We start from the raw sequence: 103,853 nt of genomic DNA, 5'->3' as shown, positions 1-103,853 counted from the left end.
ACCTTGATCCATAGGAACCTACTAGCTATCAGTGCCACAAATACCTTCACTTGTTCTTGTAAATTTCTTAAACCAATTTTCTTCACTTGTTCACTTGTTCTTAAACCCCTTTTTATTCTTATATATAAAAATAGAGGGGACTCCCCTCCTGATTTGCCTAAAAAAACATTCTTAAACCAAATGCGAAAGTTAGCTAATGGACTTCTTCCATTACAGTTTGCTCTTGTCCCTTCTCTTTTACATCCAATTTTGCAATAATTTGAACCTATAATTTATCCAATTTTTTGCACTCGTTTCACGTGATATGATTAGAGAATGACACCAACTAATCTTTTTAATCACTGATGCTTCCAACTAGTACATATTCTCTTATGATCGGTTGATGCTTTCAACTAGTAGTAATTCTCTTATGATCGGTTAATGTATTAACCTGTGCACCGAAAGATCCATCACATGAATCTAATATGAAAAACATAATAGATCACATTTATTAATACAATATATCATCTGTATACGCATGATCCAGATCACATACTATGTAAGATGGCTTAGGTACCACGGAAGGAAAACGGATAGACCATTCTAGTTATAACAATTTATTTTCTACCACTTTTAACAAGGAAATTGTTAATGTAAAATCTGGACTTCAACCTTCTACGTCAGCAACATGTGAGGACCTGGGAGTTCTACTTAACTCTAGTGAAAGCTCCAAATCAGCTCGCGAAGGTGCGTGGCGTGCCAGTCAATTTGACCTGGGAAACGTTAAATTCCTGAACCGTCAACGGACCATCGCCAGGCGACCAAACGACGGACCATGTTTCTTTCGCCCTTTTTTTAATAGTAGAGAAGTATATGGTCAATGGAGGGGAGAGGATTCCATCTGAAATCTATGGCATGGTCATCAAGCAAAGATGGATTTTACACGCACACCCCATGCATGAGGAAGATGGAGATAGGTGTTGTTCCACTTGACTTGTCTTGAGTTATGCATTCTGCAGGTATTGCTGCACAAAGTAACCAAGGTCAACCATGCATAGTGCTTGCTTTATTCTGATCTTGAACTGAAAAATCCTGAGCTGAGCTGTGTCATCATTCATGGTTGACCATGCATGGTACTGATGCAGGTATCACATTCCATTGCTTCCAAAAGCCTGAGCTGAGCTTTCTTTCAGGGGGCGCAGGCATGGGAGCAGCGGGGAGGAAGAAGCAAGGCGAGGGAGAAGATGGGTACGTGAGCCTGACATGTGGGCTCCACTGACGGTGGCTAACGGCTTAGGGAAAAAAAGTATGCATACCATTTACTCGCATCCCTCCTACCAAACAAAGAGCTGGAATGAATCTATCATTCTCAACCAAACACCGAATGGGATGATCCCATAAAAAAAAAATAGGGACGGAACCATCCCACATCGCCCCCAAACTAAACACATCCCAAGATTCTTGGCCTCCTCATGTTGGTAGACAAGGCGTGCGATGAGAAACTCGTAATAATTGTTGTGAATGGTGGGACATGTACTTGTAGTACGTACATGTATAATGTCTGCTAGTTTCTCTTAGATTTGAAGTAGTAATAGTTACAAATTTGGAAGAAGAAAAAGAAAAGGAATTGTGGATTCGTATACCTTCCGTGCAAAAAGGTGACCAACAAAGCTGCGGGGCAGGCGGGCAATGCCAAAGCAATGCTGCCCGTCGGATCGATCACCAACCGTCCAGACACATCTCGCGTCCGTATGTAGCCACGGCAGCCGCGCTGCTTGCTTTACCCATCTTGCTCCATCGGCCGCTCTGACCGGCCGCCCCCGTCTCGCTCTCTTCGCTCCAGATAAAACCGCAGGCGGGCAACCACTCGCTCCACCCCACTCCACTTCACCCATAGACATAGAGAGGGTCGGGACAGCGAGAGAGATGGTGACGGGACACATGAACTACATCGCGCTGCTCCACCTCGTCGCGCCCTGCTCTAGTCTGATCGCGTTGGAGGCGAGCACCGGAGATGGGGTGCGAGGCGGCCGCGTGGGAGGAGCGGCGGCGGATACCCACCAGGAGCGGCTCCTCCGCCAGGTCCTTCTAGGCGGCGCACTCCTAGGGAGCGGAAGAGGGGTGGCGGCACCCACCCACGAGCGGCTCGTGCGCCCAACCCTGGGGCGGCGTGCTCACCAGCCGCGGAGGAGAGGCGGCGGTGACCGGCCTCGGGTGGCACGTGCACAGCTGCTTCTGCTGGGCAGTGCGCACCCTAGCCGCGGAGGAGAGGGAGAGGAGACGGCGGTCGCCCAGGAGTGGTAGCTGTGCCGTCTGCTCGGCGGCATCGGCGGTGCGCTCGTCGGTGGCACGGAAGAGGATTCGCTGGGCTTCGGCATGCTCACCGGCGGCCGTGGAGGAGGCGCGACGCCGGCCTATCAGGGGCTGCTTCTCAACAGCGCGCTCACAGGGTGGCGTGGAGGAGGCGCAACGACGGTGACGGACCAGGGGCTGCAGCCGTGCCAGATCCTCCTGCTCGACGAGTTCCTTCCGCTCCGTCCCCAGTGAGTCGCATTGTGTCCTTCCATCATCCATAGCACGCGAATCGATGTAGAGGTGCAAGCTTTGTCCCGATCCTGTGCGCGTGCCTCCAAAGCTTCCTCCTCGAGTAGTGGGTTTGTTGCTCGTTGTGGTGCTTCTGTTCGGCCGATGATTTGATTTGGAACTGGAAGCCTGGAACGTACGGCCGGCCGGCCAGAGGGAGCATGGGCTACCATGGGGGAGCCGGGTTGGGATTGAAAGGGGAAGGCCCAGCCCATGGGTTGTTCCTGGCCTAGTAGTAGATAGGGTCCTCTGTAGTAGAAGAAATACTTTGATATGATCTCTTAGTCAGAATGGTAATCTCCTCGCGTGTTTTTGATCTCCTTGGTTAGAATCAATGTTTTAAATAGCCGGCTATACATCTATAGCTGGATTTAGCCTTTGAGAAGCTTTGGGACTAGAATAGTTACTATTCAGCACTAAACTATATTATACACTAATAGCCGCTATTATCCAGCTAAAAAAGCTAAATGACCCCTCATTTAGCGCATGCAACATGACTTGGCCTTTGACATTATTTGGGTCACTGCACTAAGTCTCCTAGTGGGTTGCATGTATAAACTAAAAATTTCTCTACTTTCATATCAATTTCAGGTGCCATTGCCGCAATGGCTATGCCAGCAGGAGTACTCAAACATTTATTCACTACTCAATTTGATACAAGACTTATTTGCACACTCTTTGTGTGACTATTCTATCATGACACCACTACACTACATGGCTAGCTTGCAATCTCCTACTTGAGACCCCTTATGCCATGGTATGGCTAGGAGGGAGGGGAACACCTCTATTTATAGGTGCTCATGATCATTGTGGTGTTGCCATGTGACAACTTTCACACTGTTCCATACAAAATATCCTAACTCTAGAACCCTTCTCATCCTTATCTAGTTTCTTATATTTGTACCATGCTAAGATATCTAGTTCTAGAGTATTCTACACTCCACCATGAAGCATGGCAATTATGGCTTATGCATTCTCTCCAATTTTCTAGAACCTTCTTATCTTGCTACGATCTTATCCTTATACATGGCAAAGTTAGTTTCTTGATATCTCCACAATCTTCTAGATGTTTCAAGTATGCATTGCATATTTCAACATTTTGCATATGTTAATGTAATCAATAATGCTTCAGGTCGGGCATCCGACGCAAACGCGAGCCGTTGGACGACCTACCGTGTAGGTCCACCTATCCATGCTGGTGTATCGGATGCCTCACTGGCTTAATTAATCAAGAGTGCTTGGATAGACACGTGGCCTCACCTCCTCCACATCCTCTCACCCGTACTGCTTGCTTTTTTCTCCATAGATTCTCTGTTCTCTCTCGTTCTTTCACACCAGAGACTTTCGATTCCTGCTTGTTTTCTCTTCCCCTCACACCGTACACCATGGTCCATGGTTTTACAAGCTCTCTCTCTCCCTCACCACCACCACTTTCTATTCCAAGGCTGCTCTGCTCCATCCGCTCGTAGGGCCTCGATCCATCTGAGCACTGGCGAGCTCGATCCCTGCAACATGGGTTTGTTTTAGGATGCAAGCAACTACATGCATGTGTACGGTATCTGATCTGGGCAGTGGGGAATTCAATCCCCATGGTAAAGGCTTCGATTTGGGTGTTGAGAAGTTCAATCCCGCTCGTAGGGGAGTTGATCTGCGTGAAAACAAGATGTGTTATGCTCTTTTCAAGCTCTTAGCAAGAGGTGGGGGCATGAATTGATCCCCACAAGAAGCTTTGTTTGGATCTTGTTGCAATCGGTTACTTGAGATGTTGAGACTATACGTTTTTGATGCTGCAATGAAAAATATCATGGTTGCAACATTTTTATTTTATATGTGAAACATTCAATAACAGCATATGCAACATCACATTTTCTTTTCATGACTTATATGGTTCGGATGGTTTCATAGATTTGTTGCATTCGTGACTACAATTTTTTAATGTTTCAAAGTTATTGCGATGGTTATCCATTGATGTTGGACAAAGCAAACTAATGCACTCAAAACAGATTTGGCGATTATCACGATCTCTTGTTTCGTTTTTGCAATTTTTTATATCTACATGTTTCAACTACTATTTTCAGATCTACGTGTTCCAACTACTATTTTTCAAAGTTACAGTTGGTATTTTAAGATGTGGCAACATAATTACGGGACGGAGATATAAATTACTTCACTGTGATGGATACCCACGAGGAAACTTAATTTTTATTCATTGATTCATGCTTCAAGCAAGTTTTTCACCATTGTGGGATTGAGTTAGTTGAGTTTTTTTTATGAATTCACGATGAAAGGTGCATAGCTCGAGAAATGTTCCGTGCAACGTGAGGAGATGTCGCGGTGGGATTTTTTTTCGGTTTTTTTTATATGATGGCGTGTTCGATCAGACGATCAACTGTTTGAACTTGTATGAGTAGCATGTACAAGTTAGCTCTGTCCGAAGTATGTTTACTTGAGCTTGGTTTCTCCTACGGGGCCTCGTTTTGCAAGCCGGCCCAAAATGCACGTCCACCGAAAGCCCATTAACAACACCTCTCCCTCTCTCTCGGCCTCTCGGAAAAGGCAGGGCCCAAGACCTCGCAGACCCACGCCACGCCACGCCGGTGAGGTAGAGGAGAGGAGGCGACGCGGCGGCGATGGCGGGCGGCGACCGGGAGCGGGACGTCGAGGAGGAGACGCGGAATCAGATGATGCAGAACCTCTTCGGGGACCAGTCGGAGGATGAGGAGGACGCGGACGACGACGACGACGACGACGTCGTCGAGGTCGTCGACGACGACCACCGTCAGCAGCCGCCGCCGCAGCAGCGGCACCAGGAGCTGGACGACGACGTCGACGACGAGGAGGAGGACGACGCCCGCAGCCACGCCCACGCCCGCTCCGGCGGGTACCACTCCGTAAGCCCGCCAAGCTCCCAATCTATCTCCCTTCCCCCCCCCCCCCCCCCCCCCCCCCCCCCCCCCCCCCCCCCCCCCCCCGCGTGATTCCGATTCGCCTCAGCAGCTTGCTGTTTGCCGTCGGGCCTAGCTGGGCTAGGGCTTAGGTTTTGGTTTCGTTAGACTGGGAGCCTCGCGGTTGGGGATGCAGTGGTTCGGGGAAGGTGTGCGGTAGTGCGGATTTGTTCTAATTTTGCAGAGAAAAATTGGTGAAGCACTTGATTTTGACTTTTGGGTACGTAATGGACACATAGATACATAGATGAATCCATGGATTTATTTGCCTCATTTTGTCTCCAAGGCCTGTCCTGTGTACCACGAAATCCAACTTAAACATCTTGGTAACACTAGGAGGAGAAAACTGAGTCCAGGCACACAAGGGGAGCCTACTGGGGGCAGGCATGTCTTTCATCGCATCTATGACAGTTTAGCACATGTTTTCAGCTTTGTTCTGCTATATGAATTTCATTGCTGTACTCGATTGGGTTCAGGGAACTCTAGTTTAGTGTTTTCTACACTCAGTGCACCAATCTGAAAATTGCTAAGCTGTAAATCTATGTATATCTCGGGAATTTCTAGTGGTACCAAGTCACCTGAACAACACTGGACCTATCTTGGTGTTAATTTGGACCACTGTGCTCTGCTAGTGCCACCAAAGAGTTAAAGCTTAGCTCATGTAGTTTCCTTCTGCCCCAATTCTTCATCCTTACATAATGCTCCAGCCTTCTAATGTTGTGCGCTTCAAGGAAAGCTGTCTGTTTTAATGCTTAATATGGATGGATTTATGTAGGAAGAAGTGGATGGTGAGGCAGAGAATGGAGGGGAAGGTGAAGGCGAAAGTGAGGGACAAGTTGGGATGGAAGAGGAAAGTGAAGGTGAAGCTCATTGTGCGGATCTTGATCAAGGAGAAAGTGATGGGGACAAGGTCCAGAGCTCTCCGGAAAGAGAACTTGATGACCAAAGGGTGGAACCTGATGCAAGAGGAATGGACAGTGAAGATGAGGGCTACCAGCAGAGGACAGTATCTAGCAGAAGAAGGGGAGTTGTTGCCTCTGAATCTGAGGGATCCGAAGATAATTACTATGCTGATGGAGGTCAAGAAGACGAGGAACCTCGCCAAACAAGGAAACCAAGGTTAAGGGGGGAAAACAGAATGCTACATATCAAACTATACATTAGTATCCTTGTTAAGCCTTACAGTTATGAGTAGTTAATTCGATGGTTTACTAAATGTTAAGTTATTTCAGCAATGACTTTATCAACATGTGCTTCTCTTATTTTGATCCTTTATAATCATGTAGTAGCTTGTGACAGTAATAATGTTATTATGCAGCTCCCCAATGGAGGAAGAAAGAGATCAGGAAGTAGTTCGCGATGTGTTTGGTGACAGTGATGAAGATGAACCAGGTCCATATCGTACACGCCATGACATTGATGAAGATTCCCATGTAAGATTCAGTGATTATGTTTGCCTCCATTTTTTGACAATTTTAGGTAAGAAGTAGGAATAATCGCCTTAAAATTTCGAAAATGTCTGGCAGAATCCTTCATCAGGTCTACCCTAGAGTTTTCTTTTTCTATAAAAAACTTTCTGCTCAAAATTATATGGCTTTAAAGTCTAAATAGTCATTGGTTGGCTGCATAGTGTTAGTTTTAAGTGAAGATCCACAGAGGTTAGAACGTAGACTGTAAAGAGTAAACTTAGTAAATTGGCTCTTTTATCTTCCTTTCACGCTTGCATATGTAAGTCTGAGATTTTTAAGTCTTTCATGTGAAAATGTTTTTTGCTGGCACTTGATTTCTCCAAAGTCTGAATGGAAGCTATTTTTTAGCTTCATGTCTTGCATGTGTTCTACTCGAGTATTGATCCATGCATCCAGTCAGTTCTGAAACATGTTCACTTCCATTACCTGCTATCTTTTTCTATAGCATTTTTTCAAATTCCTAGTAAAATTTCTTCTTTCTTTTCTTTTGTAGAGATCGCCTATAGAGGATGAAGGGCAGTATGAGAAGGACATGCAACCAGATGATGTAGTGGCTGATGAAGATATGCACTATGAATCTGATGAAAATCGCGAACTGAACACAAAAGAGAAACCAGTTGGTCCACCGCTGGACTTGGTAGTTCCATTTAGGCAACCACCAGCTCGGCCTGACAAAGTGAGTTATTGTCATGTGATGAGGATACGTTTAAGCTATATCTTTGACCACATATTGCTGCTGTCTTTTTCTGATGAGACAATTCCATGTGGTTCATTGTTTGATGTTTATCGATCATCAATCTCGATTTGAATTTTCATGTTTTGGAGCATGCAGTTTAATAGCAATTTTTATGAATTTATAAGGTCATTTGTGTATTGCCTTCTTTATGTCAAAGGAATTAACAACATTTAATACCAAGCCCTGTTTTGTGTTGCTGTATATCCATTACTCACTGGTTAATATTCCTTGATATCTACAATGTTACTGCCCGCTGCTTGTTTCATTGATGATGTTCTCTATTTGCACCTTTCTACCTGGCTAGTGTTAGCAGAATCAAACAAGTGTGGAACTTGACCTTCAGTGAAACACTGCCGAAAAATCATTTATCTGGTTGCTGTTATTTTATGTTAAATCTGATAATTTAGCAAGCATGTTCTCTTTCAAACTTTTCATGCTTGGCTAGGGGTTTTATGATCCATGGTCAAAAGTAGCTATTCACATTGTGATTTGTTACTGACTGTTTTCCTATTTTCTAGATGAATGTGATCAAGGTATCAAACATTATGGGGATTGACCCGAAACCCTTTGATCCAAAAACATATGTGGAAGAAGATGTTTTTGTTACAGATGAATCTGGAACTAAGAAAAGGATACGGCTAGAGGACAATATTGTGCGGTGGAGAACCGTTAGGAACCCGGATGGCACTACATCTGTAAGTGGAATGCTGCCCATGTATCAATTAGGCTGGGAACTCACTAGCGTACTGATGATGATTGGCCTGATTCTTCTGTGTTTTAATTTTGCAGTTTTCTCTCTTGTTTTTAACTGCATTTTCCTTTTCTTTTATTTGGGGTACATGTTGTGTTCAAAGAAAGCAACTCTTTAGGCTATGTTTGGCTGCCTGTTGCTATGCCTAACATAAGACCCCTGCCAATTTTTAAGTTTTTATTTGATAGTTACATATAAACTTGTACAGTTTGTATTGATGGTTGTGTGCATATGCATAGATAAATTTCTTCGTTGATGCTTTCTGAGTTTCCATTTCTTTTCACTCTGGTTACTGAGGCTTTGAATATTTAATTATTGCAGTATGAAAGCAATGCACGGTTTGTAAAATGGAAAGATGGAAGTATGCAGCTTCTGATTGGCAATGAAGTTCTTGATATATCTGTACATGATGCGCATCATGACCAGTCCCATCTGTTTTTGAGGAATGGGAAGGTAAATAAGTCTTCTTTACTCTTTTTTCAATCATCACCATCATCAATGATTAAGTTTCAATGACATTATTAATTTTGAACTTTAATGCAGGGAATTCTACAATCACAAGGAAGGCTTTTGCACAAAATGAGATTTATGCCATCTTCCTTGTCTTCAAAGTCACATCGCCTGTTAACCGCACTGGTTGATTCTCAGAATAAGAAAACTGTTAAGATGCAAAAATGGTTTGAGACTAAGGATCCTGAGAAAGTGAAACAGGAAAACGAAAGGGTAACTAAATCACCATTACTTTATCCACTGAATGTTATATATGTGCATGACTTGTTTCTCCTATCCATTTGAACTAAGATCCCTGTTCATGTGTGAATTACTTGTGTTGTGTTGTGCTTTTCCTGCCACTTGTTTCTCTTGTTGGTAGTACTAGGGCTTGACTTCCTCACATTGATATGGAGTACTAATTTCTTAAGAAGATCAGGACTATCCTGATGTATAAACCTATTGATTCAATTACAAAGTCATTTTCTGAAGTTTGTCTTATATAAGTTTCTATATCAGTTCAGGTCTCACCAGCTTAAGCAGTATGAGGGTTCTAAAAAGTTCTGTTAGTTGGCACTCTGTTGCTACTGTTATGATGATTTGTGTGGCATGCTCAAATTAGTATCCCCAAAGAAAAAGTTACATCATGCAGGCACAACAATTATACCGTCAATTGAGTAATGACACTTGAGTCTGTTTGTTACTGATCTGTTTTTTTTTCAAAACTGATTTTGTCCTTTCTACTGATACGGTCATTATGCAGGCTTTGGGTCAAAATATTCGGGCCCATTCAATTCTTCAACGCAAAAGAGAAAAGGTGAACCGCAAGTACACACAACCTGCCAGGCCAAGGCGACAGCTTTCCCCAGGGTTCTTGGAAGATGCTTTAGATGAGGTTGGTTTCTTGTTGTTTAGCTGCTTTCTTCGCCAATTAGAAGGTATTGATATTGTTAGCTATTGCCCTATATAAATCAACTCCTGTTGCAACTTGCAACAGTGCAACTCCTGTCACGTTCATCTACCCAGTCACCACCAAAAAGGAAAGAGTGGAAAAGGGAAAAAGGAAACAAAATAAAAGAAAAGAAAGTTTGGTTCAGTGAACAGTTTGTGGTGCAGTCTTGCCTTGTTGAGATTTTATATGCGTGGTTAAATTCTGGAAATTTAGCAAGTAAAAAACTGTACTTAATAACTGCTTTCCCGTTTTAATTTTTTACAGTAACCAAACCTTTTTAGTGAGCTACAGCCTACAGTATGAATATGCCACTCATATACGTTTCGTTTACAACAAAATCAGTGTAAACTGGTTTTAAGCTTATTCCAGCTATGTCTTTAATAATGAGATATCTGTCATTTTTGTATGATGTGTACTCGACTCTTGGGGCTACCCCTTGTTGAACGGATACATGTAGGGCTACATGGTAATCTTAACCTGTTATTGTGGCTTATGGAATTTTAGATGCCTGTTTGAATAGCTGGTCTTTAGACATCATAAGTAGGTGCTGATTTACAACTTGTCCTAATGAATTGTTCTTGGATTTGACACCTCAAACAGGATTGTTCTGACCAGCTCTGAGAGACTGCCTAGTTTTGGGACATTAATGTTATGTTGCATCTGTCCATTTACCATCACTATTAACCAGAGTAGTGCCAAGTATTGATTGAAGTTGTTCATATTTGGCAGGATGATGAGCCAGAATATGGTTCTCGGCGAGTGCCAGGTCGTAGACGGTTTGAGGACGAGTTAGAAGCTGAAGCACTAGCTGAGAGGCGTATCATTAATGCAAAGAAGGTGAGCAGTTGAGCTCATGATTTTCAGTTCTCTCTTTAACCAAACTTTTAATATTTGTACTTATCTATATGCCCTGCACACTTTCAGTCAAATATGAACAGAAATGTACCCCGCAATACATCGTACCCTCCTGCTCGTCCACCGAGACGTCAAGTTGATGAATACTCGGAGAGTGAGAGGGAGGAGTCAGAATATGAAACTGATGGCGAGGACATTGAGCACTCACCAATTCGTGGAAGGGAAGATGAGCTTGATGAGGATGAATACGAGGAAGATGCTGAAGAAGCACCTTTGTCGGATGAAGAAATGGAGGTTAGATTTCTGGGCCTCGAACACCAGTGTTTCTTTTCCATAGTTTAAGCACTGTGGCTCTTTTTAGCAATATATAGCAAGATTCAGGTTTTTCTTGAGCTAACATGTTAAAGAATGGAACTCTGCTCAGACAAGAAGATTTGCAGAAACTTTGATCATATAAGACTAGAATTTATTTGAAATTCAGTTTAAAGTCAGAATTCTATGGGCAAACTTTAGTCAGTAAACTTGGATTAATTGTTATTAGACTGGTAAAGGCAGGCTTATCAGTTTTGCCAATTTTATCTGAATTAAACTGTTAAACATGAACAAAGGCAGGCTTATCAACTCTGTCAATCTTATCTGAATTGAACTGTTAAACAAAAACAAATGAAGTAGCAAAACTTGTTTATCGTTTTATATTTGAAAGCATGAATATCATAGTCCATTTTTTTCGTAATTCCTGGGCAAGAAAGTGATAGCAATGTCGGGCAGCAAGAAAGTGATAGCAATGCCGCGGTCTAGTCCTGCTGACCATAAAACAGAAAGGTTTCTTCACCCAGAAAAGCAGGAATCATTGTAGAAAGCAAGCGACTTGCTATCGTTTTAAATTTCTGTTGTGCAGTCACCTTTAGCTTTTTGAATTAGGTGTACACGAAACTCTTCGGTTATGGAATTGCGCTCCATGAGTGGGACACCAAAACCTGGAACAAAAAAGAAAGACCATTGCACATTTCTATATTTTACTCACAATCAAAATGGTACTGCGATGCAGGCACCGAAGCGGAAGAGAGAATCAGGAGGCGGTGGGCACAGGCGCGAGGAGCTGGTCTCCGAGGAGGAGGAGGACGACGACGACGACTCTCCACCCAGGAAGCAGCAGGCTGTTCAGCATCGCAGGAAGGCTGTCGTTTTCGACGACAGCGACGAGGACTGATGATGAACAGGGGAAAACTTGTAAAACGTTGGTGTATGACCTGCTACAGTTGTCTTTCTTTTTTGTGTGTGTTGGAGAATCGTTGCCTGGAAACAGAGAGAATCGTTAACTGTTGTTATTCGGCACGCTGCTGGTTTGTTATTATTATTATCATCAAGATAAAAGAAGAAGAAATGAAGTAAAAAATTCACGCGAAATTCCCGTGAAATTTTTATGTTGAGAACAGAGAGAACCCCGTTGGTGGTATGGTCGCCGCAGCACTGACAGTGTATGCGTATGAATGTGAAAAATACACCCCACCCCCCCTTTTTTTTCGAAATGATTGTGAAAATACTGGGTACATGGAGGTGGCCGTCCACGCCGGAGCCGGAATTGGGGCGGTCGCTGTCGGCGGAGGATGACGGATGGACGATTCGTCGGGGGAGACCGTTGACCGCGTCGCCGACACGGCCGGCGACCGCCACGTCGGCGTCCACGCCACTGGTCGTCCTCCCCCGCTTCCACCAGTCCACCACGGCCCGTGTCCCGAGGCCAGGCGTGTCCGGCTGCACGGGACCCACCCGTCAGACACCTCACCTTGAGGCCTGCATGTGGGACCCTAGGCCCGCATCGGAGAGAGAATATCACAGTATTATTTTAAGGATAGCAATAGTTGGTGGCAGTTGGCAAGATGGGTCATCAGGTTGCCGCTCTTTCCATGGGGCCTCAACTGCAAGCCAACAAAACCGCATGACGTCAACCCCATCTCACCCTCTTGCTCATGACTTTCTTGCACGCTCACACCTCACTAGGCACTCGAAAAGTGATCTCTACTTCTCCAGCGTGCGTGCGTGAGACTTTGAGAAACGATGTCGCATGATTTCGCTATCGAGGAACTAGAACGGTTGCTTCGATTTCATCGACGAACCTATTGTTCCCGTGTTAATGCCAAGGTTACCTACTTCTCTTCTTTGCTAAGAGGGTGCAAAGATCGTCAATAATGTTGCTCGTACATCATGAAATTTCATCGAGAAGTTTTTGTCTCTAGATCAGTTAGCTAACACAGAGTGATATAAACAAGAAAAGGACAAGATTTTAGAGACATAAAGAACAAAGAGACGAAAAACGGTGATGCAAGGCAACCTTCAAGAGAGAACCAAGCACCACCGCTTTGCCTAAGCGGTGTGCACAATATCCTAGTCTACATTGCTATCGTGGAGCCTTGCATGGAGGCAATGTGTTGACAAGTGAGGGTCCACATGACAAAAATTCTATCACAAAACTAATTAAATCTTTGTATCTATTGTACGGTCCACCTACCAACAGATAGACGACTACATGAGGCGGATAGCTTAAATAAGGAAGAGAAATTTTTTAAAATCGAGGATCCAAACTTTGGGGTTAAAGGTACAGAGGGACTTGCTTTATAGCCCCTAACTTTGTGTTGATTCTCCACCCCTAGTTTGGCTAGCTCTTGTCACTTCTATGTTCATACTTACCTTGTGATGTTGATGTCTTAAAAAGTAAGTACAATCTTTCATATTATGCCTTTTGTCGCTTCTCTGTTCATACCAGCCTTGTGATTTTGTTGCCTTAACAAGTACTTGAAAAATTAAATATTCTACAAATAAACTATGCTATCTTTGATTATAGCTGCCTACCTATGTATGGTTAGCTTGGGACTCAACAGCGAAGCAACAACAAATTAAAATTAAACCCAATCGAAACTTTCTTGCGACTCTTATCGAAACAAGAAAGATCATATATACACTTGAGAGTATATTATGATCTATAAATCGTCGTCTACTGCTCCCGCGTGTGTGCGACTCGATGTCGCGTCATTTTTCTACCAACAAGAAACAAATGATTTCGATCGATTTCTCATCGACCACAATATCGTCATTCTCCATATGTACAAGGTGCTTCTCTTCTTTGGCTAGGAAGGTGCAAGAACCACGATAATGTTGTCCATAGAACGTACATGAGACGTGGCTAAACAAGTTTTGTCTCTAGCAACGGTTGCCTAAACGAGTGAAATAAAGAATAAAAAGAAATCACTGGAGAGAAATAAGAACAAAAGGACAAAACACATGATTTAAGGGAACCGACCATATTTTTCAAAAAGAGAGACAAGGCACCACCATCTTGGTAAAATGGTGTGGCCCACTACCTTACTCTATATTGCTACCTGCATGGAAGCCATGTGTTGATAAGTGAGGGTCCACGGGACAAAATTAAAGAAGTCTTTGTCTCTATTGTACAACCCACCTACCACTAGACAGTTGAATGTTATTTAATAACTTTAATAAAAAAATAGAGGAATCTTAGTGGGGAGGAGTTACCATTATTTCGAGACTAACTTTAGGGTCAACACATGGAGAGACTTGGATGCAAATTTTAAAAATAAAAGGTTGGAGGGTTGAGAATAAAAAATATACTTCATAACCTCTTGGTCCTAGTTTTGCTCTTGGCACTTCCTATTTCATAGTATCCTTGTGATGTTGTGGCACTTCCTATTTCATAGTATCCTTGTTATGTTGTTGCCTTAGCAACTAGTTACCAAATTCTTTACAAATGAACAATCATATTTTTCATTACTACCTAGAATGCAATCGGAGTGCAAGAATTTCACGTGAAAGAATTTTTCGTTTCCCAAGTATTATGTACCTACTACGGTTTTGGGTAACTATATATATTTTTTTGAGGGGAGGGGTCCATAGTTAATATGAAAAATGGAGGGATGAAATGTTGTCAAGTCATCATATAAAATCAAATATGGGTGTCAAACTCAATACACATGCTTCTCTAAGGTGGATTGGAAAAACACCAGCCAACAAATTTTGGGTGTGTCGATAGATGGCTGTTCGAGAAAGTGGTTGTACCATGCTACTTCCTTTTTTGGAACTCTATTTTTCCTTCTCATTTTCCTTCACCTCGTCCTCTAACAAACTCTCTGCATCCTCCCGAATCCCAATCTTAGATAACGAGTTTGCTTGTGCACTCCACACTTCCTCCACCCAAATCCTAGGACCCTACTAGCATTGGCCATGTCCAAAGCTTGTGGCAAGCATAGAGTTCTCCTATCTTGTGATAAAAATTTTGTACAAAATTTTTGTAGGGAAGGTATCCTTATCAATCATTTGAGATATAGTTTATCATTAATCAACATTTGTAACTGTTGGATCCCTCCATATCCATCCCTCCTCTTTCTATCCCTCTTTCTTCTTCCTCCATCCTCTTCCTCGTGCAGCCTTCGTCTGATCCCGGCGCTAGGAGCGACGAATCCGCCGCAACGATCCTCCACCCAGCTCTAGCGGCCCACATCACCTCCTTCACTGCCCATCGCCTCTGGCCGACATAAATCTGTCCGAGTCAAACGGCCCCGCCGCTTCCACCATCTACGGGGTCCATCCCCCACCGTCCAACTGCGGCAGCACCCTTTCCACCTCCGCTTCGCCGCCATCTCTCCCACCTCCACTGTTGGCTGGCGAGCCACCGTGGAGGTCCTCTATTCCTACAACCACAGGTAAACCCAACCCAACCCCAAACCCTCAAACCTAACCTCAAATCCTCCTCTCCAATTCAATCCCACTAGAAATTGCAGTGATTGACACTAATGCCAAATTCCAATTGATTGATGAGGATTAAATTTTTTTATACATATAATTTATTTTGCAAATTTTTCCTAGTATAGATCCTGTTGTTCTAATTTTGCTTTAGCACGTCCAATATTCACATGAAAAATTTCAACAGACCTTATAAGAAATACCAAATCAGACCTCAGCAAATTATCATATCTCCGCTATCGCAAGCTCCTCCTCCGACGAGAGTGGCACTTCAACCACCACTTATGTCCCTTGGAAGGGAGGGGAGGAACATGACGGCATCCACTGACAACCTCCTATTGATGGCGAACAAGCAAATTTGGTAGAAGAGAAAGAGTGCCGGTAGGAATGAAAAAGAAGTGGGGCGAGTGAGGACTTGAAAGAGAGAGCATCCATTTTGTAGTGGCCAACTTCCTCAACAAGCGAGTGCGATCATAATAGATTCCTCATGGGCTCACACTCGCCCATCTTGGATCTCACACATCTATTGGGCCGTTAATGGGCTATGACCTCGTGGATTTGGCTGGTTTTAGATTTACAACTAAGCGACAAAGAGTAGCTTGATGTATATGCAAGAAGGGTGGCGCATATTAGCGGGAGCATAGTCGTGTAAGGGGTCGTTTCACGTAAGTTTGGGCCGTGAATTAGTGGGCTGGGCGGGATTGATGTTTTCGAGAAAAACATGGGCTCCTCTTTTAAAACATTTAAAATATATCAAATTTGGCGCCAAATGCTCTTCGACTCGGAGTGCGTGCAAACTTACCACTCTTGGCAACAATTTGCAAATTTAGTTAGCATCATCCACCTTTAGAATGACTGACACGTAGAGATGACGCAACAAATGTCTAAACCATGTTCACCGAAAACTTACAATTCCTTGTAATGGTGGATAATTCACACCCCAAAATGGGATTTTCCAACTGAGCAGCCAACGAAAAGTAAAACGCCGATAGCAAGTGAAAGCACTACGGCGACGAACAGAGAAGAGAAGGACTGCAGCAGCAGCCACGAAGCCGGCAACGCAGAAATGAACAACACAAGCCGAGCATCTGTCACGGTCTGCACCCTCAATCTTCCTGAAATTGCACTCCGGTCCTCCATTTCGGTCCATGAAAATTCTGCCGTGGGCCCCACCGCGTACTACTAGTCTTGTACCCCGGTCCATCGACAGGCATAGACCCGAAGTCACTCGCCACTGACTAACTCAAACAAGCTTTCCAGTTTCCACCACCGCTTGGAGGTCCTCGTCGGCGACTAGCCGGAGATGGCCTTCCGTCGCCGGGGCACGGTCTGCCCCACCACCGTCCTCTTCGTTCTCGTTCTCCACCTTCTCGCCGCCTCCTGCGCGTCCTCGCCACCCCAGGAGCAGGACAGGTCGGCGCTCCTTGAGCTCAAGAGCGCCCTCTCCTCCGGCTCCGGCGACCCTCTCCGCCAGTGGGCGCCGGAATCAGGCGCCCACCACTGCTCCTGGCCGGGGGTCACCTGCCACGCGCGGTCCCGCCGCGTCGTGGCGCTCTCGCCGCCGTCCCGACCCCGCCGGCGCCTCGCCGGGGAGCTGTCGCCGGCGTTCGGTCGCCTCACCGAGCTCAGAGAGCTCTCTTTCCCCGCCGCCGGGCTCCGCGGTGAGATTCCTCAAGAAGTCTGGCGCCTGCGGCACCTCGAGGTGCTCAACCTGGCCGGCAACGCCCTCCACGGCCGCCTGCCGGCAACCTTCCCGGAAGGTCTGAAAAGCTTGGACCTTTCCGGGAACCGGCTGTCCGGGAGAATCCCACCGGGGATAGCCAGCTGCGCGGCACTCCGGCGCCTCCGGCTGTCCTCCAATTCGTTGGATGGTTCCATCCCGCAGCAGATTGGGAAGCTCGCGAAGCTCCGGGTCCTGGAGCTGTCCGGGAACAGACTGACCGGCGGCGTGCCTCCGGAGCTCCTCCATTCTAGGGCCCTCGTCAAGATGGATCTCAGCAACAACTTGCTCAGCGGTCAATTGCCCTCAGGCCTCAAGGAGCTCAAGAACTTGAAGTTTCTCTCGTTATCCAGGAACAATTTCAGCGGTGAGATACCTTCTGATTTGGGCCAGCTGAAGGCACTGAAATTTCTTAATCTCTCCAGCAATTCTCTATTAGGGGCTGTTCCCGTTGAACTTGTGGGTGTACGGAATCGCACTGTTCTACTTCTTGACAATAGGCTTTCAGGGGAGATTACTGCTGCTGCTAATCCTCACATGCCATCAGCATCAGTGGTTAACGTTTCTTCAGTTACAGAGGTTACTTCCAGTGTGAACCCATCACGCCAACCCACTGAGCTATTTACAGTTTCTCCCAGATTAAGTATGCGATTGCTGGGTGATACAAGCTCAGGCACTCCTCCTGATGGCAGCAGCAGCAGTGGTTTGGGAATCAAAGAGATTGCTGCCATAGCTTCAGGTTCAGCCATTGTCGTGATTCTGTTAGTTGGGCTCATCCTGTGCATCTGCACAAGGAAATGTGCTCTGAAGCCCTCAAGGCGCTCTCTCAGGAGAAGGGAAGTCAAGGTTTTTGACAATGTTGATATTGGAGCCCCCCTGACTTATGAGACGGTTGTTCGTGCCACTGGAAATTTCAATGCTAGCAATTGTATTGGCAATGGCGGCTTTGGTCCGACATACCGAGCCGAGATTGCCCCTGGAGTTCTTGTGGCAATAAAGAGGCTTGCTATCGGGAAGCAGCACGGTGACAAGGAGTTCCAAGCAGAAATCAGAACTCTTGGGCAGTGCCGCCATCCTAATCTTGTCACTCTCCTGGGATACCATATCAGTGATTCAGAGATGTTTCTGATATACAACTATCTGCCGGGTGGCAACTTGGAGAAATTCATAAAAGAGAGAACTAAGAGGCCAATCAGTTGGAGAAGGCTTCACAAAATTGCTCTGGATGTCGCTCGTGCTCTTTCGTACATGCATGAAGAATGTGTCCCCCGCATCCTGCACCGAGATGTCAAGCCAAACAACATATTGCTTGACAATGAATGCAATGCATATCTTTCTGATTTCGGATTGGCAAGGCTTCTCCGGAACTCGGAAACTCATGCGACGACAGATGTTGCTGGTACTTTTGGTTATGTGGCCCCCGAGTATGCAATGACATGCCGTGTGTCTGATAAGGCAGATGTATACAGCTACGGAGTTGTGCTTCTTGAACTGATCTCAGATAAGAAAGCGCTGGACCCATCATTTTCTCCGTATGGAAATGGTTTCAACATTGTTAGCTGGGCTCTGAAGCTTGTCCAAAGAGGCAGAGTCCGGGAATTCTTCATTGAAGGCTTGTGGGATAAGGCCCCACATGATGATCTGGTTGCGTTCTTGAACCTGGCGATCCAGTGCACGCAGGAGTCTGTTGCTTCTAGGCCTACAATGAAGCATGTGGTTCGGTGCCTAAGGGATATCCGACCACCTTACTAGGAACAGCAAGGCAAGCACCGATAGGCTGATAGGTAGGCCGTTTTCCCTGCCCAGGAAGTTAGCAACTGTGGAAAGGAGGCGCGCTACAACAAGGAGGTGGCTTGAGATGCCGTCGATTTTATCTCCTCAGCGGGCTCGTCTCCACCAACTGTAGTGATGCATAACATTTCAGGAAGCTGAATGTTTCCTTTAACAAAAAAAAAAGTAGAAAAAAAAGAAAATAAAGGAAGCTGAATGCTTCAACAGTTCTGCAACTGCACAACATTTCAGCGGCATTACTTTTTTTTTCAGAACACAAAAAAGTAATGCCGCTGAAATGTTGTACAGTTGCAGAACTGTTGAAGCATTTGGCCTTCTGGAATACTACATATATCAGTATAGCTGATGGCTTATGACATGATGTACAGTTTGACATGTATGGGATTGATGAGCTTGTGGTGTTACCGTTAACTGATGTTCATGCATATGGCTTGGGTTGTGCCTGGAACGAGGTGCGAATGTGTGAGCTGAATGTTGATGTGATTGTGAGAATCTGCTAAATTAGGTGATTGCCACTGCTAAAGTGCTAATTGGGGAGTCTGCTAGCTGTATGCCTGTATCTGCCAATTCCAGATGCTGTCGATGCCTCCTGTTGTTGACAGTTGCCGAATGCAGAGGTAGTGCTTTGCCGCTGCTGCTGCTGCTGCTGTTTCTAGCGTTGTGTTGCGTTTGCTGTTATTCTAGCAGAGGTGGTTCATGGTCATGGGGAATGTTTCCGAGAAATCCGTTCAGCTGAATTGTGTGTGTCCGCGTTTTCTCCTCCATGAAACGACTGACGAGAGATGCCGCCCATGACAGAAGAAGCCCCAAAGAGCACACCACAGCTTCAAGAATGTTGAGGACTGGACGAGTTGCAGAGATAGAAACTGCTACTAAAACGGTGGCTAGGCAGGTTCGCCGGCGGCGACGGTGGCATCCTCGGACGCGCCGAGGACGGATAGAAGCTGATGTGGGCATGTGGCAGTGAGCAGAGCAGGCCCCCGCTGTCGATGGCCACCGTCATTGCGGCTCGCTGCCGTGCAAAGGACTCGTGCGCTCCGTCGCTGGAGCCTGGCAACGGCGGCGCACCGGACTCGCCGGCGCCACGCGTGGGCGTCCGCGTCCCGTCGATGGACTGGCAGAGAGGGGGAAATTAAACGGACGTAGGAGACAATTTCCGAATTATCTGAGCCGCACAGTGCTGATTGGACGGACGGGACGGACCCAGGACGGTATCTCATTTACCGTCCACCCCCGGGGTCGCCACGCCGGAGCGCCGCCGCGTTTCGGCCGTCCACTTGGCCTCCTCGAGAGCTCTCCGTCGCCGCAGCATGTGCCCACCATGGCCTCCGCCCTTTCCTCTGCCCAACTGCGTCTCCGACGCGCCGCCCTGGCCGCGGCGGACCTACCCACGGCCGTCGTTCGCGCTCAGGGCCGTCGTGGGGTCGGCATCCCAAATGTTCTCCGCGGCGGAGGGTTACGTTTCCGGAGAGCCCAAGCCCATGGTCTCCGTCGAGAAAGAGAGATGTGTCGACAAGACAGATGTAGAGAAACAGAGATACTGCTCGGCGACAAGGATGGTTAGGTGGCGCCGGCGGAGGAGGGATGACATGGCGAGGACTGTCTGTACATGGCGCAGCCGTGCAAGCAATTCATGCCTTTTCAGCAAGTGTCTTTGATTCCTGGCAGCAACAACAGGAAGTGGGTATCTCATGTTTCGCCTCAACCCTTGGCGAATTCGCACTTCGCAGCAGCTGTTCAGTCGGTGTCTGACAGATGAAAGGTAAGAGGTGAACCCAGCAAAATTACGCCGGCGGTGAATGGAAGATGAGCATGCCGGCGACGTGGTCACCGGTCGGCACAGCAGACCACGCCGCCATCAATTTCATCTCCTCATCAGCTGAATACAAGCAAGCCACACAGTTTACAGGAATGCTGATAGTTTGTGATAACATGTTCTGCAACTGCACCACATTTCAGGGGCATTACCTTCATCCATGGTTTGGATTGCTCCTGGAAGGAGGTGCGAATGTGTGAGCTGATGGTTTACCTTCATCCATGTCCTCCATGTTCATCATCACCTCCCTGCCAGCAGCAGGGGTCATTGCAGTTGCATGATCCACAAGACAACAGTTCAATGTTCAATCATGCCGTCAGAAGCAATACAACTCGCAGCTAGCGGTATCTGAACTTGGCTCTTGTATGAAACAATAGGGACACAACCAAAACCAAGTCAGCCGCACAAGGCAAGATAATACAATCACTTCACGCACTCAACGGGAGGGCGTCATGGTAAAACCGAATTGCACTCAACAAACAGGTGACAAAACCAGGGATGCGGCCGATACAATTTCAAATCTATACAATTCAACCAGAAATTTCATACCTCACAATCACGGGTATAAACCCGTTCTGTTCCAAGACAGGTCTCATACTACATACATATATAGGTATAGGGACTCCCTAACGCAAAATTCCAGACAAGGAACCATTAACAACTCCTATCCAGAGCAATTTAAAAGGAACCTCGCAATCTACATAGGGGTATAACTTGATTCCATTCCTAATATGTGACTGGTGCCAGAACATCCAGCTGAGAGCCGAGCTTCTCCTCGGCCACCTTCTCAGCCTTGACGCGAAGCTTGGCCAACTGCTTCTTCCTGTCATATGCAACCTTCGCCTTCTCCTTCCTCTTCTCCTCCAGTTCCTGACAGTGGCAACACAAGCTTTTGGTCAGTTGGTCACATTTAGTAATGTGAATGAGCACTACATTTCAAGCTGTCAAAGCAAAGAATAGACAAATTCATCTACCATAGGCCTTATCACAAGACTCAGTAAACAGAAACAAGAATTTTTGAAAGGTTCTGATCAGAGCAAGATACCATGCCTCAAAAGATTTACAGCACAGAAAACAATACTTATAAGCCTCAGAGATTGTGGTGGTTATGATCATCAACTGGAGAGTACCCATCAAGAGTAGCAAATATTTATCTCACATCACAGGATTATCGTGGGAGGAAGTAAAGAAACGGGACAAAAAAAGAAACTAAAAGGCTCCATTTACAAGGTAATCAGAACAAGGACTGCCAAAAAGAGCCCATAACACAACTGTCCGTATCACCATTAGTCAAATCAGTAGGGATACATCTATTTTCTGCTACCAATGAGTATTGGGCATAGTTGGAAAAAACATTCAACACACAGAGTAAAGACGTTGTGCATTCACAATTAAACCAGAAGGCATCTGATAGCATAAGTCATGTGTGTGTTGGGTGTAGTTGGTGGTGTATGTGCACCTTATCTATCTATGTAGTAGCTACTTATTCCTAAATTACCCCTGCTACCTACCCCTGCCTTATCTCTATATGCACCCCTCCAAACTGCCATCTATGTGTGGTTAATGGAAAAGATAATTTTGGGCCAACAGCATCCACATACAAAATTTGGTAATGGCATGATTGATAGGAAAGCTGTTTATAAACACCATTTTTTCTTCTTTCAAAAAAACACCATTTTGGGAAAAAAAAGATTAATGGAAATCCGTCTGATTTTGTTCATCATTCCAATCATGTCCACATGAAAAGAACTAAGTGCAAATGTGTCCAAGATGGGAAACGACATGCCTCCAACATCGGTGACAGGAAATACTGGAGGCACGAACATTTAACTTGAATAGGAACAAATTTCAACAGCAAAAATACTAGTCATGCTGATTCTGACAGCGAAATTCCAATTTGGAGCTACACATCGCCTTAAAAAGTTTTTCAACAAGACTGCAATGCAACAAATACATCCAGCAAATCATCAAATAAAAGGACAATTGAGGCGTACAGTCGCTAGAGCATTTTAAGTGATATAACATAACAAACAGTTCATTGGTACTAATACCAAGCACCTAACAGTTGCAGAAAATAGGTGAAGACATGTGACATCTGCCATCAACAAAATCAGACACTTGCAGGTTTACACTTTACACCAAAAGCACAATGTGTTGGGGGATACCAGATTCAGCATTTCACCCAACAGTGGCCAAATGAGAAATCTGATGCACACTATTATCAGACACAAGCGAATTCAATGTAGGGATACCAAGAGTCAGCATTTCACCCAATAGTGCCCAAATGAGAATTCTGATGTACACTATAATCAGACATAAGCGAACTGACTGACAAATGAGTTTTGGCCTCACTACCCACATTCTAGTAGACTAACATGTCTGTAACAATTGAAAGGCTCCTCAGCTAGAACCAAATCGAAGCAACACGATTCAGCAACGGTACAGGGCAAGCATTGGACAATGCGACAGCAGAAAGAGATTGAGGCATTAGAAGAATGCAGCTTACCCTGATGGTGTCTTGGTAGTTCCAGCCGACCTCCTTGGAGAGATCCCCGAGCAGGCAGTACTTGTGCCCCTTCTGCAGCCGCAGGACCCTAGCCAACCAACCAACAGGAGATAATCATCAGCAACCATGATCATTCAAACAATTCCCATCAATTCCGCAACAAATTAAACATCAACGCGATTCGGATGCTTTACTTGAGCGCGTCGGGGATGACCATGCGCTTGGTGCGGTCGTACGGCGGCGGGACGCCGTCGAAGGCCTGGAGACTGGCGAGCGCGGCCTCCCCGCGCGCGGTCTTGTGCGGGACCATGCCGCGGACGGCGCGCCAGAAGATGCGTGCCGGGGAGCGGTGGTGGACGGGGCCGTGCGAGGGCTTGGTGTTCATCCGCTTGCGGAGGAAGCGGAGGAACCGGCTCTTCTGGCGCACCAGGCCGCCGGAGAGGGTCATCTCCTCGCAGCGCAGCACCGCCACCCGCTGCCCCTTGAGGAGCTCCTTGGCCACGGCCGACGCCAGCCGACCCATCATGTGGCCCCGGGCGTCCACCACCACGCACCCCGACACCATCCTGACTTCCCTCCGGGCTCCGGCGGCGGGGGGTTGCTGTGGTGGCGAGGTGGCGGCGGCCGGGCTCTGCGCTTATAGGAAGAGAGGGGTGGTTGAGGAGAAATCATGGGCTGGGCCGTTGTGTGGGTCCGTTGCTACTGGGCTTTGTGGGCTTTGGCATGAAATGATTCCAGTAAGACCATGCCACATTGGCCCGAAGCAATGCACTAATACGTAAGTATCAAGCAATGTCTGAAAACCCCTGAAACATACAATTTGTACCGACAAACATACAAAAGAATTCGCATGTTCGGCTGGACTTATAAGCTGACTGAAAAGCTAAATAGCTGATTTGTTGTGAGAGAAAAATACTGTTTGGTGGCTGATAAACCGGCTGAATAAGCTAAAGCGAACAGGCTTCTCTAGTTGATGCATGGGGGTTAACACTGGTAGAAGCATGCTGGTGGTACAAGCAACATCATGAACCATGAAAATTGCAGCAAACTCGATGCCTTGCATGTCCTCTCTTTGACAAAGTTGCAGACTAGCCTACACAAAGCTGTTAGGCGCCTAACTGAACAAAACTCAACAGCTGAAACCTCCAGCCATGACCATGAAAGCAAAAGCTTCAGAACCTGGACAAAAGACCATCAAGCATCTGCTCATACAACTTCCAATTTGGGTTCCTCTCAGTGATTGGAAGCTGGCCAAATGGGTGTTCCTCGACGTAACGCTGGACGTCGTCTGCACTGCAGTAGCAAGGTTCTCCAGGTACGAGCGAAGATCCCCACCAGGTCCTGTTTACAAGACATCATTAGTCCACAAGCACCATAAACATGTACCATTTCTGTGCACCTTCCATGTAGTAGTAAGTGGTGAAGCTTACCCAACGAATCATCCTTGTCATTCTTGTAGCTGTAGGAGTAAGGAAAAATGGCAGTGTGTGGCTGCACAATACAAACATCAAAAGAAGATCATTTGTGAATTATTACAACCATTGAGCATTAACCTTAACAGTGTTGAAGAACAAGGGTTGCGCAGAGCTTTGTAAGGGGAATCATCCACGAGCAGAGTATTTGAGGGTGCCAACTCCCCCCCGGCTCCCAAGGAAGGTCAGGTTCCTCTTTGTTCCACAGCTTCTTCAGTTCCTTCAACACTAACGGTTTCTTCTTGTTTTCAATAGTGTATTGTCCAGTAGCAGTGCATTTACCCAACAGAACAACAGGTGGTGTTTCAGATCTTTCATAAGGATATCAACAACAGCATCCGTATTAGCTCTGGAGCAAATCCAAGTTTGCAATCAGAACCACGCGAAAAAGTAAAAACAAAACAAAACAAAACAGGGGGAGGAGCCGCGGGGCGAGGCGAGGTGCACCGGCGTCGAGGCAGCGCCGCTGTGCGACTGGTGCGGCACGTGGAGGGCCGAGAGGGAGTGCGACGGCGGTGGGGCTGTTCTGCTCCGAGAAGCACATGGAGCGGCACCTGCGCTCCGGACACGGCAACGGCTGCGACGGCGACGGTGATGGTCCCTCGGCATCTGCGTGGCCGGAACACGCCATGTTGTTACAAGATGAAAAACAACCGCTCGCCCGCGACGCCGCCGACTCCTCGACGGCGGCGCAAGAACAGAGCGACGGCGGCGGCGACGACGATGACCAAGACAACGCCGCCGCCTACGACGACCAAGCGGCAGTCGACGACGCGTGGATGGCCGCCTTCGAGGCGGACGAGGACACCGCGCAGTGGGCGACGTTCCAGGCCCGCGTCTCGGCGAAGCAGGATCAGGTGCTGCGGTACTGAGACGGTGACGGCGGCGCGGGCTCGCGGCGGCCGCTGTGGGCGGTGGCGTCCGGGTCCCTGATGCCCGGCGCCGCGCCGCCGTGCCCTCAGTGCGGTGGGGCGAGGCGGTACGAGATGCAGCTGATGCCGCAGCTGCCGCACTTCTTCCTTGGAGGTGTACGTGGAGGAGTTCGCGTGGGTGCGGCGGGGCGGGGCGGCGGGTACGTGGAGGAGTTCGCGTGGTTGCAGCTGCTGCGCTCGCCGACGACGGCTGCCATGGCAGGACGACCAAGTGATTGATTGTTCGTGCTCGTGTCTGGGGCGCACGAGTTCTTGTAACATGGAAATTCCGGATTGTCATAAAAAGAAAGCAACATATGATTTTTGCAGAAGCTTCAAATGAGATTGTCGAATTATTGTAGGAAATTGGAAGTAGTCTGAAATTGTGAACCATGCACGAGTTGATATTATCATTATAAGATTGGTCCCGGTAGAAAAACAACCTTACATATTCAACAAAAATCTCGGATGTTTTTGGACTCGAGACTAAAGGTCCGTGAAGACTCCTTTAGTCCTGGTTGAGGTAACTCTTTAGTCCCGGTTGGAAACACCAGCCGGAGTAAAGCCCCTCTGAGTTTTAGTCCCGGTTGGTGTTGGGTCCCCCACGAGTGAATTCAAAAGAATAGCATCCCCTGCTCAGTTAGATGTGCTTTGTATGTGAGTTGGTAAGGAAGGTTCGCGCGGGGCAAGAGGTTGCCGGTTCAAATCCCAAGCACCGCATGTATTTCGCGTGAAAAACCTATCTCTCCGTATCGTCACCGACAAAATCAGGTAAAGTTTCTGATTCTTCCTTTCTTACCTACTCTTTTATCTAGAAATATTTATACTAATTCTCTTAAAGTGCAATAATTTAAAATGGATGGCATTCGTATCATTCTTCGCCCACAAAAATTCTCAATATTTTTTATAAAACCTATCCATTTATATAATTTTTTCATACAAAATAATATTTTTTACCAACCTTTCAAGAATATGAATCCAAGTCTTTTAGCCAAAAGATTCTACAGAGTGATTCTGATTCATGGAAGAAACGTTCCTTAAGAGAATCTGAATCCACAATATTTTTTAACAATCTGGATCCATACCAAACGCACCCTTAACGTGTCCGACTGTGCGTGACGTCGTGCGTGTGTAACGTAAATGGTTGGCGGAAGGAAGCGTTTGTACTTCGTGCACTGTAAAAAAACAAAAAACAAAAAAAATCGCCCACCACTATACTTGTCGTTGTCAAGATCAGCGGATCAGGACTTAGACTAGTAAATTTCTTTTATGCGCGTGAGCCTCAGATGGTTTGCACGGGAGACACGGTTTAGACTGGTTCGGGCAAAGGGAGCCCTACGTCCAGTATCGAGGATGCTCGTGTTGCCCGTGCGGGGATTCTGTAGTAGGGGGTTACAGATGGGCGAGAGAGGGACTGGTCCCAAGTCTCTTGTGTTCGAGGTGGAGTATTGATCTCTTGAGATGCCGATCGATCCCCCCTCCCTCCGGCTCTAGGTTCCACCTTTTATATCACAAGGGGCCGGCCGGAGTTACAATTGGGAGCCGGGTAAAAGGTAGAGAGTGAGATGGTAAAAAGGCCTGGCGGGAAAGAGGGCAGGGGCTCATGGCGTCTGGCGTCCTGCCGACCTTGAACGCGTGCCGTCGTGCATGCTCGAAGGGGTCGCTGCCGGATGCCAAGTGTTGCAGCTCCTCGCAGGTAGCTACTTCGACGTTCGTAGGTATCTGGATAGATCATGATGAGGGGGTTTCGTCGTCTCCTTGCCGTCCGTTAGGGAGGACGGTGGATACCGCCACTCTGACGATGGCTTGTAGAGGGGGAGCTCCACGCGTGTGCTGCCGTTGCGCGGGGCCCGAGGGCGCGCGGGACCCGAGGACGGGGTCGCTCCTAGCTTACCTCCGGTCGCCGGAGGTCATGAGTACTTTGTGACGAATAGGAGCTGGCCGCCAGTACTGTAGCTCGTACAGGAGGGTCGTGCGTGGGTACTTGCGCCGGGTTGCGTGGGGGGGCGCGGTCGCCCCGCGCTCTGCCTTCTCTGCGGCGCATTTATGGTGAGGCCGACGGGGGGCCCCACCGGATTTGTCCTGTCTACGCGGAACGTATCCGAGGAGGATTCTGACCCGTGGGCCTTGACGCGTCTGACTCCCTCGCTCGGGGTCGGGCGAGGCGGAACCTTCGTGGTACAGGGTCGGGGGCTCCCGACCCTGGGGGCGCGGTCGGTCGAGGCGGAAATCCTGCGGAGGGAGGTCGGGCGCTCCCGATCCTGACGCTGGGGTCGGTCGAGGCGGAGACTTGATCACACTTTGGTGGGCCCGGGCCTTCAGGTTTGCTTCCTTAAGCCGCGTATTAGGGGGCCGTTGATATTTCCCCCCGACAATACTACAACGACCTGCTTGTCGCGAGATTTGTTATCGTTGTATCAAGTCGTTTGATACTAAAACAAGCATTCGAGAACTAACATAAGGATGATTTGATTTATAGCACCCACTTGATCCTTTGATCCAAAATTCAAAGCACTCGTCTGTTCTCGCAAGATAACAAACAAGATAACAAAAGGTAGGTATTGATCACGTACAGATGATGCATACATTGATAATTATCACAAGATAACACAAGTCATTTTATACTAAAACAAATATTCGAAAGGCCAACAACTAACATAAGGATGATTTGGGGCTTGTTCGCTTCAGCTTATTCAGCCGGCTTATGAGCCACCGAACAGTATTTTTCTGTCGCAACAAATCAGCCGTTTCAGCTTTTCAGCATTTATAACGACCGGGGAACCCCTTTCGAGAACTGACACATAAGGATGGTTTGATTTATACCAACCGGGACTAAAGGACCGACCCCTTGATTTGATTTATACCACCCATTCGATGCTCTCCTTGCCCAAGATGTAACTAAAAGACTTGTGCGCGACCATCCTGAGCCCTTGTTCTTCTGGAGAGGAAATCACCTCCACGCCGGTGAGCAGAGCCCGGGCAGAGAAGCCATCAAACCAGTCGTCCTCGTCCACCACCCAATGCATGACCTTGAAGATGCAAAACCTACCCTCGCCAAGGTTGATGAGGCTGACCTTCCCTGGCTGCCACTCCTCGGGCATCACCACGATGTCCCATTGATGCTTCAGTGTCGGCGGTTTCCCCTCGTCAAGGGCGGCGGAGAGGTCCGACGACGCGCACAGGCGGCGGCCCCTGCTGCAGAGGCCCAGCCAGAGCTTGAGGTTGGGGATGTGCTCGGCACCGCCGAAGAAGGGCAGATTCCAGCCGCCAGGCGGTCGTCTCCACTCGCGCTTCACCGTGTCGAAGAGGTAGGCGCCGTACGGGCCACCGGCGGCGAACGGGTCGTCCGGGGCCGTGACGCAGATGGTGCGGCCGTCGTGGAGAACCGCGTGGGAGCGGATGACGGCACCGTCGGGCAGGGGTGGCTCTGGAAGGGATTCCAACTGCCACGACTCCGGAAGATGTTGTAAATACCATTGCGCGGAGCGGCCGAATCTGAGGACTTCGAATCCGGGGTAGTCAGTGCCGGCGCTCAGGACGTAGATGTCCTCTTCCGGGGCATCAGGGCGGGCGATGGAGATGGCGATGGGATTGCGCCCTTTGTAACTGAGGTTTGGTACCACGTGGTGGGAGTTCGATTCCAAGTCGAAGAGGAGGCTGCTGCACGGCACCGAGCTGCTCCAGAGGATCCTGCTCTCGCTGCTCCGGGGGCTCGCCAGCGCGAAAAGCTGACCATTATACTCAGTAACGAACGCCGCACGGAAGCTGGCGGCCGGCGGCGGCAGCGCCCCCAATCTCGACACCACCTGTGCTGGCCTGGCCGCTTCTGCTTCGGCCGTCGACGGGTAGAAGAGGTGCTCCGAGACGTTCATGCGGTGCACCGAGAACACCGCGGTCTTGATGTTCTCCGCCACCAGGTTCACGAACCGCCTCCGCCCGATCATCATCGTTCCCACTGCTAGTCGATTCAAAACTCAGCTCAGAGATTCAAAGGACTGGTGGACTGGAGCATTAGTAATAGAATCGCGCAAGCCTACCTGGGGCAGATCCGGCGTCCAGGCGGGCAGAACTTGACGGCGGTGGGATCGGTTGAAGCAGACGAGAAGCGCGGCGGCGGCTTTCCGTGCTTCCATTGTAATATATACTGAAGGGACGCTGGCTCGTTTATTCGGGCCATGGGCCGCAAAATTTAATTGGTTCATGTTAACCCCTTGGAAAAAGTCCTTTGGACATCCTTGAACAATTACCTTTGGCTGTTTGGCTGCCTAATCTTATCACATCGGATATTTGAATACTAATTAAAAGTATTAAACTTAGCCTACAAAACTAATTGCACAACCTCTAAACTAATTCGCGAGACGAATCTATTAAACCTAATTAGTCCATGATTTGACAATGTGGTGTTACAATAACCATTTACTAATGATGGATTAATTAGACTTAATAGATTCGTCTCGCGAATTAGCCTAGGGGTTCTGCAATTAGTTTTATAATTAGTTTATGTTTAGTTCTCCTAATTAGCATCCGAACATCCGATGTGACAAGGCTAAAGTTTAGGGGTGTTTGGATCCTGGAGCTAAAGTTTAGTCCGTATCACATCAAATATTCGGAGGCTAATTAAAAGGACTAAATATGAGTTAATTATAAAACTAATTACACAGAGGGCTTGACCACCATCACCAAGAACCTCAAGGCCGGCGCCGCCTCAGCAGCAGCAAATTGAACTCAATGTACTATTCATTGCTTCGTGGCTTGTTTAATTTGCAACAGAAATAATAATCGTAATATCTATCTCTATTCATTGGTACATGCTTCTCCAGCTGCCTAAGCTAGCTTTGATCCAAAATTCAAATCACTCATCCAAAATTCAAGTCGTTTGATACTAAAACAAGCATTTGAGAACTAACATGACGATGATTTGATTTATAGCACCCACTTGATCCTTTGATCCAAAATTCAAATCACTCGTCTGTTCTCGCGAGATAACAAACAAGATAACAAAAGGTAGGTACTGATCACGTACAGATGATGCATACAGTGATAATTATCACAAGATAACACAAGTCATTTTATACTAAAACAAATATTCGAAAGGCCAACAACTGACATAAGGATGATTTGATTTATAACGACCGGACCCGGTGTTTGGATCCCCGGGCTAAATTTTAGCTCCTATCACATCGAATGTTTGGACACTAATTAGGAGTATTAAATATAGGCTAATTACAAAACCAATTTCACAACCCCTAGACTAAATCGCGAGACGAATCTATTAAGTCTAATTAGTCCATGATTTGACAATATGATGCTACAGTAAACATTCGCTAATGATGGATTAATTAGGCTTAATAGATTCGTCTCGCGATTTAGCCTAGGGGTTCTGCAATTAGTTTTGTAATTAGTTCATATTTAGTCCTTCTAATTAGCATCCAAATATTCGATGTGACACGGACTAAACTTTAGCTTCAGGATTCAAACACCCCCTAACATAAGAACTATCATCATATGGATGATTTGATTTCTACCAAACTTTAGCTTCAGGATTCAAACACCGCCTAACATAAGAACTATCATCATATGGATGATTTGATTTCTACCAAGGACCGACCCCTTCATCTAAAAAATTTAATGGTTTGATTTATACCACCCAATCGATACTCTCCTGGTCACAGATGTAACTAAAAGACTTGTGCTCGATCATCCTGAGCCCTTGTTCTTCTGGAGAGGAAATCACCTCCACGCCGGTGAGCAGAGCCCGAGCAGAGAAGCCATCAAACCATTCCTCGTTCACCGTATAATACATGGCCTTGAAGATGCAAAACCTACCCTCGCCAAGGTTGATGAGGCTGACCTTCTCTGGGCGCCAGTCGTCGTGCGTCTCCACGATCTCCCATTGATGCTTCAGTGTCGGCGGCTTCCACTTGTCAAGGGCGGCGGAGAGGTCCGACGACGCGCACAGGTCGCGGCCCCTGCTGCAGAGGCCCAGCCAGAGCTTGAGGTCGGGGACGTGCTCGGCACCGCCGAAGAAGGGCAGATTCCAGCCGCCAGGCGCTCGTCTCCACTTGCGCTTCACCGTGTCGAAGAGGTAGGTGCCGTACGGACCTTCGTCGCTGTACGGGCCGTCCTGGGCCGTGACGCAGATGGTGCGGCCGTCGTGGAGAACCGCGTGGGAGCGGATGACGGCACCCTCGGGCAGGGGTGGCAGCGGAAGGGATTCCAAGTGCCACGTCTCCGGATGAAAGTGTAACCGAGTCTTCTCGGAGTGGCCGAATCTGAGGACTTCGAAGCCGGCGTAGGCAGTGCCGGAGCTCATGACGTAGATGTCCTCTTCCGGGGCATCAGGGCGGGCGATGGAGATGGCGATGGGATCGCGCGCTTTGAAACTGAGGTCTGGTAGCAGGTAGTGGAAGTGCGATTCCAAGTCGTAGAAGAGGGTGCGCGGCAACGGGCTGCTCCAGAGGATCCTGCTCTCGCTGCTCCGGGGGCTCGCCAGCGCGATAAGCTGACCATTATACGAAGCAGCGGACGCCGCATGGAAGCTGGCGGCCGGCGGCGGCAGCGCCCCCAATCTCGACACCACCTGTGCTGGCCTGGCCGCTTCTGCTTCGGCCGTCGACGGGTAGAAGAGGTGCTCCGAGACGTTCAGGCGGTGCACCGAGAACACCCTGGTCTTGATGTTCTCCGCCAGCAGGTTCACGAACCGCCTCCGGCCGATCATCGTCGTTGTTCCCACTGCTAGTCGATTCGAAACTCAGCTCAGAGATTCAAAGGACTGGTGAACTGGAGCATTAGTAATAGAATCGCGCAAGCCTACCTGGGGCAGATCCGGCGTCCAGGCGGGCAGAACTTGATGGCGGTGGGATCGGTTGAAGCAGACGAGAAGCGCGGCGGCTGCGGCGGCGGCGCGACAGAGAGATTGGGATATCGGGGAATCGGAGCGGCGGCGCAAAGAAATTGTATCGGGATAAGATCGATCAAGCTAGGGCTTTCTATATATACTGTAACTTCTTTTCTCTCCACATTTTGTTACACGTGCACAATGACTGCATGCACCATGCACGGCAACGTTATGCACGTCGTCACGATGATGCAAGGATGACACCAGCCAGGTCAGGTCAGCCCGCCCGGCTGATGCATCAATCTCTCTAGCAGGTCAAAGATTTTGTCCATGCATGCATCTCTCTCGCCCACCACTCCATATATGCCCAGGCCATTGCAAGCCCGCACGTACAGCACAACACTAGCCATCACTAGAGAGGTGGTCTGGAGCTAGAGCAGCAGCGAGTAGATGCAGCCCAGCCCCAGCCCGATCTATTATACAGTAGTAGAGAGGACCAGTCCGGTCCGGTCCGGTCCATTTACTAGCTAGCCAGGCCCTGGACCATCCATCCATTATTTGGAGAGAGAGAGAGAGAGAGAGCGTATATGTACGCTATAAGATAGAAATCTACATCCATCTCCTTTATTTCCTTTTTCCTTCTCGTCTCTACCTTCCCGTATGCTAAAAATATCGCAGCTAGCTAGCACCTTTACTGTATCCATCTAGTGTAGATTATTGTGCATGCCTACATATGTACGTACAGCAACAAATGTTATTTTTCATCACGTACTTGTCTGACAAAGCGAAATTGCGGCAAACTAAATGTCAAATAATCTAATTTTTCTCACCACTGTGCCTAAGCACGCACGTTTTTCATTAAGAGGAGGATCTAATAATCTTATTATTCCCGTGCGCTAGGTTTAATTTACATCTCACAAGTTTTCTAAAAAAAATCATTGATACCCCGGATGGTCATTGTTGTTTCTCTTGCACATAACTTTTTCAACAAAGGGTCTTGCCCGAATTTCATTATAGAAAGATAACGAATTCTTACACATAAGTTAAAAAAATATATGTTAACCTACTTCTTCTCTTCTCTAGGTTGCTTAGAGCATCTCCAACAGAATTGCTATTTCACTCTCCAAGATAAAATGTAGCGGTCTGCTAAAAAAATTACGGTCCAACAGACTTACTATTCGGATGGCCATCCCATCCGGTTTGCCAAATGCTCCTTCCCACTCTCCAAACTTGGCAAGCGAGTTTGACTTGCCAAACGTGGGAGAGGAATTGGGATTTTGGAGTGTGGGAAATGTACATGCTGTTGGAATGAGCAACTTAATATGGAAAAAGAAATCTTTTAACCAACTTGGTTAGAGCTAAAAATGAATAACTACAGTAAATTCTGTAGTAAACAGCTTTAGCTACTGATGAGTGATGACCCATTCGACGTCATGCATTGACTGTTACTGATCTTCCCCCTCCCCGTACGTCGTGGCTTTTGTTAATGCATGCTACTGTACCACCATAAACTGTGTGCTTGGTGAGCAGAGCAGGGCAGGGGAGGAGAGGAGATGGAGATCGACAAAGCAGGCAAAGGCTGCCTGCCCGGTGGGGCCCGGCCCAGCCATCGATTCGCGCGGCCGTACGGCATCTGCGTCGTTGTTGCCACTGGGTTGGTCCCCCACTCCCACAGCCACACGGGATCTCATTTTCTGATGATCTGATCGACCAACGACGCAACGCATCCGAATCTCCTCTTTTCATTTCCTGCCACCAACAGCTTTTTTTTTCCCCTTTATTTTGTTGCAATGCGTATGCCCGGACTACTTCGATCTCCTCCTGTGAGGATACAATACAGATGGCGAAAATAAATCTCGCCAGATTACCAAAATTGTTAAAGTACCCCTGAAGTACTCCCCTGAGATTGAGATTATACAATAACGGATCCATTCCCTGATGTAATCTTCCCTTTTTCTTGTATGTGAACTCTTTTAGTTTTCTTCTTTTATATATTTAATCAGTACGGGCTTGCCCATCCAGCTGCATAAAAAGTAAAAAAAACTAAGGTTACTATCTTCTTCACAGGTGAAAGGGTAGCATGTCTGGATTCGAGCGAATTAACGGATCTGGAATAAAAAATTATATAAAAAAATAGGTTGAGGCTTCCCTGCTGACTTCGGTCAAAAAAAAATTTCTTCTTCACAGTTCACAATACATAACATAGGCGAACAATTTTTTTAGTGCATCCTTCTATAAAAGTGCTTTTTGATAATAAACAATGAAAAGATATTATATTTCAAAGTCAACTAACTATTTTCTCAAGGAAGAAACTATTCCTAAACAAGTGAATATTGTAAAGTAAAAATTGCAGTTATTTCTAACAAAGGAACAAGTAGCTCGCTAAATTAAGTTCAAAGAGCCAACGAGTAGCTAAATGATGTATATAGGTAATTAAGTGAATCCTAAAAGGAGTAGGTTCCCCCCAAAGCCCAAAGCCAATGTCCCAAAAATGCCACGGTGAGCCGTGGTATAGTAGCATTAGATGGGCTTGTTGTGTGAACCAAATCTGAAGAATTACGTTGCATCCGCATCGTGGCACAGTCTGCGGATATCATAGCATGTGGCGGGAGAATACGTCGCTGTGCCTTATGGCTAAGCTAGGATGTTGCTGTCGTCCACCGGGCTTAGAGGCAGGATTTTGAAAGGTGTCATAGTCAGCCATTGGGAGCAACTTGCGGGTGGTCAGCATCCTGATAGCTGCTGTACATCCTTTACCAAGCAAGCATCCAGGTAATGATGTGCCCTTTCTTTCCCTTTGTTGGTCACTACAAAAGCAAACCAGATAAAAAGGACGAATACATGCATGTCCTTTTAATTTGCTTGGTTTGATCCATCTGGCAAGCAGATGATGGAAAAACCCTCTACACTGCTGGAGATTTTTTTTTACATATATGCTCTTGAAGGCGGTCACAGCTAGGGATAACCATTTTCTTTTGGCAAACTAAAATTTTCAGGTACATACTCCATCCAATCTTTAAATAATTGTCATTTTAGGCAGCAACACGGTCACCAAAATACTACTTTGGTGATGAACTAGTGGTATTAAACACATTCAAAATGTATCAAATGTGTACTGTTTTGAAACTACTATTGAAGATGATCCCAGACCATTTCTAAAAGTGAATTTGAAATAATCAAAGAGATACAGATGTTCAAAACTAATTTGTTGATTACATCCATCCTAGGACAGTAAAAAAAACTCAACCTGCGAGGGGTAAGACAGCCCCAGGTATTTTGCTAAGAATAAGAAGACCTTCTCACGCAAGTCGAGAAAACCCTTGAACCTCTGCCCCACCCTAACATAGCGGCACCGTAGCCCATGTGAGACGACCAATGACTTGGGCCAGGCATTAGACCTATGCTTTGGCGTGGGATAGACGAGGGAATTTTTTAACCCTAGCCTGAAATTCACTCCCACGGGAAGTGGAATCCAGGACCTGAGAAGTACTACTAGATCCACCTAACGAACTCAGCTAGAGGCCCGTTCGCGCATCCTAGAACAATAGTTATTTTAAAATTGGATCGGAGGGAGTAATTAAGAAGATCCGTGCCGTGGGAAATACAAAATGACATGGAGATGATCCTCATTTTCCATTCATTTTTATTCATTTGTATTATTTCCTTGTGTATTCTTACATATATGAGGTATATGTGCATGTGTCCTTTGTTTGTCTTTTATCATTTTGCCCAAAATATAAAACTTCTCCTGATTTGGAAGATCTAGCTTGAGGTCCAACTTGACTATCGGAAAATTACGATATTCTTGTTCTAGGTTCTCAAAACTAGGGATAGCCATTAAGTTTTTTTTTTGGTGAACTCTATTTATCAACTAGGAACGTCCGTAGTGAAAGCCTTGAAATGAATTAATGCTTCTGAACGACAACATTCTGGAGCTAGCATCTCTTATGAGAAGAGACAAAATATGTAGACTCTAACAGAGAAGCTGAAGTTGTTTTCCCCGGGCTTCTCCAGTGCAATAAGTTGGCTGGCTTTTGTAAAAGAAAAAGGCATATGTCGAAGAAGGCATATATAGAACCCCACTTTAAAACAGCAGCTATGGAATATAATGGAATTCCAAATACTCTCTTTGGACATGTGTAGTACTAGCACCACTAAAAAAATGATTTGTAGGGGTGCCCTGTTTTTTTTTCTAGAAGTGGGTGAAATTGCCACCCGCACCTACAAAAGAAGCGAGGCTACTGTAACTTCCGACCCGCCTCTGGAAAAGCATTTGCAGGAGCGGGCCATGGGGTGACCAGCCCCTGCAAATGGCACCTATTTTTAGGGGTGGGCGATGGGGTGACCCGCCCTAGAAAACACAATTTCAGGGGCGGATCACCCCATCACCCGCTTCCGAAAATAATTTCCAGGGGCAGGTAATGACATGGCCCCATAGAAATGGTCAGTGGAAATAAATTCATAACTTTTTTATATTACCTCGGATGAAGATAAATTTTATATCAAAATTGTATAGCTCGACGAGGTCTAAACCTTTTTTTTATTTGAGATTGTTTATTACTCCAAAATATCATTCTAATTTTTTCTATTTTTGAAATCTATTTTTTTAATTTCAAATGACTTTAGCTATACATAAGCTCTACATCAAACTTGTAGAGCTAGAGGACACCTAAAATTTTGAAGTTAACAAGTTTTCAATTTGAGATTATTTAATAATTCAAAATATTATTATAAGTTCTAAAGTTTCAAAATCTAAAACTTTTGAATTTTTTAAAATGATTTCGGCTATACGGAAGCTCTATTCAAACTTGTAGAGCTCGATGACACCATAAACTTTGAAGTTGACAAGCTTTCAATTTGAGATTGTATAATACTTCAAAATATATAAGTATATGTGAATGTATGGGTATATATATGAGTACATGTGAATGGGTTTAATGGATGTATTTTTTTAATATAACTTTTTCATGTCATCTCGGATGAATACAAACTTTATATCAAAAACGTAGAGCTCGAGGAGATCTAAAATTTTGAAGTTAACAAGTTTTCAATTCGAGATTGTTTAATACTTCAAAATATCATTATAAGTTCTCTAGTTTCAAAATCTAAAACTTTTGAATTTTTTCAAATGACTTCGGCTATACGGAAGCACTATATCAAACTTGTAGAGCTCGATGACACCAAAAACTTCGAAATTGACAAGCTTTCAATTTGAGATTGTATAATACTTCAAAATGTATAAGTATATGTGAATGTATGGGTATATGTGTGAGTACATGTGAATGGGTTTAATGGATATATTTTTTCAATACAAACTTTTTCATGTCATCTCGGATGAATCTAAACTTTATATCAAAATTGTAGAGCTCGAGCAGACCCAAAATTTTGAAGTTAACAAGTTTTCAATTTGAGATTGTTTAATACTTCAAAATATCATTATAAGTTCTCTAGTTTTAAAATCTAAAACTTTTTATTTTTTCCAAATGACTTCTGCTATACGGAAGCTCTATATCAAACTTGTAGAGCGCGATGACACCAAAAACATTGAAGTTGACAAGCTTTCAATTTGAGATTGTATAATACTTCAAAATGTATAAGTATATATGAATGTATGGGTATATGTGTGAGTACATGTGAATGGGTTTAATTGATGTATTTTTTTAATACAAACTTTTTCATATCATCTCGGATGAATACAAACTTTATATCAAAATTGTACATCTCGACAAGACATAAAACTTTGTAGTTGACAATTTTTATATTTGAGATCATTTAATAGCTCAAAAATACATTTTAAATAAATACAAAATTTGAGAAATAATTTTAGGGGCGGATGATGGCGCCACCCACATCTGAAAATAATTTCTAGGCGCGGGTGATGGCATGACCCACCTCTAGAAATGATTTCGCACAAAAAAAATCATAACTTTTTCATACAGCCTCGGATTAAGATAAACTTTATATCAAACTTGTAGAGCTCAACAAGATTTAAAAATTTATAGTTGACAACTTTTTTATTTAAAATTGTTTAATAGTCCAAAAATATGTTATAAGTTGGCAAAAGAAACACAATGCGCCACGTCATCGATCCGCACCATCCAAACCAAGCATTCCTATTGGTCAACATTCCTCTGGAATCTTGAGCTCTGATGGGGATAGCTTCTTGGATACGACAAAGATTTGCATCATCGAGTTTGGTACTTGAGTAGTTGCTGCTAGCTCAACGGCTTCTGTGTCGCAGTCGTATGACCTCTTCAAGTTTCCGCGCAGGGAGAGTACTCCCTTAGGTCCTGGAATCTTGAGTACTAAGTACACGTAATGCAGGATGCCCATGAATTTGGCCAATGCTGGTCTTCCAAGGATGGCGTGGTACGATTGTGGCGGAACCACCTCGGATTAGCTTGATTAATCAGAGTTTAGCCGCCTAACAGGCGACACCCCTGGTTAACTTCAAGCCAACACGAAGCGCCGTCGGACTTCATCCGATTTAACCACTTAAACAGGATCGAGTTCAGCAACCCACACAAGGCGAGCGGTTACAGAGAATACAACGAGTCCACAGATTTTGAACAAGTTTTACTCATTTTGGTTCCACCATAAAATCCAACATTAGGGTTTACAAACAAAGATCAACAGAGAAAGCTAGCGGAAGACTTCGTCGGGGTCGGATGTCCGGGCGAGGCCAACCAGAACATCACTGAGTCCTCTCCTCGCCGTCCGAGGAGGGGTCCCACTCGACCGTCCAGCCTGGCGGGAGCTGGGGCGGCCAAGCGCCAACAAGGGAGGGGTCGGGAACTGCAACTTCACCTGAAAAACAGGAGCCACAACAAGGCTGAGCTACTAAGCTCAACAAGACTTAACCGGGGAGGAGCCAACTACTCTTCCAACTAGACATGCAAGGCTTCTTGGCTGAGGGGTTTGTTTTGCTAAAAGCACTAAGTAACCTATTTTCAAGTTTTAGCTCCGGTTCCTAGATTTACTTACCAGTCTAGGTTGTGCAACCTATTCTAAGCAAACATCGAGCCAATCAAGTGTGTAGATAAAAACAACAACATCGCCATCATCAGATTCCTCAATTACTCAGGGTGACGTAGCGATCAAGAAATCTCAAACTGTGAGAGGCAGACGAATCGATTCGAGTTCTTTAACCATGCATGGTGAACCTAGCCCCACGACATCCGCGCACCCGGAGGTCGCTTCCTGTGTCGGCCTTCCCCATCAATCCCCTAACCCGTGTCGGGCCCATTTCCTTTGGTGCAAGGTTCCACAGACCCGGTCTCTGCCGTTCTGTGACCACGCTTTGCCACCACGTGCGACAACCAGCAGGGGAAACTCCGTTCCAAGAACAATAGGGCGACCGCTCACTTCTAGGTTCAATCAGGTACTAGGCTTCCTCATCCCATACTAAGTATGAGGCTAGTACTTTCAACACTTGATCACGAACACCACCACTGTCGGGCCTTAGCAAGTTTTCATAGACAGACGGGGCAACCATCCGACCACCAAAGTGTTAACCAACCCTGCCCCGTCCACCGTCCTTATAGTTGTAGCAGAGAGTAAACATGCAACTCCTACAACTCGCGAGTGACAGGAGATCACTCGGCTTTTACCGTCTCCTATTTAAGCAATGCAGCTACTCGGTCCAACAGCTAGTGCTCATATCAAGGGTTACTAAGTCATGTATCTAGGGTTTCACATAACTCCTAAACGTAAATGCACCAACATGCTATTCAGAAGGTATGTGCAAGTTTGGCAAAAACACGTAGGATTTTCATGCAACCGGGGCTTGCCTGCAAACAAGGAGGGCTGGAACTGCTCGACTTCGGGGGCGGCTTCGACTTCCGCGGGCAGGATCTCGGCTACAGCTTCTTCTTCGGGCGCCGGGTGCAGCTCGTAGAAGCCGTCAGCGAGATGCAGCTCTACACGAATGCAATGCAAGGGTTAGCTTAAACGTTTGATTTGACAGCAACACTGGCTCTCTTGAGCCTAGAAACTTGCGACAAAGAGCAGGAGGTTGAGGCTGTTTGAGAGAGCTGATGATAATCAACAAGTAAGGGTAGGAAGGGAACTAGTGGTCTGATCCTTGAACTAAAGGATGTGATAATTGGGATCCTCAGACGTAGGCGCTGAAGGGTTCCCACGTTTTACACATATACCCTCGAGTTGAAGAAAAAGATCACAGCCAAGCCCTCGGGCGAGGCGGACAAGGGTCGGCGAACAGACAGGGTCGGACGAGACGGAACTGGGGTCGGGCGGATAGGAGGGGTCGGGCGAGGCAGACTTAGGGTCGGCACTCACCTTCTTCCTGAAAGGAAAGCTTGGGGTCGGGAAGAGGCAGACTTGGGCGGGGAACTAAAGCTTCGAGCAGGGACTAAGACCGGCGATGCTCCGGCGGCGGCGCTTCTTGTGGATCACAAGAGAGCTCTACGCAGCACAAGGGAGCAAGCTGCGGGGTGACTTGGAGGAACTGAGAAGGAACTGGGAGAAGAACTTTTCAAGAACTAGGTGGGTGGCGCTAGAAGCTTGAGCAGGGAGCTAGAGGAGGCTAAGGGCAACAAAGGCGGGGGAAACTCCGGCGACGGGGGCATTCCTTTTATAGCTGCTGGAGCAGAGGAACGGAAACGTCGCGGAGAGAGAGAGAAGGGGAGCGGCGCGAAGGCCGGGGAGAAGCAATGGAGTGCTCTGCCGTGGCGGCGATTGAGCAAACCGGGCGGTGCTGCAGAACTCCGGAGGTGACGCCAGCGATCATTGCGCTACTCCGTCAGGGCGGCGTAGGCGCGGGTAGACCGGTGGTTGGGATTTGGCGGAGAGCGGGCGTCGTCGTGCGGGAGAGGTGATAGAAGCGACCGGTTAAACGGCGCTAGGATCGAGGGCGCACAGGTGGGAAGACAAGCGGACGCGGCGCTGGGGAGAGCGCGGAACAACAGATTGTCGGGCGGCTTCTGACAGAGCGGGGAAAGGAACTGTCGCGGCCGCGGTCGGGGTTGGCGGTGGGGGAATCGTCGTGTAGCGACGACCGGGCGGCGCAACTGTTGCTGGAAGGGACGGAAAAGACGGACGACATCGGTCTCCGGGGCCGGGATCTGGTATCGCGATGATGGGCGCGGGAGACGAGGGTCTGCAGAAAGGGGTGCAGAGGGCTTCCGCTGCCATTAGGGAAAAGGGCGCGGGACCCAACTCTGTTTCTCACCAGAGACAAAACTGGGCGATGGCGTCGGAGAAGACGAGCCACGCGGCAGGAAAACTCTGAGGCGGCCATGCAACTCGAGTGCGGCTGTTGCGGGGGATCCGGAAAAAGGATCTCACGGGTCCACCGGGGGAACGGATCGGACGGGTGAGGAAGATCAGCAGGATCCGACGAAGGGCTGAACTTGCCAGGGTCGGGAAAGGAACGAAGCGGTAGGGGTCGGATCTCAGGGGTCGGGACTGGCGGAAGACTGGGCACTTAGGTGCGGTCAACAGAACAACTGACTGAGGTTAAGGGCTGAGATCAAACCTAGCTGGGAAAGGTTAGGGGTCGGTCGCTACAACGATGTTTTGAAGTTTGTCACCTCGAACTGGATATATTATGTCCGGTAGTGTTCTTTGGTCCCAAAGGTAATTGGCAAAACCACCTGTCTGAGGGGTACAGTCGCGTTGCTCGTGATGATCTCGTAAAACATAGAGTTCATCGGGGTGAGCATATCGGTGACGTCGAGGCTCATCTTTTTCAGTGTCTTGGCAAACAGGATGTTGACACCGCTGCCACCGTCGATGAGTTCTCTAGTTAAGTCTGGAGCCAGTGACAACCCTAACTAGCACGCCAGCTGTCGGTGTTTAGACCTGACAATCTACCGAGGGGGGTGTCCGAGGTAGTGTTTTGGTTGGTGGGGCTCGTCGAGATCAGGAACTCGAAGGTAAATGCAGACACACGGTTTAGACAAGTTTGGGCTGCTAGATTGCTTAATACCCTACGTCCTATGTGTTGGTTGGATTAAATTGCTTTGGAGAGGGGTCTCTGCCTCGCCTTATATAGTCGGGGGCAGGGTTGCAAGTCGGTTAGTTATAAGAATACTAGTCGGATACGACTAGAAGAAACCTACCCTACTACAACGTGTACTTTCCTAATCCTCGACTAGTTCCTATCTTTCCATGTAGACTACGCCGTCCTACGCTATGGTCTCCATGTCAGATGCATTTTGGTGTCCAGCCTCATATTTAGGTCAAACCTTTTGGTGGGTCCATAGAGGCATGTACGACAGGCCAGTTACCCTCCACTGCAAATAGCTATTTGTAGCTGCGAAAACTAGGAGTGGGTAGCGCGCCTGCCCCTGCAAATGCTGTTTCAATCGTCCATGGAAACCATTTTTTAGTAGTATAAGGCAGTACCGTAGCTATTTGGCGGAACCCACACGTTCCCCTGAAACCCTTTCACAAACTATGCATTGGTGTACATCTTAGCTGTGCAAACAGCAAAATGGAGCCAAGATATTCATGTTCCCTGCAACAGAAGATTTGTCATGATAAAAGAGAGAGAAAAAGGAATCCTAACTCTCTTCCAGAGATGATTGTCCACCACTATTTGACTTCCTATTCCATAGTCCATGATCGATATCACTCTCTACCTTTGACCCACTCCCAACTGCAAGACATATCACGTAATGCATGTTTTTGCAGCGGGAAACACATATAAACCACTGCACATAGTACCTAACTTTCATCTTCTTGACTTCTCGCATATATAGGAAAAATCACTGGTTTCTGTTGTTTGTGATATGATGGTGCAGAACATAGTTACACGAGATTCCAATATATACTACTGGAAAACTTAATACCGGTCAGGCGCCTGACCAATATCGCTTGTTCGGTATTGAATGCCATGCCATTTAGTACCGGCCAAAATGCTCGATACTAAAGGGTTTTTAGTACTGGTCGGTAACACCGACCGGTACTAAACGGCTTTGCGCCTAAAAAATAAAGAAAACAATTGATGAACAGCCAGGAGGCTCCCGCACACGCGTATTGTCGCAAGTCACAAGTCACGAGTCACGCGAATTTCACGTGTAATATGTGCGTGCGCAGTCTGTGAGATTCGAATCCATGAGCTCATACCTCGCACGAACCTTCCTTTATCATCTCACGTGACGTTTCTGTTGAAGTGACATGCGACCTACCCTTGGCGTGCCTCGCTCTAGAGCTGGTGCGCCGATGCTGACATGGGGCGCACGCTTAGGAGTTAGGCCTGGGCTTCTACTCGGGAATGCGGTGCTTGGCAAGTTGGTAGGTATATGCCACGAGCCTTAAAGCCACATGGCTCAAGATCGAGCTTGGATTGGTCGCTCACCTGACCTCGAGCCTAATTAAGGGGTTGCGACGCCGATAATGTCATTGTTCTGTTATCAAAACTAGAGCATGCTGCACCAGTCTAAATAATTTTATTACTCAAAAGCTAGCATAGGAGTATGTCGTACATATGGTTTATGAGAAATCCTGGAACAAGGAAAGATAAGTGAATAAAAAGAAGCTAAACAAGAATAAACTCAAGAAAAACAAAGCAATAAAGTCTACAACAACAAATAATTGTAATGGATAAACCATACAAAAATAAAAAGGGCTTTTTGGCTGCTAGAAATTTGTGTGCCACACAAGGTACTTGCTAAGTGCAGCCGACAATGAATTGTTTATCTTTTTTTTGTCTCTCAACTACAATAACTCCAACTCTGACTACAAGATCACATCCTGTATTCATAAAATTTGGGCGACAATTTGACCAAAGCCATGTGCCAAGTAGGGAGAGGCATAGGCAGAGGAAAACCGGTGTTTGGCACTAGCTAGTTTCTTGTGGAATGGTTCACCATATGGAGAAAATCCCCCAATGTACGAAGTAGTTCTTTTCACTCGTCCACATCATTTTTTTCTGCGCAAGACGAACAATGACATACGCACCATAACCTTGAAACAAAGGAGAAAAAAGAAAAGCAACTCTAGTATGAAATGCGGCTATCAGTGCACGTATGTACTAGCTAGTGCACGGCGTGTATAGATGAAATTGGCATAGCTGAATTGTCTTGTCAATTAGGCACATGCATCTTTTACTCGATTTGCTGCTTTGTGTTGACTGTGACCAAACAAATTAACTCGAATGACGGATTACGTAACATGACCACAACAACGAATTCCGTAAGAGAGAAGATTGTTTGAGGAGATTGCCTTTTAATTAGTCGCTTTCCTCATTTTAGCGTGTTGTTTGTGTTTTTTTTTCTGTATCCCACCTTCTCTATTAATACATAGACAGGTAGTTCTCTTGAACAAGAATAAGAGACGTCTTTCTCATATGAAAAGCATCAACCAATCGGAGTGGGAGAGAAGAGGAGCGAAGTCGTGTCCTTGTCGTTCCCAGTTTTGAGATTGAGGACGCGATCCAAGAAACCAAGGCAATTGGGCGTCCTACTTGCCCGTTGCCGTTGGACAGCGAGCTAGTGGCGCCACTACCCGCCCTCACGTCGCACTCCGTCCACTTGCCTAGCTAGGTGTGTAGACGTATGTACTACTTGACTACTTGTAGGTGTGTAGAGGTCTACAGTAGCTTTGCTTGACTACCGTGGCCTCGCGATCACGACCCCAGAGAGAGAGAGAGAGAGATAAACCAACTGCACGATGGAACCAGTACTTGTTTGCTACAAAGTTCATGTGACCCAGCATTTTGGGCCAATCAGATTCGTTGCATTTTCAGCCTGGCTTAACAGTCCATTTCACTTTCTAGCAATGTAGGTTATGCATATCAGTTTCCTTTTCCTTCTTGAAGAAAGCAAAAGAATTTAGGACCCGTTTGGTAAGGATTTTCTAAACTTTTATCTTCGGAAACAGGAGAATCCCTACCAAACAAAAAACTGATATTACACAGACAAACATAACAATGATTCCTCGATGGAAATGGAAACTAGAAATTAGAAACCAGAAGAAACATGTTTTTCAGGAGTTGAAAACAGTTTCTCCAGAAACATTAATTTCTTCGAGAAACCAAATCCATGCCGGTCCTAATTAAGCAATTTTGCAAGATAAGCTTTACTGCACATATTACCTAAATTAAATAAAATGCTCTAAGACAAGTGAACGGAAAGACATATTTGCGACAATAACCGCTTTGCAAATTTAAATTAATTTTTTGGTGAATTTATTTGCCATAACAAGTTTTTTCCAATAAGAGGGGAGAAATTGAAGCATGTGTTCTCTGGCACGTCATGAAAAATTATCATGCTGAGTTTATCTCTCTCTCTATATATATATATTCGGCATTTACTTATTATTGCACTAATTAAACAACTTACCTTTCATAGAATTACCCTATATCTAATTTTGTAGGATTGAAAACTGGATGGAATTTTTTTTTGAGTGGTGGAAAGTAAAAGGTACACTAAAAAAGCTTAGTGCACGTCCGGATAGAACTCGGTCACACAATTCAGAACGGGAGAAAACGAGCATTATGTCTGTACAGATCATGAACTGAAAACCCCTCTGGTGTGGTCGACATCTTCACGAACAGCCTCCTTGAATCACTTTCTTTCATTTCGTTCTCAACATCAATATCACCCCATCGAACCACCCAACTTGACAGCGCGCGGTTAAAAAAAAACAGAGAGAGGCTAGTTGGCTAGTTGGCTTAATCTGTACGCGGTTAAATTAGGTAGTGGCAGCTGATGAGGTGATTGACCCTCTATCATAACATCGATGGATCAAGGCATGCATGCTAACTAATAATTTAGGCAGCTTCTAACTTTACACAAGTGACGTATCATCTACAGTTAACATAATCTAGCAGCCCACTATTATAACATATAATAGTTTGCTACGGATGCATACATGACCCACCTTATTTCCTCATAAGTTTCTTAGAGCCCGTGTCTCAGCTGGATGCAAGTTTGTAGCCCAATTCTTTTCTATCCATCTCAGCATTAATTTGATATGGCAACTCTATAATTGAATTACATCATTTTAGGTCAGTCTCAGTGCACAGCTTCATTGTACAGTTACCAAGACTGTGAACTTGGTGACTGAGTATGATGGATGTCATGGGGACAAAACTCTCTACTCCTCTCTCCTCATAATTACCTTGCCAATGCAAGTCAGCAATTTTGATGATGTGGAATAGAGGTTAATGTTCATGAAACTCTCATGGTACCATTAAGATTGACCTTACTACACTTACTCTAACATTGTGGAAAAAAGAGCAATCAACAACGATGGAAAACAGAGGTGCCGCTGCCATCACCCAGCACACCACAAAAGGCAAGCTATGGAAAAGGAGACACGCCCCACGGGGCGCAGGCCCAGTCTACTATCCAAGCTCAGGGAGACAGCACCATGGCTCGCTAGATTTGGCCATGCTGCAAATTTCTGTATGTGACTCATCAACTGTGTGTTGCCGTCTTCCCATTCTGCCCCCGCAGCAGTTCCATCTCCCACGCCGACCCGTGTCAATCATGCATGCAGCATGTCCCGTTATGATGATCGTGGAGTACAATCGATCAGTACATGCTTCGTCGATGACCTTCAGTCTTCTGGTCTTAATCTGATTCCAACAGATATCTACGCAGCTTCAGTCGCTCGGACCACTAAATTAATTAGGCATTGGATGCTTTTTTCTAAGACGTTTTTCGTTACAGCGATGCAACTTCAGCAGAAACCTCAAAGCGCAGAGTTACATGAGGCACCACCGGCGACAAACAACAGAAACACGACAACATAATAGAAAACCCACCACATCACCACCACACAAAACACAGAATTAGGCATTGGATGCTAAAGCTTTTGCCTATTTTCAACCAGCAGATCATGCTGCCCTTGTTGCGTCTCATCTCCATGATCATGTACGTGTTCGTCGATCTCATGGGCATATAGTACGTGATGTACTGAGTTGTTCGTGCCAACGGCTGATATTTTAATCAGCGATCCCGGCATGCGATCTTTTCTACTACATCATGTCCATTATTATGATGGCTATAGTGGTGGATTTGCCCCCTTTAGCTTTAATTTGGGCAATCTAGTACTGCTTGTGCTTCATTTGATATGACCGGGTTGGTGGCTTGGCAAAGAGTACGTGCATCAGCACTTTCTTGCATTGGTTGGTTGTTGCAGTGGATGTGGATCATGCCAAGACATGTTTCATTATTGCACAAGTATTTTTCTAACAGTTTATTAGTGCCAGAATTTCAACTATATATGCACAAGTTCTAAATGCGAAGCTACTGTTGCAACCAACTTTTCTTTTTCTCAAACTAGTGTGACTGTGGCAAACAAACAACTAGTGGGTTTTTAACCTGAAATCGCTACTATAAGGGCTGCCCTACATGTTTTGAGCTTTAGCTTATTGAGAATAATGAGACCGATTCATGATTTGTGACAATTTTTTTTTGCTAGGCATCATACATGGAGAACATGCTTTAATCTATGGATTTGCTTTTAAATGGTGTTTGTATTGCGAACTCAGCATCTCAGCTGGTTCCTTGCAGTGGAAACTGTCCATCTAGGTTCAAGTTCTTGACTCGGTGTGAATGTTTGTATTTTTCTGTATTTATTTCAGGGTTAATGGTGCTATTTTTTTTATGGCAGACATTGTGCCTGTCATCAACGAGACATCGGTGACGACTTCATCAATCTAAAGATACTCAGTCTCTCTTGAAGTACTTATGGTGTAGGGTTTGCATGCGTGTTTGCCAGCTCAATCTCTCAGATGTGCTCGTAGGAGCATAGGGTTTGCGTGCGTTTATAAGAGCATTCGCGTCTATAATTTGCAAAAAAAATATTGTTTATATTCCCTTCTAAAACGATCTATGAAATAATTTCAATTTATTTATTAACAAATACTAAAAAATGCGTGAAAGATATATCCTGAAATAGCTTTTGTAGGGATCATATGTCACCAAGCCTTTTCTTGGTACTATCTCCGTTTCAAATTACAGCTCATTTTCTTTTTCAAAATTGTTATGCACCTAGATATACATATTATGTGAATGCATCGTAAAATCCAACAGTAATAGTTGCAGTTATTCTTTTCGTGAGTGAATTATTGTAGTATTATCTAGTGCAACAATATTCTTCTTTTTTTTACGAGGTAGCGCAACAGTATGTGCTGGGCATTGACATTGTTAAAAGGAGGAGTTTGAATTCATTAGCGTGGAGAGGCAGGGAGAGGAGGCCATGGCCTCGGGGGAGGTGGCGATGACGCGACGCACGGACGCAGACGCAACAATGCCGGATGCGGTGTTGTCGACCCGCGACTGCACCACCACAGAAAAAGGCCGTCTCACCTGCAGTAAACCAATTAATAAACGCTGCAACACACGCCAGCGTGCATGCCCTCCCTCTCCACCAGATCATACGCCACCAAATGCAATGCAGCAGCAACACGTACGTATACGTACTCTAAAAAACAAAACAAGCAGCACGTATAGTCGGAGCAACAATTAAGTCATGTACGTATACGTATACGTATATCATATATGTACATTATACACGTACGTGATTGCATTGCATTGGTTGATGATTCATTTTATTTTATATACAAAGAGAAGAGCAGAGAAGAGAAGAGAAGAGAAGAGAAGAGAAGAGAAGAGAAGAGAAGAGAGAAGGCGTGTGTTTTTTTGTTCGACCGTACGAGGAGGTGCGGACACATGGATTCCCCACTTTTGGGCACAGCCCAGCTCTGTCTCACGTAGCCCGATGATACCCTCCAATTTATTCTCTCTCTCTCTCTTTTTTTTTCCAATGTATATGTATACATCTGTTTAACCCATCATTTTATACCCATTAAGGTGCTGTACTTCACGACTGCTGCTGCTAATATCCCGGGGGGAGAGAGAGAGAGAGAGGAGGGTGGTGCGAGAGGCTGAGCAGTGGGCCCGGGCTGGCCTTGACCAATCGGAGCTCGACAGCAGCCAGCACCCAGCCAGACCACACTCTCTCGCCTCGCGGCGTCTCCCCTCCTCCCCTCCCTCACCACCGATCGATCCCTCTTCCTCTCCTCCCTTCCCCTTCCCTTTAAAGCTAGCCAGCTAGCTAGCCACCTACCTGCCTCGCCTCACCTCACCGGCGGCGACCCACCCGCCGTCCGTCCATCTTTCACTAGCTGCTGCTGCTGCTGCTTCAGGAGGCGGCCGGATCGGAGGGGGACGACGACGGACAAGTTAAGAATAAGAAGAAGAAGAGGAAGAGAGGGATCCGTCGATCGATCGATCGATCGACCAAGGCAGCAAGCAAAGACGAGATGGGGCGCGGCAAGGTGCAGCTGAAGCGGATAGAGAACAAGATAAACCGGCAGGTGACCTTCTCCAAGCGCCGCAACGGCCTCCTCAAGAAGGCGCACGAGATCTCCGTCCTCTGCGATGCCGAGGTCGCCGTCATCGTCTTCTCCCCCAAGGGGAAGCTCTACGAGTACGCCACCGACTCCCGGTATGCGCCCACCTCACCTCAATTCTCCATTCCATTCCATTCCTCCTGTGTGTATGTGTATGCAGTATATATATATATATATGCTCCATTCATTCATTCATTCATTCGCCAATTCACTCATTCCACTGCTGCTGTGTTGCGCTCGTGCGTTTATCTGTCGCCGTTGCCGTTTTTGGCTCTCGCCCGCCGATTCCCGGCCGAAAGCTCCCGCTGGGTTTTGCCGTTTTTGGCCACCATGGTCCATGCCTGCAGTTCCAGTTTGCTGATGCTTCCTTCCCTTCCCTTCTGGGGTGCTACAGCCGATCATTTCATGCTGCATCTATCTGCAGGCAGCTGCCTGCCTCCTTATTTCGGGAAATCTCGCCATTAATTGCTCGTCTCGTCAGTTCCTTCACTTGTGCTTGTGCAAGATGCCCTTTTTGCTTTCTTGCTGTTGCCTGCAGGCTGCTATGCAGATGCTTGCCTTTTCTGGGGATTGGTGACTCCTCCAGTCCTCCGTTTAATTCCTTTCTTTCTTTAATCCAGCTGATTAGGCTTGCTAACATCATGTCATGCGTGGCTGATTATAGCAGATCAGATTAGATTATGCCGTGTAATCAGATCTTGCTTCCTCACCAGGTGCTCTTTGTTCGTCAGATTTGTACTTGGGGTGCTATTTTATTCCTCTCCCAAAATCTCGCTTTGCCTCTTCGATTTCCCATCCACCGGAATTAATTATTAATCACATGCAGCGCCTCCCCATTCCTGAGCAAAATAAAATTATCACATGTTCCGAGGAGTTGGCCACCAGTCAGGAAACGACAGCATATGCATGTAATCTTGTGTGTAATTCTCCTCGCTCTTCTTTATATATTCTGCCTCTTTGCTGCTTGGAACTTCGAGCTGCTAGCTTAATCGCTCTTCAATTCATCCTCTAGCTCAGACTAGGGGAAACAATGATGAGTTTATGACCCCTGAAGACGGATAGATCTGGCTCTTCTCTATCTGCTGATCCTTTGACTTCTCCGATCCGTTTCCTTCTCCCATGTTGTTTTAATTTTCGAGAACGTTAACGTATCCTTCCATGCTGTTTCAGCTTCACAAGACATCGTCTGTTTCTTTCATCTATTGTTCTTCCATGAATAATGGCTTAGTTTTTTTTTTGGCTGTATTCAGTGATTTTTGGTCCTCCTTTGACTAGCATATATACTTGAATCATGGTGTACAAAGCAAGTAATGAGAGCAGCAAATCTTGCAGTCTACATCATATTGCCCACACTGATATCCATGTAAATCCCATGCATGTTACAACTAACAACAGTATGTGAGTTGTACTACAAACACTATATGCATTTATCAGGATGTATGCCCGGATTTGTAGTGTTATATTCTAAAAATATGGTAAAGCTGGGAGGTACTTAATTCTGTTTCTTCACTTTTCTTTTCCCCCTCTCTTTATGTCCTCTTTGCATCGAAGTTCTATACATTTTTCTGGCCTTCCGTATTTCTTTGATGGCTCTCATCATGGGTGAAAATGCGATAGTGCTTTGTGTACATCATTCCTTGCATATAACCTCTTCTTTTTATAAGTTTCACGGATGTGTAACTCAATCATCAGTGAAACTACAGCTAGCAACGCTGGTTGGGAACTCAGTAAACCATCTTAGTTTCATGCACATGTATATGTAGGAGTTTGTTTTTCTACACCTACTTCTTGTGACATTGTAAGTCATGTGTAGCATCGTTCAATAACTGCTAATAGATATAGGATCATAACCTGTCCATGCGCCTTACCGTCTTTAGATCAAACTTGTTATTCTTGACTAAGCTCAAGCTGAGCTATAATGGATCACTTGCCTTACCGTAACGGCTGAACTCTTTTTGTAACCCCAATATCACATGCGTTGTGTGCTTCTTCACGCATTAGTTCCACATCCCTATGTAGTAGGTACCTAATATCCGTGACTGCTTAAAGATAGGACACGCATTATTTGGATAGCTTATTAAGGTTCTTAACATATGCTTCTATGTAAGAAGGTCTATTATGATGATGCATGGTGGTTCCAAAGTAACATAGATCTGCAGTAGTGCTTTCTAAACAGTTAACATCTTGTCAACCCAAACAGTACTTTCGGATCTGAAGTTAAACTAAAATTTAATTAAATGGTAATTAACTTCAGGCACGACTCTTCTTTGCAATTTCCACATTAGCTTATATGTTTGACTGCATGGTTGCTTCACAAATTTTTTAATTATGTTGAGTATTCTCCTGTTGCAATGCTAGATATGTGACAATAGCCTTGCATGTCAGCTTATTCTTGCATGATTGCTTTCAGAATATGCCCAGCATTTACTGATTTGTTGCAATATTCCTGTGGTTTAATGTACGAACTGATTGCTAAATTATTTCGAGGAACTTCAGAGACATGATATAGTATTCTTTTTTCCTCTTTTCAGCATGGACAAAATTCTTGAACGTTATGAGCGCTATTCCTATGCTGAAAAGGCTCTTATTTCAGCTGAATCTGAAAGTGAGGTAAGATGTTAGGTTGGGAAACTTGTGATGCACCTTATTTTTCGCATGCACCGATGCTGCATTCTCTTTTTATGAGTAAGGTAGCTCATACTTCAATATATCTGGAAATTTAATTTATGTTTTTTGAATACCAAAACAATAAGCTTTGCTGAAACAGTTTAACCTAATAAAAGAATGTAGGGTACTAGATAGGATGGCCTTATATTTTATGTTAAATATAATCAGTTGGATCTTTTGTGCACCTACATATATGAGAGGATATGTATGATTACCTGAATTCATCTTATGGTGCAAAATACCATATACATATATGAGAGGATATGTTCTGGTATACTTGTTTTTCATGCTTAAAAGACCGCACCAGATATTTATGCATATCCTAGTTTGAGAAAATGTGCATGATGCCACAAATATCATTATTACATTTTGTCCATTTGATGCCTTGACAGAATCTGGCCAACTCATTCACATAACGTTTTACCTGTTCTTGTTTATTTTGTTAACAACTTTTGCGCAAAGCTATTCGATGACTGCCTGTAGTTGTATTATCTTTTGAGCTCGCGTTGCTGTATCTGTGAACTTACCACAAAGCGATAACAATATCTGATTTCCATAGCACAAAAAATAAGGATTTACTTGGGACTCTTTTATATGGCATTTGAATTTAAATGCATACGAGTATCTGTGCATAACTAAAAATTTTCTACATTTTTTAGTCAACAGTCTTGAATATTTCGATAAATACCAGTGATGTAAATTTTAATGTACAGCCATAAAACTTTAAGGTTAATGTGCTATGCCTTCAGTGATGGTTTTAACTCTTTATAAGAGTGGTAATGGACACATCTCTCAATACAGTAGGCTATGTCCAGTGACCAGTGGTTCTGTGTAGGGTCTATGTGTAATGCCCCGATCTGAAATACGGCTAACCCACTTCCAGTGCCGGAGCATGTGCCATACCTTGTCCACACAGGACCCACACGTCATGCGCACCATGCCCGCACATTTGACCCGCACACGCCTGTGACATAGCAGCGCATCTGACCCGGCTAACCCACTTCCAGAGCCGGAGCATGTGCCGTACCTTGTCCACACAGGACCCACGCGTCATGCGCACCATGCCCGCACATCTGACCCGCACACGCTCGTGACACATCGGCACATCTGACCCGGCTAACCCACTTCCAGTGCCAGAGCATGTATGGCGCCCGTGACACAGCGAAAGTTGGCTTATACCAATTGTAATGCCCCGACCCGAAATACGGTTAAGATTCACTCTACATGTTGAGTGAACCACACCTACGTATTAACCTACTTACGCTTTTATCCTCACTTCGTGTTAATACGCTTTCCGGCCTGGTATTTAAGCTGGTCTAACTGGTTTCCACTTGGTTTGGGACTAAAATCCTTGCTGCTACAGTAGCATGCAGTGCCCGATTTTTGGCCCACTGGCTCATGGGCTGGGATGTCACACTATGTTTTATATAATTTTACAGAAAACCCCAGAAAAAGAATCTACATGTTTTAGCATGGGGATACATTTTTCATGTTCGCTGTTATTTTATATGAAAGTGTTGTTCATAGAAACAATATATAGTGCCAATATATATTTTTTATAATATGCTCACTTAGCCTTTTTTTTTCATCATAAGCATGGCAGGCATGCAGCACATGCACATGACTTAATTTGCTTAGAAAGCCTAGAAATCTAGGTGAAAAATGTCTCCTGCTAACACCTCCAAATACCCCACTATATTGATTTGTATGTATGTATATCTATATATCTATATATAGGAATGATTATCTGAAGAACACCAAAATAACATTTCTGTGGAGATATTTATTAACATATATGCAACAGCACTGATAATAAGAAACAATAAATTGTTTTAAAAAGTTAGATATAAGCAAGTACCACATTTAACTGTAAGTTCTCTACTAGGACTGTAGTTCAATATTTTGTCACTAGTCTGCCATGCTATCCAAAGAGGACCAATGCTCAGAACATTCTAACCTTAGTATGTTGTCATCTTTCTTGAGTTGATATTGCTTCATATATTAATCCCTGGTTTTTAATCCCTTTATGTATACATCACGTCACTGATTTCCTTTTCCATTCTCAATGCTGATTCATAGGTCTTGCTGCATATGCAGGTAGAAAATATTAAATTACTTGAAAAGTAATTATATTTCTATTGTAGTTTTAGTAGTCAGTTCTGGTATACTTATTATATTTTTTCTATTTATAAAACAAATGTACTTATTAAATTTTCGAATTATGAAACGTATCAATTGTCTTCAGTAGTAGTTGATAATGATTCTTACAGGTATTTATAAGTCTTACATACAAATGTTTGAAAATCAAATGATTGTGTGGACTTTTTTCCAATGTAAAATTACATAGTAGAAGAGCCACCTAATTATACGCACTGCATTTCATACCAGACTGATCTTTGCTTATGCCTAACCAATAAAAGTTTAGTGTATCCTTACCATCATCAGGCTGTCTTGACTGAGCCTGGCGCAATGGCACAATATGAATTTTATGATGTCTCACTCTAATCAGATTACATGCTTGTGATACATCGTAATCAGGATTCTCAATTCCCCTCTCATATGCAATGTCAATACGGTGCACCTCCATTAATATTCATCATAAATCATTCGAATTAGTCATCATGTACTCATCTTTACTTATAATCCACATTAACTGAATGTCTGAATACTGAAATTATCATTGCTTTTAGGCAATAACGTAATGGGATTTTTGTATAAAAGTAATAGGAAATCATTCTGCTGATTTTTAGATGAATATTATTCTGTTGATAACCATGCTTTGCATTGAATTTGATCTGTTCTCATTGCTCTTTTCATATCTCATGCTTCAGTGGTGCGAACCTTGCAGATGTACCATGCCTGCTGTCATTGCGGCAAACATAATCATGAATTCATGACTAACTGCTATTTTTGCTGATAAGAGTGCAAGTGGTAATGTGTGTGAATGTAGTGTAAAACTGATGTTAACTAGCTGTCTGCAGCAGCAAAACTTATGTTCAATTCAAAATAAAATAGTGAACTAGGCATACACATGTTTGCTTCTCATTGCTGGGCCATCCATTATCTGCTTAGTCCTAAACGTTTCTGACAGAATTTCCTTTTGTGTTCAGGGAAATTGGTGCCATGAATACAGGAAGCTGAAGGCCAAAATTGAGACCATACAAAAATGCCACAAGTAATAACTATTCGATGGTGATTTGGAATTTGAATAATGTGAAACTGTTATAGTCGTGTTATTTTCCTCAAAGAAAACCCTATCATCTTGTGTAGTATGCATTGCAGTGTATATATGGTGCACGCCAAATGATCTATGTGTCTTGCATTGCAGGCACCTGATGGGAGAGGATCTAGAGTCTCTGAATCTCAAAGAACTCCAACAACTAGAGCAGCAGCTGGAGAGCTCATTGAAGCACATCAGATCAAGAAAGGTAGTAACAGTTTTGCTTATTTTTTCATCTGGAATCTCTTCTTTCGTTTACTGTGTTGTAATGCTTGTAGTACTGCTACACATTGTTTGCTGTTCTAAAATTTGGCATGCTTAGTTTTTTGGCAACTAACAACATAATCCCTTGTTTGGATGTGCAGAGCCACCTTATGGTCGAGTCCATTTCTGAGTTACAGAAGAAGGTAATCAAAGCTGAAAACTTCCCTGCAACAGGACACTGCAGGCCAATAAAACTGCACTGAACTGGAGTAGCCAATTACCTGATTACTTGTGGTTAAAAGGCCCTGCATATCTTGAACAGCCATCACTGTAAACTGCTGATAGAGAAATATGACTGATGAATGTTTACTGCTGTTTGGTGCAGGAGAGATCACTGCAGGAGGAGAACAAGGCTCTACAGAAGGAAGTAAGCTGCCAAATACTGTGGCATTGCATTGAGAATAGAAGTGTTGATGTGCTCCTCTTTTGTGCAGCTTGCCGAGAGGCAGAAGGCGGCCGCCAGCAGGCAGCAGCAGCAGGTGCAGTGGGACCAGCAGACCCAGCAGGCCCAGCAGACCCAGCAGGCCCAGGCCCAGACAAGCTCATCATCTTCCTCCTTCCTGATGAGGCAGGATCCACAGGCGCTGCCGCCTCCACAAAACATCCGGTACGCAAGCCCCTGGTTGTAGATATGCTCACTTCCAGTTGTTACTAAAAATTGATCGACGATGTATATCTCATGCCACTGTTTAGGTTCCCACCGGTGACGATAGGGGAGAGAGGCGAAGAGGCCGCTGCAGCGGCACAGCAGCAGCAGCAGCAGCCAGGGCAGGCACAGCCGCAACTTCGCATCGGTGGCCTGCCGCCATGGATGATCAGCCACCTCAATGCTTGAGCAGGCGACAACACGTCGACCTCGACCACCACAACCACCACCACCACACCATGATTAATTGCCGTGCCTATCCATCGATTGCGAGCATCCTCACCTGCAAAAGTGGTTGCTCACCGTTGGTTGAATCCTAGCATAAGTTCATGGCAGCGATTAAGCTAAACTATTGTTATGTTTGCAAGAAGAAGGGTAACCACTGTATAATCTCTTGTCCAGCATGTACGTACCAACTGATGCATGCCCCTATATGCCTGTATTATCGGCCAAGTTACCCCATGAATCTAGTGCTTTTGTTGAAACTAAAGGGTGCAGATCAAACATGGTTTATGTAAATAGTTTTAATTATTATTAGGATTATTACTACTGCTGCTACCTCTGCCAGTAAGTAAGTAAGTAAAATTAATGGGACAATGAATAAAGCCGTCCTTAATTGCGCTGCTGATTCATATGATAGATGGAAACCGCATTTTCTCCCAAAGGTTTACAATGTCGGATGCCGGGGAGCATGAGCGGCAATAATTCACCTTGCTGTGCATATGATGTGATGCTGGCAGTGCCATCGATGTGTTGCCCTTTTTGGTTGCATGTGCAAGTGCAGTGTCTCTGCATTCTGCAAAGCCGAAACACAGCACTAGCATGATTGACTCTCGATGCTAGGGTCTCAGATCCCGGCAGTGACAACCAAAAAGTTCAATTTGGCTTTATTGTATTTAGTTGAGCAATTGAGCATACATAACTCTTTCTTTTAAAATAAAAATGGTACTTCTTTCATCTAGAATCGAGATGGCAGCTTCCATTCTCTTAAACCCTAGTTGCAGCCAAAGAGAAAGTAATGAAAACTGAGCTATTTTATTTAGGCCCGATTTCCTGAAAATTAACTCAACAGCTTTACTCAAAATGTTTTAAGTAGTTGATCAATCTTTGAACTTGCATCGATCAAATAAAATGGTATACGAAACAAAGTTAGCTAGTTTTTATGATGGGGGTGGGGTGGGGGGTGGGGGGGGGGGGGGGGTAAAAGTTAAAACTCAAGGAAGACTCTTTTCGGTGAGCTTACCACAAATTATTTGCTACTAATTTTCCTAAGTACACTTCTAGCAAGTTTCAGAAACATAACTAGCCATGAGACATGACCTTCCTCGTAATATTTATGATTCAAAGCCGCGCTGTCTGAAAAAATGTGCATGCATTGGAATTAAAAACAGTATCATTTAGTCATTTGATTGGCTTCATGTTTTTGTTAATTAGTGTGGGCCTAGCTTTAATTAGATGTGTCTCCCTAAAAGCTAAAAGTGTACTCTTTTGTAGGACAAAATTTGAACTCTAAAGGAACATTTATTGTTGCGGAAGATGGAGCATGTGCCTATACTTATTTGGAACCGATACGGATAGTCTTCCATGTTTGTAATTGAATTATGGTGTGTTAGAGAAATTGCGAATTTTTCATACATATGAACCTGATTGAAGGCAGACTCTATAAAAAAACCTTGTAGATTTTGATTGCACATACACATCTAGTTGATTTATTACTTATTCAAAGTTGTTTAGATGACAAATTGCCACTAAGTATCAAATTTTTAAAAAAATTGTTGCATCGTTATTAGCAATTAGTGTAATGGGATGGCAAGAAGGCCGTATGTTTTCCCACGTGTGTACACAATTCTTGGCACACTCGTCCGAGTCAAACATGTGCTGGGATCATTATAAGGAAAGAGAAGATAAGGGGGTGTTTGGATACGAGGTGCTAAACTTTAGTAGGGTCACATCGGATGTTCGGATGCTAATTAAGAGGGCGCTAATTACAAAACTAATTGCACAGATGCAGTCTAATTCGCGAGACAAATCTATTAAAGCTAATTAATCCATCATTAGCAATGGTTACTGTAGCATCACATTGTCAAATCATGGACTAATTAGGCTTAATAGATTCGTCTCGCGAATTAGACTCCATCTGTGCAATTAGGTTTGTAATTAGACTATATTTAATACTCCTAATTAGTATCAAACATTCGATGCGAAAGGGTGCTAAAGTTAGCCGGGTGTATCCAAACGGCCCTAAATTTCAAATATCCTCACTATTACCGTAATCTATATATTGACAATATATCTCTCCACAGTGATGGCCTCCAACATTGCGACACGCATTGCGCACACGATATGTCCTTGGGCCTTGCTGGGTCTGCGGTTGTATTCTGCGGCCCGCCCGCGATGAAGTTTCGTAGTTGGGCTGCGGGTGGTTTGGCAAAGGCCTCGGGAGGCTGCTGGGCTTCAAGGGCGCTACACCATGGGCCCGTTTAGGCTTCAAAGCTGCGGGAGCATGAATTTGGCCTGCACATTGTACTAGCTTGTTCTGGGTTTGATTTTTGCTGCACACTCCTTTTGATCCTAAATAAAATGCTGCATGACTGATGTTCTCAAATTTTTGAAATCAACAGTCTAAACACATTTATACAGGCATGGTGTTCTGCAGTACATTCGCTGTGCCCATGATGCCAGATAGGAGCTTCTGCTTCCAAAAAATAGATGGCCACCACCAAACAAGGGCAAAAAGAGTGAAACTTTGAAGAAACATGTCCCAGAAGACACGGTCAAGTCTTGAAAGCTTGAGGCCAGGACTCGTCCAGCTGTTGAGCCCGTCAACAAAAACCGGAAGCCATGCATGGATGGTAGCTGAATCTGAAGGACATCTCCATTTTCAGTTCTCCAGGCCGGTGGTGAAGAAGAAGAAGCTAGCTGCTAGAGATGTCTACGCTGCCAGGCTTCCTGTCCGTGCGCGTGCTGCGAGGGGTAAACCTTGCCAACCGTGATGCAAAGGGTAGTGACCCCTATGTTGTGCTCAACTTGGACGGCCAGGTTGGTTGCTCAATATAACTTATTAATTTCATTCATGTATAGTTGATGAAATTTCAAAGTGTTACCCGGCCGATTCGGTCGATTTTCTTGAACATTTACTATTGCCCTGATTTGTTTGGCTTGACATCTTTTGATCACCTCTTCATCAGAAGCTGAAGACGAGTGTGATGAAGAAGACGGTTAACCCAGTGTGGAACGAGGATCTGACCCTGGCTGTCATGGACGCATCAGCTCCCATCAAGCTCGTTAGTGTCTGAAGATCGATCTCCTTGTTCAGTAATTGAAATGAAGAAGAATTACAATTGACTGTGCCGTTTACATTGATTCCTGAAACCCAAACACAAACACAGGAGGTGTTCGACAAGGACACGTTCAGCAAAGACGACCGGATGGGCGACGCGGAGTTCGACATCGAGGCGCTGATGCAGATCATCAAGATGGACCTGGAGGACATCCGCAGCGGCACCGTGGTGCGCACCGTGCGTCCCGACAAGCACTGCTGCCTCGCCGACGAGAGCCACATCATCTGGCAGGACGGCCAGGTAGTGCAGGACATCCTCCTCAAGCTCAGGAACGTTGACACCGGCGTGGTGCACTTCCAGCTCAAATGGGTCCACATCCCAGGTACATTATATTCAGACTCTGAATATTGCATTGCTAGGTGTTGCCGATCGTCGTAGCTGAGAAATATGATTCCTTTTTTCGTCAGGCTGATCGAACAAGGTTCACTAGTACCTTGTCATATGGAATTCTTAGTCCAGTTTTGCTCGGCCGAGACTCGATTTGGTATTGCAGATACCCAATGTGAGCAGCTAGCATTGGAACGGAGACAAGCCCCATCCATCCCGAATATCAATCAATACTGCCGGCCAGACGATGTTTTATTTCAGTGACTTGTTCCTACTGCTTATGTAACTATACTGGTACATATACATACATATATATAACTATACTGGTACATATGCATACATACATACATCAACATGTGGTATGATTGGTTAAGTTTGCTACATCAACATGTGTTTAATCTTTTACGGTAACTATACTAGTATTTAAAAAGGATCAGTATAAAAACATCCGACGATCAAGATTAATTATATACCACTGAAAACTTTACATGTGGTATAGGCAGTATACATAACTAGTATAAAGATATCATGATAAAAAAAAACACAAAATGACATCACTATAATATTTTTTTGGCACTAGCTTAAAGTCTAAAAGTCCATTCCATTTGAAATATCACATTTTACAAAATAATAATTACTAAATTATTCATAATCATTCATAATCATGAACGATCCTATATACTCCTTTCGGGTTTTTTTACATGTCACATTAGGTTTGTCCTAAGTCAAATCTATTAAACTTTGACCAAATTTATAGAAAAATACAACCAAACATATGTACTATCAAAATATATTCCTTGGTGCATTCAACGAAACAAATTAGGTATTGTAGATGTTGTTGTACTTTTCTATAAACTTGGTCAAAGTTGGACTTAGGACAAACCTAAGAGCAACTCCAACAAAGTTGCTATCTGGATGGCCATCCCATCCGGCTTGCCAAATACCCTTCCACAATCTTCAAACTTGGCAAGCAGGTTTGGCTTGCCAAATATGCAAAATGGAGAGTGTGAAATGGAAAGTCTGTTGTAGTGCGAAATGGAGAGGCTGTTGAAGTGAATGGATAGTGTAGATTTTTAGAGAGGAAACTAACTATTAGGATTTGGAGGGTGGAAAATGGATAGTTTGTTGAAGGGAGTAACTCAATATGGAGAGAAATTTTTTTAACAATTTGGATAGAGAGTTAAATGCAGAGTTAAAAATGGATTTTGTTACGTGATATGCAACAAAATCCTACTTAGTACTGTGTAAAAAAAAGCTCATTTCTTGGAATCCACATCGAACGGAATCAGAATGTCTCTAACCGCGCTGGACGGTGGCGTCTCAGTTAATGTAGCGATCGCTAACAGGTGGGCCGGCTCCACCTTCAGCTCGATGCCGCGCGTCATCCTCGGGCCGCCAAACTTCAAAAAGCTCATTTTGTTAAGAGATAAAGCTCTGTATGTAGTTAAGATACAGCGCTAGAGATAGAGCTCTTTGAAATCCGCAACAGATAAAAAAACAAATAAGCGCTAGAGATAGAGCTCTTCAAAATCCCTAATTTTGTTTGGTGCTAGGCTATAAATAACTCGTACGTGTTCCCTCCCTAGCACAGAGAGCCAAACTTCTCTCAGCTCCTTTCTCGTAGAAAAAAAATCTGATCTGTTCATTCGCCTCTCGACCATGAATTCTTTCGCCGTTAGCTGTTTCGTCCTCTTCTTGCTGCTCAACAGTAAGCTACTCTATCGTCAACATTAGCATTCGTACCGTTATATCTCATGCATGTGATATGTATGTGTTGTTGCATCTACTTACCTACGGCTGCATATGCATGCAGGCGCAAGCCGTGTGGCGGAGTCCCGAGCGGTGGCCGCCGGCGACGTGTCGTCCCAGCGGCGCCACCGTCACCACGGCCACCATCATGATATCGATAGCCCCCCTACTGATGATGATGGTGATACCGATAGCCCCCCTTCTGATGATGATGATGATACCGATAGCCCCCCTGCTGATGCCAAGCCCAAGAAGCTGTTGGTGTTCGGGGACGACTTCGCCGACACCGGCAACGGCGACTCGGACCCCCAACTCGGCTACGGCTCCCGCTCGTGGCGCTCCCCCTTCGGCATGTCGGACACGGCGCACGGCAGGCAGCCGAGCGGCCGCTTCTCCGACGGCCTGGTGCAGCCGGACTTTCTGGCCAAGATCATGGGCCGCAGCGAGTCACCCCCGCCCTACACGTACGACGACTGGGACGACGGCATCGACGCCGCCGGCCTGAACTTCGCCGTCGGCGGCTCCGTCGCGCTGGATACGCCGGCGGGCGTGCCCAAGCTCAGGGCGCAGGTCCAGCAGCTGAGGAACCTGATCAGGGACGGCGTGGTGGAGCGCAAGGACCTGAGGGACTCGGTGGCGCTCCTCGCCTACTCCGGCGACGACTACGCATACGCCAATAACGACGTGAGTAGTATCCTGGGTATTTGCTGTATGTATATGATGTATATACACATCTACGTAGTAGAATATTGATGGATCATTATATTTAATCCCATTGCATTTGCAGGCGATGAACGATACGATATCGAAGGTGATCGATGAGTTGGCGAGCATCGTGTCGGATCTGCAGGACCTGGGCGTCCCCAAGGTCCTGGTGAACACGGTGATCTCGTACGGCTGCACGCCGTGGCTGACGAGGCAATCCAGCGACCCCTACAGCTCCTGCGACGACAGCCGCAACTGGGTCTCCGATGTGCACAACACGGCGCTCCGTGACCGGCTGGGCGGCGAGGAGGACGTGATGCTCCTGGACGTGAACAGCGTGGTGAGGGACCTGGTGGAGCCCAAGGAAGGGTCGACGCTCTACGGGAAGCAGTTCAAGGAGCGCCTCCGGCCCTGCTGCGAGGCCAACGACGAAGACGCCGGCGACTACTGCGGCCTCGACGGGCGCTACTCGCTCTGCGAACACCCGGAGGAGTACTTCTTCTGGGACAACGACCACCCCACGCAGGCCGGATGGAGGGCCGTCATGCAGCTGCTCCAGGGCCCAATCATGGCGTTCCTCGGAGTCTCCAACCTCGAGCACTTCTGATGGCCATCGATCGATTGGAATAACAGAAATGGACGAGAAGATTTGGATTAGATAGTTTCGGTTAGTCAGTTCGGATTAGGTGCCTAGCTAGCTAGTAGTTTACGGAATAAACAATTCTTCGTCCATGCTTATTGGTGGTCTAGGTTTTGGTGTCAACTGTGTTGATAATGCTATAGTTTGTCATCATCGATCAACTGTGCTGATAATGCTGTCACACCATCTTAATATATCTTGTTCGTTTGGTTGCATACTATGTGTAGATCATCTTTTATCTGCTCAATTTAATTACTTCTGCAATCCCATAATCTTCTTTTTTTTTGTTTATTTGCGCAAAATACAAATTAAGGATGAACCGCGACGACTTGTTACGAAACAAAACTTTTCTTTGTGAGAGAGATAAGCGTTCATCCCCGCACCAATTAATTAGTAGACCACAAAAACAAAGCAAAGATACAGGAGCTTTGTGCGGCTAAACTTTTTGGTATGAACGTCATTAATTTAAAAAGGAACGGGGGTGGTATATAATTTGAGCATTAGCAAAAACTTTAAGGTTGTAAAAGTAATAACTCAGCACATGGAAAAGGAAGATCCTATGGTTTGAACATAGAAGTCAGCTCAAAATATTGTGATGATACAAAGAACACATATCAAAAACTACAAGGAAGTAAGGAACAAGTATTATCGCGTATCAGATTTTGGCTGGGTGGCTAGTTCGCGTACCACGACTTACCATCTGCATTACAAGTAGAGAAAACTGTGTCATCACAACAAGAGCAGCTAAGAACAAAAAACACTATACTATGCTTCTTGACGCGCGACATGATCTGATGATATGGAGAGCAATGGCTACGTATTGCTTTGTCGTCTGGACCAACGACTTACCTAGTTTGGATTTGTTGTGCTATCTCCTACGTCCTAGTTGTTTACATAGAACTAGAAGAAGGCAGTAGCAAAATAAAATCAGCTATTCGTAAATGACAAAGATATGGTTTGATCTCTCCCGAATAATAGAATTAATAAATGGCAGCTGAAGATATACCGTATCTATATCTTCGGCTGCCATTTATTAGGAGAGCTAATAGGAAGATTGGTGCAAACGACTACACCGCAAAACACTCACAATTACCACTATGGGTAGCCTCCCTAGATTAACTACAATAAGAGCAGCTTCAAGAGTCTCCTAAAAAATTCTCCCTCAAAATTATATATTGGAGGCTCTTCTAAAATTTTTTTTTCTAAAATATTATCATCCCGCAGCAAATCTCCAAAAACTAGCCTCCCCAATATTTCAAAACAGACCACATCATCACGAATGGGCCCAATCCAGTTAGGCTGCCCTCACCATCCCCTCACGATCTTTCCCTGTCTCTCACGACCTCCAAGAAAAGAGCTCCTCCGCCATGATCTGAGGCAGCCGGACCAAGCATATCATCAGCTCTCGCATATCCTGTTCCACGAAGCAAGCAAGCAGCAGCATGTCCTCCTTCTGTGTCTAATCGGGCAATCATCATGCAATTTTCATCTCACAAATTCAATCGATACACCAAATCCAACACAATGTGTTACTACTCAATTTAATCAAGCCAACTTGCAACCTTATCTCTTCCGTCAGCACCAAGACCTTTGCACAGAACTCAAGCACCGGCAGTAGCTGCTGCTGTCTATGGGCACTCCTCGGCAGCCACCTCACACCCGCGGCACAAACGCAGGTGCCGGCACCGCAGCAGCAGCACGCACCCATCCTCTGCGCTGCACGCCCTGTACCCCCGCCTGCCGTTGGCGCCCACCTGCTAGAGCCGCTCACCAAGCTCCATGTCACGTGCCACGACGCGCTCCAGGTCCGTCTCCATCGCGTGCTCCACGGCCTGACACTAGGCCGCACGATCTAGTGCCGTGCCTCCTCCAGCCCCTACTGCAACGGTGCATCCTCTCATTAGCCATCCATCTCGCCGGAATTGTGGGCGGTGGAGGAAAGGTAGAAGGCGGCGGTAGAGGAATCGTGTGACGGGGCTCCTGACGTCACTTCCCATCTGCCGGACCACCATCGCCACTACGAGAAGGCGCCCCACCAGATGCACGGAATGGGGGAGAGCGGCCTAGTGGTGATGGTGACGTGCCTCGACGTGGCGAACCTCGCGTGGGAGGGCATCCAGCATGGTGTGGGCTCGACCTCGATGCGCACGAGAAAGGAGAAACGGGGGCGATTGAGGGAGGAGCATCATGCGGAAATATGCGGGGGGACATGAGGATTTTTAGCATCACTGTATTTTTTTTTAAGAATAGGGGACTTGTTGGAGTCTGGTTTTCTCCCTAAATAAGATTTGGGGGTAATATAAGCTGTAAGGGAGCTTTGAAGTTGCTCTGACACGATAGGTTTGGGTGTTTTATTTTTGCTAGGTAGTATAACACGATCGAATCGTTGTAGATCTCGTTCTTTTGCATCCATGGAAGGATCTTTGGGTCCCTCGTTCTAACTTCTAACCATCACAAACTAGGCCACAAAAAAGCTTAGACCTATCCATATAACTGGGCCCGGCCTATAACTACCTTTCTCTGGGCTGTGTGTACTCTAGGCCTATTCTTGGGCTGCAAAGTCAAATGGGCCTGGCCTTCTTTTGTTGAGCCATTCCTTCTTCTCCATTGGTTTCTTGTTCAGCAACAGCTTAGCTGTCGGTCGGCATCACTCTCTCTGTTCTGCACAGCCTCCTCCGATTCCATAATTTAGCAGCGCGTTGGTAATTTGTACACCGTATAATCGTTCGAAAGATGACCAAGAGCTTATTAAACGACGCAAATCACGCATCTGGCTGTGCTTACAGCTTGCATGCTTAAGTTGTGGGTCAACATATACATATTTTATGCTAGTGGCTCGAATCCAATTTGTAATATTGGTAGGTACCGAGATTATTTTAGGACATCCGGAATATTAAAAAAATTGGACAGCTCGATATATGTTGCAATAGTTAAGCATCAATGTTCTAATTACTATTTCTACATGTTTCACTGTGAATGTTTTGTTTATGTTGTGGCGGAATTTTCTATCCCAGAGTCGAACGACGTAGTTATTTCTCCGCATATTTTTCAATGTTGCAACCATAGATTTTCAATGTTGCAGATATTTTGTTTTGATGTTGCAACGGAGCGTCCGATGGGAAAATTTTCATCGAACGTCCAGACGCTAGCAGTACCGATTATTTTAATTAAAAAAAATTATTTATACTATACCCATCACTTTGCCCACTTAACCTCCCTAGCATGCTAGATTTTGGCTTATTCTATATTGATGATAAATTGGTTCGATTCACATGGCACTCAAGGTATGAGAACCTGCGAGAACAATTATAGAAAAATTCCTTCAAGTACAAATTTGTAGAACAGGATGTGATGCTGTTGCATGACACAAATTTTGAACTTCAAATTTAATTTAAATTACAGTAGGGAGTTACAAGGACAATTTCCATTATTAGGGAAACAAACTTTTTGTTTGACAAGGTAAATGAGTAGAAATATTGGAAAAGAGTGCCAGCAAAATGGCAATTTTTTTTGAAAAGTAATGGCTATTTTTTTTAACTTTTGGTTATTCGATAGGTGTCGGTGCACGTCAGCACGTGCGGTTAGGGAGGCAGCAAGTCAGTGGAGTAGGAGTGAGAAAAAGTAGTGTACAGGCAGTGCTACTGCTCAACTGTAAACAAACAAAGCAGCAAGCATACGCAGTATGAAGAAAAAACCGAAGAAACAGGAGGCACATGGCTGCCACATGGGCCTGCATGTCGCCACTTGCATCTGCTGCTGCTGCTGGATGCAGCTTCTCATCGATCTGCTTATCATGCCATGCGGGAAATGCGGCAAAATAAAAAAAAGCAGAATAATTTGTACCGGGAAAAAAAGATAATTAGGTGTAAATGAATGAATAAAGCTCTTCACACTTGACATTACACTAACCTTGTTTGAAAATTGCATCGACAACTCAGTTACTACTACAGTAGCAGCATTACCGAACTCCACTTGAAAAGAAAGCTAGTAAAAGTTGAGAGGAAAAAAGAGAAAGGAAAATGGGACCAAGAACCAACCAATAATCACGCAACCGAGGAGGAGGAGGAGCAGCTAGAGATCTGAAAGGGAAGAAGAGAGAGGAAAAAAAGGAAGAAGAGAATCTTATAGCACAACTGAACCGATCTGATGGATAGATGGACCTCTGATGTCTGAATGGATGGATCAGAGTCATCACTCATCACAGCATAATCCTGTTGAGGAGCAGGGCGGCGGCGCCTGTGGCGGCAATAATGGACGCGTAGGGGGTGGCGCCGGCGAGGAGGGACGGCGAGGCAGCACTGGACTTGGCCTTGGACTTCTTGGATGGGGGCGAGGGCGTGTCGTCGGAGGAATCGTCGGATGAGGAGGAATCATCGGATGAGCCGCCGGAGGAGGAGCTGGGGGAGGAGCCGGTGGACCTGGCGGTGACGTGGACCTTCATGCCGTTGTAGCAGTATCCGTAGCTGCAGATGAAGTAGTAGTCCTTGGCCTCCTTGAGCTGGAAGGCGTAGGTGTGTCCTTTGCTGTAGCTGCTCAGCGCGTTGGCCTTGTCGCAGTTGTCGTACCCGACCTCGTCCACCTGCACAACGTCCGACCGACCGTTCTGGTACTCGAAGACTGCAACAATGGATTCGTTCTCTGCTTGTCAGCACCGAGCTAGGTAGCTTTTGTTGTTCTTGTTCAATTTCTTGAACGGAAATTGGAACGGAATGGAAGAAGATTGAAGGAGCCGGAGGAGCAGCTTACTGAGCCAGTCTCCCTTGAAGAAGGGTTTGTGCTTCTTGACCCAGGCCGTGTAGTCGACGTCGGGATTCCAGCCCTTTTCGTCGCCCACCGTGTAGTTGGCCGCCTCCGCCGCCGACGGCAGCTGCGACGCCGCCACGGCGAGCACAAGCAGGGCCAGCGCCAGCCGCATCTCCATCGTGTCTCTCAGAGAGTTAGTTGGGACGGATGGGATGGGAGATGGACCGCGCGGGTGAGCTGGAGGAGGAGAGGAGCTGCTGAATCTATCTATGAGCAGCGGCCAGCGGGTGGGTGGGAGTGGGACAGTGAGGCGAGGAGAGTGACGACGAGCTGAGTTGGTGCCGCAAATGCAAGAACCCTCTAGACAGAGGCAGGGGATCGGTGGAGCTGCATTTTTATAAGTAGAAGCAGATCCCTCGCCTGTCAGACAGTAACATGCACGCCTCTTCGCATCTGCTGCTGCAATGCTGGGCGAAATTACTGCAGCAATCATCTGCTGCTTGGTCTCCTATTCTCGAAAACAAAAAAGTAATTCATGGATGGATCGTTGGATCCATCTCTCAGCCAAGCAGCAGCAGCAGCAGCAGCATCATCTGTATGGTCATGATGCAGGATCGTACACTGCTAGCTTTTGTTGGCCGTTCGTTTCTTTCCTTCCTACCAGCTTAGCTGCCCATTTAAGCTCTGCAGTGTTTCGTAAGCAACTTACGTGTACCCGTGCATTCTTAATTTCAACATGCATGGAAATTTATAGCAAGGTTTGTATGCACGCTTCATCTAACGAAAAAGCAGCGTCAGAGACACTTTCATCTACTTGTTACACTTTGTGTTTCTTGCTTGGCTGGAAGGTTTGCTTGTCACCCTGTCTAGTCTCCTCTACCTTGCTAGTCTGTTGGTCATCCTTTACAGCAAGGAAAGGAGGTCCTTTTACACACATCTTGTTCCTTGTCTCTCCGAGCACGCAAATGGCTCACGTCAAGCCATCAAGCAACATCCTCATCGAAATGGCTTTTCGAGTCCTTTGCGTCTTTCTCGGCTCCTCTCTTTTCAGGGGGTTCGATTTCGATCGCTGCATTTGTTTCTAGCGGGCTCGACGGGCGGAGAAGGAAATCGAGAAGAGAAGAATGCCGGCCCGTCAACTCATGGGCCGTATCTCGTGAGGACTCTCCATCCAGTTGACACATGGGCTATCTACGAGATACGGCCCAACAACGATAACAGTCCCAATCCAACACGTCCCCCTTCTCTTCAGATAAAAATCTGGCAGGGGCGACCAACAAGAACCCTAGTCTTGCGGATCCATCCCAATCCCATATTCGCATCCGTCGCTGCATCTCCTCTCCCCACTTCTCCGCCGGTGAGCATCAGCTTTTTTCCTTGATTCAGATCTCTTGGTGAAATTCGCCAACTCTCTTCGTTTTTGTTTCTTCTCTAATATTCCTGTGCTCTGCTTCTTGCTGCTGCTGTTCTTGTGTTTACCAGGACTCCTTTTAGATTCTCCGACATGTCGGACTCGGAGGAGCACCACTTCGAGTCCAAGGCCGACGCCGGCGCCTCCAAGACCTACCCGCAGCAGGCCGGCACCATCCGCAAGAACGGTTTCATCGTCATCAAGAACCGCCCCTGCAAGGTACGGTACCGGTGCATCCCCCTCTCGCTTGTTACGACCATAAAGAATTAATGGCAACACAAATCTCCTATTGTTTGTTGATTTAGAGGTGTCGCGGACAAACTGCTTTGATATCTATTTTGTTTTCCCGTACTGATTTGTGCGCTCTGAAACTTGCGGTTACTTGCGGATTCAGAGGCGTCCCAAGTGTGAGACGGATCCAGTAGATTCACCCGCAAGACGACTTTGCAGTGTAGTAGAAAGCTTTGATCTTTCGATGCGCTTTGTATAGTTTCAGTCTTGGTCATGATTTGTATCTGAATTACGTGATCTTTGGGGCTGCCTAGGCATCTGCGGCTCCCCTGTTGTGGTTCTGGATGTCTTCCTTTGAATCTGTCTAGACTTTTTTTTTGTTTAATGATGAATGGTTCAACCACAAATTAACCCTGGCTGTCAACAGGATACCTGTCCTGACCGTCAATGAATATGTTTCAGTTACATATTTGTAATACTGCAAAAAAATCCAGCAAGGTTCTTTGGAGAAAGCAGAGAGTTCATATCTTTTTTGCAAGAATTTAATGCTCCTTGCACTGTTTATTCTGCAGTTCTGAACGACATGTTTAGATCTGCAATGCTGGTTAAACTAGGACTATTTCCATGTAGTTTGTATGCTTCTACTTGCCAAGGGAGTTCTTTTTTATCACTTTTGCTCCCAGCACCTTCCCTCTGTATAGTTGCTATCTGTAGCAATGTCCTTCATGCATGAAATATTGTCTGAATTCATTATCTGTTCATGCTGGTATGAGTTGACATGCCATTCAATTTGTGTCATCAGTGTCTGGATTGATACATGTTTTCATACTGGAATACTGGATTTCAATATTTCTTACTACCCTATGTTTGCTTGCCACACCATATTCCTTTATAGTTTGTACATCCGGTAGCCATATTCTCTCTTTAGATCTTGCAATCCAACAAGTTTTGATCTGACAATAATTCCTGTATACTCTCTTTAGGTTGTTGAGGTGTCCACTTCCAAGACTGGGAAGCATGGCCACGCCAAGTGCCACTTTGTCGGCATTGACATTTTCAATGGAAAGAAGCTTGAGGATATTGTTCCCTCATCTCACAACTGCGACGTAAGCTATCAAGTCTCACGTTCTGGTTCAGTTACAAGTGCACAGAATTTGTTTGAACCTTTTGTTTCCCACTTGCATCATACAGGTTCCTCATGTTAATCGTACTGAGTATCAGCTGATTGACATTTCTGAAGACGGATATGTATGTTTGCTTCCAACCTAGTCTTTCTTTCATTCAGCAACTTTGGCAATGCCTTCCTGTTTATAACAAGCAAGGAGGCCATTTTACAGGTTAGCCTTTTGACTGAGAGTGGCAACACTAAGGACGACCTGAAGCTTCCCACTGATGAAGCTCTGCAAGCCCAGGTCAGTGCGCTAGCTCAAACTTGGTCAATGGCACAACAGCTTTAGCCTCTATTGCTTCTGTGCCAACTCTCTTACTCACTTTACGTGCAACCTTGCAGATCAGAAGTGGATATGATGAAGGGAAGGACATTATCCTGACTGTGCAGTCCGCCATGGGTGAGGAACAGATTTGTTCTCTGAAGGAGATTGGTGGTGGCAAGAACTAAGCCACTCATTGCTCCTGCTGTCCGCCTGGGATACATGTGGTCTATTGCTGAGTGTTCTGAAGCTTAGTTGCGATACATACATAGGCATTTCAGTTATCTGTGGTTTTATTTTATCCCCGAATTCTTGAGGTGTTACTTTCTACTTGGTTGTCTGTCTCTGGAATCCCTTTAAACTTAAGTGGATGGTGTAATTCTGGTTTACTCATCAATGTGAATTGCAATATATATAGATTCGTTGCATTATTCGATTCGGATTTGCCACCATTTATCTGTTAGGGTTGGTTGTGGACTTGTGGTGAAACGTGTAGTGGGCTCCTCCAGCAGATGAAGCAAGCCAACTTGTTGATGCAAATGTGTAGTTGTTTTTTCTGTTTAGGCAGATGAGATTGAGAAGTCGATGAAATATGTTTGCCTACAGTACGAATGTTTGCCACAAACCCTTGTTTTTTTTACACTATTCTGCATGATCCGCGTTTTCATTCCGTGTTCTCTGTTTTGAAAATTTGCATCTCAGACTGGACACCTCCAAGATCATCCATAAACTTGGCATTTCTCACCATTTAAAATCGTTAATTTATATTCTAAATGAGGGTGTCTTTAGTTATCTTTTAAACAAATATCGCTCACTGCGGCTGCGCTCGGTGAAGAACTTTAAAGATAAGCAGCATGAGCTACAGGCCAGCGAGCCACTCCTACCTCGCCGCGTCAGCCTCCCATGTCCACCGCCGCCGCTGCCCTGCTCCCGTCCCCCGGCCCGGCCAGACAGTCGCCCGCCGGCGGCCAGCATGCCACCCTCACGGCGGACCGCGCGGCGGCGCTGCTCGCGGGCTGCGCGTCCGCGCGCCGCGCGTCCGAGCTCCACGCCGCGGCGGTGCGCGCCGGCGTCGACCGCGACAAGGCCGTCGACTTCCGCCTCCAGCGCGCGTACGCCGCGTCTGGCCGCCTCGACCTCGCCGTGGCGCTCCTCCGGCGCGCGCCCGACCCGACCGCCGTCTTCTACACCTCCGCCATCCACGCGCACTCCTCCCGCGGCCTCCACCTCCCCGCGCTCGCGCTCCTCTCCGACATGCTGTCCCGGGGCCTCCTCCCCACCGCGCACACCCTCTCCGCGTCCCTCCCCGCCTGCAACGGCCTCGCGTTCGGCCGCGCGCTGCACGGCTACGCCGTGAAGCTGGCGCTCTCCGGTGACTCGTACGTCGCCACGGCGCTCCTCGGCATGTACGCGCGGGCGGGGGACGCGGCGGCGGCGCGCGCGCTGTTCGACGAGATGCAGCCGGAGCCGCACGTGGTGTCCGTGACGGCCATGCTCACCTGCTACACCAAGATGGGCGCGCTGGACGACGCGCGCAGCCTGTTCGACGGGTTGCCCAGGAAGGACTTCATCTGCTGGAACGCCATGATCGACGGCTACACGCAGCACGGGCGGCCCAACGAGGCGCTCCGGCTGTTCCGGCGGATGCTGAGGTCGGACGTCGAGCCCGACGAGGTCTCGGTCGTGCTGGCGCTCTCCGCGGTGGCGCAGCTTGGCATGACAGAGTCCGGGAGGTGGCTCCACTCGTTCGTGAAGAACAGCCCTCGAGTTCGCCTCAACGCCAGGGTCGGCACGGCGCTCATCGACATGTACTACAAATGCGGGAGCCTGGAGGATGCCGTCGCCGTGTTCAATGGCCTGAACGATGGCAAGGATATCGTCGTGTGGAACGCCATGATCAACGGCTACGCGATGCACGGGCACAGCAGAAAGGCAATTGAGATGTTCAGTCAGTTGCGGGCGCAGGGCCTCTGGCCGACCGACATCACCTTCATCGGCGTTCTCAACGCTTGCAGCCATTCCGGGCTGGTTGACGAAGGGCGCAAGTTGTTCAAGTCAATGGAGCAGGAGTACGGCATCGGGCCCAAGATCGAGCACTACGGTTGCATGGTCGACCTCCTCGGCCGAGCAGGGCTCATAGAAGAGGCGTTCGACCTTGTCCAGAGCATGAAGAAGGTCAAGCCCGACGCCGTGATGTGGGTGTCGCTCCTCGCCGCCTGCCGGCTTCACAAGAACATGGCGCTGGGGCAGCGGATCGCCGACTACCTCGTCGCCAACGGGCTCGCCAACTCCGGGATGTACGTGCTCCTGTCCAACATCTACGCGGCCGTCGGGAACTGGCGTGAGGTCGGGCGGGTGCGGTCGATGATGAAAGCGAGCGGCATCCAGAAGGAGCCCGGGTGCAGCGCCATCGAGGTCGGGCGGCGGGTGAGCGAGTTCGTCGCCGGCGACACGAGCCACCCGCGCACCGACGAGATCTACGCCAAGCTGGAGGAGGTGATGAGCGTTGTGGTGAGGGAGCACGGGCACGTGCCGCAGACGGAGCTGGTGCTGCACGACCTGGACGAGGCCGCCAAGGAGAAGGCGCTGGCGGTCCACAGCGAGAAGCTCGCCGTCGCGTTCGGGCTCATCAGCACGCCGCCGGGGGAGACGATCAAGATCGTGAAGAACCTCCGGGCCTGCGCCGACTGCCACGCCGTGATGAAGCTGGTGTCCAAGATCACGGGGAGGAGGATCGTGTTCAGGGACAGGAACAGGTTCCACCATTTCGTCGACGGGGCCTGCAGCTGCGGGGATTACTGGTGATGCTCAACGTCATGGCAGCTGGATTCAGATGCAGAGTTGTAGTCGATCGGCAACGGGTAAATCTGAACCTTTTAGTTTCAGCTTGCATTGGTTAGATGGATGTTGTTGTGAGAGAGAAGGAAAAAAAAAAAAGAGGAATAGGATGTCAGAGGTTGGATAACGGTGCAAAAGCCATCGCCACGGACATCGGCGGGAGATGCCGCCGCCCCCTCTGCCGTATGCACGGGCGGCCAGGGAAGTGGAGCTGCACGAGGCGGGCATACCCCGAGTTTTCCGGCGGGTGATGCTGTCGGCGCCGTCTTCACCCACGGTCGGGGAAGAGACGAGGCTTGAACGTCCTGCGCTGGGGCTGGTGTCCGTCTTCTTGCCATGCCTTGCCCTCGGCATCTCCGCGGCTCTGACCCGTGCCCGCCCTCGCCGCCAGCGCCCCGTGGCGAGGGCCGGCGATCATGCTGGGAGGAATCTTGCCGGCGCTGGTCGCGGTGGTGTTAGGCTACATGCACCTCTTCCCGCCGCGCGCGCCCTCGTCAACGTCGGCTTCGGCGTCCCCTCTGGTGGTCAGGGGCTCTTGTGGCCTCCTATGGTTGCACCTGGGTGTTCATGGCCATGGCCTGCCTGGTTGCCATCCTTGTCGCGGGCGTCGTTGCCTTCTGGGTCTGCCTTGCTCGCGCATACGGTTAGGATGATAATAATGTAATAGATATCTCGCTTATGTTGTTTCGTAATCAAGCAGCAGGACGTGTAAAAGAACATGAGTTCTCCAATGCATACATTCACAGAGGGTGCAAACGTTTCATGAATTATTGCCGGTGTTTATTACACAAACCTTGTTCCAATCAAAATGAATGATCTTATTTTTTTTTATGTGTTACAACATTACAGCACACTTGGATACAAGTCTGAAGCATACAAACTGAAAGCAATCTGCAAGTCTATCCGACAATCTAGGCAAAGCTGAGGTATGGTGAAACAAAGACGCTAACTGAAAGCAAACCTATAGCATTTGCTCAAATTTATTCTGTAACCTATGGGTCAACAGAAGTTAGTGCTGCCACAACGGATCCTGTTTTACTGAAAGCACAACTGACATCGGTGTAATCTTTCAAGCACCTGCTTATTTTTATGGATGGGTACAGCCAGGGCTTGACGGCGTCAACAAATGCGTCAGGATCCGGAGATAGAATTGCCTCCCAATCAACTTGGACATCGGGTGGAATGCTGGCAGTAACATCCATGTTTGCTGCTAGGAATAAGCCTAGCAGCACTATGTAGCCAACAACTGCAGAGCCTCTCGAGAGAGGCATAAAGTTGTACCTGAAAAGAGCCCCCCACATTGATTAGACACATTTTGTTGGAAATGAAGAGAGAGGGAGAGTGGAAGTTGCAATCCTTACCAGTAATATGTCATTCGCAATATCGCGTCCTTCACAGCATCAAGCGTGCCGGGGTCACGTGTGGGGTTTGTGTCATTGCAGTATGCTTCACAAATCGCCTGCAGATCACAGAAAAGGTCAAAGGTTCCATCATAGATACAAGCATTATACAAATCTAAGCACACGTGTGGTCTGATATGACTTTTCAATTGCAATCGGTTCATGTGCTAAAAATGTGATCAAAGAAGGAATCTGGTGTATTACAGTTGTAGAATACCATACTCTGTAAACTCCCTGTTTCTCCAATTCTTAGTAAAATTGTAGATCATAAGCAATGTTACAATAAACAGAACTGTACCTCCCAGGCTGCAGTCATTTCTTCATCATACTCCTCCCATCTTGATGGTGTGCAAGGTGTTCGTATTGCAAAGTCAAATCCTGTCTTGCCCCTGCAAAATACCATCAACACAAGTAAGCTGGATAGCAGCAGAATATAGTGAAAGAGAAACAAAAAAAAAAGGTGTGCCTAGGAAACTTGCATGTTCTGAGTGGTAATTCTTGTCCCTTCAAGACGCCTCCTGAAAGAGCACATGTTGTGTTAATATGCAAGCGCAAGAATAGAGCAATACTCTTTTTTAAGTACTTTAGCTGCAGTCTGATGTAGGTAAATTGAGTTAATTACCCCTGAGACGCCATACTGTCACATCTTGTAGCAACCCAGTAGGTCTCACCAACTATATGGTACAAATCTGAGCATGACGATGCAACTTCTATCTGCAGTAGTAATTCTCATGAGAGAATTGATTATCGGAAAAAAATAACTTTCACATTACCAAAACACTATGACTAAAAATACTACGGGCATCAATCAACTCCTAGCCATCTTAACACACCCAATTACCCAAAAGGAAATCAGCACTAAGATATATCTCTAATGGAGCAAAAACAGATACTATACCACCCTGATGCGGCAAATCCATTTCGAAACATGCTAGAAATAAAGTCAACTAGTTTTCTGAAGTAATCACTAATCTACATGATCACCCTAAATGAAGGAGACATTGATATGATCATGAGCTCATGGCGCTCGACAGACTGCTGCATAGCTTACCTTCTTCAACTTTTCAATATCTGTAAGAAAGATCGCACGGTCCTCTGCATTATTGACATACTTCAAGTCAAGCATTATGGTCTTCGCAGTTTCCAAAACTCTGTATGAGAGAAAATAAGATAAAACCATTAGTAACTATACAACGGCAGCGAAATAGCCTTTTAGTCCCAGCAAAATGGGGTAGGCAGACCACTACTGACTATAAATAACCAAATAGCAAGTAAAAGATGGTGAGCCTCATCCAACCTTTGGTAATATGGATAGTACCGAACAACTTTTGCTTGACCAAGAAGCATTGGGGTATGAGATCCAAAACCAGAATTGAACTCTTCACTGGTATGGAAAAAGAAAAGAAGTTAAGCAAGAAAATTGTTAAACAATTTATTCCCTGTAAAAGCATTTAGCTCACCTCAGCTTATTGACCCAAACAACTGGATCACAAGGTTCAGAAATTTGCCTCCACTTAACAGCAATGTTATAGACATCCAGCCAGGAGAGAGAGATACCAGAGAAGACCCTCTCTTCATTTGGGCTGGACGTTGGAGAACCAGACAAAGTGCTGGTGCTACAATAACCTCCCCTGTTCTGGCTCATGTTAAGCTTATCTCTTCTCCTAACTAACTTTGCGATGTTCTTTGGATTCCTTAGAAAGCGCCAAGCCTTGGACACTTTCTGAGCAATCTCAATAGCAGCCAACCCAGCCATGCGGTACTACAAAAGGAAAATAGAAGGTTAGCAAAACAGGAAACTTTCGACCACAATGTACCAATAAAACAGAAGTATCACAATAAATAATATTTTAAAATGCACAAATGACAACTAGAAACTGTAAGAACTGAAACAACCAATAATCCGTACACAACTCACACATTCCATAATTCTGAGACACTGAAGCCCTCTGGTATGAACTCTAAACATGCATAACATGATGGGGAAAAGGAAGCTCATAACCTAGTACATCACTAGCCACCATCATGCAGCTCAGAACTACTCTATTGCTCAACTTATGCTAGCATGTATAGAGAGACAGCTCATAGCAGTAATATAAAAGGCCATTCATCAAAACTTGTCCAGATAAGAAATGACCAACAAAAAAGCCATAAATGTCTATTCTCCCAGCAAGCTTTATTTATCCTTCAGTAATATCCTCAGCAAGAATGTTCTATGCAATCACCCACGTGATGGAGTAGAACAAACTCACCACGTCTTCCTTGTATATCAACAAAAGAAAAGCAAGGTAAGCATCACAAGATACTTCCTCTTTTGTAAGCATCGATGTTTCACCATATTAGCTGTCGTCAACCTCTCAAATAATGTCACACTGAACTCCTAAAAAATTCTAGGTGGACATCTATCCCATCCTTAATTGCAATCAATCAATAATTCAAACAAATACAGGAAGTGAGGTTGTGGTGCAGCACTCTTCCATTTAGAGCAGTTGAACAATTAAATACATGATAAATTGGATGACGGTGAAGCAATAAGAAAATGTAAAGCTTCAAGAGGGATACCTGACGTTGATTTGGTAAGAAGCCACGACAATTGTATTGGATCTTCTTCCCGATTGAGTCTGCAGCTAGAAGAAGGGTGGTTTGCTGCTTTGTGAATTTGAAGTCTTGCTTGTTAAGGCGCCCACTTCTCAATGAGATCCGCAATGGTGGCTGGCGATAAACCTTTTCAGCCACATTTTTGGGGTGTAGTCGTTTGCACCAATATTCCTATTGTCCATATAGAAGCTCTATATAAGTTTTAAGCATCACAAAAGAAATGCAACAGTCATACGAGATAATCTTAACCTTAAATAGTGGGTCAACATCATCATCAATGTTGAACTGAGAGAACTCTAAATTGGCCTTTGAAGCAATATACAGAGCCATTTCCTTCTGCAAGAAGAACCAGGTACAAGAATCATGATTAACAGCATAGAAATAATAAGATGCTTATAAATTAGGGCAGTAAATGAAGTCTGCAAAATAGCATTCCGCAGACAAAGGGTATGTATTTAATAAAAGAAGCTGGAGCTGAGATCATGGTAGTTGTTGCAAGAAAACAGCAGGTAAGTTTACCAAGAAGAAATTATAATCTACATAAAGAACCAGGTGGTTCCATATAAATATAAGATCAACATGGCTACTGCAAGTGTAAAATACACAGATCCTGCGATTCTACAGGAGCGCAGATTCATGATAAGTTGTGGATTAGCATCTTCCTGAGTATAAATAAAAGGAAACTAGGGTTTTATTGTTTGGGGCATCTTTTTACACAGTTAGTAATGTGACATTGACAGGAAAAAAAATTCTTTTGCATGTTCTTAAATGGCTTTGAAATTTATCACAGAAACACATGGTTTTGACTCCTCAAAAAAAGAACAAGCTCCACAGAACAAGCATTGAAAGGGCAGAGGGGGGAAATTGCATACCTGATAGAAGGCCAAACATTGCAACACAAATTTATCCATGGAATCAAGTTCCAAATCGAGTACATCATCATAATCTTTTATCTTCACAAAAAGAAATTATATATAAATATCATGACGAAACAAAGTCAATTGAAAATATTGACTACATGCTGCTACTCAAATAGAACATGAGAAAAGAGTAGCATAATGATATATATGTATGCAACCAATGATACATGCATCCTAGATAGATCCTTATAATCTCTAGTGAAGATGTTAGCATATGCTAATTCACCAAATCAGATGGTGGCATACCGCAAGTTTATATTCTCCAACTGCATGATGGCATGAGGCACGCAAGTATAGGCACTCTATACTTGAACTCTCATATGTCAAAGCAATTGATAATTCTTTAATAGCACTCCTGCAAAAAAAAAAGGGAAGGTGAAGGACCATCTTAGGAAGCTACCAGTCCAGCATTTGAGATGAGCAATTGGATACTAGTACAAGCAAAACCGTATATATTAGCACTAAGCAAGGAAGAATCAATCTATGATGGGAGGAACAGCTTGGGCATCTATTATATAAGATAACTTAAAGAGCCTTCATGTTGGAAAGAAAAAAAATCAAGATGCCAATCATAAACTGTATATCATATACAACTCAAGACAGTGGTGTCTGCGTTACAAAATCTCACTTGTGCTCTCTGCTCAAATAGAGTTGTGCACTGTAACTTCCTAAACACCAAATGTTTCAGTACGGAAGGAAAATAAAGCACCGCAGTCGCATAAAAAACAGCATTCCTATAGGAAATCATGTACCACATGTCCACACCAGCAACCATAAGTACACAAGGAAAAAAAGGCACCTGATTCCATGCTGAACATTAAGAAGCAATGACTAAAAACTGCCAATAATTATACCCAACTAAGCAAAGGTCTAACAACAAACAGGCAGCAGAGAAGTAAACAACTTAATATGTTTCATCGCTTAAACAGGCCACACGTTAGTGCCTGGAGAAGGCATCTCTATGACATAAATAAGAAATAAGAATCAGTGAAAAGGATACCTATGTCGACCCATTCCATGGTAGAGGATTCCACGAAGATGGTATGCTTTTGCAAACCTAGGAAATAACCAAATAAATTAAACAGTTGACCAAATAGATTTCAAAAAAATTCAGTTGGGTAGATGACAAAAAACAATAGTTTACCTTGAATCAATTTGAATTGCTTTCTCAAGGCAATTCAACAACTTCTCTGGATAAGCCAAATCAAGATAAAGCTACAACACAAGCAATGGTAGTACCAATAAATCAGTTACTCTCGAAAGATCTCAGTAGTACAAAATTACAAGCATACGCTTCATTACAGTCTAAACAGGTTATAAAACTATGCTATGCTAAAACCAATTCAATTTTTTTGTGGCTTTCATGCAGTTTTGATGAAAGGAAATATGCTTACAACAGACATATAAGACAAGAAGAAAAAAAGACATGGCAATGCACACTGTGTTGGAGATAACGGAATGTACCTGAGCAAGGTGAGCCCAACAGTCAAGAAAACTCTCATCATACTTTATACCAACAAGATGCTCATCTTCAGCACGTTTGTACTCTCCAAGTGCTGAAAGAGTAAGACCCTATAACAATAAGAAGGAATTATCGTACAAAATAGTGTAAAAGACAAGGTTTATTTTCTTGTTTCAAGTTTACAAGTTCATAAGAAAAGCAAGATTAGTAACTGCCTCAAAACTAACAAAAATTGAGCAGTAAATGCGCTACTGCATGCTTTTGAACAAAATTCACCATGACTTTATTATTGTTACTAATACCTTGTTCCCTCTTGTATCCTCTTTATTCGTAGCTCTTGTTGGGATTCATCTCTAGCCTAACCAACTTGCTTGAGATTAAAGGGCTTTGCTGCTGCTACTGTTGTTCTATGGTCTCATCAATTGGATTACTCAAATTTTAACATACTTCAACGCTGAATTTGACATTGTTGGATTACAAAATTATACTAATTTACAAAGAAAGGATTCTAGATGAAATGGCCTTTGTGGAAGGACAATGGTGGAGGAAACTATGAAAGAACACTATGGCAGAAAACTCGCGCAAAGTAAAAAAAAAAAAAGAATCTCAAAGGAAGTATTCCCATCTGATCATAGGACAAAATGCTTAGAAGGTTGTGGACAACCAACTAGGGAATAATAAAAGAAATACTTGGTGTTAAAACATTTACTTACTAAATAAGTGTGAGCAGAGCTGTTCTTCTTGTCACACTTCACACATGTTGAAAGATCTTCAAGTGCACAGTTGTAGTCCTTGAATTTGAAGTTCACAATTCCTTCACAAGTCAGGATATGCTATCAGAATAATGAGTAGATGGCATGCTCTAGCATTTCAGCTTTATATTACTAAAAATACATGAAGTGAGCATAAAGACTTATTGTCTTTTTGTTCCCATCAAAAGATATATGAGAAGTGGCACCACTGGTGATAATAATTCAATCATGAGTACAAAGAGTAAGTGAATAACCTCTTTCATGTAAAATATCAGAAGAATTTGGTTCAAATTCCAATGCTTTGGTCAAATCCTCAATGGCCTGAAAAGTAATCCAAATGCAATATAGCTCCATGTTTAAAAAATGACTTACTAGATGATCTGTAATCACTTTTTTCTCACTGACTAAATACAGGCTGTAATTTTGTTGAACCAATCAAAACAAGTCCTGAAATTTAGACAATACAGAAGGTATACCTCCTTGAACTCTCCTAAAGCAGCGCGAGCTTGTCCCCGTCGCTTCCATGCCTCCCCAGCTGATGGGTTAGATTGTATAGCCTGCAAGCAAATTGAGGTCATTCGCATTTTACGCAACAGATACAGAAGACATAATTAATATTTAAAGTTCTACCTTGGTGAAATCAGAAATAGCAGAATCCAATTCTCTTTGAAATGCATAAGCTGTGCCCCTCCCGATCAGTGCCTCAGGATACGTAGGAGTTTCTCGCAATATCTAACCGGTCAATTGCAAATTGTCAGGTTCCTTCTGTGCATAGACATAATGAAACAAACAATTGTGGTAATAGATCAAAACCTGGTCAAAAATGGATATCGCTTGGTCATACCTTCCTTCGTTTACCTGAAAAGGTGTAATTCAGAAATTATTTAACATAATAATATAGCATCTCTTTGTATATTTTCAGCACCTTCCGGAATATTTTTGTCAGAGGCATAAAACCATTTTGAACAAATAAATATGGCTAATTAGTTCTTATGTTTTCTGCAGTGGTAAGCAAGAATTAGAAATACAGCCTTGGCCAGCATTCAGATGTTTGATGAGGGTATCAACTACAATATTTTTTTAAGCAAAGTTCCTTCAGAAGCTACAGCAGATGCCATTGTACTGAATAATTCGAAAATACCTGTGCAATGCCTCTGGAAAGTCGGAAGTCCAAGCTTATGGATTTTGATGACTTTGAAATTTTGGTGGCAAAGAGTGTTTGATCCAGCGATATGGTTTTGCAATCATCAGAACTTGTTCTGTCAGTCACATCTTCAGCTCGGCCATTTATTTCTTTCACTGCTTTTGCTTTGTTTTTCTTATCTGGCTTGGGGGCTTTCTTGGGAGCTTGAGTCCTTGTGCTGTCTTTCACTGGACTGCTAGAAACTTTATTATTGTCCACTTTGTTATTATGATTCGGTAACTTGGTATCACCATTTGATGAAACTTTGGAATTACCAATGGCCTCTTCACAGACAACAGTTTTTGTATCAGCCATTGTAGTTGCAGCGGACGACGTGTCAACAACACGATCTTCTGAGATAACAACTTTGGTATCACAAGGCGATGCATCCATGACACTATCTGCAGGCTCAGTTGTCTCACAAATTTTAACAGAAGAAACCAATTCTTCCAACTCAAGCAATTGTTTCAAGTCCGTTGTGTCACGGACAGCAACTTCATATCCTTGCTTCCAAGCAACCAGAGCATCCTCTTTTTTATCTAGTGCAGACAGTGCCTTGCCTGGCAACAAAACACAACAATAGTGTAAAGATTACAGGTAACATTTGCTTCAGAATAATCTCCACATTACACGGATAGATCGCTATACAGGGAGTCATGCTATTATCAAAAAGGGTGTTTACAGAAAATGATAGTTGTATTTTGCCGTCAAGTTCGAAAAAGCAATTAGACATTTCTACCCAGAGGATCCCAGATCTTGAAAGAATTACTGTTTTTCAAAGGTGTCGCTGATTCCAGAGGCCGAAACTTGTTATTTTCATTAATACAAAAATGTAAAATGCTTGGTTGAAAAAAAAAAAGGGGGTACTAACGTCATGTGATTCACACTGCGTCTAGTGCACACTATCTGGAAACAGTAATTCCTATACACTGAAGCCACTCGAATCAGTAATCCCGAGTGAGCTAACAATACAGAATTACACTTAACGTACATCTAGTACACTGGTGCAGAGCCATACATAGACTAAACAAGCGAAACATAATCCCGCCACTACCAACTGAAGCCAAACTACGCCAAGCCGCAGGAACAAAATGCTGCGATAAACAAGGGACAGCACAACAGGAGCGCGAAGCAAACCTTTGAGGACGTAGGCCTGGAGCAGGGCGGGGTCGAGCTGCAGCGCGCGGTCGCAGTCCTTGACGACGTGCTTGTGGAGCTCGAGGTGGGAGTAGCAGAAGGCCCGGTTGCTGCGAGCGAATTCGGCGGGGTCAGGGGGCCCGAGGCGGCAGAACAGATCAGGGAGATCCCGCGGATCGGGGGAGGAGCGGCACACATACCAGAGGTCGTGGATGGAGGAGGGGGATCGCGCGAGGATGGAGTCGAGGAGGCGGATGGCCTTGGACCAGTTGCGGATGCTGCAGAGGCGCGCGAGCTCGGCGCGCTCGGAGGACATGGCGGCGGCGGCGGCGGTCGCCGGCGGCCGGCGCGGTGGGTAACGGGCGAAACCAGCAAGCGGTGGGGGGGAGGGGATTTGCGATTCGGGGCTCTCCTCTGCTGCTGCTGCCTCTCTTCTCTTCTCTTCTGACTTGTTCGCTTTTTACGCGCCGGGCCCTCGCATTTTTCGGTTTTTCCGTTACGCCTCCGTTGCTCTCTGCTTTCTCTTTCGCTGCTGCGATTTCTTTTTGTGCGCGGGGCTTTTTTGCTGGAAGCACGTGAGTGAATCCTAGCATTAGCATTAGGGGCATCGGGTCAAACTGCATCGTGCATTATTTTTTTTTAATCGAGTTGATAGGATGCATTATTTGTATTGTGCTGGTGCGCAGTAGAGGGCTGGAATTGTTCGTCGCTTGAGGTGCAAGGATACCATGCATGCATGCATGCATCATGTCCGCCCGACAGGCTGAGACAAAGCTAAAGCCCCCATTGTTTGCTCATTGCCTTCCCGGGGCAAGGATCGATCATTCCAGGCTCCAGATGTGCTTTGTTTAGCAGCGTAAGACAGACTTGCTCTCGCGTTCAGCATCTCAATTTGCTTTGCTAGTAGACAATCATCGATCGTTTCTCCTTTCCAAAAATTTGCTAGCTTCACTATTGTTTTGTTTGATGAGCTCATCAGTTGATTGCAAAAATGTGGTCCAGTAAAATTTCATGCACTCCAGAATCAGAATAGGTTTCATGATATAGTTTGCACACAAAGAGGAAAAACAAAAATTCCACTCATCCCAAGATTAGTAAAAAGGGAAGCTTTTGGTTGTTGGTTGCAATGTAGGCCACAGAATAAATGGTAAAGTTGAGTTGGACGGTTGAGGCACAAACCTGCCCCTCTCCATTTTAGACATCCATCCACACTATTTAGGCTAATGAAAACAGGGACAGAAGAAAATGAGCACAGATCTTTAGTGGAGAGGCAAGGGACGTAAGAAGTTGCCTAATTCTTGGATTGAATTAGGCACTTCTTCGTCCCACAATCCTCTCTTTATTTGTAATACATATAGTTCCAATTTTTAACCACAGGGTCTAAGCATTCAATTATGGAGGGATTGGTAGGCCTCTTGAAAGTGCGGGTGGTTCGTGGGATCAACCTTGCCTACCGCGACGCAAGAGGCAGCGATCCATATGTTGTCCTACGACTTGGCAAGAAGGTGTCTGTCCTCTTCCATTCTTTCTTTCCATTCCATTCCATCTATGTAGCATTTTTGGCACCATTCCTTAGTGTTTTATTCTGCAGAAACTCAAGACAAGTGTGAAGAAGAGATCTGTCAATCCCATCTGGCATGAAGAGCTAACTTTGACGGTCACACATCCCAGTCAAACACTTAAGCTTGTGAGTAGATTGTTTTTCTTGTCCTTCTTCTATGCTTGTGACTGCTCACATCCATCTCTTTTTCTTTCAATCCATACAGGAGGTGTTTGACAAGGATACTTTCAGCAGAGATGACCCTATGGGAGATGCAGAGATCGACGTAGCACCCTTGATGGAAGTTGTAACTATGAACCCGGACGACATTAAGAACGGCGCCATCATAAAGTCTGTGCGGCCAAGCACCCGGAATTGCCTTGCAGATGAGAGCCATGTTTGCTGGAGGAACGGTAGGTTTGTCCAGGACATGATTCTCCGGCTCAAGAACGTCGAGAGCGGAGAGATACAGCTCCAGCTGCAATGGGTAACCATTCCTGGCGCCAAGTAACCCTCGATTTCCCTTTGGAGATCATAGCTCTTCCTCTCATTGCCATGGGAATCTTCCGAATCGATGAGTTCGACGACGTGTTGGGATGCCAGCACCCGTGTTTACCTGGGAAACGAAGCATTCCATTTCAATCGCATTTTCACCTGTTGTGAATGTCGGATTGTAACTTAACCAGCAATGGGTTCAGGGTAGTCTATACTGGTAGAGGGGAAATGGGGGGAGAAAATAATTCAAGTGGTAGGATCCTGTTCTGTTCTTTCTGGCAACACCATATCCTTGTTTGCTGCAATGTGATTGAATTTCCTGGACAAGACTGTGTGTCTGATCTGTCAGTCAAGTGCAAAGGCCGCCGCTGACGGTTACCAGTCTTTTGTGTGGGCATCCGCATCACCAATTTGCATGATGTGGCGAGTCGGAAAGTGGCGCGCCACGCGTCGTCGCCGTTGGCCGCTGCGTGCCGATAACCACCGCAGGCGACCCGGCGAGGCGATAACCCAACCAGTGGCCATTGATCCTCCCCAGCTCGCAATCCCTCCACACCAAAAATTCAATTTTGCCGTCGGGGGAACGAGAGGATGCCGTCTCGTTTCCACATTATCCTCTTGAGTAATCTGGCACTGCTGCCTGCAGTGCGCACGGCCGCAATGCGACAACTCGATATATTCCAAATCTTCCAGACCAGACACACCACCACCACCTCCTGCACGACAGCAGTAGAGTACAAAGGGATCCTCACCTACTACTCCCCTGTTTCCTAGTTTTCCTCCCCATCTCCCCCCGTGACCCATCGAGTCCACTCGTCACCACCGGAGGAGCGGCGGCGGCGGAGGAGGAGGAGTAGGGAGAGTTAGTGACGGACGGCGGCGAGGCAAGATGGCGAGGAAGCCGCTGGATTACGAGGAGCTGAACGAGAACGTCAAGAAGGTGCAGTACGCGGTGCGCGGGGAACTCTACCTCCGCGCCTCCGAGCTCCAGAAGGAGGGCAAGAAGATCATCTTCACCAACGTCGGCAACCCGCACGCCCTCGGCCAGAAGCCGCTCACCTTCCCGCGCCAGGCGAGGATCATTTCTTGATCACATCTAGTCTCACATCCCCCATGGAATCCCTTTGTTGTCCGGCGCTTTCTCACCCCCCCTAAACCCTGTGACTGCAAGAGCAGGTGGTGGCCCTCTGCCAGGCTCCGTTCCTGCTCGATGATCCCAACGTCGGCCTCATGTTCCCGGCGGATGCCATCGCGCGCGCCAAGCACTACCTCTCCCTGGCGACCGGCGGTTTAGGTAACTCAGAATATCTGTTCTTATCCAAAAAAAAAAGAACCTTTCTTGTTTAGGTCTCCATGACTGAATTGGAATGTTATCAAGGTTGATAACAAGAAGAAAGCATCATTTTTCAGATTGTTTTGATTGGAAAAGGAAGCAACATCTATCAGTTGTGCATGCTGTTATAAGTTCATGTCCATATGAGTACTCTGACACAGGTTTTTATCTGATCAGGCGCTTACAGTGATTCCCGTGGTATCCCTGGAATTAGGAAGGAGGTTGCTGACTTCATCCAGAGGCGTGATGGATATCCAAGGTCAGATTGGACCAGCCTAGTGACGAAAATTCATCAGAACCACGCATCATTTTGTTTCTAACACTTTTATGCTCCTCCTACTGCAGTGATCCAGAGCTCATTTACTTGACAGATGGTGCCAGCAAAGGTGTCATGCAGATGCTGAACACCATTATCAGAAACGAGAGAGATGGGGTACGATCGTTCTTCAAAATATATCTTTTGTTTCCCAAAGATGTGATGCCATTTTTCATAAAGAGTAAACACTAATTTCATCGATAAATCTTCCATGGCAGATTTTGGTCCCTGTTCCTCAATACCCACTTTATTCTGCTACCATTTCCCTCTTTGGTGGCTCTCTGGTTCCGTACTACTTGGAAGAAGAGGCTAACTGGGGCCTTGACTTTGTCAATATCCGAAAAACAGTGGCAGAGGCAAGATCAAAGGGAATCACTGTAAGTGTTTTAGGAGTCATTGTGCTAGTCAAATAATCCTCTCGCTATATAATACCTGCAATTCATATATGTGGCATTCTGAGCTTGCCTGTGCCTATCTATAGTTGCATATATACATGTGTACCAAAAGCAATACCAAGTAAAATGGCAACAACTTATCATTGATTGATTCTAGGCTTGTTGCACCATTTCCAGCGTTGCCTTAGTTGAACAACTCATGAATGTTTTGTGCAACATGCCCCTTGGTTTAACAACTTGTCATGTCCAGCAAACTTGTAAGAGAGCTTTGGTACAGATCACCTAGCAACTAACAAGTAGTTCGTAGAATTTTGGTCTCACCAATACTGATTAATAAACATCATTTCAGCTTCTCACAGTCCTCGATTCTTTTCCCTTTTCGTGAGATCATCGTAGTCATGTTGCTCATAAAAATGTGGCTTTTTTTCCATGTATTCTGCTCTGATATTTCTTTTTTTTCATACCTATGGTGCTTTAGGTTCGAGCAATGGTGATTATAAATCCGGGAAATCCCACTGGCCAATGCCTTAGTGAAGCAAATATAAAGGAAGTTCTGCAATTTTGCTACCATGAAAACTTAGTTCTGCTTGCAGATGAAGTGTATCAGCAGAATGTTTATCAAGATGAGCGCCCGTTTATAAGCGCAAAAAAGGTAATTTTGATTTCTGATCAATGATGCTTTGTCATGAACACATGGTTGCAACTTTACCCAAGCTTTCAGATTCCATCTGTCAATCCTTTATATTTGACGAGATCACTAAATCTTACCTTAGCACCACATGCAAACAATATATTAAGAACTAGAACACAAGATTATCACTCAACTGTGGTACAATTAATGTTTTTTGGCATTCCAAAACTGTTGCTGACATAGCCTTTCTCAACTTTTTCCAGGTTTTGTTTGACATGGGTCCACCGCTAAGCAGGGAGGTTCAGCTTGTTTCTTTCCACACTGTGTCCAAAGGGTACTGGGGAGAGTGTGGGCAACGTGGTGGATACTTTGAAATGACAAATCTTCCTCCACAGGTGACATGTCACTGCAGCATTTGTCGGAATTTGTCATTTATCTGAAATATCCATGTACAAGTTCCTAACTACATAAACTTAATGAATGTATGGAAAGTTGTAAATGAGATATTAGAAATTTTAGAAAATATTGCATTATTCATGCTCAGCTGCAAATACATTAAGAAAGTGCACAGCATGATTACTTGGACATGCTGCTGCCTTTTGAGTCCCTTTAATTGTAGATACCTTGCAGAATGCAATTTAGCCAATGTCCTATCCAACTGACTAGATATTATTGTAATTACATTTATTGCACCAATACATTCCTTTTACCAGAGTCTTGTCTGTAAAACTTTCAGAAACTGTAGAGTAATCAATAGCATCTACTGGAGTTACATATTTATGCCACCATGATGTACATTTGCAACTGGTATCTTTGTATAGTCTTAACTGTAGAGTAGTGCTGAACAAGCTCTGAAAACCTATGAACTTTGACAGTTAAGATCTTGCTTGCCTTTAAACATGCTAGGCACTTAAATAAGGCTTATGCCATATTCTATGATACAAAAAGGCAATTTGAAGGTCATTTCCTAAATATAATGGTCATGATCTGATGCTAACCTCTCTTCCGATTTGAGCTTGCAGACAGTAGATGAGATCTACAAGGTTGCATCAATAGCACTGAGCCCGAATGTCCCTGGGCAAATTTTTGTAAGTGAAACAGAGCCATTGTTTGATTCTTTATCCTTTCGCTCTTCTTTAAACCCATACTTTGTTTTGGAATGACATGCATTTGCATTCCTTCTGTGGCCTCAATTAAAAGTTTCCGAACTCAAAATATGTTCATGAGTAAGTTTGATCCATGGAGAGTTATAGTAGACAATAATAAATCAAAATTTCTTAAGATGCTCTTATTTTTGGTGGTCATAATTGTGTGGTGAGTGGTGATGTGTGGATTGGCTTACATGTTCTTCCAATGCTACAGAACGTTCCTTGTAAGGATTAGTATATGTGCCTTTTCCATTCTTTAGACCAACCCATAATTATTTGTATTATAGTTCCTTCATTCAACCACACCAAGGTTGGTTCTTAAAACTAATTCGGTTCTGCCTTTTCTTTAAAATTTATGCTACTATGCTTTACCAAGTTACAAAATGCTTTGAATAACCCTGGCTTTTACAGATGGGAGTGATGGTTAACCCTCCTAAACCTGGAGATATCTCATACCTGAAGTTTGCTGCTGAAAGGTTAAGCATACTGCCCCTCAAAATTTTACTTTGTCCAGATTTTATCCTATGCAGGATACTGAATATTTGTTTCTGTTATTGTGCATTCTTAATGTTTGATTTGGCTCCAAATGATGTTGCAGCAAGTCCATCCTCGATTCTTTGAGGAGGAGAGCACGCATGATGACAGATGGTTTCAACAGTTGCCGAAATGTCGTGTGTAATTTCACAGAAGGTAACATCAGAATTGTAAACTTTAGTGGTTTGCAGCAATTAGACTACAATTATAGCTTAATTACTGATTTTTTTTTGCAATTTTGTTGTTGCAGGAGCTATGTACTCATTCCCCCAAATACGCCTGCCACCAAGAGCAATCGAGGCAGCGAAAAGAGCTGGCAAAGCACCAGATGTTTTCTACTGCCTCAAGCTTCTGGAAGCAACTGGGATTTCCACTGTTCCGGGATCTGGTTTTGGTCAGAAGGAAGGGTATGTGCTTCTCTTATGGTTATGATAAAATTTACTGCTCTTATTCTTCAGACTATCTGTTTCCATACCTATCAGTAGCTTCGGTAGCATCCTACTCTGATTTACTTGCGATGCAATTGATACGTAACAACTGAGTAGGGAATCCGAAAGGGCATTACTGAGTTCAGTCATTCGCTTATAACTGAAGCAATGGATTTGCTGTGTTTTCTGGACGCAGGGTGTTCCACCTCCGGACGACGATCCTTCCTGCAGAGGAAGACTTCCCTGCCATCATGTCGAGCTTCAAGAATTTCAATGACTCATTCATGGCGCAATACGAGGGCTACTCCAGGATGTGAAGAGGAACATCACAGCAAAGGAAGGATCGGCTGTCAGATTCTCTGTTTCAGTCTCAGCGCGATCAAGCATTTACAAGGACATTATTAATCGAAAGTTAATTAGTTGTAACTCTCTTAAAGAAACAATTGCTGCCTTTGATATGTATAGGGGATCAAAGTTCTGCGGGAATTTTTGGATACCAGTCCGCTGTTTACTGCTACTACCATATTGGTTGTCTTGTAACCTGCTGGAAGATGTTTGTTGTTGCTGGACCATTATGCCATACAGCTATCACAATTCACAGCAGAGATGCCTGCAAAGCTTGTATACTTCCTCTGTTTGGAATTTCCACTGTGATTGGCGTCTCCTCGAGTTGGGCAACATGAACTGTGCTGAAATGGGCCTTTTCAATTTCTTCCAGGTTTTGTTCTAGAGACACTATTAGCTGAAATATAATTGTTGGATTCAGAAGTTCAGATAGGCTGAGCAGGCGTACAACGAACAAGCATACCAGCTCAGAAACCAAGTATCGTATAAATGTTGTGATGAAATGGATGGACGATGGAGCATCAGTGGTTGGAGAAATTTATAGGTGGATGCTCGCAGCACATGAATGATGAATTGATGATGGTATGGTCACGCGGGCATTGCATATATTCATCTGTTCGTCAGTCTGCAGGCAGAAAATTGGTGCTCATCTCTGACTTCTGACTTGGCCAATGCAAGCTTCCGTAGTCCTGTACCTGTAGTACCAAGTCAACTGCCATTCTCCTGGCCTGGGTCAAGTTTGTCAACGCATATCAGGACAACCATGGCTGCTAAGCTCGAGTTTGATATTGTATTTCTTATGGAATTATTGCACTGATCATTGCCACAGTACTGTAGTGTGTTAGCTAGACACAGGAACATGCATGGATGGATGGTTACATGAGAAGATGCCAGATTATTCCGTCCACTAGCCCACTGTATAATATATATTAGCTGCTGCTGGTCTTTGGCTCTTAGCATTTCATCCATCATCTCCCGCGATGTTTTTGTGAACGCAGCAATGCAAGGCGTTTGACAGGAATGAGTCCGCAGGCAGCCTCAAGAGAGACCGGTCATGAGTCTGCCGGTCAGACTGAAAACCATGGTGGTGAGCTCACTCCAGTTAGGGAAGAAGAAGAAGAAGAAGAAATTAGTACTAGCTAGCAACATTGAATTGAATTGAATATTTGTCCCTTAGACCAGACTTGTAGCAGTTGACTGGACCCTGTTTATGTAGCACAGAATACGTTACTCCTATACAAAATTAAAAAAAAAGAGTAAACATGCAGACAAAGTGCATGCAGTACTGGGGCCTTCCATGGTTTTGTTTGGTTGGCTTTATATAGAGCACTTGGCGTTCCAGTGAGCCGCAGAGTATAGTAGCTACACACGAAGCACATGCGGCAGGCACCATACGCTAGCTACAAGCTTCAATTGTTTTTGAGCCAACAAAAATCAAAGCTGCTATACACGCAGGCAAAGTAGAGCAGGCTATAGCATTTCTCTCTTGCTTTGCTTGTAACACATACTAGATCTAGAAATGGGTGAGGAGGCAGCTGCGCCGTTGCTGGGCGATGTCCACCTCCATCTCCATGGAGATAATAACAGGAAGGAGGAGGAGGAGAAGCTGCCGGCGACGACGACGACAAACAGGTGGATGCTTGAGTGGGATTGGGAGGAGGCGGCGGGGCAGCTGGCGTTCGCGGCGCCCATGGTGGCGACGAGCATGGCCTACTATGCCATCCCGCTCGTCTCCGTCATGTACGCCGGCCGCCTCGGTGACCTCCAGCTCGCCGCCGCCACCCTCGGCAACTCCTGGGGCACCGTCACCGGCATCGCCCTCATGGTATCTAATCACTTCCATCAGTACTTTCTTTCTTTCTTTAATTTCCTTTTTGCGAGAGTATCACGAGTACAGTTGGTAACATTATTTTACCTACCACTGAAAACCTCAAATGTAGAGTTTACCTTCAAGTTCCAAGATTAATTCTTTAGCAGTGATAGCAACAACCTGCAAGTTACTAACAGTTCCATGTAAACAAAATTATCAGTGAAGAATGTTTCAAATATTAGTCTTGTTTCTGAAACTTTGACAAAAGATCAAAGTGGACTTATATGAAAATAAGATCAGTCGCAAAAGAAAAAGAATATAAGATCATAGAAAAATTGGACCAAAAGAAATATAAGTGGACTTAGAATCTTACACTAGACAAAATATATATAAATCCCTTTCCATGTTGGGCCACGAAGAAACTAAAAGTATCCCCTTTCATTTGACTAAAGTAACCAACTTGCTAGTGTTGAATGGTTGGGTGGACAAATGCAAGCAACTTCAGAGAAAATTTGGCTTCAAAATGAGATATTTGCAGTGCTATCAAAATTTCAGAAAAGTACGGTGATGCTGCTCCATTTCCATGAGCCCTTATTTAGTTTCCTGACAAAATTTAGTATAATCTACATACACCCGACTCTAAATCTTAAGACATTTCAGTAGAAAAGTTCACAAGAATTTCTGACGTGCCTGTACCAAAATGTCTCTTCTTTTTACACCTCATGTATTGATTAGCTGGTATATTTGCAGACTGGGCTGAGCGGGTCCCTGGAGACGCTGTGCGGTCAGGGGTACGGCGCCAAGGCGTACCGCATGATGGGCGTGTACCTGCAGGCGTCCATGGTGACGTCGGCGCTCTTCTCGGTGGTCATCTCCCTCCTCTGGCTCTACTCGGAGCCTCTCCTCGTGTTCCTCCGGCAGGACCCTGAGGTCTCCCGGCTGGCCGGCGTGTTCCTCCGCTACTCCATCCCGGCGCAGTTCGCCTACGGCTTCATCCAGTGCACCCTCCGCTTCCTGCAGACGCAGTCCGTCGTCATGCCGCTCGTGGCCTTCTCGCTGCTGCCGCTGGCCGCCCACGTCGGCATCACCCACGCCTTGGTCAACGTCCTCGGCCTCGGCTTCGCCGGCGCCGCCATGGCCACCTCCGTGTCGCTGTGGCTCTCCTTCCTCATGCTCGTCGCCTACGTGGCGTTCTCGGGCACGTTCAGGGAGACATGGGGCGGCTTCACCGCCGAGGCGTTCAGGCACGTCCTGCCCGGCATGAAGCTGGCCATCCCATCTGCAGTCATGGTCTGGTAAGTATAACTCGATCGTCAGATGATGCACATTATGCATTGCTCAATTGCCTGCCTCTCGATCCTAGCATTACTGATGCTTTGCTGATCGAATGAACATGGCAGCTTCGAGTACTGGTCGTTCGAGATCCTGGTGCTGCTGGCCGGGCTGATGCCGGAATCTCAGCTCAGCACTTCCATCATTGCAATGTGGTAAGTGTATCTTTCATGTTCGGATATGTGATGATTTGGAATCCTTGATGCCTTTTGCAGTAATTATTCTAACATACAATCTTACAGCGAAAACACTGAAGCCATATCATACATGATCACCTACGGGTTCGCAGCCGTCATCAGGTAATACTCCATCCTACTATGGTAACAACCATGGCATTTTCCTTGGAGAATTCTTACAATAATGATCGATGTTCCAACACTAACAGCACCAGGGTGTCGAACGAGCTTGGAGCAAGGAACATCGCCAACGCGAAGAAGGCGCTGACCGTGTCCCTGGCGCTGTCCCTGATGCTTGGTGTGGCATTCCTCCTGCTACTAGGCCTTGGCCACGAGGTGTGGGTGAGGCTCTTCAGCAACAGCGAGGCGGTGGTGAGCGCCTTCGCCTCCATGACGCCGCTGCTCATCGGCTCCGTCGTGCTCGACTCCACGCAGGGGGTCCTGTCAGGTGTCGCGAGAGGTTGTGGGTGGCAGCACTTGGCGGCATGGACCAACCTGGTGGCCTTCTACATCATAGGCTTGCCCCTGGCCATCCTCTTTGGATTCACGCTTGGCTTCCAAACCAAGGTACACAAATGCAATGCAGGCCTTTTTCTGAATTTTTGCAGAGTTCATGCTTGATAGACTTGAATCGAATAAAAAATGCAGACTCTGAATGTCATACGGATTGTTGTTGGTTGTTCCAGGGGCTGTGGATGGGTCAGATTTGCGGTCTCCTCTGCCAGAACTGCGTCCTGCTGTTCATCACCCTGCGCACCGACTGGGAGAAGTTAGACCTGACCATGATCAACAGGGACAACGATTTCGTCTGCTGAGCATCGGGGAAGGCATGCCATGTAGTTTTCATGTACTTTTTGCACGCGCTGTTCTTGTTGACTTTAACCTTGAGCAACAACTTCCAGAGCCACATCATCCTGTAACACTGCAGTAGATAGTAGTAAAATACATAGTAGAAGCAACTTACCCACATCATACTGCTCTGCCTCTCGTTCTTGTTGAGGGAACAAAGGCAAAAGGATGAGAAAATGTTGATTTTTTTCCCAGGACAAAAAAGATTTACTGCACATCCATTCCAGGCTTTGATTGCAAGCTTTGTTAAACAACAGCGTCACTATTTCCTGACCCATTTCAAGTTGTTAAAAAAGCATACGGGACACTACAATCTTTCGTCCTAAGGAAAACTCGGTTCCTAGCTAGACAATTGACCTATCTATCCATCTATCAGGGACAAACAGCATGTATATTTCCTATTAAGTTAGGTAGATGTCTGGCTTCCAAAGATGACGCTCTTCATTCAGTGAACATGTCCAGCAACCCCAGTATACTCTTGTCGTCATTGCATCACATCTCGAGTGATACTTTCTTTAAGTGCTTTTGTGCAACAAAGAGTTCAGTGTCTCTCAACCCAACACCCAGCAAGCTCCAGAGGTCCAAGTCAGTATTGGTGCAGAATCACTCAAGTACCATGCATATAGAACAGCCCATCATGAGATCCCAACCAAGCTCCCCAGCTGTGGTTTGCATCAAGCAGTGAAGAACCGCACAAGTCATGGCTGTTTTCGGGCCAACAAAATGCTGTGAAGGGAGTGTCAGCCACACTCTGTGCAAATATTAGCTCGCCTGTTTTGATGCTCCAAATGCGAACAGTGCAGTCCTCCCCGCCTGGCAATGGACAAGCATGTTTTGTCAATGAGAATTTGATACCCTCCCAATATGCATTGGCCAAAAGAACAAATTGCTATGCATTGAGATATGAACCAGCTAGCACAAAAACAATTTCACAAGTCATGATTCAGCCTAGCCAGCTAATAACTTGGAATTAATTTACATCTCATGGTGATATTATCACACATCATTTGACCACAACAACCAGGATTCCTGATGCAGCCATGCAGGAAGACAGAGGCACAGAGCCTTTGACACAGTAGTGGATGTATTTAGGTCATCAAGTGGGAATGCAAACAAGCTAGTGCATTTCTATCAATCTAATAACTAATTCAAGTGACATATAGGGTGTATACAACAAATTATTGTGTAAGTTTCAAGGAGCAATCTAAAAGAGCATCCTTCCTAGCACCATAAGGCAAACATAAATAACAAAAAGACTCAATGTCAAATACACACAGTAACATCAAGAGCTAAAAAAATGAACAAACCTGACATAAGTAAGGTCTCAGATGGATCAACAACAAGTGGTAACTGTGTGTGTGAGTTCACATGCCCCTCATATGACTGTATACCTCCCTTCTGAATGAGACGGAGATCAAAGAGTTTGATCTGTACAACAACAAAATAATTCTTAAGCTGTTTGCATTAAACTTCAAATTCTTAATCACAAAGAGGTACAAAAATACATGTAGGTTTTGCAGACAATAATTTAAGATAAGACACAACTCATAACAAAATATGTACACATGTCCAATGTTGTGTATTCAATTACGTGTCACTTCAAAATGCAGATGACAATTTTAAGATGAACAAAACATCTGTAAAAAGATTTTTTTATGCAAGATGTGTGCAGTGTGAAATTTCAAATCTAGCACATTACAACAGCTAAGTGGGGAAGGCCATCCAAACAGAACTCTAGTTAACATACTGTTACCACATTGAGATGTACTATAAGCAAACAATTACAGTTTCAAAATAAATCGATCCTAGGAGATTCTGAGCACATTTGCATGCCAGTTGTAAACTTGCTCTAACACTAAAAAAAGGTCAAGTCTAACTTACAGATCCATCCATGGAGCTTCCTAAGAAGTAGTTCTCATCTGATGAGAGCGTAACCAAGCTGTGCAACAATGTCAATTTCAGTACTAGGGAACATAGACATTGTCCAAAAATACAGTAGCACCAAGGAGAACATTAGTGCTACCTGCAAACTGCCGACGACATAGAAATATCTCTCGAACATTTATCCTTGTCAGCCTGCATGACATTTTCCAACAAAACAATAGCATTGCATTCTTGATGAGCTAAATTAGAAAACTATGCAACAGCAACAATAATAAATCCTGCTAGTCTCAAGCAAGTTGGGGAAGGCCAAAACATGCAAATTCTGCATCCAAAAGAAACATTTTTCCCACCATACCACTTTTATTCTAGTTCTGTGTCAACTGGGATGAACCTAACTTGACCGGTCTAAGAGATGGAGATTCACAGTGGCAATAGTAAACACAGGTTGCAGTTTTGAAGCTTGAAATTTGCTAAAATTTTCCAGTCTTTATAATCTTTTAGATGTCATGTGAACACAGTACTCTAAAGAAATCTCACGCTGTGTATGTGTCCCAGTTGTCTACCATTGTGACACCATAAGGTCATAAAACATAGAAGAGAAGTACAGCGTATGTATGTCATGACTCATGACCTAAGTAATGTTAAAAAAGAATTTGCTTCTACTGTCCTGTGCCCCAGATAACCACTTAAATGGAAAAAAAATCAATTAATTCAGCGATGTGAACATGCATGGCATCAAGGGATGTTTTGTACTAGTATTGCACACCTGGTTTCTCCACCTCCCATGATGCCTTGTGGACAGCATGGGAACTGTCCTCCTAGCAGTGCTAGGAGAAGGTACTCCGGTAGGGTGATTAAGGTGTTTTTGCCGTACATCAACAGGGGCTATACTCCCATTCCGTAGACCACATAGCACCACATTTCCCTTAAAAAGAGCAAGACAAAATCAGTTGGCATAGCAGAGAAAGGAATAGAATGTCTCAGTAAATTCTGCATTAATCATAGCACGCATACAGGGCCAACAAGCAAGTATTAAGACCATATAGTTTATACCTGCAGATTATCACATAGGATACCATAGGAGAGGTATTTGTTCAGTTTTGCACACAAAACAAATCAGTAGCATATTGCCTTTCTTTCAGATCTTTGGGAAGCATGTAGCCGCACATTAGACACACTGAATTTAAGCTAAATGGAAAGTAGGGATATAATAATGAGGAAAGCAAACCACAGACCAGAGAATTGGCAAAAATTTTCAATAACTTATGACAAAGCATCATAAAATGAAACTGGATTTGCTATACTAAAAGGTGGGAGGAAGTTTACGTAAACATTATGAACATTAGATTATTACCGAGTGCACAAATTTTAGGGATAGAATGGCACTTTTAGAGCGACACAGCCGCGAGAATCCCCTAGTTTCCAAATCGACCAGACCAGCGCCATGGTCCGTACCTAGAAATAAGATGAACAAGTGAAAAGTGAATTCCAAGCTAAAGGACATTCTGTTTTGGCGGTAACATAAGCAGACTCTTGCAGGCTGCAAAAAATTGTAAGAACGAGTTGTAGCGACGACTGAAGTAATTCCTCCAACTAACGCAACAGCTGAATGTTAGATTGGACAAATGCCATTACAAGAGTCAAACTTAACAGTATTATGATGGGTTAAAAAAGTATGAAGCGTTACATACAGGTGCCAACACAAGAAAGTCTTGCCATATAGATTCTATGCTCGACTGCCAAGTTTAAATACTTAACAAATTCCAGAAATATTGATTAGTAGCAATATTGTTAGTTTTCTGAATGCAGCCACTTGATAATGTTATGTAACACAAAGTTGCCACACAAACTAGACAAAGAATAGTATATTTATGCACTAGAGAAATTCCTACAATTAAGCCCCGACTCAATCAACTCACCAAAAGCTGCATGTTTGCTATCAGAACTACAATCAGCTGTCCAAACTGTATGATCAAGTGAAGCAACTCTAGTCCACGATCCTATTGTCGTTTCAATAGTATCAGAAAGATCCATAACATATACAGAGCCGCCGGATTCTCCAGATCCAAGAGTAGCCACCATGTTTCATAATGTCAAGGGACCCAAGCTCACAGTATTTTTCCAGAGGAAAAAAAGAATGAAAAATATGTGTAATTATGGCAACAACAATAATAGAGAAAACAAAAGCAGGGAATTTAGGATACAATGCTTGTTGAACTGATGAATTGCTGGATGCATCAGGTACATGAGGGCCAAACTTTTGTATACAAGTTATACCGGATGACAAGATTGAGAAGGCTGCTTCAGATGACCAGATGCTGGGGAGTGCGGCTGACTTGTGCTTCCCCATGGGAGTCCATGCAGGCTGGGGCCAAAACTCCATCTCATTCCCAAAGTTGTTAAGAGCACTCCCTAATCCGTATAACCTGTGGGAAGGTTATATAAAAAAAAATACCATGATCTTAGACACCAGTATGGCCAGAGCTCATGCTCTTGCAGAGAACTAGAGAACATCAATGGGCGATACAGATCGACAAGTTGTGAGACTCGATAGAAAAAAAAGCATGAGTTGTCTAAGAGTTACCAATGGTATACGATGAAAGACAATATGTGTGAGAAGATAATGTGGTTGTATTGTAACATGATGAATTGATGATACCAAGCAGTCACAGTCACAGCAAGTTGCATACAGTAAATAATGGCAATACATGGTAACAATGACATAATTCTTCAGAAACCAAAACAGTTGTAAAATAACTGTTGAAGAACCTTACCGAATCGAACCATTCATGCTGCCTGTCACTAGCATCCTGGACTTCCTCAGCCCTTGCGGTGTCTGAACAGTCGTGTTCAATTGTACCAGCGCCTTATCAGCCACAGAGGCCGTGGCTTGGTACTTCCAGACCTACCAAACAGCATGATGATCAGCCCAAGATTACAGTACAACGCACAAGGGGGAAAAGCATCGAAGGAGGCCCTCCAGCAATCACCATGGGCTGAGCCGCCTGCACATAGTGGCACTGCTGCTTGAATGTGGACCTGGTGGCCTTGTTGGAGAAGATGACTCCGCCGCCGTACATCTCCCTGGCGCTGAGCAGCTCCGGCCGCCTCGCCCTCTTCCTGCTGCATCCCCCCGCTGTGGCTGCGGGCGGCGGCGTTGGGGGAGCGGGAGGAGGAGGGCGATGAGCGGCGGCGCCAGGGATGGGCCCCCTGATGGGGAAGTAGCGATTCTTCTCCGGGTCGTAGTACAACCCCGGCAGCTCTGCAACCAATCGTCTCTCGAGGTCAGAGGGGACGAGGGGAGGGGTCTTCCTCTTCTTCCCAAAAGGAGAATAAGGATAACAAGAAAGCCCTGACCTTTGGGCGGCATGTCTCCGGCGTGGCTGTTGGAACGGAAGCTTGAGGGGGCGGCGGCGGCGGCGGTGGTCGGCGGAGCGGTTCGGGTGCGAGTTGTCGCCGTGAAGCGAGGCTAGGAGGAAGGAGAAACACCTGGTGAGACTATGTGGGCCCGAAACGAGAAGGAGACCCTGGCCCATTATAACCTTAGCAGGCCAGGCCCAAGCATAGTAGGCAGTTGGAGCCTACTACTGCAGTCTGCATCATTTAAACTATTACTTGCTCTCAAAAAAAAAAAACTACTACTGTGCATCATCTCTAATTGGCTTCTCATCTCACCCCAAAAAAACCCTGAAAGTAGTCAGGTAGATTTTCATTGGTAAAATCCAAGACTGATCTTCTGTCTTATAAAAGGAACAATAATTTGTTCACAAAATTCCTGACAACAAAAGAGCAAGAGAGAATTAACATGCCAATGCTTCCAGTAATAAAGACACAAAATAACCAAACCAATCAGGTATACGAAACAAAAACAATCACATTCCATGCCAACAATCAACATCACCATCCCAAAGTACATCAATCCAAGAACCAAGATTAGCCATCACTTCAAGTACAAAAGGCACATTGGCAGTATGAGCGTCTTTGGATACATGCCCCAGCATGCCAGACCAAATATTGGCCGTGCCCAGCTATTTTGGCCAATGCGTGGTTCAGTGACAAAGTTTGGCATGCAAAAAAACTTTGGCCGTGACCTTAGGATTTGAGCAGCCATGCTGGCCGTTTCTTGGGCAGCCATGTTGATTTGGCATAACACAACCGAGTTTATCAGCTCCTGTCAAGCAGCAAAACTGCAATTTGGGGTCATCTCAGTGTGCGGAAATATATCCAGAAGACGTAGTGTATGTATGGTAGACTTGTGCTAGAAGAAAATAGTTATATCCAACTAAGACCTACGTTGGAGACAGTGAACTAAGGACAACTATAGATGATTTTCTTGACGTTTTCCCATCAAAATTTTCTTGAAGTTTTCAGCGCTGCAGTTTCCTCCTTGCAAGGGCCGGGGTTTTCTTTGGTATGTACACTTTGTAGCTGACCTATAAAATGGAAAAAGGGTAAACAATTAGATTGAATGAATATATTTGTAGCATGATAATTCAAGCAACTGAAGCAACAGTGAAACTCTGTTCCTCACCTCCACCGTCTCTCCATCATGCATTCTAGAGAAGGTCTTCTTCTGAAACTGAGCACCATCTTTATCCTCGGTCCTAATCTGGCTCTTGCCCTCAGCAGGTGACAAAATAGAACCATTAGAGGCTGAAGCTTCACTTGTCTTTCTGCCATCTCCATTAGTTCTTTCAGCTTTGTTAATGTCAATCAGAGGGCGCCCAACATCGCTACTGCTTTCAACAGGAGCAGAATTTTCACTGGGCCTAGGGGGCGTGGTATATGTGCTACCATCAAGACCTTCCCTGGCCGGTATGCTCACAACTGATCTGACCCTTGGAGCTCCATTCACATGACTCACCCCTGCACTGCTTCCTAACACCCCTGCACAACTCCCTGGCGTGCTCTCCAACCTTTGCATTACACTAAGACTGTTCCTACCATCCTGTGGTGACCTAAACTGACAATTTGAATGAGTTGCCTCCACTGTTCTTCCTTTCTGTTGAGTTGCACCACCGATCTCGCCAGCCTCAAGTATTCCAGGTGATGCAGCCCCATGACTCATGCCAGCACTGCCTTCCTGCTTCCAAGAATGACTTGTAGCATTCCCACAATCCTCTGATCTAGGTGATCCAGCAGAATTTTTCATTACAAGGCTGCTTCCCTGCCACTGAAAATGGTTAACAGCAGAAGACCTTGCTTCAGCAATTTCTGTACCTGTATTCTGTGAGCCATCTATCAATGCTTCCTTCCCTGTAGCTCCGTTGGTATCTGTTTTACCTGCCGCTGCTGCCCTGAACTTTCTGAAGTTCTCGAGAGCTTTCTGCCTGAGAATCAGCTCCAGATCCTCAGCATCTGAATTTCCACCACCAGCAGGTTCCATGTCTTGTGTTTGATTGGCCTTCTTGGAATGTTGGCTCTCCAATTCCAAATTCTTCTTGTAGCTGTCGATATCACCATCCCTCTTCTTGGCAATAACAGTGAGTGCTTCTTCATCCCTATCATCATCCTCAGCCATGTTCTTCTCAGACCGGGAGGCATGGTGATTGTCATAGTCTATTTCAATCTTATCCCGTGTGGTGCCAGCATCAGTCCTCCTCTTCCTGTGCTTACTCTTGCTCCGGCTACGGCTACTGCCACTACTTGCTGAAGTGCTCGAGGAACTTGCCGATCTCCGTGCCTTCCTCCTCTTGCGATCCCTCTCTCTGTCCCTCCCCCTCCCTTTTTTCTTGTGAACACCTCTGGACTGGCTCCTGGGTGGTGGGCTCTCCAAGCTCTCAGAAGCGCTGCCACTGCATGTGGAATGGTGCCGAGCTATCGAGGAAGGGCTGCTGCTGCTACTGAGGCTGTGGCTTGGGCTAAGACTACGCCGCCGACGTCTGCGGCTGCTGCTGCTAACCTTGTTCCTTCTGCTCTTCTTATCGGCGACCCTCTTACTGTGCTTCTTGGAGCGCTTGCGCGGTGGGGATTCAGAACCGGAGGAGGAGGAGTGGTTGCGGCGGTGGCGGTGATTGCGCGAGGACCGGATCTTCTTGGGCTCGGCCTCATCCTAACAAACAAGAAGAGAAATTCAGTTAGCAGTAGGGTTTTTGGGCAACATATACAGCCATACAAAGCTCAAGAATTGGCGTCTCAGTTTGACAGTCTAAGGAACTTTTTATTTTCCTTTTTGGGTGTGCCCTCTCTAATTATCAATATATCAAAGAAAGAACAGGCATCCTAAACGAGGCAAAAAAAAAAAGAGGTACTACAGGATTCTCGTGTGCAGACGAATTGGGAATCTGGAGTACAGTACAAGTAGCAATTTGGGTTTTTTTTTCCCTCAAGAACCGCAGGTAGGTATCCAGGCTAAGTCTCAAGAAACAGACCGGACCGGAGTGGAAAAGGAGAGAGATGGAGATGCGGGTCGCGGTGGTTACCTCGCCGGCGGCGTTCTTGCTGGCGGAGGCCTTGGTCTTCATCTGGCTCCGGCGGCAGGGCACCTGGACGGGAGGGGGGCACAGTAGCAGGAGAGGGGGAGGGGAGGGACGAGGGCGAAGTGAACCTGGAGGAGGGAGATGGATCGATTGGATTCCCTGAGCGAGACCCGACGAGGGAAGGAGATGGATTCGTCGGCGGCGGCTCGCCCCTGCCTCAGTTTCCTCCGTGGCCGGGGCCAGGCTTCTGCTTCTCTTCTTGGCTGGGGGACCAGGCAAGGCTTATTCCTCTGTTGGATAGGCTGAGCGAGACCCGACGAGGGAAGTCTATAGGTCACATGACAAAAAAAAAACAGCATGACATGAAATTAGATCCCCTGAAACAAAAACAACTGATTGATTCCAGAGGTGATGCAGCTCAATTCAAAAAAAAAAATCTGCCTTTCATGTCCAGAATGTTCCAGAAGTGCTTCGTCTAACAATATTGCAGTCGTGTCGTGTGTGCAATGCTGCACATGAGCTGACAAAGCTAGGACAAGATCAATATGCAGATAGACCTATATTGGGACTTGGGGCATGCTTTTTTGGACACCAATTTTGCTACAACCAAGGTTAGGGAAAGCGTAGCTTGCTAAAAAATTGTGGCCAACAGCT

At 45.5% G+C, this 103,853-nt stretch overlaps 16 protein-coding genes and 1 non-coding gene across 18 annotated transcripts; 10 read left to right on the top strand and 7 right to left on the bottom strand.

The window, feature by feature from the left end:
* Window positions 1–5,125: 5,125 nt before the first annotated feature.
* On the top strand, window positions 5,126–12,166 carry LOC117845234 (protein LEO1 homolog). The gene is made up of 11 exons (XM_034726199.2): window positions 5,126–5,453; window positions 6,283–6,626; window positions 6,826–6,940; window positions 7,470–7,652; window positions 8,231–8,407; window positions 8,785–8,916; window positions 9,007–9,186; window positions 9,716–9,847; window positions 10,634–10,741; window positions 10,829–11,053; window positions 11,808–12,166. Exons 1-11 carry the CDS (start codon window positions 5,193–5,195, stop codon window positions 11,967–11,969), a joined length of 2,019 nt encoding a protein of 672 aa, XP_034582090.1. The 5' UTR covers window positions 5,126–5,192; the 3' UTR covers window positions 11,970–12,166.
* Window positions 12,167–16,721: 4,555 nt separating this feature from the next.
* LOC117845462 (uncharacterized) lies at window positions 16,722–19,452 on the top strand. The gene has a single exon (XM_034726511.2). The coding sequence runs from the start codon at window positions 16,818–16,820 to the stop codon at window positions 18,984–18,986; it is 2,169 nt and encodes a 722-aa protein (XP_034582402.1). The 5' UTR covers window positions 16,722–16,817; the 3' UTR covers window positions 18,987–19,452.
* Window positions 19,453–21,340: 1,888 nt separating this feature from the next.
* On the bottom strand, window positions 21,341–23,973 carry LOC117845463 (large ribosomal subunit protein uL13w). Its single transcript, XM_034726512.2, has 3 exons — window positions 23,542–23,973; window positions 23,348–23,435; window positions 21,341–21,711 (listed from the first exon to the last, which is right to left on the bottom strand). Exons 1-3 carry the CDS (start codon window positions 23,910–23,912, stop codon window positions 21,568–21,570), a joined length of 603 nt encoding a protein of 200 aa, XP_034582403.1. The 5' UTR covers window positions 23,913–23,973; the 3' UTR covers window positions 21,341–21,567.
* LOC117846684 (small nucleolar RNA SNORD24) lies at window positions 21,928–22,010 on the bottom strand. The gene has a single exon (XR_004638410.1). It is a non-coding gene; the product is annotated as a small nucleolar RNA SNORD24 (small nucleolar RNA).
* Window positions 23,974–31,026: 7,053 nt separating the features above from the next.
* Window positions 31,027–32,459, bottom strand: LOC117846525 (uncharacterized). The gene has a single exon (XM_034727728.2). It carries the CDS (start codon window positions 32,446–32,448, stop codon window positions 31,369–31,371), a length of 1,080 nt encoding a protein of 359 aa, XP_034583619.1. The 5' UTR covers window positions 32,449–32,459; the 3' UTR covers window positions 31,027–31,368.
* A 16,940-nt stretch (window positions 32,460–49,399) lies between these two features.
* On the top strand, window positions 49,400–57,329 carry LOC117846532 (MADS-box transcription factor 15). Its single transcript, XM_034727736.2, has 8 exons — window positions 49,400–49,995; window positions 52,432–52,510; window positions 55,678–55,742; window positions 55,896–55,995; window positions 56,153–56,194; window positions 56,377–56,418; window positions 56,486–56,658; window positions 56,745–57,329. Exons 1-8 carry the CDS (start codon window positions 49,811–49,813, stop codon window positions 56,884–56,886), a joined length of 828 nt encoding a protein of 275 aa, XP_034583627.1. The 5' UTR covers window positions 49,400–49,810; the 3' UTR covers window positions 56,887–57,329.
* A 2,296-nt stretch (window positions 57,330–59,625) lies between these two features.
* LOC117842597 (protein C2-DOMAIN ABA-RELATED 5) lies at window positions 59,626–60,450 on the top strand. The gene is made up of 4 exons (XM_034723079.2): window positions 59,626–59,736; window positions 59,886–59,981; window positions 60,087–60,360; window positions 60,446–60,450. Exons 1-4 carry the CDS (start codon window positions 59,626–59,628, stop codon window positions 60,448–60,450), a joined length of 486 nt encoding a protein of 161 aa, XP_034578970.1.
* Window positions 60,451–61,957: 1,507 nt separating this feature from the next.
* LOC117846146 (GDSL esterase/lipase At5g03600) lies at window positions 61,958–63,681 on the top strand. The gene is made up of 3 exons (XM_034727263.2): window positions 61,958–62,073; window positions 62,179–62,798; window positions 62,902–63,681. The coding sequence occupies exons 1-3, from the start codon at window positions 62,025–62,027 to the stop codon at window positions 63,424–63,426; spliced, it is 1,194 nt and encodes a 397-aa protein (XP_034583154.1). The 5' UTR covers window positions 61,958–62,024; the 3' UTR covers window positions 63,427–63,681.
* A 3,637-nt stretch (window positions 63,682–67,318) lies between these two features.
* On the bottom strand, window positions 67,319–68,578 carry LOC117845037 (mavicyanin). Its single transcript, XM_034725908.2, has 2 exons — window positions 68,206–68,578; window positions 67,319–68,076 (listed from the first exon to the last, which is right to left on the bottom strand). The coding sequence occupies exons 1-2, from the start codon at window positions 68,378–68,380 to the stop codon at window positions 67,658–67,660; spliced, it is 594 nt and encodes a 197-aa protein (XP_034581799.1). The 5' UTR covers window positions 68,381–68,578; the 3' UTR covers window positions 67,319–67,657.
* An 826-nt stretch (window positions 68,579–69,404) lies between these two features.
* Window positions 69,405–71,705, top strand: LOC117845039 (eukaryotic translation initiation factor 5A). Its single transcript, XM_034725912.2, has 6 exons — window positions 69,405–69,559; window positions 69,685–69,832; window positions 70,828–70,950; window positions 71,036–71,092; window positions 71,182–71,256; window positions 71,355–71,705. Exons 2-6 carry the CDS (start codon window positions 69,707–69,709, stop codon window positions 71,460–71,462), a joined length of 489 nt encoding a protein of 162 aa, XP_034581803.1. The 5' UTR covers window positions 69,405–69,559; window positions 69,685–69,706; the 3' UTR covers window positions 71,463–71,705.
* A 142-nt stretch (window positions 71,706–71,847) lies between these two features.
* LOC117845031 (pentatricopeptide repeat-containing protein ELI1, chloroplastic) lies at window positions 71,848–74,882 on the top strand. Its single transcript, XM_034725903.2, has one exon. It carries the CDS (start codon window positions 72,178–72,180, stop codon window positions 74,077–74,079), a length of 1,902 nt encoding a protein of 633 aa, XP_034581794.1. The 5' UTR covers window positions 71,848–72,177; the 3' UTR covers window positions 74,080–74,882.
* LOC117845030 (suppressor of RPS4-RLD 1) lies at window positions 74,858–83,966 on the bottom strand. Its single transcript, XM_034725902.2, has 23 exons — window positions 83,765–83,966; window positions 83,565–83,674; window positions 82,386–82,987; window positions 82,058–82,102; window positions 81,875–81,976; window positions 81,721–81,801; window positions 81,499–81,565; window positions 81,206–81,306; window positions 80,495–80,602; window positions 80,175–80,245; window positions 80,031–80,087; window positions 79,277–79,385; window positions 78,983–79,063; window positions 78,360–78,446; window positions 78,075–78,281; window positions 76,973–77,274; window positions 76,810–76,896; window positions 76,564–76,663; window positions 76,135–76,226; window positions 75,992–76,030; window positions 75,811–75,901; window positions 75,474–75,571; window positions 74,858–75,393 (listed from the first exon to the last, which is right to left on the bottom strand). The coding sequence occupies exons 1-23, from the start codon at window positions 83,878–83,880 to the stop codon at window positions 75,105–75,107; spliced, it is 3,042 nt and encodes a 1,013-aa protein (XP_034581793.1). The 5' UTR covers window positions 83,881–83,966; the 3' UTR covers window positions 74,858–75,104.
* Window positions 83,967–84,205: 239 nt separating this feature from the next.
* Window positions 84,206–86,153, top strand: LOC117845038 (protein C2-DOMAIN ABA-RELATED 4). The gene is made up of 3 exons (XM_034725909.2): window positions 84,206–85,069; window positions 85,156–85,251; window positions 85,331–86,153. Exons 1-3 carry the CDS (start codon window positions 84,959–84,961, stop codon window positions 85,613–85,615), a joined length of 492 nt encoding a protein of 163 aa, XP_034581800.1. The 5' UTR covers window positions 84,206–84,958; the 3' UTR covers window positions 85,616–86,153.
* Window positions 86,154–86,333: 180 nt separating this feature from the next.
* Window positions 86,334–91,010, top strand: LOC117845035 (glutamate--glyoxylate aminotransferase 1). Its single transcript, XM_034725907.2, has 12 exons — window positions 86,334–86,671; window positions 86,776–86,893; window positions 87,110–87,191; window positions 87,278–87,365; window positions 87,467–87,625; window positions 88,122–88,295; window positions 88,538–88,669; window positions 89,297–89,362; window positions 89,834–89,898; window positions 90,021–90,112; window positions 90,207–90,363; window positions 90,581–91,010. Exons 1-12 carry the CDS (start codon window positions 86,489–86,491, stop codon window positions 90,699–90,701), a joined length of 1,437 nt encoding a protein of 478 aa, XP_034581798.1. The 5' UTR covers window positions 86,334–86,488; the 3' UTR covers window positions 90,702–91,010.
* Window positions 91,011–91,162: 152 nt separating this feature from the next.
* On the top strand, window positions 91,163–95,117 carry LOC117845034 (protein DETOXIFICATION 18). The gene is made up of 6 exons (XM_034725906.2): window positions 91,163–92,554; window positions 93,290–93,834; window positions 93,940–94,026; window positions 94,114–94,170; window positions 94,257–94,614; window positions 94,734–95,117. Exons 1-6 carry the CDS (start codon window positions 92,249–92,251, stop codon window positions 94,860–94,862), a joined length of 1,482 nt encoding a protein of 493 aa, XP_034581797.1. The 5' UTR covers window positions 91,163–92,248; the 3' UTR covers window positions 94,863–95,117.
* On the bottom strand, window positions 95,103–100,589 carry LOC117845033 (uncharacterized). The gene is made up of 12 exons (XM_072292000.1): window positions 100,456–100,589; window positions 100,138–100,249; window positions 99,771–100,042; window positions 99,555–99,685; window positions 98,986–99,206; window positions 98,700–98,861; window positions 98,135–98,235; window positions 97,547–97,705; window positions 96,920–96,972; window positions 96,778–96,835; window positions 96,204–96,324; window positions 95,103–95,709 (listed from the first exon to the last, which is right to left on the bottom strand). Exons 2-12 carry the CDS (start codon window positions 100,148–100,150, stop codon window positions 95,504–95,506), a joined length of 1,497 nt encoding a protein of 498 aa, XP_072148101.1. The 5' UTR covers window positions 100,151–100,249; window positions 100,456–100,589; the 3' UTR covers window positions 95,103–95,503.
* Window positions 100,590–100,636: 47 nt separating this feature from the next.
* LOC117845032 (uncharacterized) lies at window positions 100,637–103,502 on the bottom strand. Of its 2 annotated transcripts, XR_011897506.1 has the most exons (4): window positions 103,203–103,502; window positions 101,312–102,832; window positions 101,074–101,213; window positions 100,637–100,967 (listed from the first exon to the last, which is right to left on the bottom strand). XR_011897506.1 is itself a non-coding variant. In XM_034725904.2 (3 exons), the coding sequence occupies exons 1-3, from the start codon at window positions 103,242–103,244 to the stop codon at window positions 101,148–101,150; spliced, it is 1,629 nt and encodes a 542-aa protein (XP_034581795.1). In that variant the 5' UTR covers window positions 103,245–103,502; the 3' UTR covers window positions 100,637–101,147. The 2 variants fall into 2 exon arrangements, 1 of the variants encoding a protein (XP_034581795.1); XM_034725904.2 differs by having other exon boundaries at window positions 100,637–101,213.
* Window positions 103,503–103,853: the final 351 nt, after the last annotated feature.

The sequence above is a fragment of the Setaria viridis genome, chromosome 2 (genome assembly GCF_005286985.2).
Source record: "Setaria viridis chromosome 2, Setaria_viridis_v4.0, whole genome shotgun sequence".
NCBI classification, from domain to species: domain Eukaryota; kingdom Viridiplantae; phylum Streptophyta; class Magnoliopsida; order Poales; family Poaceae; genus Setaria; species Setaria viridis.
Note: the sequence above shows the minus strand (reverse complement) of the source record. Positions and strands in the feature narration are given on the sequence as shown.

Excerpts from the sequence above, each read along its gene's own strand:
- LOC117845037 (XM_034725908.2), bottom strand. The coding sequence starts at position 68,380 with ATGGAGATGCGGCTGGCGCTGGCCCTGCTTGTGCTCGCCGTGGCGGCG. Across the intron at positions 68,077-68,205 it reads CTTCAAGGGAGACTGGCTCA|TCTTCGAGTACCAGAACGGT; the intron begins GTAAGCTGCTCC and ends CCATTGTTGCAG.
- LOC117846146 (XM_034727263.2), top strand. The coding sequence starts at position 62,025 with ATGAATTCTTTCGCCGTTAGCTGTTTCGTCCTCTTCTTGCTGCTCAAC. Across the intron at positions 62,074-62,178 it reads CCTCTTCTTGCTGCTCAACA|GCGCAAGCCGTGTGGCGGAG; the intron begins GTAAGCTACTCT and ends ATATGCATGCAG. Across the intron at positions 62,799-62,901 it reads ACGCATACGCCAATAACGAC|GCGATGAACGATACGATATC; the intron begins GTGAGTAGTATC and ends TTGCATTTGCAG.
- LOC117846525 (XM_034727728.2), bottom strand. The coding sequence starts at position 32,448 with ATGATCGGCCGGAGGCGGTTCGTGAACCTGCTGGCGGAGAACATCAAG.
- LOC117845032 (XM_034725904.2), bottom strand. The coding sequence starts at position 103,244 with ATGAAGACCAAGGCCTCCGCCAGCAAGAACGCCGCCGGCGAG. Across the intron at positions 102,833-103,202 it reads GCAAGAACGCCGCCGGCGAG|GATGAGGCCGAGCCCAAGAA; the intron begins GTAACCACCGCG and ends CTTGTTTGTTAG. Across the intron at positions 101,214-101,311 it reads ATGATGGAGAGACGGTGGAG|GTCAGCTACAAAGTGTACAT; the intron begins GTGAGGAACAGA and ends TCCATTTTATAG.
- LOC117845234 (XM_034726199.2), top strand. The coding sequence starts at position 5,193 with ATGGCGGGCGGCGACCGGGAGCGGGACGTCGAGGAGGAGACGCGGAAT. Across the intron at positions 5,454-6,282 it reads GCTCCGGCGGGTACCACTCC|GAAGAAGTGGATGGTGAGGC; the intron begins GTAAGCCCGCCA and ends GGATTTATGTAG. Across the intron at positions 9,848-10,633 it reads TGGAAGATGCTTTAGATGAG|GATGATGAGCCAGAATATGG; the intron begins GTTGGTTTCTTG and ends CATATTTGGCAG.
- LOC117845463 (XM_034726512.2), bottom strand. The coding sequence starts at position 23,912 with ATGGTGTCGGGGTGCGTGGTGGTGGACGCCCGGGGCCACATGATGGGT. Across the intron at positions 23,436-23,541 it reads GTCATCCCCGACGCGCTCAA|GGTCCTGCGGCTGCAGAAGG; the intron begins GTAAAGCATCCG and ends TTGGTTGGCTAG. Across the intron at positions 21,712-23,347 it reads ACTACCAAGACACCATCAGG|GAACTGGAGGAGAAGAGGAA; the intron begins GTAAGCTGCATT and ends TGCCACTGTCAG.
- LOC117842597 (XM_034723079.2), top strand. The coding sequence starts at position 59,626 with ATGTCTACGCTGCCAGGCTTCCTGTCCGTGCGCGTGCTGCGAGGGGTA. Across the intron at positions 59,737-59,885 it reads TGCTCAACTTGGACGGCCAG|AAGCTGAAGACGAGTGTGAT; the intron begins GTTGGTTGCTCA and ends CCTCTTCATCAG. Across the intron at positions 59,982-60,086 it reads CATCAGCTCCCATCAAGCTC|GAGGTGTTCGACAAGGACAC; the intron begins GTTAGTGTCTGA and ends ACACAAACACAG.
- LOC117845462 (XM_034726511.2), top strand. The coding sequence starts at position 16,818 with ATGGCCTTCCGTCGCCGGGGCACGGTCTGCCCCACCACCGTCCTCTTC.
- LOC117845034 (XM_034725906.2), top strand. The coding sequence starts at position 92,249 with ATGGGTGAGGAGGCAGCTGCGCCGTTGCTGGGCGATGTCCACCTCCAT. Across the intron at positions 92,555-93,289 it reads TCACCGGCATCGCCCTCATG|ACTGGGCTGAGCGGGTCCCT; the intron begins GTATCTAATCAC and ends GTATATTTGCAG. Across the intron at positions 94,171-94,256 it reads GGGTTCGCAGCCGTCATCAG|CACCAGGGTGTCGAACGAGC; the intron begins GTAATACTCCAT and ends CAACACTAACAG.
- LOC117845033 (XM_072292000.1), bottom strand. Across the intron at positions 99,207-99,554 it reads AGCATGAATGGTTCGATTCG|GTTATACGGATTAGGGAGTG; the intron begins GTAAGGTTCTTC and ends ACCTTCCCACAG. Across the intron at positions 96,973-97,546 it reads ATGGGAGGTGGAGAAACCAG|GCTGACAAGGATAAATGTTC; the intron begins GTGTGCAATACT and ends AATGTCATGCAG.
- LOC117846532 (XM_034727736.2), top strand. The coding sequence starts at position 49,811 with ATGGGGCGCGGCAAGGTGCAGCTGAAGCGGATAGAGAACAAGATAAAC. Across the intron at positions 55,743-55,895 it reads ACCATACAAAAATGCCACAA|GCACCTGATGGGAGAGGATC; the intron begins GTAATAACTATT and ends CTTGCATTGCAG. Across the intron at positions 56,419-56,485 it reads ACAAGGCTCTACAGAAGGAA|CTTGCCGAGAGGCAGAAGGC; the intron begins GTAAGCTGCCAA and ends TCTTTTGTGCAG.
- LOC117845039 (XM_034725912.2), top strand. The coding sequence starts at position 69,707 with ATGTCGGACTCGGAGGAGCACCACTTCGAGTCCAAGGCCGACGCCGGC. Across the intron at positions 69,833-70,827 it reads TCAAGAACCGCCCCTGCAAG|GTTGTTGAGGTGTCCACTTC; the intron begins GTACGGTACCGG and ends TACTCTCTTTAG. Across the intron at positions 70,951-71,035 it reads CCTCATCTCACAACTGCGAC|GTTCCTCATGTTAATCGTAC; the intron begins GTAAGCTATCAA and ends TGCATCATACAG.
- LOC117845030 (XM_034725902.2), bottom strand. The coding sequence starts at position 83,880 with ATGTCCTCCGAGCGCGCCGAGCTCGCGCGCCTCTGCAGCATCCGCAAC. Across the intron at positions 80,088-80,174 it reads GCAATTCAAATTGATTCAAG|GTTTGCAAAAGCATACCATC; the intron begins GTAAACTATTGT and ends GTTATTTCCTAG. Across the intron at positions 79,386-80,030 it reads CATGGAATGGGTCGACATAG|GAGTGCTATTAAAGAATTAT; the intron begins GTATCCTTTTCA and ends TTTTTTTTGCAG.
- LOC117845031 (XM_034725903.2), top strand. The coding sequence starts at position 72,178 with ATGTCCACCGCCGCCGCTGCCCTGCTCCCGTCCCCCGGCCCGGCCAGA.
- LOC117845035 (XM_034725907.2), top strand. The coding sequence starts at position 86,489 with ATGGCGAGGAAGCCGCTGGATTACGAGGAGCTGAACGAGAACGTCAAG. Across the intron at positions 87,626-88,121 it reads CAAGATCAAAGGGAATCACT|GTTCGAGCAATGGTGATTAT; the intron begins GTAAGTGTTTTA and ends ATGGTGCTTTAG. Across the intron at positions 89,899-90,020 it reads CTGAAGTTTGCTGCTGAAAG|CAAGTCCATCCTCGATTCTT; the intron begins GTTAAGCATACT and ends ATGATGTTGCAG.
- LOC117845038 (XM_034725909.2), top strand. The coding sequence starts at position 84,959 with ATGGAGGGATTGGTAGGCCTCTTGAAAGTGCGGGTGGTTCGTGGGATC. Across the intron at positions 85,070-85,155 it reads TCCTACGACTTGGCAAGAAG|AAACTCAAGACAAGTGTGAA; the intron begins GTGTCTGTCCTC and ends TTTATTCTGCAG. Across the intron at positions 85,252-85,330 it reads CCAGTCAAACACTTAAGCTT|GAGGTGTTTGACAAGGATAC; the intron begins GTGAGTAGATTG and ends CAATCCATACAG.